The 144,179-nt window shown below is 35.4% G+C and overlaps 2 protein-coding genes and 1 long non-coding RNA gene across 7 annotated transcripts; 2 read left to right on the top strand and 1 right to left on the bottom strand.

Moving 5' to 3' along the window:
* Positions 1-63,207: 63,207 nt before the first annotated feature.
* On the bottom strand, positions 63,208-119,426 carry LOC145685800 (uncharacterized). The gene is made up of 4 exons (XR_014131484.1): positions 119,318-119,426; positions 100,519-100,796; positions 90,647-90,804; positions 63,208-65,122 (listed from the first exon to the last, which is right to left on the bottom strand). It is a non-coding gene; the product is annotated as an uncharacterized LOC145685800 (long non-coding RNA).
* On the top strand, positions 66,714-84,906 carry LOC145685798 (uncharacterized). 2 transcript variants are annotated; one of them, XM_081758342.1, is made up of 3 exons: positions 66,714-66,905; positions 73,373-73,491; positions 79,087-84,906. In XM_081758342.1, the coding sequence occupies exons 1-3, from the start codon at positions 66,729-66,731 to the stop codon at positions 81,170-81,172; spliced, it is 2,382 nt and encodes a 793-aa protein (XP_081614468.1). In that variant the 5' UTR covers positions 66,714-66,728; the 3' UTR covers positions 81,173-84,906. The 2 variants fall into 2 exon arrangements, with proteins under 2 accessions (XP_081614468.1, XP_081614469.1); XM_081758343.1 differs by lacking the exon at positions 66,714-66,905 and adding an exon at positions 67,920-68,072.
* On the top strand, positions 118,961-134,082 carry LOC145685799 (uncharacterized). Of its 4 annotated transcripts, none has more exons than XM_081758346.1 (3): positions 118,961-119,369; positions 126,732-127,256; positions 132,142-134,082. In XM_081758346.1, the coding sequence occupies exons 2-3, from the start codon at positions 126,880-126,882 to the stop codon at positions 133,391-133,393; spliced, it is 1,629 nt and encodes a 542-aa protein (XP_081614472.1). In that variant the 5' UTR covers positions 118,961-119,369; positions 126,732-126,879; the 3' UTR covers positions 133,394-134,082. The 4 variants fall into 4 exon arrangements, with proteins under 4 accessions (XP_081614472.1, XP_081614470.1, XP_081614474.1 ...); XM_081758344.1 differs by lacking the exon at positions 118,961-119,369 and adding an exon at positions 119,614-119,764; XM_081758348.1 differs by lacking the exon at positions 118,961-119,369 and adding an exon at positions 119,764-119,882.
* The last annotated feature ends 10,097 nt before the right edge of the window (positions 134,083-144,179 follow it).

Here is a 144,179-nt window from a genome sequence, read left to right as displayed (position 1 = left end):
AGATAATGATAGCATGGTTGAAAAGTTAGAAGAATGGAAACATGAATTAGGTAAATGTTTGAAGAATATAAATATAAATAAAGCAAAAGTAAGAGATCATGATCATTTAACTGGAAAGTTTAGAGGTGCAGCTCACAGTTATTGTAACTTAAGCTATCGAAATCCTAATTTTATTCCAGTATTTATTCACAACTTAAGTGGTTATGATACTCACCTGTTTGTTAAAGAACTTGCTTATGATAAGAATGAAATAAAACTAATTGCAAATAATGAGGAAAAATATATAACATACTCAAAATATGTGAAGGTTGATAAAAAGAATGGAGTTAATTTACGATTTATAGATTCATTTAGGTTTATGCCAAGGAGTTTAGCAGAACTAGCAAATAACCTTACAAAAGAACAATATAGAGAAACGTCAAAGTACTTCCCTAATGATTTGTTAGATTTAGTAATTAAAAAAGGTGTGTACCCATATGATTATATTGACTCAATTGAAAGATTAGAAGAAACAAAACTACCTTCAAAAGAAATGTTCTTTAATAAACTTACTAAAACCCACATCAGTGATGAAGATTATGAGCATGCGAAAAATGTTTGGAAGTCATTCAATATTAAAAATCTAGGTGAATATACAGAACTTTATAACAAGACAGATGTATTAATATTAGCTGATGTATTTGAAAGTTTTAGAGATGTGTGTTTAAAAGCATATGGTTTAGATCCTGCTTGGTATTTCACTGCTCCTGGTTTATCGTGGGATTCAATGTTAAAGATGACTAAGATCAAACTAGAAATGTTAACTGACTATGACAAAATATTAATGATAGAAAAAGGTATAAGAGGTGGAATTTCACAATGTAGTAAGAGATATGTAAAAGCAAATAATAAGTATATGGAAAATTATAACAAAGACGAACCTTCAAAGTATTTAGCTTATCTAGATGCAAATAATTTATATGGATGAGCTATGAGTCAGTACATGCCTTACAAAGACTTTAAATGGGTTCAACCTTACATAAACATAATGAATGTTCCAGATGATTCAGAAACTGGCTACATATTAGAAGTTGATTTAGAATATCCAGAATACTTACATGATAAACATACAGATCTACCATTAGCTCCAGAAAATATGTGTCCACCAGGATCGAAACATTCAAAATTATTAACAACGCTTTATAATAAAGAAAGATGTTATTCACTACAGAAACTTAAAATTGTATATGTCACTTGGGACAATATTAAAGAAAATTCACAGAGTATTAGAGTTCAAGCAATCAAATTGGTTAAAGGAATATATTGATCTAAATACAAATATGAGAACAAAAGCTAAGAATGATTTCGAGAAAAATTTTTACAAGTTAATGAACAATAGCGTATTTGGTAAAACAATGGAAAACATTAGAAAGAGGCCATCTATTACCTTAGAATGTGATCCAATGAGGGTGGAAAAGTTAATAGCGAAACCGAACTTCGATTATAGAACAATATTTACTGAAGATTTGTGTGCGATACATATGAAAAAAGAAAAATTGACCTTCAACAAACCTATATATGTTGGTATGAGTGTGCTAGATTTGTCAAAACTATTAATGTATGACTTCCATTACAACATTATGAAACCTAAATATGATATTGATATAGGCTTATGTTATATGGATACTGATAGTTTTATATATGAAATTAATACAGATGATTTCTACAAAGACTTAAAAGAAATGGTTGATCTATTTGACACAAGTGAATATGGAAAGGATAATCAATATGGAATACCATTAGTAAACAAAAAAGTATTAGGAAAGATGAAGGATGAAAACAATGGTAAAATAATGACAGAATTTATTGGGTTAAGATCAAAGATGTATGCCTTTAAAGTTGAAAATAAAGAGAAGAAAAAAGCAAAAGGAATAACAAAATGTGTAGTATCAAAAGAGTTACAATTTGATGATTATAAGCAAACCCTATTCAATGATGTGAAAACATACAAAAATATAAATCTAATTCGAAGTTGTAAGCATGATGTATATACCATAGCTGTAAATAAGTTAGCATTAGATTCGAATGATGACAAAAGATATATACTAGAGGGTGGTATAAGTACATTAGCTTGGGGGCATTATAAGATATAATTAAAATGTATTTATGTATAGTTTAGTTTTAGGTCATATTTAATTAACTTTTATGTATAGTTTAGTTTTAGGTCATATTTAATTAACTTTTATGTATAGTTTAGTTTAGTTTTAGGTCATATTTAATTAACTTTTATGTATAGTTTTGTTTTAGGTAAAATTTAATTAACTTTTATGTATAGTTTAGTTTAGTTTTATTTCATATTTAATTAACTTTTATGTATAGTTTAGTTTAGTTTAGTTTTAGGTCATATTTAATTAACTTTTATGTATAGTTTAGTTTTAGGTAAAATTTAATTAACTTTTATGTATAGTTTAGTTTAGTTTTATTTCATATTTAATTAACTTTTATGTATAGTTTAGTTTAGTTTAGTTTTAGGTCATATTTAATTAACTTTTATGTATAGTTTAGTTTTAGGTCATATTTAATTAACTTTTATGTATAGTTTAGTTTAGTTTTATTTCATATTTAATTAACTTTTATGTATAGTTTAGTTTTAGGTAAAATTTAATTAACTTTTATGTATAGTTTAGTTTTAGGTAAAATTTAATTAACTTTTATGTACAGTTTAGTTTTAGATAAAATTTATATTTTTAAGTCATAAAAGTTGTTTTTGTAATTTTATCCTTAGACATAGGCAACCAGTAACGTGTTAGAAAAAAATTATAAGAAAATAGAAACCATTTACCGTTTGAATTTTGAAAATCGGTTAATATTTGATGAAGTTACAGCAAGTTCAAAATTTCGGGAATTTTTTACGGGTTTATTTTTGAGTTTTCGGGAAAATGTTATTCTTTAAAAAAGTCTTAAAATTTTATTCTAATTATGGTGGTATTTTTATTTTTTCGATTTTTTGAAATTTTGTGAAGATATTGAAAAAGGGAAAAGTATCCTTTGGGTTATGCAACGACTTATGCATTTTAAAAAATTGGTTATGTTATTAGTATTCATTTACCGTTTGAATTTTTGAAATCGGTTAATTAGGAGCCGAGGAATTAAATAATAACGTTATTTGGGGGTAAAACTATCAGTGTTGCCAACTCATTTTTAACAATCATCATATTTATTAGTAATGGGGTGAATTCATCCCTATATGTTTTAAAGCGATATCTTGAAAAATTAAAATCCTGGAACGTTCCGAAAAAATATATGGAGTTGGATACACTGACTTTTTCTTTTTTGAACATTAATGTTTTAGCTATATTTACCACCTAGGTGACTATGATCAATAAGTTACTCACCTACTCAATAGATGGTGTGGCATGTAGTATGTTTCAGAGTAATAAAAGCTAGAGAGTTGCAGACAGATTTTGTTTCAAGAATTTTCTTCAAAGTGATGATTGTGAATCGAAAAAAGCGGGACTGACAAGAAGCTGTGACACCTAGGAAAGACAGCCTGGACAGACAGCCAGGACGGACAGTTTTGGTGTTGTTATTATTACATACTCAGAAGAAAGAGAGAAGGAAACTGAATTGTAAATGTGTGCGTGTGTTGTGTTGGGTTGTATAAATACAGGCGGCAAAATGCTAAATTCGTTATTTTTTATCCGATTTTGATAATTCAAACGGCATTTAAAAGAGTATGTATCAGAGTTTAAAACGCAATTGTTCATTCTTGTTAAATGTTGTTAGATTTAGTGATTTTTTGTTTTTGTAACTAGATTTAATTATTTTTTGGAACCAAATTTAGTGATTTTTTGAAGCCAAACCGGTTATAACCAGATTTCATAACTAGATTTAGTGATTTTTTAAAGTCAAAACCGGTTATAACTAGATTTTGTAACCAGATTTAGTGATTTTCTAACTAGATTTAGTGATTTTGTAACTAGATTTAGTGACTTTTTTGTAACCAGATTTAGTGATTTTTGTAACTAGATTTAGTGATAGAATGCATTAGAAGTTATTATGAGTAAGATAGAAGTTATTTGAGATGTGATAGAAGTTATTTGGGAAATAGGGAGTGCGGTAGAAATTATTAGGGGTAGTTTAGAAGTTATTTGGAGGTAGGGGGATGCGCTATTGTTATTAGGAGTGCGCTATTATTATTGATGGTGTGCTAGATTGTTATTGGAAATGATGAGGTGGCGCAGAATCCCCATCCCACCCCTACTTCCTAGGGTGTATCGAAAAAACATTTTTTTTGAAATCCGGTTACGGCTAGTGCGGACTTTTGGCCAAATGGCATCAATAAAACGTATAAAAAATCTCAACTCGATCAGACAACTCCTTCTGCTGCCGAGTAGAGCCCAAATATTAGAAAAATCAACAAAAGATTCACTTTTCAACTGATTTTCCAAAAAATATTTCTTAAATATTTCCTCTATTTTTCGGTCTTTTAAATTATTGAAATAGCATTGGAAAGGAGAAATAAATACATAAAAAAATTATTACGGTTATTTCTGTACACCACAAGCATAAAAACTTAGTTAATTATTTGTAAAAATGCACTGATTTTCTGACGTATCGTACAATTAAATTTTAATATAAAATTATTGAAGTCTCTTGAATAACGAAGAAAACACTTTAGTGATAAATTCTAAGAGCAGTAATAGTGTAAATAATTTGCTCCCAATACCCTATGCATCTCTTTATCACACTGACTAGATCACCTGCCGCCCACCTCTCCCCGAACGCCTCTTCTCCTGTACTTGCCCATCTGAAAGGATCTGTCTTATCAGTCGCCAGTAGTCAACCAGCTGTGTCGAACGTGATTGTCGCTGCTTGAGTTATTTATTAGTGCTGTAGAAAATTTTAACTAAATAATTTGTTTTCGTGTGATGTGCAGTATGTAGAAGTGAGAACAGTGTTTCAGTTGTGTTAAGTACTTTTTATTAGGAAGAGAGTGACAGATACGCTGACGTTATGGCATCGACAAGTGTGTTTTGGTCTGACGTTAGGAATAGCATTATTGGGACACCCAAGGAATTGGGTAGAACACAGCTACCAACCGTTGAAATGTATTGAGACAATACCTATGGGAGCGAGAAGAAAAAATGAGAATTTCGGGATCCCGGAAATAGCCTTCAACAAAGGATTTATCTTCTATCGTCGTCAGGAAGATTGTAGAAAATTGAGATTACGCATCTATCTTGTGGTTCTTTGATCTAGAAGAAAAGGTGCCTCCAGCACTGGCACTTTTCTTCCTTTTTCGCAGTTGCAGGCAAGAGCATCGGAACACTTACAAAAGGCTATATCAAATGACATATTTTTTGGCAGACTGTTGAAAATCAGCAATTCGTTTCGCAGAAGTTTGGAAACCGGACTTTGCTGAGTTTTGCAAGTCACGGACAATATTATGGTACTTCAATATCATTGCAACAATCCTACTGACACTGAAAATTGCTTCGCCGCTGATTGAGGCGTAATCTCAATTTTCTACAATCTTCCTGACGACGATAGAAGATAAATCCTTTGTTGAAGGCTCTTTCCGGTATCCCGAAATCCTCATTTTTTCTTCTCGCTCCCATAGGTATTGTCTCAATACATTTCAACGGTTGGTAGCTGTGTTCTACCCAATTCCTTGGGTGTCCCAATAATGCTATTCCTAACGTCAGACCAAAACAAACTTGTCGATGCCATAACGTCAGCGTATCTGTCACTCTCTTCCTAATAAAAAGTACTTAACACAACTGAAACACTGTTCTCACTTCTACATACTGCACATCACACGAAAACAAATTATTTAGTTAAAATTTTCTACAGCACTAATAAATAACTCAAGCAGCGACAATCACGTTCGACACAGCTGGTTGACTACTGGCGACTGATAAGACAGATCCTTTCAGATGGGCAAGTACAGAAGAGGCGTTCGGGGAGAGGTGGGCGGCAGGTGATCTAGTGTGATAAGCAGATGCATACAGTATTGGGAGCAAATTATTTACACTATTACTGCTCTTAGAATTTAGCACTAAAGTGTTTTCTTCGTTATTCAAGAGACTTCAATAATTTTATATTAAAATTTAATTGCACGATACGCCAGAAAATCAGTGCATTTTTACAAATAATTAACTAGGTTTTTATGCTTATGGTGTACAGAAATAACCGTAATAATTTTTTTATGTATTTATTTCTCCTTTCCAACGTTATTTCAATAATTTAAAAGACCGAAAATATAGGAAATATTTAAAAAATATTTTTTGGAAAATCAGTTGAAAAGTGAATCTTTTGTTGATTTTTCTAATATTTGGGCTCTACTCGGCAGCAGAAGGAGTTGTCTGATCGAGTTGAGATTTTTTATACGTTTTATTGATGCCATTTGGCCAAAAATCCGCACTAGCCGTAACCGTATTTCGAAAAAAAGTTTTTTTCGATACACCCTACTACTTCCATCTATGAGCTAACCTCAAGTTGCTATCAAAGGCCGCTAACCCCAAAGGTCCGTCTACTAAACTAAACTCAAATGGAACGTAAACTCTTGTGAGAGTGTCAGCTATCACGTAATCTGCAGACCTAACGTGTTTGATCTTAAATGAAAACTGACATAATGTCTCAACAAGAGGGCCATATTTTAATAGACGCTTTGAGTTGCTTAATATCCAAGTCAAGGCCTTGTTATCTGTCAGGACATCAAATTCTTTAACCAAATAGTGTTTAAATCGGGACATAGCTTTTACTAGGCTTATAAACTCTATCTCGTATATGCTTCTATGTTTGTCTGCTTCTGATAATTTTTTGCTGAAGAAACAAACAGGTTGAAGTTCCCCGTTACTGTTCTCCTGAGACAAACAAGCAGCTATGCTCTTTCCTGATCCGTCTACATTTAATACAAATCTTTTATTTAGATCTGGGGTCTTTAACACAATATTATCCACCATTATATCTTTTAATTTGTCTAGAATCCTTTGGTGTTCAGGACTCCAGACAAAATTATTCTTAGGAGATTTAAGTTCACTGAGAGGTCCCATCAGTTCCTGGAACTCAGGAGCGAATTTCGCGTAATAACAGAAAAGCTCCAAGATCTTCATAAGATCTCTCCTATTCCGTGGAGGTGGTATATTTCTAATTGCTGCAACCCTAGCCGGGTCGATTTCCATCTGATCTCCGGTAATAATGTAACCTAGATAATTTATCGTAGTCTGAAAGAACAAACATTTATCCGGAGATATAGTAACGTTATACTCTCGAAATCTTTCTAATACCCTAATTATAGTGTTTTTATGTTGTTCTATCGTATCTGAAAATATGAGAACATCATCAAAATAAGATCGTACTCCTTCCCCTTCCAAATCTCCAAGTATTTTATGCATCACTCTATTAAGAATGTTACTACCAGTTTTAATACCTACTGGGACTCTCGTAAATTGATAAAGACCCTTTGGCGTAACAATAGTAGTGATGTCACGTGAGCTAGGATCAAGTACAACTTGAAAATAAGCTTTCTTAAGATCAATCTTTGAATATAATTGCTTGCCTGCTAGGCCAGCTAAACATTCTTCTATATTCGGAGACGGGAAAGGATCATTTATAATAAGCTCATTAGCTTTAACAAAGTTCCCTACAATACGATAACTGTTGTCCTTGTTCTTCACCAAGAAACAACTACTGGCGTAGTTCGAATGGTCAACTTCTATTAATATACCCTGCCTAACTAATTCTGAAATTTGAGCATCAAATTCTTTTTCTTTATTTTTAGGTACAGGGAATGGATTTTGCTTAAAAGGTTTGTTTTCGGAAAGATATAATTTGCCTATACAACCCTTAATACATCCGATTCTATTCGTAATAACGTCAGAGTATTCAGCTCTTATCGAACCCATGAAAGAATCTATATCAGGATTCCGAAAACTCCACGATTATCGATTGGAGTTTTTCACCTGTATGTTTTCTGGGTTTTTCACCTGCAGGAATCGATCAGAACTATTAACTGGATCACGATTAATTTCCTCCCCAATATATTTCATATTCTTCTTCAACAAGTCGTGGAATTTCTCTGACTGCTCGACGTCCACGTCAAAAGCTTCCGAAAAACTAGATGTTTCAATGTGTTTAACTTTTGAAGTCGCTGCAGGAACTACAACAATGTTCTTCTTTTCCTCTTTACACACAACACTACGAACGTGCTTAATCTGTTGATCATTTGCACAATCAATAATGTTTGTCTTCTTCTTTTTCTTTGGCTTCTTCTTCTTCTTTGATGGTTTCTGTATCTTAATCTTGGGATCCTTCTCTGAAAGGTTTAAATCCGGAACAGTCTGATAACCGGTGTCACAATTCATATCTTCTTTGGAATTGTTCTTATCTTCAATGTCACCAACATTTGTCGAAATCATCGCTAAGTCCACTGAAGATCTACGATGTAAACCATCTTGACCACTATCCAATGACTTATGCGAGATGGAAGAGGTTTCTGGACATCCCTGATCAGTATCCAACCTCCGAATCTGCTGGTCCACACTAATGCTGTCTCTCGATAACTCTCCTTCAATTAAATTTCGTAGCCCAAGAAGCTGCGAAGCATCAGGAGCATTTATAGTTAATAAATGCTTTTCTAGATGTTGAAGATCGAGGTCGCACTGCACACCCTTTTCGTTTGGACGGATTGAATACGAATCTGCCCTAATAAACATTGAAGATATTCCTGAAGATTTGTTAGATAAGTTCTTCTTTCGAAACTTTACACCAGTCCCTTCTCGTTGACTTGGCTGTTCTCCAGATCTAACTCCCTTTCGGAATGATTCCACAAAATCCCTGCGATAATTAAGTCGCACACGTTTCTTTCCATTACACAGAACCAACAAATGTTTCTCGTAATCAACTAACGCCGACGTTGAACGCAGATATGGAATTCCCAACAAACAGTAGCAAGGAAGATTATCTGTTATTCTGAATACCACAGATTGAAAAAATCCGGATAAGTTAATCACCAAAGTCACCTCTTCGTCCGTAGCAAAGTTAAGACCAGAAGGCGCATTGATGGTTCGTTCTTCCACCTTACGAACATGTTCTTCCACATTGCATCTTTTCACTAGATCTTGATTCACTAAATAAAAACTAGAGCCCCCATCAACACAAATATTTGTTAAAATATTATTAATTTTTCCAATGACGAACGTTGCCACCAATCCGTTCATCTCTGATGGGACACTATTCTTCTTATTAACTGGAGGAACAAATCGATTCCTATTAAGGTTCCCAGAAAATCTTGAAGTATCCGAAACCCTAAAACTATTCCTCATGAGGTTCGATTTTACATTAGGTAATGTAGAATTCGGATTATTATTACAATATTCTTTCTTATTTATTGAAGAACCAAAATTCGAACAAGACATTTTCTCTTTGCCTTTGTTACTCCTCAATAATTTAACATACTCCATTTGTTCCCTATTTTGCGAAACATATTGTTCGGATATTTCTAAAAATTCCTGTCTATTTGCTGGACAGTAATAATTTAGCATCCGAAATCTTTGATTTGGATTCATACCATTTAAGATTATCCCAACTAGTTGACCTTCATTCAACCCAAGTTGTAAAATATCCATAGATATCATTACTGATTTGACATAATCGTTAATTAATTCTGTCAACCCCTGTTTTCTATAAACCTCTTCACCTACTAGTGAATGCACAACTGTGGGTGTAATATATCTATGCAATATATTATTCCTAAAATAAACCCAATCAATGTTATTATTTAAAGCTGAAGTAACTTCCTTCAATATACTACCATCACATTTAGAGAGAAGTACTGAAAGAATCATATTAAATGAATAACTAGTATCCATTAATATTTCTTGGACCTTAAATAACATCTCAAAAGTCTGAATGCTATTATTTCCACTAATGTTCTTAATATCAGACAGTTTATTCTCTAAATATGTTAAAGATTTATGAAAAGTAAATTTAGTCATCAGCTTATGTTCTAGATTAAGGTCTGAATATACATGATCTTGTCTATTTGTAGGAACGTTAATATCCCTATTACCTTCAGAACTATTCTGATTTCTATAATTCGAGTTATGACCATGCACTCTGAGATTAGGATTATTTAAACCCACTTTAGGAGTCGAACTCAAAACATTAGAAACTCTCTTATATTAGTTTCCAAGATTTAGATATCTATTCTGCATTCCAACTCGTTCTCCTGAGTTACTACTATCAGAAATGTTCGGAATATTTCTACCTAAAGGCGGTTCCGAAAATGTTACTCTAGGGTCATTTCTAGTAATTTGACTATTAGATGGATTAGCCATACGACTGGCTCTATCTAGATCAACTGAGTTCATAATCGATTGATTATCAATAGGAACACTAAACGATCTTACATTAAAGCTATTAGCTAATGGAGGAGTAAGTTCCATGCTCAAATGACCAAAAGTTGAGTTTTGATCTAAGCTAGAATAACCAGTAGCGTCTACTGTTAAGAAATCTGCATTCGACATATCGATGCTAACATAGTCTTGTCGAGACTCCATTATATAATCAGTATTAAAATGAACAATGTTATTAAGAACAACAATACAACATAAGAATAATATACTATAACTAAACATATACTACTATTTTCTACTCTACAATAATACTAAGATGGAAATCTACACGACCAAAGCAGCAACGCTGGAAGGAAAATCGAAAATATTCAATGACTCCAATAGCATTTAATATATACAAAAAATTGTAAAGGCTGGCTGAAATATTTCTATCAAAATTCTCAAATTCAATAAAAAAGTTTTCATTTGAATTAAATTAATTGAGTCACTATAATTTTCAAAAATTAATTTTATAATTAATTCAGTATTCAGAATTCAAAAAAATTTGGTGGAATTATAATGTTAGAGGAGAAAAAATTTCAAATCTCAATTTCTAAGTATTTCAATTACTACTAATATTATTTTCCAAGTATAATTCAATAGTCAAAGAACTTATTAGAGACTGAGAATCTATTTTAAATATTAACAATAACAATACTAAACTAAATATAAAAAAACAAAAAATACTTTACTTGTGTTCGTATCTTGTAACGCCCCTTCCACCTAGCATACGCAGAAAGCTTCCAGTCCGACAACTATTATCATTTAAACTAATAATAATAATAATAATAATAATGATAATAATAATAATAATAATAATAATAATAACAATAACAATAATCGTCAGACCGAATGCAATCCGATTAACGCCTAGTCGATGGGACTTTGAACCGGAAGATTTAGTTCTCCATCGTACATCCAGTCAGTGTGAAAGAGAATTACCATTCCAATATTTCCAAACAACAGTAAATCCAAAATAACTAGGAAACAAATTATTAAATAATAAATAAATGACGACAACCAAAAATTTCAAATTTCAATAACAATTTTATTAACAATATTGGGTTGTATATTTGCACTATTGCGTTAGAATAATGTAAATATACTATAAAAAATACAATCAGAAAAAAATTATATTAAAAAATATACTATCAATAAACCTGAATGAATCTATAAGCAAAAAGTTTTTTAATAAACTTGAATGCTAAATAGTAATAATATCAAAAAAATAATTCTTAAATGAATCTTCTATTAGGCAAGAAAATACAAATGCAATACGTTAAGTTCCTCTAAATATCAATGATTCTCAATGATTCTATAAACGTTACTTTTTACCTGAATTCAGAAAGATAATCAAACTAACAATTTACAAGCGCGCATCTAAATTTCTCTCTCTTTACGAATTCTAATAAAGATTTTTATTACTGAAATATTCAATTTCAAGCAAAAAGTCTATACAATGTCACTTTATGTCGTAACAAACAATGCATTTATTATAAGAACTCTCAGTCTCGATTTTTAGAAAAAGTGGAATGAAAATGTTGAATCTCAATTCTTAACTTAAACATATATTATTCAACATTTCACGCAATTCATAATCAATACCTTTTTAATATCTTTCTTTACTCTTTTCAATAAAGTGGAATGAGAATGTTAGAGGGAAAAAGATTCGCATTCAGTTTTCTAACGGCAAAATACTCGGAAGTCTTCATATAAAATGAATATTACCCATAAACTCTAAAAGAAACCAAAATAAACTGGAAATATTGGAATTCTTAAGGTTTTCAACAATTTGGTCACTTTTGTCCCCCGTACTACTTAACTCCGAAAAAATGGAAAATTCCATAAAATTCTATAAATTTTCGTAAGGGTGAAAAAATGATGGAATTGCCTTAGCAATACAACCAGGAGTGGATTTCAATTCTGACAACCTCACACAACACAGAATAAGACAAGTCACAGTCACTACTTGTAATAAGTCAAAAATTACACTCACCTTGACTTGTTTATAGTATGGATTACCTTCTATGTGTAATGCTCGCTCTCTTTTGGTTGTCAGGCTTCCGTCTGAGCTTTCTGATATTCGATTGAAATCAGATTGGTGGAAAAAACTTCAGTTTTAGATAGTAAAGTAATTCCTTAAAATAATCTTTCAATGCCTTAACTTCCGAACGAAAATATAAGCAAAAAAGAATTATTTCTGGTATTTAAGCTAACCACACCAGCTAGTGCCCGATAGGAATTACTAATAAGGTGATCTAAGCGGGCTTTCACTCAGCACAATAGGCCCCACAAGCACTGCCCTTTAAAACTCACTATTCCTCTGCACAGAAGTAACAAAAAAAGAAAGAATAAGCTTCCAAAGCAAATTACTCTCTGTGCAATTAATTCACAAGCATATAAATCACTATGAAAGAAAACTTTCACTCTCCTATTCACTTTCATTACTTAGCGGCCACAAAACGAGGAAACAAAAAGAGCCCGTTTGACTTGCCAGTAAGTTTGCTTGCGAGAATAGAATAGACAAGGAATAAAACATTCCTTTTTCCACAGATCACTTCGTTATTTAACTGACTTAACACCAATGTGATTTCATCGATAGTCGGCGATAACACTCTCATCACACAAATAGGAATAATAACGGTGAAACAATTCTCAAAAGAGAAACCCTGCCGAAACGAAACAACACTCCATTGACTGCACAGTCCTTTCGTTAAACCAGAACTCCGTTTTGACACTCTTCCAACCATACAATACGAACAGAGTAATCATCCGGCTATACACTACGAAACAGGAGGGCAACCTTCTGGTTAAATAATTACGACAGAGTAACCTTCCGGGTAAGTAAATACGAACACAAGTAAAGTAGGCACGGGACCCACTTTAGCTTGTAGATTCGGTTTTTAAAGACCACGCCCACAATTCGCGACTGCAATCTTTCCTCTAACAGTCTTACCAACTCTATTTCCTAAAAAAACAGTTTCAGTATTTTTTCTTCCTTCCAACATTTTTATTTTGTTTTTTTTTTAAAAAAAAGGAAAAGATAATATGACAATACCAATGATTCTAAAACAACCCATAGTGACTCTTACAATGTCTATTTATCAACTCAATCTATTTTACATTGTATTATCCTTCATTGGCTTAATTCTTCCTGTGTCGTGTCCATACTCTTCGGCCTCATTCCACAGTCAGCCTCATTCCGAAGGCAACACGGCACAGAACCAAAGGTTTAAGAACAACTCAAGTTATTAATATAAAGTTTTGCGAAGATTATTCACAGAAGAAATACGAAAGACGTTTCGAATCGAAGAAATATAACATACAATTTTGCAAGCGGAGACAAAGAAACCTAACGCAACCAGACTAAAGACGAATCGTTTACCGCGTAGCGATCGCGGTTCAGTGGTGAAGGTGCTTGTTTGAATCCACGACGCACATTTTTTTTACTTTAGGATTTTTGATGGCGATTGATCGGCGATGACATACCTTTTATTATATTCAGATATTTGAATACTCGGATGTTTCAATACTTGAACTATCAAATCTTCAAGAATAATAATAGTAATAATAATAAACTAATAATAATAATTATTATCTCGTAGAAGATTAAAAGCTATGAGCTAATTATCGCTCAGGTCATACCATTACAGCAAGCATTTGGAAAGAATATTTCGTTTTGGTTTAATGTTGCCCATAAGAAGAGGAATTTCTCATCTCGTTTCTAAAACAAACAAAATAACATGAGAATTAACATTTTACATTCGAGACGGGACAAGGCTAACTCAAAATTTTCGTCTCGCTTAGGAGATGAGAATCGAAACGAGACGAAAAGTATCGTAAACATTTCCCGTCTTGTCTCGATTCTCGAAATAGTGTATGTCCATTCCTTAAGTAACAATTGCTCTGTAGACTGAATCTCATGGGCTATTTCGTTACATTGTGTTTCAGAGCTCATTGAATTATGGTCTGTGTAGGTATTTTTGGTAGCAAAGCTTTTATGTTTACCTCTGCATATTCTAAAAATTAGTTTATTATATGCCTTACTGTTGCGTGATATTCAGTTATTTTTATTACAGTTATTTTCCTTAAAACACAGTAGAATGCTTTCTACATGAAACTTCAGTGGAACACTCTAGTTTAAAATTTTGGTAATTGCAGAGGTGTGTCTTGAAGGTACGAAACCCTTTCCCAAAAATCTCTACTTTTAAGTGTTTTGCCAATTTTTAGAGCAACTTTAAAACTTTTATTGCCATTATTATTATTATTATTATTATTATTATTATTATTATTATTATTATTATTATTATTAGGTGCCTTCCATTTCAATTCAGGCAGAGCATGTACCATCACCATCTCAGATATTGTTGAAACTTTTTTTTACAGCAACTAGACATGTTTTTAAGAGACCCATATTTTTTTGTTTTGTCGAAAAAAATTTTCCCGCCAAGTAATGGGCCATCAAAGACGGGGAGTACAATTTATGAATTGTAGAAGACATGGAAAATGGTCAACTTCGGAGCCTCACCATTCGGCTATGAAGACAGGTAGAGTTATAATTCTTGTTGTGGTATGTACATAGGGATATAAATAAACTATATTTTATTATAGTTTGGTTTGCGCATGCGTATCTTTTTGTACATAAATTAACAAATGAACGTCAATTTATCTGAAAAGTCGAAGTTTGCGAATATTTTTCGAGCACTTCCGGTTCGAATTTTAAGGTTCTGTTTTCGCGGTTGGTAAGACCTGGTTACCCGCTTTCCGAAAAAATTTTTGTATCGCTTCTGTGTGCAACCGTTTTGTCGCAAAAAATTCGAGAAATTGTAAAATTTTCAAAAATCGCCATTTTTGGGCGCCATTTTCTCGAAAACACCATCTTTTAAAATTCAGAAATTTTGTCAGATGGTTCAACTTTACATGAATAATAAACGCACCAAATACCATTCTCGACCAATGCTTCATGAATTAACTGCAGCCTTTTAAAGTTAGCAAAGTTTCGTTAACTTTGATGTCACAGTTAGCAACACTGGGAACAATAAAAGTGCAATAATTTGATGATGTTTGTGGTTCACATTTATTAAATGAAGAATAAAAGGTTTTCTTGGCTGTTTTTTTTTTCATTATTTTGATCAAGAAGGCTCTCTGAAATAGTAAAATGAGCCTTCTCCTACTCCTCAGTTTCCTTAAACCGAAATAATCTGAGGTGGAAATTACGATTACGAAACACACAAATTTTAAGTTTACTTGAAATCCAATAAATTCTGATGATCTACAAAAGGCCTGAACTATTACATCAGTGATGATTTGGAATGCTCCAGACAAAGTCTCAATTAAGTGCGATGTCATTACAGTGATCGAAAAAGGACAAAAAGTGAAAAAAAATGAAACGTTTTCTTACGCGTTCCAAAGAAATTTACTGACTTTTTAAACAGAACAATCGCAACATAAGAATGGGTCACTCGGAATTTTACAGTATTCGACTAAAGTGTGTCAGTCCGCAACCTGCGAGGGAAATGTGTATGTGTGTGTGTGTATTGTGCAAATTGTAAGTTAGCTGCTACTGCGTTACTACAAATCAAAGGTTCAGCCTGTATTCAAGCTGTCATGAGTGAACTATTTCCTTTAGTAGTATGATCCATAGAAAATGACAACTGTCTTCTTCAAGAATGTGGTGAATGTCCCGGAGTGGAAGGAATAAGTATGGAATCTTTAATCATTGATCCTGATGAAAATGAAAGTGTTACGTATGTCATATGGGAAAACAATAATCTCGTTAAAAAAAAACTGTGCCATTTTCTGTTTTCGTATCGTAGATTGCTGGTTTAACTGTAAGAAATGTAATTCACGACTACATCAAGAAAATCCAAAGAGAATTAATTGCTACCGAAAAGCACCGTATAAAATTTCAAGATACAAATCCTACTTTACTTCATGTGGACTTCGCTGAAAACTGGACTGTTATTCTGCAAAGTGAAATTCAGAGTTATCACCGGAATATGAATCAACTGACAGTTTTGTTGTAATAAACGACGATAAAACACACGATTCGACTCATGTACTCATAGCCATAGACAAGATTCTAAAAATACCCGAAGAAAAGCGAAAATATAGGTTATAGAAAAAGGTTCTCATACGTGGAAGTAAGTGTCTACAATTTCCCAAACCGTGTCAGTGATTTATGATGGTGCTGCATCCGACTTTAAAAATCGCTTTCAGATGTTCGACATGCAGACAGGTCCGATAAAGCAGTGGTTTTGCAGTGAAACCGGCCATGCAAGGGTCTCTGCGACGGTATTGAGGGGGGAGGTGTAAAGAATGTGGCAACGCGGCATAACCTTAAGCAAAAACAGATACACAGTATTAAAACCGCAGAAGAAAAAAATGAAATGAAATCTTTAAGTTTTACGTCCCACGGTTATGCCGGTTAAGCTAAGACGGTGATTATGAGAAATGAATGAAATGGTGGAATGCAGAGTGGGAGGAAACGGGATAATCCTGAGAAAACCCACGAGCACGGTGTTTGTCCACCACAAAGCCCACACGGCGTAAGCTGGGATCGAACCAGGGACCCCAAGTACCGGAGGTGAACGCTCTACCACTGAGCCACTGCGCCCTCACTAAAACCGCAGAAGAATTCGTGAGTATAGTGGAAGTACAAACTCCGGGTATTATTCTCGTTTTGTTGCCTGGAACTGAATTCGACGACTTCCGGAAGAAAAAAAGGGAAAGTATGCGACCAGTAACTGGTATTCAACGAAGTCATCTTTGGCTTTCGGAAAATGGCGAAGTTTTTATGGCAGTAACGGGTCACCATGAACTAACTTCATGCTTCCCCCAAAATCGAACTTCTGCAATTCAAAGTGTAGATTTAAGAAATTTGCAAAAAGGAACTTTTGTTACATACATATATGTATGATAACCAGTGCTGCGTAGCAAAAATATTATGAATAAATCATGAATTACGTGAAGTTGAAGTGCTGTTTATGCTTCCACACAGAACTTCAGCATTTGTGACTATCGACAATGTGCTATGCAGAGGCGGATCCAGGACTGACTTCTGGGGGTAATACTGCTACTTAGAGGTACTTTTAAGAGCTCCAAACTCTAAGATCGGTTTTATTTATATATAAAATAAAGTTTCTTCCCCCTAGATCCACTCCTGGACGAGTTGTGAGTGAACCAACACCTATTGGAGCACCTGCACGGTTACATGCTATTAGCGAAGAAGACACCAACCAAGCAAATGATTGGTCCATGTAATTAATAATAATAATAATAATAATAATAATAATAATAATAATAATAATAATAATAATAATAATAATAAACAGTGAAATTTTGTTTCCAAAAACCATTTTAAGTAAGTGAACTTGAAATTTGTGCGTTTCGAAATCGTAATTTCCACCTCAAATTATTTCGGTTTAAGAAAACGGAGGAGTAGGAGAAGGCTCATTTTACTATTTCAGAGAGCCTTCTTGATCAAAATAATGAAAAACACAATCAAGAAAACCTTTTATTCTTCATTTAATGAATGTGAACCACAAACATCATCAAATTATTGCACTTTTATTGTTCCCAGTGTTGCTGACTGTGACATCAAAGTTAACGAAACTTCGCTAACTTTAAAAGGCTGCAGTTAATTCATGAAGCATTGGTCGAGAATGGTATTTGGTGCGTTTATTATTCATGTAAAGTTGAACCATCTGACAGAATTTCAGAATTTTAAAAGATGGTGTTTTCGAGAAAATGGCGCCCAAAAATGGCGATTTTTGAAAATTTTACAATTTCTCGAATTTTTTGCGACAAAACGGTTGCACACAGAAGCGATACAAAAATTTTTTCGAAAAGCGGGTAACCAGGTCTTACCAACCGCGAAAACAGAACCTTAAAATTCGAACCGGAAGTGCTCGAAAAAAAATTCGCAAACTTCGACTTTTCAGATAAATTGACGTTCATTTGTTAATTTATGTACAAAAAGATACGCATGCGCAAACCAAACTATAATAAAATATAGTTTATTTATATCCCTATGTACATACCACAACAAGAATTATAACTCTACCTGTCTCCATAGCCGAATGGTGAGGCTCCGAAGTTGACCATTTTCCATGTCTTCTACAATTCATAAATTGTACTCCCCGTCTTTGATGGCCCATTACTTGGCGGGAAAATTTTTTTCGACAAAACAAAAAAATATGGGTCTCTTAAAAACATGTCTAGTTGCTATAAAAAAAGTTTCAACAATATCTGAGATGGTGATGGTACAATTTTATATTTTTTTGCCTGACTTGAAATGGAAGGCATTATTATTATTATTATTATTATTATTATATTATTATTATTATTATTATTATTATATCAACACCGTGTATAATCTTTAAAAGATATGCGGTTTGTATTTGAATAGTAAAAGCTAATTGACTGTCGATCTCGGTCGTCGAGAAGTCTTCAGGAGGCAAGGACATCGTTCTGGGTTTGAACTCCGAAGGGGCAAGTATTCGGGCACGAGCCAAAAAGTGTTAAAAGCTATAGGCTTCAGCCAAACATGTTCAAAACAGCTGGGACCGGGTTTAGGCTTCTCAACATCCCGAGCGGCTCGGCATTACCGAACCGAACCGAGAAGTGAGCCGAGCCAACAGCTCACCCAACCGAGCCGATTTGAGCCATCGGCTTAGTTGAGCTGAGTCGAACCGTGCCGATGGACTAGTTTCATCTTAGCTGACTCGAACCGGTTCACATGAGCCGAGTAGATGACCCATCCCAACCGAGAAAGCTCGAGCCATCGGCTCAATTGAGCTGAGTCGATGGATCGTTCCAACTGAGCAGGTTAAGGTCATCGGCTCAATTAGGCCGAGCCGACAGCTCATCCCAACCGAGCCGACTCCAGCTGCTCGCTCAGTTGACACAAGCCGAGCCGGTTGATATCGCTACCCGGGTTGGTCTTCTGCTTGAGCTCAAGATTTCGACCGTGCAGGTCTCAGCCTTGATTTTAAGAACTACAGTATATACTTATATTGGTGATCACGACATTTGAGGCTGTCTCGTAATATACTGCAGTCGCCCTTGTCGGTCTGAAAACTCAGATAATGGGCTCAGAAGTGACGCAATAAGGGATGTCAGTACCGACAAGTTGCGCCCAGGATTTTGTATGCATTGAACTTGACAAAATCTGAGGTACGGGATCCAACCTGGGTTGTATTCAAATAAAATCCAACGCGTACAAAAGAAACAGACAGTGATGTAAAAGGGGGTGAAAAGGGGTAAGAAGGGAGTAACTTTCAGGAGTGGTTAACCTACTTGCACTTACTTGAGGGTCTGATGGTTGCCTTCTCGACGATTCCTCCAGCGGGCCGACGTCCGTTCATCTCACTGTTTGGCTGGCTGGTCATCCAAGTAACCAAGATTAAGAGTCGGCGAAACAAGGACTGAGAAACTAACTTTACGAAGACCGCAATTTTAGTTAGAGTCAAAGTTTCTTCTCAAAAAGCAATACATCGTCGTTGACATCTATCTGACGTTAGCCGAAACAAAGGTGCTCTATAGGACAGAGCAAGGCTACGTCAGTCGTAAACTTCAAAATGAAGCTCGCGGTCTACATTCTAACTCGTCCCCAGCTCCATGTCGACTGTCCCTTCCAAAAGTCTTTCAATTGATTTTGTATGGCGTTCCTTCCGGGTTTATATCCTCGGTTATTCAATCTGATTTCTCGATGAAAAAGGTGCGTGCTCGTAGGTTAATCAAGGTAAGGTGATGATAGGAATGCGGACGGGGAAGCAATCTGTTATTTTATTAATTGAAAAATTACAAATGTAAGAAGGAATGACGAACAGCAAGGCAAATGAACTTAGAAAAAAAGTCGAAAGGTGATTTAACTTAAAACGAATGGTAATTCTTTTCACTGTAATGTTCTTTTAAAATAAAATGTCCCATTGTTTAAAATAAGATACTTTGCCATGTGTCCAAATACACATATCTTCACATCCCCTGAAATCAAAGTCCCGAATGAAAACATTTCGGGGACAAAGAAAAAAATTTCTTTTTAGAATTTCTGTTTTTTAAAAAAGCATAAGCATCTTTGTAGTTCCATTCAGTCTTCATGATAAAAACACAGCAGCAAATATAGTCTGGAAAGAATCATATGATAAGAAATGATGAGTACTGCATAAATTTTCACACACTAACACAGTTGATAGCATAAGAGTCAATGTCAAATTACGTAAGCACAGCAAGGTCGATGTTGTAAACACAGCATCACTAAGCACAAAATGTAGGTCTGGAAATCACAGGTACAATGTCCTTACGCATCACATAACTGGAAAGTACATTCACCACAAGTAGATTATAGGAGTAGGGTAGACAGGTATATAATAGTAACATCACAAAATTTAGGGGATACAGTCAATGACTGCCCATAACACGGAAAATATGAGAATAGGGGCAATAATTGGATAAAATAATGGAATGAAAAAAACGACGAAAAATCAGGGGGGAAAATACAAAAGTAATAACTAAACCATGATCCAAACGTATATATCTGTATATAGTAACTAAGTACTCCAATTCCAATAAAATTGTAACTCGATAACCAAAATAATAATTACGCAGTAGAAGAAAAATTAATCTAGCTACCCATAGAAAGAACAGATAAACAACACAAAGGGATGTTGATTTCAGGTTTTAGAAAAACGAATTGTAGAGAATTTAGTTCCACAATGTCCGACGTGTTGGCAGAGTTATAGCCCTCTGCACTGGCTAATAAAACCTTAAAGAAATCAACATGACAGGCTATCACCAAACATATTCCTATATCCCTAACTAAATATGCGATAAAAGAGAGAAAAAAATTTCTTTCTTCTTGTACAAAAGTAAAAGTACGTATATCCACAGGCAAACGTGGAATCAAGTCAAATCTTCAAATATATGAAAATATGTATCAAATAAGCACAAATCTTCGTCATACATAAATCCCAAGTCATCTTCATGATGAAATACGCAAGTTTACTATATACACTGCAGGCGATGAAAAATTGATCATTCTAAAAGATCACTAAAATCACACAAGAGGTTATAACAGTGTATATTCCTTGGAAAAGAATACATTGAGTGAGTATATTCCCAATAACTAATAACAAATCGTAGGATCGAATCAAAAATACAGGGAAAGAAAAACTTCATTCTTCTTTACATCCACATTTAGGTCATAAAATGCATCTTGAAAAATGCAAAAAACGTAAGAATTCCTTCTTCATCACTATTATTACATTGATAGCATACAAATATCAATTCACAGTCGCGTCTGTCTCCCTAGTTTTCTTCTGCAAAACATAATGTATCAATAAGATTTTGATCTGGCGCCTAGATACTAATTTATTCAGTTTATAAGCTGTAGATGAGATGACCAGGAAAAAGAACGTGTTCTACAAAGTTAACCAACAGTTCTAAGTAACTGAAAAAACAATGATGTATATATGAGTACTCCTTTTTCTCCTTCTCTTCATTGTAATTGTTATTGCCGGCATGACTTAGAAACACAAACAAACCAAAAGAAATTCCGTAATGACACTGCCAGTGTCAAACAAAATTTATCACCAACCTCACAGATGTTCCTAATCCATCAAATCTTCCTTTGAGAACCGTTTTCTTTTTTACCTTTTTTTAAAAAAAAAAACTTCATTGCAGAGAAACAGCTTCCACTTCTTTTCCTTCTTCCAAGGGAAAATACACAGGTAAAAGACGCTGATAGAGATCCCAATTCTCCTTGTCGAAAATACACAATACAATACGGTCTACGTTGTCCACATGATCCTCTAAAAATTTTCGTGTATTTCACAATGCAATTCTCGCAGCAGGTTCCTTAGGGAAATGAAATGCACCAGCAGCGATGCAAGGAAAAGCCACAGTTGAAAACTGATTTTTCAACACAAAATCAAAATAATTGTTATAAAAATTCTCCAAAGCCTTCTTGTTTACATCTCTGGGACCACACGTCAATAATACATGATATGCGGGGAAATTATAGCCTCGAGCAATCTTCACTTGTCCTGGTTTCAAAGAACGTATTTTCTCGCAATCTTTACGAAATTCTTCTCCTGCAGCTTCTTGGATACTTCTATCTGATCCTCCTAATGGAATAAGTTATTCATTCGTGGGGTTGACAACAGCGTCAGCTTTAATCATAGCGATATCTCCTCGAAAAACACAGATTTTCTTGTTGATTGCAGAATTGGCACCAAATTTCGGTTTCAAACCGGAACAATTCTTCCCTGTTTCACCCCAAGTGGGTAATTGGTTGGCAATCACAACCTCACGAAGATTCACAGATGGAATATCTTCTTCATTTTCTATCATGTTTACCGCAGGATTAAAAATAATCTCATAGTGTTCTTCTTTTTCTTTCCTTCTTTCATGTTTTTCTTCCTGTTCTTCGGCACAGCAGGCATTCGCAGTAGCATCCTCAACAACGTCTTGTATATCTAAGTCAACGTCATCTTCTTCTTCCTCGTTTTCCTTCTCCTGTTTCTCGTAGTACTTTTTTAATCTTTTTACTGCAATCAAATCAACCTTGAATCTTCCTCGCGCAGTCCTGAACTTAACAAAATAGGAATTTGGGTGGTCAAAATCTTGAATTATTCCTAGACCAAAATAACGTCCACTGAAAGCTCTGGGGGATCCTTTCTTCATGGTGCTGTCCAAAATCCATACCTTGTCTCCGACTTTGAAATTGGGTTTCGAATGACGTTTGTCATAAAATTTCGTTGCCGTCTTATGTCTCTGGAACCATTTATCATGGGCTTTGTCTCGTATTTCTCCAAGTTGCTGTAAGCGTTCAGCATTATCCTGAAATTGACAAGGGATGTCCAAAATTGCTTCGTGTAGCATCCTACATCTGAATCCATGCAAAAGTTCAAAAGGAATGTATCCAGAGGAAAAATTAACAGTTAGATTATGGGCTAATACAACAGATAGCAGCAGTTCGACCCATTTTCCTTGATCTTTATTACACAACGCAGATTTCAGTCTCTGTTCAATGTTTCGGATAGCTATCTCAGCAGTCCTGTTACCTTAATGAGCTTGAACATTTACAAATCGAATCTTAGCTCCAATCATTGCACATAACTCTTTGAAGAGGTTACTTGTAAAACATGGACCTTTGTCCGTGACAAATTCTTTGAAAATACCGTATTTCAAAATTACATTTTCATAAAGAAAACTACTTACAGAAGACGCTGTTATATCTGCTAATGAACCAAAAATAGTATACCGAGTAGCAGCATCGACAACTACAATCAAATACTTGTGTCTCAAAATATTACTCGAGGAGTACACCCCTCCAATGTCTACGAAAATGCGATAGAAGGGCGGCACTTGAGGATACGTTTGCAATGTACCATAAGCAGAACCAGGTTTATTTTTGCTTGACTGACATATTAAACATTCCTTACATTTCTGATAGATATATTGTTTCATATTAGGGAAATACACAATTTCACTAAAAGATCATGTCTTAGAAAAGCCTCCGTGACTTGAACCAATGGCAGAAGTATGAGCCGCATCAAAAACTTTATAGCGTAATGAGATAGGGACAGCAACTAAAAATTTCATACCACAAGATGTTTTTTCTTTTCTATACAAAATTTCTTCTTTAACAGTGAAATAAAATGCATGTCTTTCAATTTTTGGATTTTTCTTTTCCTTGTTTTCTAACCAATCAAAAATATATATATAAAACGGATCCTTATAAAACGGGTCCTTCATTTGTTCATCTCTGAGAGAAGGCTCGACACTTAGCATATTGTTACACTCAGTAACAGTGGAAGAAAATACTCGAGGGTCTTCCTCATTTTGTTGCTCGTCAGAAATGTCCCTGGGGCACGAGAAAAACGTGAAATAGCGTCGGCTTCTATGTTAGACACCCCAGATATGTGTGTCACAGTAAAGTTATATTGTTCAATAAAACTAAGCCACCTAGCAAATTTGCCTACATTTTTTGTCTGCTTCAAGAACAAAAGACTCTTACAATCGGTTTTCAAAAAAAAGTGACGTCCTAGTAAAAAATAACGAAAGGATCGAAAGGCATATGTGATGCTCAAAAGTTCAAGTTCAAAGCGATGTCTAGACTTTTCACTTTTACTTAAGCTACGGCTACAATAAGCAATGGGTGCTAACTCTGGGTCATCCGGAGAAGATATATGTTGTTTGAGCACGGCAGCAAGACCGCAAGTTGATGCATCAGAGAACAAATATACAGGGTGTTTCGGATTATAATGCATTGAGTATGGCGATTTTATGATAAGGTCTTTAATTTTCTCAAAAGCATCTTGTTTTTGTGTCCACTTAAACGGTACATCCTTTCTGAGAAGCGAGTTCAAAGGCTCCGCAATTTCAGAAAAAATGGGTAAGAATCGTCTTACAAAGGTAGCTATTCCTAGGAAACTTTTCACATGTTTTTTCGTCTTCGGACGTTCATAATTACTAATGGAGTCAGTTATTTTCTTGGAAATTCGCAAGCCATCGTACGAAATATCGTGTCCCAAAATCGTTAATGAAAAATAAGCCAATTTCGTTTTTTCTGGTGCAAGTTTAAGACCACGTTCTCTAATTTATTGAAATAACTTCTTGCTGAGATTCATAACATCCTCAAAAGTATTCCCAACCCCCAAAAAATCATCAAGGTACCCGAAAATTTGTTCAGATTCTAATCCTTCCAATGTCATTTTCACTAATCTGTTTAAACCAGCGGAACTAGTAATAAAATTCTGTGGGAGGACTGTGAAACAAAATGAACCAACTCCCGGGATTGAAAAGGCAGTGACATGTTGGTATTCCTCAGCGATCTTCACTTGAAAGAAACCACTGAGCAAAACGGAGCAGCAAGGTAGCGACACTTACTGAGACGCAAAAGAATGTCTTGTATCGACGGTACAGGAAAACTGTCTGGTACAATGTGTATGTTAAGGACCCTGGCGTCCAAAATAAATCTGAAAAAAACAGACTTCTTTTTCACGAGAAAAATAGGCGAGTTATAACTCGATATACACCTCCTAATAACCTTTTGTTTGAGCAAAATATCAATGTGTTTTTTAACTTCTTCTCTTAAGTGGAAGGGTATAGGAAGCTGATTGGTGTGAACTGGGACGTTATCTAGCATTTTAATTTCATGTACGTAACCCTTGGCCACTCCAAAATCATCCTCTGACCAAGAAAAACAATCCTTATAGTCCTCTATGACAGAATAAAATATTTGCTTCTGATCGTCCAAAAGTTGAGGGTTAATGTCCACACGCTTGACATCAAAACCAACAGGAAAGGTATTGTTGTCTTGTTTACTGGCTAAACCATGATTTTGAACACTATGTGTATCATTAGGGTAATGTGCACCCGGCCTAATGTCAGTAGCTGCACCTAAATGAAGATTTTTCTCTAAACACAACTTTCTGTTGGTTGGGTTAACTACTCTAATGACAGGATTAACAGGATCCACTCTAGACTCATTGAGAAAAATTTCGGCTTTAGAACAAATTTTCTCATTGGGTTGCAAAATATTTTTAACTCCCACTAAATCATTAATTTTACGAACGGGTACTGAAACACTGGAATTAGGTGGCAAAGTAACAGGTTTCGCCGTTATAAAATACGCTTGCATGAGGTTCGCTGTTTGTTCGGAAACTGTGCCTATAGCATGACTTTCAGGTAATGCGTGATCAGTAGGCTTCCCAAACCTAACTATATGAACTACGTGAATATCCTGGATAATAGTAACAGTAGTAGGGACCCCCGTATATTGAGCCGAGTCAGCAAAAATTTTTGTGACGTCATAGGTCAAAGGTCAATGACCTTGGCCCGGGGTCAATGACCTAGGGGTACCTAGGACCACCCCCTCTAAATTTTGGCAGGGGTACCTTGGCCCACCCCCCTAAATTTTGGCAGGGGTACATAGGACCACCCCGCTTAAATTTTGGAAATTGTCAAATCTAAAAATTTGGTATGGTAGCCTAGGACCATAGTATGTACCTCTATCAGTATTGGGGGTCTATGTCGTTCCCTTTCATGGGTAAAAAATTGCCAAAAATTCAAATTTCGGGTGTTTTTGACCTAATTTATCCCCTTTGATGAGGTATTATTACCCTATATGGTTATATGGACGTATACAGGGGTCCATTACCTTTCATAAGACATGGGTATATTAATGCACCCCTTGAAAATTTTGGGAGGGGTACCTTGGCCCACCCCTTCATTTTTAGAAATTGCCCAATTTAAACATTTGGTATTATAGTATAGGACGCTAATATGGATCACTATAAATTTGGGTGGTCCACCTCGTTCCCTTTTAGGGGTACAAAATTGCCAAAATATAAACGTAAGCAATACGTTGTACCACGTGTTTGGTTTTCGACCTAATTTATCTCCTTGGATGAGGTCCTATTACCTTATATGATTATATGGTCATGTATAGGGGTCCATTCCTTTCATAAGACATAGGTACATTTGTGCACCCTTTAAATTTTTGGATGGCCCACCCTCTAAATTTTGGCAGGGGTACATAGGACCACCCCCCCCTTAAATTTTGGAAATTGCCAAATCTAAAAATTTGGTATGGTAGCCTAGGACCTTAGTATGTACCTCTATCAGTATTGGGTGTCTATGTCGTTCCCTTTCATGGGTAAAAAATTGCCAAAAATTCAAATTTCGGGGTTTTTTGACCTAATTTATCCCCTTGGATGAGGTGTTATTACCTTATATAGTTATATGGGCGTATACAGGGGTCCATTACCTTTCATAAGATATGGGTATATTTGTACACTCCTTTAAAAATTTGGGAGGGGTACCTTGGCCCACCCCTTAAATTTTGGAAATTGACCAATTTAAACATTGGGTATTATAGCACAGGACCCTAATATGTATCGTGATAAATTTGGGCGGTCCACCTCATTCCCTTCTAGGGGTACAAAATTGCCAAAATATAAACGTAAGCAATACGTTATACCACGTGTTTGGTTTTTGGTCGATTTTATCCCCTTTGATGAGGTGTTATTATCCTATATAGTTATATGGTCATGTATAGGGGTCCATTACCTTTCATAAGATATGGGTATATTTGTGCACTCCTTTAAAAATTTGGGAGGGGTACTTTGGCCCATCCCTTAAATTTTGGAAATTGACCAATTTAAACATTGGGTATTATAGCACAGGACCCTAATATGTATCTTGATAAATTTGGGCGGTCCACCTCATTCCCTTCTAGGGGTACAAAATTGCCAAAATATAAACGTAAGCAATACGTTATACCACGTGTTTGGTTTTTGGTCGATTTTATTCCCTTTGATGATGTGTTATTATCCTATATAGTTATATGGTCATGTATAGGGGTCCATTACCTTTCATAAGATATGAGTATATTCGTGCACTCCTTTAAAAATTTGGGAGGGGTACTTTGGCCCACCCCTTAAATTTTGGAAATTGCCCAATTTAAACATTTGGTATTATAGTACCGGATCCTAACATGTATTATGATAAATTTGGATGGTCCACCTCGTTTCCTTCTAGGGGTACAAAATTGTCAAAATATAAACGTAAGCAATACGTTGTACCACGTGTTTGGTCTTTTGGCCCAATTTATCCTCTTGGATGAGGTTCTATTACCTTATATGGTTATATGGTTATGTATAGGGGTCTATTCCCTATCATAAGACATAGGTACATTTGTGCACCCCGGGAGGGGTACTTTGGCCCACCCCTTAAATTTTAGAAATTGCTCATTTTATATATTTGGTATTATAGTACTGGACCCTAACATGTATTATGATAAATTTGGGTGGTCCACCTCGTTCCCTTTTAGGGGTACAAATTGCCAAAATATAAACGTAAGCAATACGTTGTACCACGTGTTTGGTTTTACCTAAGTTATCCCCTTGGATGAGGTTCTATTACCTTATATGGTTATATGGTTATGTATAGGGGTCTATTCCCTATCATAAGACATAGGTACATTTGTGCACTCCTTTAAAAATTTGGGAGGGGTACTTTGGCCCACCCCTTTAATTTTGGAAATTGCCCCTTTTTACATGTTTGGTATTATAGTATAGAACCCTAATATATATTACTATAAATTTGGGTGGTTTACCACGTTTCCTTTGATGGGTACGAAATTGCCAAATTTTAGTACAACCACGTGTTTGGTTTTGGCTCAATTTATCCCCTTGGATGAGGTCCTATTACCTTATATGGTTATATGATCATGTATAGGGGTCCATTCCATATCCCCTTAAATTTTGGAAATTTTCCAATTTAAGCATTCGGTATCATAGTACATGACCTCAACATGTATCATGATAAATTTGGGTGGTCCATCTTGTTCCCTTTCATGGGTAAAAATTACTAAAATATAAACATAAGCAATATGTTGTACCATGCGTTTGGTTTTTGGCCCAATTTCTTCCCTTTGATGGGGTTCTATTACCTTATATGGTTATATGGTCATGTATATGGGTTCATTTCCTATCATAAGACATGGGTACATTGACGCACCCCTTGAAAAATTTGGGAGGGGTATCTTGGCTCATCCACTCGGTTTTAGAAATTGTTTTAATATAAGCATTTGGTATCATAGTACAGGACTTCAATATGTACCACTATAAATTTGGATGGTCCACATCGTTCCCTTTCATGGGTAAAGAACTACCAAAAATCGAATTTCGGAGGTTATTGACACCTATTTAGCACGTTATATGGTTTATTACCTCTATATGTTTATGTTCTCTTTTAAATTTGGGAATTATCAAATAACAAAATTCGGTAAACGTTTTCTAGGACCCATTGGTGTTCCTCTTATGGCCAAATATTCAAAATTTAAATGTTATTGACCGGCTTTATTATTGAATAAGTACAGGATTTATTACTTTTTCATAAGACACAGGTGTATTTGTGTACCAATCTTTAATTTTGGGAGGGGTACATTTCTTATTGTCATATCAATAATTGGTAATTGTTCTTTGGGTAAATCATTATGATCACGTGATCAGTTATTGACCTATGATGGGATTAGGAGTCCAGGACATTGGTACATTGAAACTTTGTAGGATAATTTGAGAATGCGTCATTGGTATTGATTATTACAGCCAAATATAAACGTAAGCAATACGATGTACCACGTGATTGACCTTGATGAGGTAGTGTACAGGGATACATAGCTAACCTTATTGAATCTTATGACTCATAGTCTTAAGGGAATACATGCTACAACACTGGCAAAGTTATTGTTGATGCAATTTGATTGGTTGATCACTATCTTTCGTGCAATCTGATTGGCTGATCACTATCTTTCGTGCAATCTGATTGGTTGCTGATTTTCAAATCTTTGCTGCATTCAGTTTTTAAGTTTTGTTTAACATTTAAAAATCTTGGTTTCGTTCAACATTTTGGACTCACTGATAAATATGATCAAAACTGTTTATTTGTTAATCGAATAGTTAAAAACCGGATAAAGTTTGACGGTTAACCGTGAAACGTAAAATTTTTTTAGTTTGAAATTTTTTGTTTTCATTTTTTTGTTTCAGAATTTTGTTTGAAATTTGTTTCAAAATTTTTTGTTTGAAAATTTTTTTGTTTGAAATTTTTTGTTGCAAAATTTTGTTTGAAATTTTTTTGTTTAAAATTTTTTGTTCGAAATTTTTGTTTTGAAATTTTTCGTTTCAGAATTTTGTTTGAAATTTTTTTTTGTAAATTTTTTGTTTAAAATTTTTTTGTTTGAAATTTTTTTCGTTTCAAATTTTTGTTTAAAATTTTTCTTTGAAATTTTTCGTTTCCAAATTTTTTGTTTGAAATTTTTTTTTAATTTTGTTTGAAATTTTTTTTGTTTCAAAATTTTGTTTGAATTTCTTTCGTTTGAAATTTTTTTGTTTGAATGTTTTTCGTTTCAAAATTTTGTTTCAAGGATTTTTGTTTGAAATTTTTTGTTTCAAAGTTTGGTTTGACATTTTTAAAGTTTGTGCACTCATTAGTAAAGAACCGGAACTGTTTAGAACTAAAACCTCTGGCAACATTGTGGTGCAATAGTACACGTTAGAACATGGTGCAATAGTACACGTCAGAACATGATAATGAAACGTCATCAGTTTTGCATCATATATAAGTATCGTTCGCGTTAGTATTCATGATAACATCATCATGGCTACTTGTCTGCAGTTTCTAAACACGCGTGATGTGATGAAATCATTTACCAAGATTACTGATTTACAACAGAATGTACCTTATAGAATCTTAGCTAGCCAAATGATCCCTACAGAGTTTGGATTAAGAATCGTAGTGAAGCTTGAAAATGATAAGAATATAATTTTACCAGCAAGATATTTACCCATGGAAGCATCAAAACAAGAAGAACTGCTGCGTTTCTTAAATACTGGATCTGTATCTTTATGTTACAAAGGATTCTTGGGTCGAAGTCATCAGTTTGAATTTAGTACACAGCCAGATTCGTCAGCAATTGTGATGAAATCATGAATTCAAACGTCAGCACATCAGACATAGTTGTATGAATGTGGTTGGTCAGCATGACGTCAGCAACTGTGATGAAACCATGAATTCAAACGTCAGCACATGACGTCAGCCGTAGTTCTATAAATCAACCAATACCGTGAAATCATTTGAGCAAGTGCTTTTCAGGAGGAAAGATGTGTACTTCTAACGATAAAGAATTCATCTTCGCAAGCTATTATCCAATAAACAAAACATGTGATGATTGGTATCAGTGCTAGAACATTTGAACCAGTGATTCGATTGGGCAAAGCAGAACAATTTGGTGTACAACTGACCTGTGAAGAATGGCACGAATCGACCAAATGAACGATGAGCTAAATGTGACCATAGTCAAATCATTAGGCTCAAATCATGAAGTTGTGATGCGTACAGTCCTCGAAGAGAAGATGGTGCTGTTACGTAAAAAGAGTACATTTCATGTCCCTCGCAACATGGTGTATCTAACACAAACAGAATGGAACAAATTCATCAACGTATTTCAGTGTGCGAAACATGCAGTGGAAGTGTGCAACAAAACAAGTATATTCCTGAAAAAGTACTATTTTGAAAAATGTATCATGCATATTGTACAACATGTATCTAGATATTGTGATGGTTGCCAACATCGTTCGTGGGTGCATACCTGTATTGATAAACAGTTTATTTGTGATCAAATGAACATTGAGTTTCCACCAATTGATATCGCAATAGACCTTAAAAGACTTCAATTGGAATTAAAATTATACGCTAAAGACAAACTAGTGCAAGAAGTTCAAAATACATTGTATCGACAATATCCAGAACCACTATCTGGTATGGATGTATGTGGAGTGTAATAAAATGATCCATTTCAATGAATTGTGTTTTTTCATTTCAAGTACAACCCCATATTCTGACGTGTACTATTGCATCATGAAAAAAAATATTGACAAAGGTTTTTGTTCTAAACAGTTCCGGTTGTTTACTAATGAGTGCACAATCTTTAAAAAAAATGTCAAACCAAACTTTCAAACAAAATTTTTGAAACGAAAAAATTTGGAAACAAAATTTTCAAACGAAAAAAATTTCAAACGAAAAATTTTAAACAAAAAAAAACTGGTAACGAAAAATTTCAAAACAAAAATTTCGAACAAAAAATTTTAAACAAAAAATTTTCAAACAAAATTTTGCAACAAAAATTTTCAAACAAAAAAATTTCAAACAAAAAATTTTGAAACAAATTTCGAAACAAAAATTTTTAAACTAAAAAAAATTCAAACAAAATTTTGCAACAAAAAATTTCAAAAAAAATTTTCAAACAAAATTTTGAAACAAATTTCAAACAAAATTCTGAAACAAAAAAATTAAAACAAAAAATTTCAAACTAAAAAAATTTTACGTTTCACGGTTAACCGTCAAACTTTATCCGGTTTTTAACTATTCGATTAACAAATAAACGGTTTTGATCATATTTATCAGTGAGTCCAAAATGTTGAACGAAACCAAGATTTTTAAATGTTAAACAAAACTTAAAAACTGAATGCAGCAAAGATTTGAAAATCAGCAACCAATCAGATTGCACGAAAGATAGTGATCAGCCAATCAGATTGCACGAAAGATAGTGATCAACCAATCAAATTGCATCAACAATAACTTTGCCAGTGTTGTAGCATGTATTCCCTTAAGACTATGAGTCATAAGATTCAATAAGGTTAGCTATGTATCCCTGTACACTACCTCATCAAGGTCAATCACGTGGTACATCGTATTGCTTACGTTTATATTTGGCTGTAATAATCAATACCAATGACGCATTCTCAAATTATCCTACAAAGTTTCAATGTACCAATGTCCTGGACTCCTAATCCCATCATAGGTCAATAACTGATCACGTGATCATAATGATTTACCCAAAGAACAATTACCAATTATTGATATGACAATAAGAAATGTACCCCTCCCAAAATTAAAGATTGGTACACAAATACACCTGTGTCTTATGAAAAAGTAATAAATCCTGTACTTATTCAATAATAAAGCCGGTCAATAACATTTAAATTTTGAATATTTGGCCATAAGAGGAACACCAATGGGTCCTAGAAAACGTTTACCGAATTTTGTTATTTGATAATTCCCAAATTTAAAAGAGAACATAAACATATAGAGGTAATAAACCATATAACGTGCTAAATAGGTGTCAATAACCTCCGAAATTCGATTTTTGGTAGTTCTTTACCCATGAAAGGGAACGATGTGGACCATCCAAATTTATAGTGGTACATATTGAAGTCCTGTACTATGATACCAAATGCTTATATTAAAACAATTTCTAAAACCGAGTGGATGAGCCAAGATACCCCTCCCAAATTTTTCAAGGGGTGCGTCAATGTACCCATGTCTTATGATAGGAAATGAACCCATATACATGACCATATAACCATATAAGGTAATAGAACCCCATCAAAGGGAAGAAATTGGGCCAAAAACCAAACGCATGGTACAACATATTGCTTATGTTTATATTTTAGTAATTTTTACCCATGAAAGGGAACAAGATGGACCACCCAAATTTATCATGATACATGTTGAGGTCATGTACTATGATACCGAATGCTTAAATTGGAAAATTTCCAAAATTTAAGGGGATATGGAATGGACCCCTATACATGATCATATAACCATATAAGGTAATAGGACCTCATCCAAGGGGATAAATTGAGCCAAAACCAAACACGTGGTTGTACTAAAATTTGGCAATTTCGTACCCATCAAAGGAAACGTGGTAAACCACCCAAATTTATAGTAATATATATTAGGGTTCTATACTATAATACCAAACATGTAAAAAGGGGCAATTTCCAAAATTAAAGGGGTGGGCCAAAGTACCCCTCCCAAATTTTTAAAGGAGTGCACAAATGTACCTATGTCTTATGATAGGGAATAGACCCCTATACATAACCATATAACCATATAAGGTAATAGAACCTCATCCAAGGGGATAACTTAGGTAAAACCAAACACGTGGTACAACGTATTGCTTACGTTTATATTTTGGCAATTTGTACCCCTAAAAGGGAACGAGGTGGACCACCCAAATTTATCATAATACATGTTAGGGTCCAGTACTATAATACCAAATATATAAAATGAGCAATTTCTAAAATTTAAGGGGTGGGCCAAAGTACCCCTCCCGGGGTGCACAAATGTACCTATGTCTTATGATAGGGAATAGACCCCTATACATAACCATATAACCATATAAGGTAATAGAACCTCATCCAAGAGGATAAATTGGGCCAAAAGACCAAACACGTGGTACAACGTATTGCTTACGTTTATATTTTGACAATTTTGTACCCCTAGAAGGAAACGAGGTGGACCATCCAAATTTATCATAATACATGTTAGGATCCGGTACTATAATACCAAATGTTTAAATTGGGCAATTTCCAAAATTTAAGGGGTGGGCCAAAGTACCCCTCCCAAATTTTTAAAGGAGTGCACGAATATACCCATATCTTATGAAAGGTAATGGACCCCTATACATGACCATATAACTATATAGGATAATAACACATCATCAAAGGGAATAAAATCGACCAAAAACCAAACACGTGGTATAACGTATTGCTTACGTTTATATTTTGGCAATTTTGTACCCCTAGAAGGGAATGAGGTGGACCGCCCAAATTTATCAAGATACATATTAGGGTCCTGTGCTATAATACCCAATGTTTAAATTGGTCAATTTCCAAAATTTAAGGGATGGGCCAAAGTACCCCTCCCAAATTTTTAAAGGAGTGCACAAATATACCCATATCTTATGAAAGGTAATGGACCCCTATACATGACCATATAACTATATAGGATAATAACACCTCATCAAAGGGGATAAAATCGACCAAAAACCAAACACGTGGTATAACGTATTGCTTACGTTTATATTTTGGCAATTTTGTACCCCTAGAAGGGAATGAGGTGGACCGCCCAAATTTATCACGATACATATTAGGGTCCTGTGCTATAATACCCAATGTTTAAATTGGTCAATTTCCAAAATTTAAGGGGTGGGCCAAGGTACCCCTCCCAAATTTTTAAAGGAGTGTACAAATATACCCATATCTTATGAAAGGTAATGGACCCCTGTATACGCCCATATAACTATATAAGGTAATAACACCTCATCCAAGGGGATAAATTAGGTCAAAAAACCCCGAAATTTGAATTTTTGGCAATTTTTTACCCATGAAAGGAACGACATAGACACCCAATACTGATAGAGGTACATACTAAGGTCCTAGGCTACCATACCAAATTTTTAGATTTGGCAATTTCCAAAATTTAAGGGGGGGTGGTCCTATGTACCCCTGCCAAAATTTAGAGGGTGGGCCATCCAAAAATTTAAAGGGTGCACAAATGTACCTATGTCTTATGAAAGGAATGGACCCCTATACATGACCATATAATCATATAAGGTAATAGGACCTCATCCAAGGAGATAAATTAGGTCGAAAACCAAACACGTGGTACAACGTATTGCTTACGTTTATATTTTGGCAATTTTGTACCCCTAAAAGGGAACGAGGTGGACCACCCAAATTTATAGTGATCCATATTAGCGTCCTATACTATAATACCAAATGTTTAAATTGGGCAATTTCTAAAAATGAAGGGGTGGGCCAAGGTACCCCTCCCAAAATTTTCAAGGGGTGCATTAATATACCCATGTCTTATGAAAGGTAATGGACCCCTGTATACGTCCATATAACCATATAGGGTAATAATACCTCATCAAAGGGGATAAATTAGGTCAAAAACACCCGAAATTTGAATTTTTGGCAATTTTTTACCCATGAAAGGGAACGACATAGACCCCCAATACTGATAGAGGTACATACTATGGTCCTAGGCTACCATACCAAATTTTTAGATTTGACAATTTCCAAAATTTAAGCGGGGTGGTCCTATGTACCCCTGCCAAAATTTAGGGGGGTGGGCCAAGGTACCCCTGCCAAAATTTAGAGGGGGTGGTCCTAGGTACCCCTAGGTCATTGACCCCGGGCCAAGGTCATTGACCTTTGACCTATGACGTCACAAAAATTTTTGCTGACTCGGCTCAATATACGGGGGTCCCTACTACTAGTAACATGTTGAGGAAATAAGCAATCATTCCCCAACAAAACAGAGGATGCAAATTTGTCTACAACTCTAAAAGTATGCGTAAATGAATAACCGTCAATTTTGAACTTCAGTACAGCTAACGCGTTAGTTTCAAGTCCTTTACCCGAGATGCCACCGATAATAGTACGTCTTTTAACAAGTCTAGTGTTCGGAGGAAGAAGCTCCCAAGTGCAAATTGAAATTTGACTACCAGAGTCCAACGACGCCTTATACTCTTTGTTTCCAATAGTAATTTTGATACAAGGCAGAATCCTATCCCTGACAATAGGCGTAGTTATCGTGTGGGTCTTAAAAGCAGGTCTCTCGCCATTCCCTGAACTATTTCCGTTATGTAAAGTATTACAATTATTACTTCCCTTGAATTGTGCCAAGTTGCACTCTAACGCTTTAAGCGGACAGTGTATTTTGTTATTCACGTGAGACGTATTATGATTCCCTTTGCGCTTGTTCTGTTCGTTCTAAGCAACAACAGAAGCATTTGTCGCAGAGCCCATTCTATCAGCAGTGGCAGCGTAAGGGCGGGGCGAGCGGTGCCACCGCCCCGGGCCCCACTTTGTGGGGGGGCCCGGACGGTAAGTAAAAAATAATTACTAAAGGAACTTCTTAGCGTGAGGTACAAGGGCCGTCAAGGTTTATAATTCACAGCTTCCCTAAAAGTAAAAGTAAATATTGATAAACTGTCAATCAATATTACACCAAATAACAGATGAAACAACAAAAACATCTGTCTAATAAAACTAATCAGTGCCGGATTTCCGTATAAGCTGGCCTCACTCTCTTGGGGATCTGCAAAGAAATTTAAAGGAAAAGCTGAATGTAGGTGAAAAAATAATACAAACGTTTCACTCTCTTGGGGGCCCCAAAAATAAAGAAAAAATCTGACTGTAGGAGAAAAATAAGTAAAATCAGTTTCACTCTGTTGGGGCCTTAAAGAAATTCAAAGGAAAAAAGTGTATGGATTAAAATATGAATAAAATAAAAAATTCACTCTGTTGAATTACTTCAGAGAAATTTAAAGGAAAAATCTGTGTCTAGATTAAAATATAGTAAAAGAAAAGTCGAAGTATAGGGGAGAGGGGGGGCATTGGTACACGGGGTACATTTGTACGAGGTAGATATTTTTCTACTGTGAAGAGGTAAATGGACAACAGTTTGGTGTTGGCAACATTGGCGAAAAACGAACATCGTGAGACACAGTTGTTGGAGGCGTTCTTTTCTCTGTGCAGGAAAAAACTTGGTTTCTTACAGCAAAAGTAAGTTTTTGTAAGCTTATATTTGTAATAAGCACTGGATTTTTGAGAACTTATGTATGTCGCATGAAAGTGTAATTCTTTACAAATAATTTCATTTATGTTAAATTGCCCTGCGTGGAGTAATTTTTCAGTTATAGGAATTAATGATCCTGCAGTTCAGTTGGGACACATTAGTACACATGCATGTGGGGTGGATTGGTACGGACCAACGTGCCCCCACTGCTCTGTACCATTCTACCCCTTCCATTTGTAACTATAAAGGTAGACTACTCTTTGTGCATTTCTCACGTATCACAGTTTTCATTGTGATGAACATCAAGTAGAAAAAGTTACTAATAATAGGCCTATAGGCTATCTCATGTGTGATCCCTTGACTTCCATAATCAAGGCATAAAAATGAATTAACCAAAATAATATGGAAAACTTTCCTTTGATTATATTTGCGACTTTCCGGAACAGTAGGTATAGCCGATAGCTACACAAACTTTCGAATGGAAAATTGTTTAACCATTTAGGAGCCATGATAGTAAAATTGTGCAGATTCTTTCCCCCAGGTCATAACATGCGAGTGATTTTAAAAGGCACATGTCTAAAAAAATCAATTTCAAATATATATTTGTAGATGGATGCTAAAAGCCAGCGTATAGTACGCGTCATATTTATTCGACTTTCAGCAACCTATTTGAAAGTTATTCGTCGAAGTTCTTGAAACTTTAATATTATAAAGGTAACCAAGAAAGTTCTGTCGCTTTCTGCGGAGGTCTGTGTTCAATTCGCCCTCACACGAAGAATATGTGTGCATCCACACAAGTTAAAACCACATCTCCGCCATGTGAAATCGCCCCTTGTCGGTCTGAAAGCTCAGATAATGTGCTCATAAGTGACGCAATAAGGGATGTCAGTACTGACAAGTTGCGCCCAGGATTTTGTATGCATTGAACTTGACAAAATCTGAGGAACGGGATCCATCCTGGGTTGCATTCAAATAAAATCCAACGCGTACAAAAGAAACAGACAGTGATGTAAAAGGGGATGAAAAGGGGTAGGAAGGGAGTAACTTTCAGGAGTGGTTAACCTCCTTGCACTTACTTGCGGGTCTGATGGTTGCCCTCTCGACGATTCCTCCAGCGGCCCGACGTCCGTTCATCTCACTGTTTGGCTGGCTGGTCATCCAAGTAACCAAGGTTAAGAGTCGGCGAAACCCGGACTGAGAAGCTAACTTTACGAAGACCGCAATTTTAGTTAGAGTCAAAGTTTCTTCTCAAAAAACAATACATCGTCCTTGACATCTATCTGGCGTTAGCCGAAACAAAGGTGCTCTATAGGACAGAGCAAGGCTATGTCAGTCGTAAACTTCAAAATGAAGCTCGCGGTCTACATTCTAACTCGTCCCCAGCTCCATGTCGCCTGTCCCTTCCAAAAGTCTTTCAATCGATTTTGTATGGCGTTCCTTCCGGGCTCATATCCTCGGTTATTCACTCTGATTTGCGTCTCGATGAAAAAAGTGCGTGCTCGTAGATTAACCAAGGTAAGGTGATGATAGGAATGCGGACGGGGAAGCAATCTGTTATTTTATTAATTGAAAAATTACAAATGTAAGAAGGAATGACGAACAGCAATAAGACTTTCTAGTAAGAAAGGCAAATGAACTTAGAAAAAAGTCGAAAGGTGATTTAACTTAAAACGAATGGTAATTCTTTTCACTGTAATGTTCTTTTAAAATAAAATGCCCCATTGTTTAAAATAAGATACTTTGCCATGTGTGCAAATACACTTATCTTCACAATAATAAAAAAAACTCTTGTCCTCTCGTTATCTACATGAGACGAGATACACTAAAATTGCCCCACGAGATGCACTAAAATTACGAGGCGAGATGCACCCCTGTCATGAGCAACACTAAAAGTATTCCACATTACTGCTTACATTTCTCATGGCATTCGCTTTCCAGAATAATCAGGCCACTATTTCAAAACGAGTTAAAACGAGCTGAACGAGCGAGCGAGCCATTATCAAACTCGACTCAACTCGAAACTCGACCTCGAAACTCTCGGAACTCAACTCAAGAAAATTACGTTTGACTCAGAAGTGTAGCCAGCAGGTTTGTGTAGGGGAGACCGTCGTTTTTGAGGGGGGGGGCAGCTGCAATGTACAAAGACAAAAAATGTGTTGCTGCTAGTGTTTTTGAGGCCTGAAAGAAAGGAAAATTTGGTTTCCTTCTGCAAGACTAAAAACACTATTTTAGCTTCTTCTTATTATTATTATTCTTATTATTATTATTATTATTATTATTATTATCCATAAATTATATTCAAGAAAGTTTTTATTATGCTTAATCAAGAACTACTGCCCGGGACCAAACGCTATACTTTTGTGCATAACTATAAAGGTAACCAAGAAAGTTCTGTCCCTTTTCGTGGAGGTCTGTGTTCAATTGGACCTCACACTGTAAGTTGAATGCGAGTGGAGATAAGGCGAACGTCAGTTGTTGGTGTGGGTATATCCAACATACTACCTCGTTGTGGCAATTCAGACACACCGTGAACTTGCATAAAGACAGAGGGAACATGGGACATCCACAGAGCGTCATAAGAGCATGTATGCTGAACGAGTTCAAATGGAGGTCAAACGCCGCTGTAGCGAGACAGAAGATACGCCAGGCCTTTAGTGAGTGTGTCGTGACGACGCGGACATTGCAGCGATGGTTTTACAAGTTTAAAAACGATGACGAAACACCCGAAAACACCACGTGCCAGAAGACCAACACATGTAGAAAAAGGGACTGGGACTACAATTCAGTATGTGGTGAAACCATTCGGCAGCACATTCATCAACTTATGAAGCACTACAAGGTGGGTCGATGGGTCCCTCTTATTTTGACTCCGGGCCAGAAGGCAACGCGGCAGTCGCATGTGTTTATTTACTGTTTCGGAGCCATTGCTGGACAATGCGTTGACATGTGATAAAAAATGTATCCTATACGAAGCTCCATGGCGCCGTCATCATTGGTTAGTATCCCATGAACCGATTTCAAAATAGCAGAAACCAGCACTGTACCAGAAGAAGACCCTTCTGTGTGTTTGCTGCATCATGCATCGGGAACTGCTACCAGCTGTTCAAAGTATCAATGCAACTGTGTACTGTCAGCAGTTGAGCTGTGCTCAACAAAAACTCAAAACTCTGGAGCCATCACTTCTGAATTTCAAATGGGTCCTCGTTTACGGGACAACGCTAAATCCCACGTGGCTAGGATGACTCAGGACACCATTTTCCGCCTTGGATGGGAAACAATATTGCAAGCACTATATTCCCCGGGTATTGCACCGTCCGATTATCACCTGTTCCATTCTTTGGACCATCACCTTAAAGGACGCCAGTTCAAATCCTTAGTAAAAGTCCAAAATGCACCTGATACTTTCTTCTTTCACGGGCCACTAAGTTCTACCGCGATGGATTGCATGGCCTTCTAGAAGGTTTTCAGAAGGACGTCGATGCTGATGGGGACTATTTTCTTCCAGGTTAGGTGACATATCGATGTTCGAAGGTGGTGGGTGAAAAAGCAACAAAACTTCTCTTGGTTACCTTTATATTTAAATTTAAGACCTTGTATACAGAACCTATCTACACAAAATTGATTTTCTTTGAAATTTCACTTAATTTCTTTATGGTTTCCTGTCAAAAATATTTATTTATTTTTCGTGACTAATTTTATTACACTGAGTAGAAATAAAAGAGAGCGAATAAAATCCAAATTGAATAAAAGCATTGTTTCTCACCAAATTTTCCATCCTCTATGTCTTTTAAAACATTTGTTAAAGCAAATAAAATATCATGTACTTACAAATCAGTTTAGTACCTTTGTTTTATGGCTGTATTTGTAGTACCATGTTAAAACGTTTGTCTTCAAACTGTCAAATATAAATCGCAGTAAATTGTGTAATCGGCTATCACAAAAAGTATCCTATTTTTCGATCGGTATAAGGAAGAGATACTATATTATGTTTCGATCGGTATGGAAAAAAATATTTCTCCATACTATTTTACCATAAATTATTAATTGTCAATAAACTTTGTTATTTTTAAATGAATGAAGCGAGATAATTTTACTATGATGTTTTAAAAGCTGGTCATTTGGGGGCAGGAAACCATTTGATGGGGCCTGGCCCCGCTGCCCCCCCTTGGCTACACCCCTGCTTTGACTCGAATCGAATTGAACTCGAGTCGAGTCGAATTTTGGCTCGACTCGTGGTCATCCCTATTCGTATTTGTATTTTATGTTTCCACTTCAATAATTTCTACACTTTTTTCTCCGTTTACCTGCTGTTTCTGGATTTCTCTTTCGGTGTCGTCCTTTATTTACACCATGCACTATTCTTATTCCCAGCTTGTGACCCGCTTCAATGTCTTATTCAGTTTAGGCGTTTCTCCTTACCTTGGCTACACATGAGATTGATTTAATTCTCACTTTCCGCGCAGGACCGAAAAAAAATTTATTATTATTATTATTATTATTATCATTATTATTATTATTATTATTACACTATTGAACTTGCACGGGGAAATTACTGTATAATACGATATCATTTCTGTAATTTTACTCCATTGTATATTATTTAGTTTATTAATGGGCACTATGGCATATCTATAAGTGTAGTGTTCTACGTTTCCCTTCGTAGAACAAAGTTGTTTTAAGGCTCTGGATTAAGTGTAATGGAATTGTATAATAGTCTAGGCATGTAACTTTGATGGGGAAATGGAAGTTAGAACTACAGCATGAAGTGTGGAAAGAGGGATCTTTCTTTTTTTTCTTTTTTTTCTTTTTCTTTTTTTTTTTTTTTTGAAATGTCTGTAATGCATTGCTTGTTCCGTTCACTGTATCGCTATCTGTCCTCTCTGCGTCCTTCAGGCGTTATTCAGAGTGCCTCGGTGGCTAGCTTCTGCATAGCAAAACTCACGAGTGTAATATGCATGATTCACTGTGTAGCGCAGTGTTGCAATAACTTCGCTTTGTCGTTCACAAATATAGTGCTTTTGCTGTCTTGAATATCAATAAAACTGGTTGTGGAAAAAAACTGAATACGAATCTGCTAAAAGTCTACTTATATAGTTTAATATTGTAGTCTCAATATGGTCCCTCATCCCAAAACTTGTGATTGTTTTCACAGGACACATTTAGGGGAGGGGGAGTTGTGTAAGTCACAATATTTTGGCATTCCGGATCTTAGTGATATGTTGTTGGGATCTTGCAACCTTAGGTAATAACGCTTGCAATTATTACTTTGCTGATTTACGGCTGTTTGTATTCGGCATTCTTATTATGTAAGCGTCTATTTGTCATCTCGTTGATTTGAATGGAAGCACCACACTCAGTTCCGGGAGCATCTCTCTCTTTCTTTCTCTCTCTCTCTCTCTCTCTCTGCAATACGCACATGTCTAAAGAAATTTGCCTATCGTAGACACTCACATGGGAGAAATTCGGGAAAATTTCCAGTTTTGCCGGTCACCATCCTCTGATACAACCCCTGATTAAATATACTTGCTTCCTCACTTTCATTGTCTCACTTCTCTAATAAATTTCACCGAAATTTTTAACTCGTTTTGACTTAACATATTAAAGGGGTAATACGCTCTCTTTTACCATCTTTCATGTGCTGTATGCATTATTTTAAAAAAAAATAAAAAATATACTACTTGGAGCAGATTCGAACCGCCATTCTTTGGATTTGTAATCTAGCGCCTTAACCACTACACCAATATCATTGCTTAGTAAACGCTTAGTTGTTGGCATATTTGTTGTATTTGTATTTTATGTTCCCACTTCGATAATTTGTACTCTTTTTTCTCCGTTTAGCAGCTGTTTATGGCTTACTCTTTCGGTATCGCCCTTAATTTACACTATGCACTATTCGTATTCACAGCTTGTGCCCCTCTGCAATGTCTTATACAGATTAGACTTTTCTTCTTGTCCCTCAGTAAACATTTGATTGATTTAATTCTGATACTCTCCATGGATGGAGCGCAGGAATGCCAGACTCAAAAAACAGGTGTACATTTACTTTCCTAACAGATAATACATGCATCACTACTGATTTGTGTTAAATACAAGGTACACAGTCTTGATAAATATATCTTGTAACTCCATTTTAAGTAAGTTAATTTACTATCTTGCTCCTTGTACTTAATAAACTTTAGGTGAGCGCATACTTTCGCTGTTGTGCGCAACGTAAGATCTTGAACCCAGCCATTGGTGTAGGGAAAGAGCATCCGCCTGGCACGCGGCACTTGGGTAGGTCGAGCGTGGGTTGGAATCCCGCGCAGGCCTGACTGAGGCTTTCCTCCGTCTCACAGTACGAATGCCAAGATTGTACGTTCTGTTGAAAGGCCAGGGCCGCTTTCTGTCCAAATCCTAGGTTTACCTGAAGGATCGATCCCTTCTTTTTGTCTTTCCCATGAGTAAATAAATAATCAAAATAAGGTTTTGCCGGTTAGGTCACGTTAGGTTAATTTCTGACTGCCACTACGTTGATTTGCCTGTAACCGCAAATTGAAAATTAGAGTTGGCCATGAAAATACAGATTCACACGTAGGTTACTAAGCCTGTGATTGTCAGTGAGAAACTAAATTTGCCTAAAAAATTAGCTAGGTTGGTAAGCTGTAAACGCTAAGAAACTAGGGGTGTCCTATTCCACCTGTAAATTTTCAATTTGGTAGAGCCAGTAATTCGAGTCTCGAGTGGACCTCAAACGGAGGCAGTTCTCGAGCTCTCCGAACAGTAGACTTCGCGATAACGCTGTGGAATTTTGATTCGGATTTTTCTGTATTAATTTGTCTCTCACCAATTTTCATTTTCCGACGACACCTTGCCCTTTTAAACGTCATTGCTTTTCGAAAAAATATCCCGGAATCTCCTAAGATGATTGCCTACTTATAAAACTCGTACAACAGAAAAAATGAAATTTTTATTACATTTTGTACCTTTAAGGGGACGTTACTTCCGACTCCTTGTCTAAAATTTTCCTCAAAGCACTTTACTCGTTATTTGAACCAATAAACAATATTTTTGTACACTTCATTCGAATTCGTCATAATTCATTTTTAGATCGCATTGTTTTACTTTTCTGGTCACGCCCTTCTCCGATTTTATTTTCCCCTTCTCAAACAGTAGCTCGGAATCCCCGAAGTATGTTTTACACATTTATAATGGTCTTAGAACCAAGCCAATTAATATTTTTATTAATAAGTTTCTCCATTTTTTAAAGATTTTTGCACTTTTGATGGGAGATTATACCCCCTTCTGTGCCCTCTGTGGATAAATGGATAAGCTCGTCGTCTTGGAATCAAGGAGTCTCAGGTTCAGTTGCCAGTGGGGACACAAGAGGTAGAATCCCTCGATAAACTGTAGGTCCCATTCTTAGGACGTCATCATCATCCCGTGGAAGACAATGGCTAACCACCATGAGTTCACCTTGTCCAGGGACCTTCGGGTCAAAGACCTGGCTCCGTGCAGAACACCGATCACAATCATCTTACCCCCTCCCCTGGTCCGATTTTCTTCCATGTCGAGACTGATCTTTTGTTTCAACCAAAAAAAAAAAAACATTAAAGTTGCATTCGAATTCGTCACTGTTCACTTTTAGAGCACCCCGTTTTCATTTTCTGGGCATCGTCACTTCGCTCGGTCAATGAAGGTCTTAAAGGGCAGTGAACATTAATGAGAACTGCACTTTAACGTTAACTACATGTCAACTGAACACCCGAACTGGGTCGTAAATTGTAGGTTTTCTTTGTTCAAGTCTCCTGAGTAAGTACAGTAAGTAGCACATGGCTTTTTGTGTTCGTGATCAAGGATTCGAGTTCTATTTGGAAGGTTGCGGGGTCAGTTTGAACGCGGTTATGATTTCACTGCAGCAAGAGCTATAACATTAAGATAAATGCTTTGAGTGAACTGATGAGCATTTTGAAAAGAGAAAAGTTTCCTGATTTACCATTAGATGGCAGGACATTGTTAAAAACAGCAAGGAGGACGCAATTCGGTGATTATCATACTGAAGCACAAACCTCACAGATGTGTTACTTTGGCATTGTTAATGCCATAAACAAATTAAATTTGAGAGAATTATGTAGAGGAACTTCTGTTGAACGTAAAGTTAATATTGATGGACTATCGATATCTAGAAGTTCAAATACATAATTTTGGCCAATCTCAGGCCAGTTGGTGAGTGACAAAAAGGTTCGCCATTTATGAGTGTTTGCTTTTATGGGCATGAAAAACCGAAGTCACTAGAACAATATTTGCGACCTTTCGTCGAAGAAGTATGCATCTTGCAGAGAGAGGGATTTGTTCATTCTTGAGAGAGATATATATAGTTTTCAAATACTTTTGATCGTATGTGATGCACGTGCCAGAGCCTTTCTAAAGGATATTAAAAGTCATAATGCCTATTATGGTGATGAGAGATGCACTCAGAAAGGTAAGATGGTGAACTTTCGAGTTGTTTATCTAGAGATGGATGCAGAGAAGAGGAAAGATGTAATGTTTGCATAGGGAATGCATGAAAATCATTACAAAGGTCCAAGTCCATTAATCAGTTTAAATATGAGCCTAGTAAGTCGCATGCCACTTAACTACATGTATCTCGTTTGTCTTGGTGTTATGCGAAAGTTGACAAGAACAGGGATGTTGTGGACAAGAACAGGGACCAAGAGAGTGCGAATCGGAGGACGCCAAATAGCTTTCATATCAGGAAAGCTTAAAGTTATGAAGGATTAAATGCCAAGAGAGTTCAGTAGGAGGCTTCGTTCATTCAAAGACATTGATAGATCAGAGTTCAACCAAATAATTTTATATACCGGGGTTGTAATTTTTCAAGATGTGCTGCCTGAGCAGTTGTTTCCTCATTTTCTGTTACTACATGTTGGAATTTCCATTTTGTGCAATGCACAACTGGTAAGCAAAGAAGAATATTTATCATACGCTAGGTCACTTCTAAAACTGTTTGTTGAAAGAATAGTAGCTCCTTATGGAGAACATTGTGCAGTATATAATATTCATTCATTAATTCATATCGTAGATGACGTACAGACATTTGGAACGCTAGACAATTTTAGCTGCTTTCCATTTGAGTCATTTTTGTACCAAGTGAAGAGAATGTTAAGAACACCAAACAAACCATTATCGCAAATCTACAGACGGCTATCTGAAATAGAACACGAGAAGCAGAAAAATGTAAAATTAGCTTTGAATAAACCGTATAGCGGAGGACCATGTTTAGGTGTTGTGGGTGAAGAATATAGAGCAGTTAATTATAGTAGGTTCATCATCGATATCTCTGTTGATAAGGACAGTTTTGTTCAATTCACTACAGGGAAAATAGGCAAAGTTATTAATATTATTGAGACAAATAGTTCAAATGATCACCCATCCATTTGGTTGATATATTTGGATGTTCCGATAGAAGGTGACTATTATTCCTTCCCATGCAGTTCGCAGTTAGTATTTGTTTATAAGTGCGGCAAACTATGGAATAAGATATTACGTGCTTCCGTTACCTCAGTGACATCAAAATGTATTGTGTGTTTGGAAAAGAAATACGCTGCAGTGCTTTCTCATTCCGTGTTGTGATTTTATTTTTTATAGAGCATATCTGTAGAAGGAATCACCATAACCTCAGGAAGAAAAAAGTTTTGCGTAGCAGCTTTCACTGACGAGGACGAAGCATTAGAAGTTACACCTAGTAAATGGCTAAAAAACGAAAATCAATGCCTTTGGCCTAAAACATCATCCGTTAGGCGTATTCAAAATTTGATCAGGAAATGTAAGGATCCACTTGCTGATTGGACAGTTGTGAACACAAACATCTATGGACAATCCAGTAAGATCTATTTGTATTTTCCTTTTATCTCTCTCGTTGTGTTTTTGAGTATTTATACCTCAATTTTGAATCAAAATGTAAAATTATTTCACTATTTTCTGCATTGAAATGCAAGATCTATGATACGGAGCAGCCGTGATTCAGTTGGTAGCGCGTTATCTTAGTATTTGGTTGCAGATTTCAGCCCGGTGGCTGGCCATCCTGACTAGACACCATGTCCGCATTCTGGAAAGTCACGGAAACCCAAAATAAACATAAATTGCCAGGGAAATTGCAAGAGGTTGTTTCGGATTACGTTTGTTCCTGTTTTATTTATTTATAACGGCTACTAACAGTGAACACCTGTTCGACGCTCGAGCGTTACAGGTCGACATTTGTGAGGATATTTTCGTCAAAACAAGGAAAAGCTTAAAGGTTTAATTCCACTGTAATTTGTATACTTGTGACTACAATTCGAGAAGTTTAGTCGGTAAATAAAACTTGTAAAGTAAGCTTGTTCAAATTCATAGCTTCCTGTCACCAGTTGTTTCGTGACAAATATGCTTAAAAAATGTCTTCCATTTTAATACATTGCTGGAACACAGTCTTATTGAAGAAAAAAGAAAAACTGGTGTTCTCTTTACATTACAAGTTGGTATGAGGTACGAGTTGATATATATTTGTATGATCTTTTTATGTTAGGACCTTATATACTAAATTAGCTTTTAAAATCCATGACGTTTCTTATAGGATTCTTAAAGTAATTTTGAAATTAAAATTACTTTTAATGCACGGAACATCATTCGTAAGGTTTTGTGAATCAGTTTTCAACAACGCAGTGACAAGGCTACTTCCACGCTCTATTCCTTTCTAATTTGTGGGGGATAAGGTTAGTAAGAAAAGCAAGGCAAAACCTCTCTTTCCTAGTGTCACTCTACAAACGTTATGCTATACAATATTTGAAGTATTTATACAATATACACATTATCTTCCATGTAGTTTTAGAAAACAATAATCCACATAGTGCGAAGCATGAGAAGTTATTTTTCTGCCTTCCTAGAGGCTATTTTCTGATTTGACAATAGAAAACTTTAAATCTATTGTTTTCTTACATATTTTTACCTTATATTCCAATACTTGCAATATATAATCCTATAGTACGTTGTCATGACAGAAAAAATGTAATAACATGCATATCTCAAGTGGTTTTAATGGTTTTTTTAAAGTTTGTTATGATTTTATAATTTACCGTTATTAGTCATGTCAATCCATTTTGTCGTATTGTACCGAAGATATTGGGCCTTATGCAGAGTCGTTTTGAAGTCTGATTAACATCTTACTAAGAGGTTGACTAACGGATGGTTATCAAAATGTATTCTGAGTCTCTGATTAGGGCGTAGTATTAAACGAAGTTAATCACATGTGACTAATTAATCTAGAGGAGAGGCTAATCTTTTACCCACGGTTTAGCGTGCGACACATTTCGTATTTCGTAATTCATGTATTTTCATTTTTACAGACTACGCATGCGCTCATCTACTTTTCCGTAGTTGCCACATTTATTTTACTCACCGATGAATTGGAATTCTATAACTTAATCATACCCGAATCATCACTTTAGTTGTACTCAAAGTAGACTCTGAATACCAAAAAGTGCACCTTCCTTAGTAAAGAGTTAGTATTGTAACTAACTAGTCTGTGTCTAACCTTCGATTAACGAATTCTCTCTGAATACCGCCCATTGTTTTCCTTAGAACACGCTGCTTGTATCCTAATCTTCCATAATTCCTACGTGAGCACATTCTAATACATTTATAGATCAATTTGGATTTGCAGCTTAATAAATCTTCGTATCCCTTTGTAATTTCCTGTGTATAACGTTAAATAAAGTAAATAGTATATGGAAGAAAATAAAGAAGTCAGGGAAAAGTAGAAAATTGGCTACTTGCTATGTTCAAGCAAGTCTTACGTAACAAATGATTCAGACTCAGATCTAGTGTCAAGTACCGTATTTATCCGTGTATGCCCCGCACCTTTTTCTTACAAAAACGAAGTCAAAAACAGGGGTGCAGTGTATACACGAGGAAATGTAGAATTGACTGAGCCATCAAGCATTTAAAACCACGGGGAGTTTTTATTAACCTAATACTGGAATATTGTGAGTAATTTTACAAGAGTAGAAAAGTTTTAATGTAAAATGACAAGTTACAGCTCATCTTTTTTCTTACATCTACATGATCGGCCGATCACAAAAATATCGTACATGTACTACCATCTATTGGTCAAGTCTTCCACCATGCACTAGTTTCCAATACGCTGCTGAAGTCGTCTGCTGTGAGTTTTACTGGGCGCAGCCATATTGGTTACAAACAATCTGTTGCTAAGGTGGTTTTAAGGCAGTTTCAATCAGGGGCGGATCCAGGACCGACTTCTGGGGGGTAGTCATACTGCTACTTTTGAGGGCTTCAAACTTTGGGATGGGTTTTGTTTATATATATAAAATAATTAAGTTTCCTCTTCTGGGGGGCCGATCACCCTCCCTGAATCCGGCCCTGGTTTCAATGGCGTTGCACTTGGAAGCTGTTAGTCTTGTGAAAGACGAACTTAAAATTATGAAAAAAGAGCCTATATTTTTCAAGAATAGCAGTGAATGTATTTACTTTATACGTATAGGTAGGCTATATTTATCATAATATGAAACAAAATTTCGCTACATTTTAATTCCTACAATCGCCAATAACTTGCTGGACAACAAGTGAGTGAGAATCTCAAGCATGTACATGAGCGCCCCTTAATAATAATTTTAGATTGAGTTTAATTAAAATTATTGAAAATTGTTATGCTATATATTTCTGTCATATTGTTAGTTTAGCTTCAGTGAAAATGTTTGATATGGAAGAAACTTGATTTTTATAAAATTAGTGATCAGATATTCGGAACAAAGGAATGCAGCGCTAGAATAACCAAAGTATTTTAAAGCATACAATTACGAGCACATAATCTCAGAAACTTAGCATCTTCGTGGAAATAATTTCCTAATTTATTCTTCATTCTTTTGTTAGCGGGTGCCCATTCTTTGCTTGGATCTGGTAAAGTTGAAATGCGTCACCAGAAATAATTAAATAATTTAATAGGTAAAACTCTCTATCCTAATGTTACCTGAATTATTTTCTTTGCGTCTACCAAAAACGGCGTACAGACTTGTAACATGCTAGCATATACATGTATTAAAATTCATAAGGAGAACACGTACCAACTTACGCTGGGTGCTCACTTCACGTAACACTACATCTATGATGATTAAGGGCAGCTTGAAGCTCGAGCGCATGTAACAATGCATCTGTAGGAACCAGTGAAGTTGGGTATGCGTGAAAGAAAGACAGGTACGAAAAGCGTACACTATCCAGTGCTAGTAATCACTACAAGTGGATTTGCATTTCAATTTCTTAGTAACATGGCACATTTTTAACGTTGTTTCTATGTTCTCCCTTTACATAAATAATTTTCTTGCACAGAAGTATTTTCGTAGTCTTTACACAAATTTTCAGAAAATGATACCGTATTTTTCATGCGTACTTAGCGTAGATCGATAGGATCGAGCAATTATATTTTATGTCAAACGGCATGAGACAAATTAACAAGTCCGGTTCTTCAAAAAGATTGAGATATATCTGTTCGCCCAATAAGTAATTAATCATTATATCGCTTGTTGTACAGTGTGGCTTTGTTTTTGTTTCTCTTTAATATGTTATATAGTACAATATTTCTAATTTTATTCTTGGGAAAACAAAAGAACATTGCATGTACTTCTTAAATTGTTATGGTTATATCCGATAACGAAACAAATCATATTCATAGGCGAATACCGTGTAAACTTCTTCACATAACCCGCTTAAAGCTGGTTTGTTTGTAACCAGCTAGCTGAACAGGAAGCGGAAATGACGCTTACTTCACCAGCGTATAAGGATCAATGGATGGCTATTGCAGCTGATAACAATTGACTAGCTTGTAGCGTACTTCGAAATTCTTACTATGGCCACTTTTGGCGCTCAGGCACCCTTTTGAAAATTCATGGCACTAGTGGTATTTGAAACCCAGTCGGATTTATTTTGTGAGGCAGGTACTATTAACATTCAAGTACCCAGTGCTACGTTGGTGAGTATCGATATACGGTACCATACATGAAAGTCTCAATTTTAATGTTCCAAAAATTGGGGGTGCGCGGCTTACACAGGTACGCGGCATACATGCGTAAATACGGTAATTTATTTCTATGAAAATGCTTGCTAGTTTTTTTCTTTTTTAACGAGGTTGTTAATACTTTTCCCTTTTATCGGATAAATGGTATCTTCTCATGATGGTTAACTACAGAAAAACCGGCCTCAGTAATGCAAGCTGTGTCGTTAAATTGATGCTGAGTATACATCAATAAATAAACAAATGAAAAATAACGTACGCATTAACTATTCATTTAATTATGATAAGGAGTCTATTTAGGACAGGATTAAACAAACAGGCAAACAACATTAGTATATTTTAAAGTTGTGAGTTAATGTAATCAGTGTTCGATTTCTGCGATTTCCAGAGAGGGGGATAAATTCGTCAGTAGCGCAAAAAATGGATTTTATGTCCACCATATCCCAGGTTGAGAGGTATTTCTAGAAACAGGGAGAAGGAAGTTCCACCCATCCCCCTACAAATAGAATACTGGATGTAATCATTGTAACATTTTAAAAATGCGTTTAAAACCATAAGTTTTCACCTGCTTATTGTATACCTAACGGTCTAGTAAAAACTGGATGTTTGTAGAATTTCATTACTTGCTTTTAGAGTCGCCCGGAGTATCTAAAGGAGGAGCTGCGGAGGTAAACGTATCCTCTACCCTAGTAGCACAAAATGATCGGCCTAACGCCCATAATCGGTCAGTCGAAGTTGGCCCCGACGATCAGGAAAAGGTCGTTATGTCCGCTTTTTCGACAACTTACCGACGATTTCCCGATCATATTCGGACAAAAATGGAGGGTTCACCGACCATGGACGACTATTTTTGGACCATATCCCGATCAAATAGGAATAACCTGCCGACGGTAAGCGTGAGTGCTTACTAATATCAGCTGTGGATGCTGGAACGTACCTCCCGCAGATATCCAGGGGTGTAGATTCCCTATTGCCGCGAGAGTAGTGTTCTAAACATCTACATCTGATAAAAGTAAGCGCTTCATTACATATACAGAGGACTAGATGTTATCGCACAATACATATTTGATACTTACATGCAGTTTAGCTATACCGCAATTCAAAAGAAAGTTTGCCAAAGAAAAACCCTTTAACAATTTACTTGAATTAATATGTACACTCATGTCCAAATTATTGTCCCATGTCTATAAATATAAGAACATAATTTGATAACGAATTCGCTCGGTATTTCTTATAATGTTAGTAGGTGTGTATTCGGCAAAGACATGTATGTGGCAAATTTCATGTCAAAAGAGCAGTAAACAAAAACAATAAAACGAAAATAAAACTTTCTTGTCCATTTAGTAACATTTTGTTTTACTCATTCTAATTTTCGTATTTGTAATTCTTTTCCTATGAAATTTACCACTAATATACATTTCCCGATTATACACATACTATCAGTAATTAAAGTACCTTGCAAGATTACTATCAAGTTGTGTTCTTACAAGAAGACAGTTATAGATATGCGATAATCATTTTGGACATGAGTGTACGTTTACATTGCATTTAACATTAATCTTTCTCTAAATTTCGACGCCTATGTTCCGGCTGCGTTCATGTGCGGATACGGAGTAATTATAATTTCCTTCCGCATTTAAATGTGAGAGTTAATAAAAGCTCTTAACAAAACTAAAACTTCAAGTAAACCAGTTTGTAATTAAGTTACAAGAAGACTACTTTAATCATTACTAGACTATTGTTACGTAAAAACTTAAAACATCCTCGGAAATCAAGTAGAATTTAACGAACTTCTCGTTGTGCAGATTCTACCAAGGAACCCCTCATTTTTCATTTCTTGTCAATAATGCAAAATCAACGTTCAATATGAAAAATGTGAAAAGTAAGAGTTAATCCTGGCAAAAATCTCTATAACTACGCGGAAAAAATATATAACACAACAGATACATTTTATATCCTTGTTATCAGTGTAACGTACGGTTACAAAAGAGAAAAAATGTGATATTTCATGAATTTAAGAGGTATGATAATTAAAATTTATGTGTATGATATTTTTCCACAGAAAAGTTTCCAACCCTGCTAGTGTGCTGGTTACTGAGCACGAGGGCCGACTCCGCCATTCCTGTTGAATTATGGCAGCTGTGTACATCACCAAATTGAAGAGAGGATGAATGGACTGCACGTGTATAAAAATTACATTTGTTTCGGGAATTAGTGAGATATTATTTCGGAAAAGATTATTTTGCGAGTATTTAATTTTTTTTCTTTATGTCCGGTATTATTAACGTATCGTGGCGAATCGTGTTGCATTTTCTTTTTTTCTGAATTTGATCGAATCCGAGATAATGAGGGAGTTGTCGAGCAGAGTGAATGCCTGAGCGTGTGAGATTGGTAAGTGTTACTTTATTTTCTTTTAAATTTTGATTCAGTTTGTATTCTTTTTTTCTTTTTCTGTCTGTCCAATGTTGTGTTGTTTTTGTGATTGGTTTGGTAGACTGGATTGAATGGAGGAGTGTGTGCGTGTGTGTGTGACACTCGCGGAACGAAGTATTGCTTTTTTCTTTTTTTGTCCTTTGGCTGTTGTAGAGTTTGTAAGTTGTTCGCGATTTATGTTAAGACGTGCTACCAGAATATTTCTTTCAGTATTTAATGTGCATAGACGTAATTCAAGGCCCATTCTTTCTTTCTCCAATTTATTTTTTAAAAAGAAATTTTACCACTCGGAACGTATCACCAATTAATTTTTTTAGAAATATTGTATTTAGTTAAGAAAATAAATTTGTTGTTAGATTTTGTTAATGGAAGTCCTAGTTTCTTTTGAACAAATAAAAATCCAATACTCTCATCAACCTGTAACCTCTCTTCCCGTTTCTGATTCCTTGTTGTATTCCTATTTCTGAGGTCCGAGTTTAGATCAACCTTACACAGGAATGGGGGTACCACTTGGATTAGATTGGGGAGGGAGGTTACAAGGTAAGTTCAACAGGAATGCAAATTTGGATTTTTTATCCAAATCGATGGGAGTATCGGAAAGTAAGGTGATACTAGAAGTTGTAGATTATATAGGTGATTCATTTGTATAAAGAAAAATTAAATTAAATTATTAGTATATCAGAAGTTTATATTGATGAGTGGTCATTTCTAGGTCATTAAAAATAGTGAATGTCTGTCACTTCTCTGTGGGAAAGGAATACTAGAGGAAAGTAATAAGGTTAAAGTATACTAGGCACAATATTAAGGTACATGCCTTTGTATATTATATTTGTAAAGTCATTCCGCATTTTCGAAATAGTGAAGCGTACGTTTGTAATTTGGTGGTTATTAAATATCCCCCCCACGAAAAAGGATTAAAAATTTTTCTTTTCTTTTTTGAGTCTGTCAGTACGTGTTATTGAATGCCGATCGATCGAGAATCCTAAGAGTGTAATGTGTAATTATTATGTATGTATTTCTGTGTATCTAGTAGAGTAAGTAGTATGAGTAGAAAATTAAATTTATATTTATTGTTTGCCTATTTTGTTTTGTGTATTGAAATGGAAACGAATCGAGACGAATCAGTGTATATAAATATGCCCGACGATGAAGTTTTTACTATCGATCAAACGGGATATTCATATTTCAGTAGTATACCTGCATGTTCATCGGTGCCCTTTCGAAGTACTGAAAGAAGTCTTCATAATAAGAGTAATAGAATGTTCGGACTTAACTCGCAAATGGCAACATTGGGATCTAGCAATATACTTGAAACGCCTACGGTATGCGGAATTAGTGATTTTAACCCTTGTTATACTGGAAATCCTCCATTGTGGCAGGGTAATCAAAATTTTGGATTTTCGAATAATTTTGGATATCGTATGCCTATTTTTAATAATCCAACTCCTAGAAGACTATCTATACACTTTGATGAGAGTAGTATAGGTAATCCTCAGAGGAGAATAGGAGCTGTTCCAAAAGTCCCAGAACAAAGTAGATTTCCTAGATTTCCATCGGAAGTTGGTCCTTATAATGGGATAAATAATAGGGTAGGTCAACTAACTATTAATAGGCCAATGTCAGATCAGAGACATTTACATGAAGGGAACATAGGAAATAGGGATTTTCCTAATAGAAACTAAAATGGACCAATTCACCAAGGTCAAAGTAGAGACGATAATAGAGAAATACCATCTTAGGTTGTGTAGGAAATTCTGTATCTTGGTCTAGATTGGATGAAAAGCAGGTTATTAACTATAAATTTAAGAAAATTTCCGGAATTTTGGATGGCCGATTCCGTGAATTTAGTAATGTAAATGGGCATAATAGTTTTATCGTTTTTGATTTCTTTTTGCGAATCCAGGAGATCCTAAATGATTCGTATTATCCTTTAGGCATGGTTTTAATGGCTTCATCAGTAAAGTGCAGTGGAGAATTTTTAAAAGAAATGCAAACTGCTATGTTATCGAATATTCCCTGGGAGCATTTGAAAGATCGTTTAATGACGAAATTTGTTACGCGTGTAGTCAGGAGTTCATTAATTGCGGACCGAATTTATAGAAAAATGGGAGTCCACGAATTAGTAGAACACTATATTGATTCTGTAGTAAATGCCTCGAAATTATTAAATTTTACTAGATCTGAGATGGAATTAATGTCCATAATTGTGAATGGTTTAAATCCTGCGATTAAATTATTTAAATGCTTAGGTAACACTATTCCGAGTAGTTTGGAGGAATTGCGTAGGAAAGTTTTTGAATATCAACAGTATAAGTGTTCTAAAGTTGAATATATTAGGTTAGCAAGTAAAGAAAATAAAGATAAAAATATGTAAGTAATTATAGCACCCCTAGTTTGAAAGAGAGTCGCGCTGATAATAAGTTTGATGTAACTCACAAGGAAAGGACTCCAAGTGATGGTTGTGTAAATACAGGTAAACAATGAAATAAATATGAAAATAAGTTTAAGAATAAAAATCGGAAAGAAATTAATGTACAGTCGGGAACAAATATGCGGAATTTCGGGTTTGGTGATTCCAATGCTATAAAAGTAGTACCATCTGTTGCGCAAAATAAAACGGCACCCTTGGTGAGTGGTCGTGTGAATGAGGTGAATGTGAAAATATACATAGACACAGGCAGCTCTTTTAATTTTGTCTCCGTCGAATTGTTAGAAAAACTTAAAATAAATCCAAACCAATGGAAAGAAGTTCAACTTTTTGAAGTGGCTACTGCTGTGGGTAAATTAGTTTCGAACAAAGAGGTTACGTTGAACATTGAGGTGGCAGGAGTTAAACAAGCAGTGTGTTTTCGTGTGGTGGATCCGTTCCCGTGTAGTATTTTGCTAGGCTATCCATATTTGAAAGCTTTACAAGCAAAAGTAGATTTGGTTAATGACATACTTTGGTTACGCATTGGATTGCGACGAACATCTATACAGTGGTTAACAGAGGCAGCTTCGACTTCAGTTCATTTTTCCTATAATGGACGAAGTGACTTAACTAAAGAAGATGAGTTGTCCGCATATATTTGTGTGTGTTTGCGTCCTACTCAAAATAAGGGAACCGCTTTTTACCGAAATTTCGTTTTTAAAAATCTATTAGAATCCAGTGTTCAGTGTAATCGTTCAGTGGAGGAAATAGAGGAAAAATTATTGGCTGTACCATTAGTGATAGGTCAGGAGAGTTATCACACCATTCCAGTAAGACTACTAGAAATATGGTTTATAGTCCGCAAGTATCGGCGAAGAGTGATAGGACATATGACCGAATGCGATCTCCATTGCAATCGAAGATGAGATTGACATCGGGTGGTGTGGTTGGCCAGTATACACCATCAGTAGGGGAAATTTTGTCTAGTAATCGAGCTAACCAGTTACGAAACTATAATAATGAGTTTAAAATAGAACTAGTGAATCTGGCGGATGAATTCTCGTCGATTAATAGAACGGGATTAAGATCCGGTGATATGGATGGCCATTCACGAGTAAAATCTAGTAAGTTGAACTTAGGAGGAAGCGATATAAAAGGACATAAACGGAATGAGGAAGTTAACCTTAAAGTGATAGAAAATCAATTCCGAATTCCAAATCAGAGGTTTACATCAGGTGATAGCGGTGGCCAGTATCATATTAATAATGAGAAAATTAGATCAGGCGATATGACTGACTTATTTTCAACTCGGCATGTGCCAGTTAATTTTAGTGATCGGAATGATGGCACCCAATATCAAGTCGAAGGGTTCACATCGGGAGATCATGGTGACCAATTCACAGAATCTGATGTGAGGTTGAGATCAGTGCGTCTGAATGGCCAGTTTCATAAATTAAAAGAGGAATCCTTACGAGATAATTTTCAGGAAAAAACATTTAATCACATAGATGGGTTTAAATCAGGAGACGTGGTTGGCCATTCTACAGGATCTCAGAATTTAACATCAGGGACCATGGGAGACCATATGAGAAGACAATGTGAACAGTTAAAGTTACAAGAGACATTTAATTCTTCGGATCAGAGTTTAAATGGATTTAAGTCTGTGAATAGGGATGGCCATTTAGAAAAACTTAGTTGTCCTTTAACATCTGGAGGTCGGGATGACCATGTTCCAGGAATATATATACCTAGTGCATCTGGTGACTCGGTTGGCCAATGGATTAAAATCTATAAGCCTATTAGATCGGTTGACAAGGGTGACCAAAACAATTTAAAGATTAACATAGTGAGTTCTAAAAAGAATTTTACTTCCAATTTAGCAACTAGTGAGGTGCAACACGTAGATTGTTCGGATAAACATCAATTTTCGGATAATTAGTTTGACATTTCGGATATCGATGAACAATTTTCACATCGATTTAATGAATTATTGCGCAAGATGAATGGACCTTCTCAGGACAACTCCTCAAGAGAGAAACCTATAATTACGCAGGTGGAAAACTCTAACACACAGAGTGAAAAACCAAACGAAAGGATTTCGTCCACAAGTCCTAAGGATAGTGATTGGGATCACTTGGACCCTTAGGTTCAGCAATTTAATGATGACTTAAGAGCTAATTATTTTGATGTTATTACATCAAAAATAGGATGTTTGAAAGATTATGAATGTAAAATATATTTGAAAGATCAAAAGCCATTTCGACATAATCCCTTTCCGATTCCTAAACAAAAACAAAAAATTTTTGATGACCTTATAAAGAAATTAATAGAGAAAGGTATTATTGAGGAAACCGATTGTTCCGTATATGGCAGCAGTTGTTTCTTAGTTAAGAATCGAGATGGTAGCCATAGACTTGTCGGTAATTATACTCAAGCGAATTCTATGATCTTAAGAGATGTTTTTCCGACTCCTAATATGGAAGAATGTTTGGCTAGTTTAGCTGGTTGCCGTTTCTTTTCCAGACTGGACTTGTCCAAAGCATACCACCAAATTCGCATTAGTGAAGTCTAGGCCGATTACAACAATTGTTACTCTTAAGGGATGCTATAGATTTATCCGTGTACCAATGGGAATAAAGACTGGTAGTAATTGATTAGCTCGAGCTATGATGAAAATTTTAGATTTAGAAAATGAAGGAGTAAATTTTTTTGATGACATTGTGTGCTCATTCAGATTTTGAACAACATAGAGGGTAGTTCAAAAGGTATTAGATCGTTTAAGAAAACATGGGTTAACAATCTCGCAAGAAAAATCTTATTTTTGTAAAAAGAAAATTATGTATCTAGGATTCTTAGTCGACGGTGATTGAATTCAAATTGATCCAACTCGAATTCTGGCAATTAAAAATATGCCTCCTCCTAAAAATAAAAAAGGTTTAATGAGATTCTTAGGGGTAATAATTTTTTTGGCTAAATTTTTACCCAATGTACAAGATATATTGGCTCCTCTTACTGATTTAAGATCACCTAAGAAGCCCTTCAAATGGGAAAAGGAACAACAAAGAGCCTTTGAAGAGGTAAAAGAGTTATTATCTACACATGCTATCTTAAAGACACCTGATTTAAGTAAGCCTTTTTCCGTCTACGTAGATGGGTGTGGAAAAAGTATAGGTGGATGGATAGAACAATTAGATAGAAATAATAATGTAAGACCTGTGGCGTATTATTCAAAAAAAATTAAGTGAACCAGATCGACATCGCTCAATATACGAAATAGAGTTTATTAGTTTGGTGAAAACCATTACTCGTTTTAAACATTATTTAGTTAATCCTTTTGTAGTCTATACGGACAATAAATCTTTAAGTTGGACATTAGGAAAGCCTAAAAGACTATTAAAGTATGGACCATTAGTTGAACAACTGTGTACTTTTGAATTTACTATTCACCATATTAGATCAGGAGAAAATAAGGTAGCTGATTTATTATCACGTCTTTATGATCCCGTAGAATTTGATCTAACAGAATCAGCTTTAGGAAGTAAAATTAGAGAAAGTAATTTAGCTATGGTGATTATTTGGAAACATCCATTCGCTCATAAACCATTGTCAGAATCACAAAGATCCGATCCAGAATTAAATCAAATCATTAAGAAAATAGAATCAGGCCAAGTAGTGGATAATTCTTTAATTACCGATAAATTGTTAATAAGGAAAACTAAAGCTGTTTCAAACCCTTATAAAATTGTAGTTCCTGAAAGTTTGAAAAGGGGTATTATGGAATACTATCATAATGAACAACTAACAGGTGGACATTCAGGAATTCGGAGAACACTAGCAAAAATACTTAAAAGGTATACTTGGTCGAAAGTAATAGAGGAGGTAAATGAGTTTGTAAAGACTTGTGAAATCTCTCAAAAGGTAAAACAGTGTAATAAAAGGAAAATGGGTGAGTTAGGATCCAAAGTCATTAGTCGTAAAGATCAGAACTGGATGTGTGATCTGGCTGGCCCTTTGCCACGATCCAAAGACTTTAAATATCTTTTGATTTGTGTAGGTAACGCATCTCGTTTCGTTATGCTAGAAAAAATATCAAATTTAAATGCTAGAATAGTTGTTGATAAACTGTATGAGCTGTTCTGTAAATATGCGTTTCCAAAGAGTTTGTCAACGGATAACGCAAGTATATTTACATCAAAAACCTTTAAGAGTTTTATGTATAGTGTTGGTATTAAACATATCAGACTTTCGCCTTATCACGCTGAGGCGAATATATCTAAAAGATTCATTAAAACTTTAAAGGCGACGCTTAGGGCTTATTATTTTAGAACGACAAGCTGATCGGGCGAAGAATAATTACGAGTTACAATATAGCTTAAATATTTGTGAACATTCGGGTTTGAAGGCAGCACCTAAGGAATTGTATTATGATCGACCGTTCAACACCCCGTTAGAAAATCTTTGGTGCGTGTCCGATCAGGATGTAAACAAGAAAGATCAAGCACAGATTTGGAAATTAGCAATAGAAAATATGAAAAGATCATGGCAAACTCGTAAGAAAATATTTGAAAAACAAAGGCAACCTATATATGTTAATGTAGGAGATTTAATATTGATTAAATCGCATGTAAAGAGTTCCCTTAGCGATAAGACAATTAAAAGCCTGGCGAATAAATGGATAGGGACCTATACTATCGAGAGGTTTCTTACGAGGAATACTGTTTTAACAGTTAATATAAATAATAAAAAGGAGTATAAGAGAGCTCATGTATCGGAAATAAAAAAATATTTAGCCAGAAGGAATCAAGATGGATCAATAAATAATGTGGGGAATGCCTAAAAGACTAGAATAAACTAGAATAGACTAAACTAGATTAGACTAGATTAAAGTAAAAAATATTTATATTTGATATATTGTTATTAATGACTTGCTTTTATATTTCCAGTTGGAATCAAATCTTATCAGAAATGTCCTAGCTAACTCGGTATTGACAGAAGCTTGGCCAAGCAGAACCCCAATTAAAAAATTATAATGGACCATGGTGACAATTAATTAAAGATTATTTAGATTGTCTAAATTGTAAAAATTTTGATGATAAATTCATGTGTAAAAATTAAAGACTGAATAGATTGAAATTTGTTAAATTTTGCACTTTTCTTGAATTTGAGAGGTAAAATATTGAGAATTGATTTGAAAGTAGTTGATTAAATAGTAAATTCAATATTTGAATGAGAGTAAATTAATTAATAATAATTTCAATTTTATACACATATATATTTGAAAAAGTATTCGGTCAGTTAAAGAATTGAAATTGGAGATTGATTAATAAGAGTAAATTGAAAAAAAATTGGCTGTTTCAAATTTTTTTTCACACAGGAGGTCAATTGTAACGTACGGTTACAAAAGAGAGAAAAAGTGTGATAATTCATGAATTTAAGAGGTATGATAATTAAAATGTATGTGTATGATATTTTTCCACAGAGGAGTTTCCAACTCTGCTAGTGTGCTGGTAGCTGAGCACGAGGGCGACTCCGCCATTCCTGTTGAATTATGGCAGCTGTGTACATCGCCAAATTGAAGAGAGGATGAATGGACTGCACGTGTATAAAAATTACATTTGTTTCGGGAATTAGTGAGATATTATTTCGGAAAAGATTATTTTGCGAGTATTTAATTTTTTTCTTTATGTTCGGTATTATTAATGTATCGTGGCGAATCGTGTTGCATTTTCTTTTTTTCTGAATTTGATCGAATCCGAGATAATGAGGGAGTTGTCGAGTAGCGTGAATGCCTGAACGTGTGAGATTAGTAAGTGTTACTTTATTTTCTTTTAAATTTTGATTCAGTTTGTATTCTTTCTTTCTTTTTCTGTCTGTCCAATGTTGTGTTGTTTTTGTGATTGGTTTGGTAGACTGGATTGAATGGAGGAGTGTGTGCGTGTGTGTGTGACACTTGCGGAACGAAGTATTGCTTTTTTTTCTTTTTTTGTCCTTTGGCTGTTGTAGAGTTTGTAAGTTGTTCGCGATTTATGTTACGACGTGCTACCGGAATATTTCTTTCAGTATTTAATGTGCATAGACGTAATTCAAGGCTCATTCATTCTTTCTCCAATTTATTTTTTTAAAAAAGAAATCCTACCACTCGGAACGTATCACCAATAATAATTTTTTTTAGAAATATTGTATTTAGTTAAGAAAATAAATTTGTTGTTAGATTTTGTTAATGGAAGTCCTAGTTTCTTTTGAACAAATAAAAATCCAATACTCTCATCCAAACTAAATGATCTACACAAACTCCAGCCTGTAACCTCTCTTCCCGTTTCTGATTCCTTGTTGTATTCCTATTTCTGAGGTCCGAGTTTAGATCAACCTTACTCTGGAATGGGGGGTGCTACTTGAGTTAGATTGGAGGAGGGAGGTTGCATCAGGGATACTCGAAATGTCCGTTCTGTCAACAAATTTTCCCAGCACCCGAAATACCATATTTTACAGATTTTCTTCTGTACTGTAACTCGTACATTTCATTTTATTTGGAACATTGATTTTTCATTTTTTGTAAGATACCGGAAAATCATCTGTGCCCTGGAAGAATCTATGATGAGAAGTCTTCGTACATGACATACACACATTAGTAAAAATGTTTCATGTTACAGAAAGGAATGCAAACATATGCCGATTCATCTGAAAAGTCTGGAATAAGAAGGCACTTTTTATGTAAACACAAAGTAGTATCTGTCCTCTTTCTCTTTTCCACTGTGAAGATAGACAACTTACTACTAAGTAAGGGTGAAAAGTACAAATCTTCTTTACTTGAGAATACATAGCATTTTAAGATATATATACTACCATACTTCCTTTCTTCTTCAATGGCGTTAATAGTGATAACTTCACCGCTTTTTGTTATGAAGCAATTATCTGGCTTGTTTATACTCATAAGGCAATCTTCGCTGTTACGCATTTTAACTGATGTGATGACACCACCACTAGAAACAACCTGTTTTTTAACTTTACGAATACTAGGAGTAACACACTTTTCCCCAACTCGTTTTGCTACCTGTTCCAAAGAATTATATGGACCACGAACCATAGTTTTAATTGTTTTCATGTAATTTTCAAAAGGAAATGCAGAATAGCTATCTAAAAGTCCAAAATTCTCAACATCTTCAACAACAAGCAATAAACTATGAAAATTATATATTAAAAGTTCTGGAGTATAATATTCTGGGATGTACCTAACAAAAGTGTCCAGGAGTTCATGTGCATAATTTCTCCATTTTTCCAGTCTGCTACTATTGCTAGCTAAAAGGTACATAGCAACATGGAAAATTACGAAATGATCAAACAAATGCTTTTGCAACAAATCTTTCAAAACTACAGGTCTAAAGTACAAAACAAATGCTCGAAACTGAGTAGCTTTCCAAGATTTAAACATTTTTATACATTGTGGTTTTCTTGAAAACTCTTTCGGAACATGCTTTGCTACTCAAAGAAGTCTATCAGAAATATTTTCTATGTCCAGAGATCGCTGGTGATCCTCGTACCGCATGTTTGTGAAGCCTAAATAAGTACTTAGAGCTGAAGCATTTTCATATTGCCAGGTCGTTCTTCCCAAATATGTACCTTCCTGTATGAATTTTTCGCAACCAAATAAAGAATTGTGAGAAACAGTACATTTTAAGAAAGCTCTAGCTGGAGCACCTGCAATAATGCAATTTATTTAAAATCTATACAATTTACCTTTAACTACGATACCATTTTGTTCTAATTCAACACATTCATCAACAAACTGTTTTAAGAAGTCATTCGAACTATTTGGTTTCGTTTCCCCGAAATAAAGTGCAATGATGAAAGGAGTCCAGTCAATAGCGTGATCTAAAATTTCTAATATAGGCCAAAAAGATTTCGTTGAACTTTTGTGTATTGGAGGCCATCCATATTCACTTACAAAGTCAAAATGTTCCTTGTATTTTCAACTGAAAGGCTCTTTTCTACTATTGGATAAAGTTTGGATTTAATGCCTGACAATGACATTTTGATTGTGTTTTCCTTGACAACAAAATAAACAAAAGATCCTCCCGAACATGATTTGATTTCGATTGTTCTCTGTGTTTGAAGAAGTGTCCTTGAATCTAGAGGCAGTCCAGGTATGTGAGGTCTCAAAATATGAAGATCTGTTGTAGCATTATTGGGAACGTTATGCTTTTTTGCCCATGATACTAAACTATTTGTTATAGAATGAGAGACTTCGTCTTCTGAACTGCTATTACTACAACTATTAATAATGGAATAATTACTACAACTGGATGAACTGCTGTCTCTCGGCAAGAAAATTTGATCACGAGTTTGGGAAACGGAACCTGATCTAATATTAACATTTTCACATTCCCTTACGGTATTACAAACATTTGTACACAAAAAGAGTTTGTCCTTTCTTAAATTCGGTAACAATGTCATTAGCGGTTGTTTCAATAATACAACGTTCATGGCGCAACGACAGATCATCACTTCGTATCCTTTTATGGGCTTCGTTGTTTATTTGCATACCTTCTCTTTCTGAGTGTAATTCTGCTATATTCCTGTGATCATCTTACAGGAAGCGACACCTATATATATATATTTCTTCTAACAGATTTCGTAAAACGAAATTGAATGTTATAACCTGTATATTGACTTACAATTGTAACAACACACTGAAACGAGTTCTTAACACACTGAAAAATTTGGTTACTTTTGGCACAATGTTATTTCTCTTACACAATAACAACGCGTTCCGTTTCAGGGTGTTGTAGCTCATCTCGACCACGACCAGTTTCTGTCTACGCGCTTCACGTCCACTATCCCTGTCTTTAACGTGGCGAAACCAGTTCTGTATTACAGAATGCACTTCACATTCAGAAGCATTCAATGCGTATGGGAACCGAACTGCACCTGAAAACAATTACAAAGAAATTAGTGTTGCGATTCTGTTAACATATCCTAAAATATATTACATGTAAAATACAATGTGAAGAAATTGATACACTCTTCAGAAAATCTCTGGAGCACTGACTTTTTAATTTGATCGGCATACTACAATCAGAAATTAAATTCTATGCTGATGGATTTTTTTTTCCTAGCTCCTATCTACTCCCTCACATACTTTTCGGGAGGCTGGGACAAATGCATCTGATTCACTGGACTAATCTCTTTGAAAAGTTTACGCCGTCTACTCTGGGAGGGTTATTTATGTAACTATAATTGTCCATTCACGGGTGGGCTTTGGTCTAGTTATTCTTAAATAACACTACCTTATTATAGGAAATTGCTGACTAATATAAAGCAACGTGTTCTTACGTGACGTTACCAATCACCGGTAGTTATTTTGCTTTTGACTCAAGATTAATTTCACAGGATTCAATTAATTTTTAATTACCGAGATTTGGATTCGCCTGGATAGTAAGAAGGTGACAAGAACGCCCTATCAATACGGTAAGATCGGGACATATGCTTGGTGCTGCTGAGGAAAACCCTGGAAAATCTCAGCTAAGATAACCTTATCCTCTTGATGCTTACTTCTGTCTTGCAGGTATGTCGAATTTATGTAAAATGATGTTCCGAAAGACGTCAGTTGCATTAATAACAGTAATAGGTATATTGAATTTTTAATTTTTTAAAGGGCTTTAAGTAGCTTTGACTCACACCGATGAAACCCATGCACACGGTGGTTCTTCACCACAAAACCTACATGGCACGGGCCGGGATAAAACCAAGGACTCTATGCACCAGAGGCGAGCGCTCTACCAATGAGCCAACGCGGCTCCAGTAAATGTACTAGAAAGAATGCTACCATAAAAACAACTACAACCTCTATAGTACAGATGGTAAAGGTAACATATTAGTCATAAACATATTTAGGAACAAGGAATAAAAAATGAATACATAACATTCATCCTGACAAGTAACTTCCAACATGAAGTAAAACGTATAGAGAAAAAGACTTCTAAAATGCAGTACATGACATTAACTTACCCTAATATAGTCGTTAATGCTGTAAGAACATTACTTCATCCTATTCCACCTAAACAACAGTAAAACGAAAAAATGTATGTTCAGCAATTTACAGTTCAGGTAAAATCATAAAGATCTGATGACGCTAATGAAACGCAACAGGCAATCAAACCACCTAAAATATGCAAACTAATTCAATTGGATCCAGTCATAACAGTAACTACTCGCATACATAGTTTACTGACAGAAATCGTAGCATGCACACCTGCGACAGATGCTTTTGTTGCATACATGCATGCGGAGTTCACTAGTAGAAGTTGGAGAGCGGTCACTACTCAAGGGTTGGAGGGCGGGACGCATATTTTTTTTTCACGCCCGAGAATCCACAACCGGAGAAATTTCGCAGTTCTGATTGGTTGAATTGTTCATACGTTGTAATTGCATTCTGTGACAGAAACGGAGTAGTGACACAACACAAATCGAATCGTTCACTTGTTGGATTGGAAGTAACTAGTGGAGCTGTGGAGGGCATAAAGCAGGAAGAATAATGTATATTCTACCTACAAATATTAATTACGTGAAATTAGAAAATAATGTAATTAGACTTTGTATAAGAGAAAGGGAAGAATGGATGTCTTGGTTTAAGGAATTTGAAACATTAAATCGACTTACTTATCGAGTTGAACGAGGAATTAACAATGATGGAAGACAAACAATATATAAGGTAAGTGAACTCCATGATTTGATTAATTATAACCCTTGTAAATCTATTCCATAATTTAGTTGCGTATATAAGCTAATGCTATATACATTTCAGACAATATCTTATAAAAGAATACATTTGAAACAGGAGTAGTTTCCAAGTTCAACAGGCGTCACATTGCAAATACTGTGCAGTGTATAAACATTGCAATGGAAAAATTTAACTGTAAGTATCGTAGTGTAATTTTCAGCGCAATAATGGTGCAGATTTGCTGTACATGTTTGTACACTTTACAAAACAAATTCGTAATAATATTTTAATAGACTAGTGTGTAAATCTAAATGGTTGTGTTCTTACCTATAAGATACGTGTCTACGTAGAAAACATTAAAAGTCGATCTTAAGCACGGATTCACCCATAAGGTAGCTAGTAAGCACAGGATACGAAGTGAAGTATCCGAAGTCAATGTACTAACTCATCACACGCTACTATAGAAATGTCCGAGAGTTGAGCGATTCATGAAATTAAGAAATTTACGCTGGTAATTTGTTACGTTACTTTGCAACACCAATCTGTAATGTCTTTAGTAACGCACAAATGCATAATTCAATACGTAAAGTAAGAGATTTTAAGCCATATACAATGTCTTGCCCCAACCTCTATGTGTTCACCGATCTTCGCTGACGCGCCTACTCCATGTTCTTATTATGTACGTACACCGAAGCCTCTTAAAGTAAATCTGTACAAAGCAATACAACCCCCCCCCCCACAGAAAATGAAAATTTAGTATTTTAAACGGGGTTCACCCGAGCAGACTCTACCAAAAACAAGATTTATAAGTTAAATACGATGTCAAACACTTTTCGTGAAAGAAGTAGAGTGTGAACATAAGTAATTTCTGTCATTAGATGATATATTGAAATGCATTTTGAGTGGGAGTGAACGTATTGTAAGTGTAACTGCCGGTATTTACTGAACCTGAAGGCGGAAGAATACAAGAATGCGAAGAAGGTGGAAATAAATGGCGGAAATGTTGTGTTCATGTTAGCAATGGACATTTGTGATGGATATAATGCAAACATACGATTTTATTACAAAGGACTATGTCATAAAGAGCGTCATATCATGAAGTTTTGGCAGCGTCATGGTATGTTGAAACGTAAAATGTACTACGCGAAGTGTGGAAAAGTAAGTAAAAATTCAAAACAAACGAAGACATATGTTTAGCAGAAGGGGGTTCTTTTCTCTAAAAAAAATGTTACAATTTTGGTAATTTCTGTTCACATTCGGTTAGTTTAAAGTAGGTTATGTTAGTGTATGTTAAATTAGTGTAGGTGTCCCGCATAATTTTCCAAAAAAAGATAGAATTTCGCTTATTTCTATAATATTAGGGAAGTTTATGTTAGTTCAGGTTAGCTTAGATTTGGTTACGTTATGTTACGTCTAAGTACTTGCATCATTCATTTCTTCTGTAAATTTTGAGTTTTTTTACGTGTTTCTGGATCCCTTGTACTAAACATACTCCCAAACGAATTTCTCCTCGCAGCGGGCCATTTGTACCCGGAAAACTAGTGAAGCCATTTTGAAAGTAAGAGTTATTACAATTATTTAACTGTTTTTAAAGTTGAAAATTATTGCGGATATTTTATGTATTTTTCCACTATGCTTTTTTTTGTGTATGCCCCCGTCGCTGACGCGCCTGCGCCCTACGGACGCACCCCCTCGCTCCGCTCGGGCTCTGACTCAGTTTATGGCGTACGTGCTTTTAGTGGCCACCTAGCACAAGTTGGTTCATGGTTTAAGCATTAGTTCTTCATTCAGTGCATGCTCTGCTAGAAGAAATCGGAAAATGCGATACATGTGTGAAAATTTTGTAGAGCCGTCTGCTCGAGTAATGCTTTAAACGTATTGAATTACGCATTTGTGCGTTACTAAAGACATTAATATAGTAAATTTTGATTGACTGAAAAACGACTAGGCCTATACGTGCAATGCACTTAAAACCCGTTTTTTTTTTTGTTTTTTTTTTGGGGGGGGGATTTAAACTTTTTTGTTTGTTTGTTTAAATAATTTGCTCTATGTATTTGTATCACTTATGGACAGAAATAAGTTTATTTCAACTTGGTGTTATTATGCAACAATCAGGTTATGCAGGAAGCGGTCACATAAGGTAAAAGCGGAATCCAAACTGCTTCTCGGCTTACATCCGACAGAAATTGTCCTCCATTTTAACTCGAAACCGGGACTAATTGGCCACAAATGCGATACCTCTGCCGACCAAAAAAACCAGGTTTAAACAAAAAAAACTTTTTTTTTTTTTTTTGTTCAATAAAAACCATGGTTTTTGCCAACCCTGCTTGTTAATATAACTATCAAGAGTCATTTCAGAAGGACTAAAGATAAACAGTTACACAAGTGAAACCATTATACAGAATTATATGTACAATTTCAAAATAGTGCAGAGTACAGAACTATTTCAGTCCAAGTTAGTTCGCTACGACTTTTATTAGTACAAGTTAAAGGAATACGACGACTTAATTTCCATGTAAGTAAGAAAAGTGAATAGAGATAAGAATTGTTTGAGTCCACTTTGGCTCTGTCCCATTTATACATAAATAGATACCAAAGATACTTCTGATTTTAATAAATGCCTCTTGTGGGGTTTGTATGACCCCCTCCTCCCAAAAAAGTACGGCATTTCGATGTATTTTGAAATGAAATTAAATCTTCAAGTTTTACATCCCACGTTTATGCCAGTTAGGCTAAAGGAGATGATGAGTGAAATGAAGAAAATGGGATGAGTTGGGAGAACCCCGAGAAAACCCACGAGCATGGTGTTTGTCCACCACAAAGTCCACACGGCGTGAGCTGGGATCGAACCAGGGACCCCAAGCACCGAAATAATATTTAGAGTTTTTCTTTGCAATTACATAACTATAATGCAATATACAACTATAAAAAATCACAAAAGAGATATTCATAAACTTATAAAGAAAAAGATGCTTTTGTAATATAATCTCTGAGTAATGAATGGGGAATTTAGATCTGAATATAATACTAATAATATACGGGAGTGAATCGTGATAACCCACAAGTGTGTATTCATCAAGATTTTACAAACATGTTTCGTTTTTTGGTTTGTGGTTTAAACCAGCCAACCCTGCGAACAAGTATTCACGGCATGTTCCCTACTGTCTTATTCTATGACTGCATACTTACGTTTATCTTTTTTTTTTTTTTCACAAAATAGTCTTTCAACATTAGCAAGTGTTTCTGAACGGTTAAAAATTCTCTATCCCATTTTAAGGATGCACACTACATTCATTAAGTAAATTATGCACCTTGTATGGTTGCATGCTTACAATCCTGAAATGGTAAAGACGCAGCATAGGTAGGCCAAAAACAGTAAATTTATTGTTAATTTGAGTGATTGCATACAAAAGAGGACTCTATTAGATATTAATTTCCACCGTCGGAAAAGTTTAGCAAAATGTATGGAAACTGTATTAACCCAGTTATGCCTGAAAAAAATTCTACTATTTATTGTTTTAATCTTTTTTATTTTAGCTCATATTATTATTTTATGACGAAAAAAGGCAAAAAAGATGATCCCCCACTTCCAGTTTCACCGGGAGGGGGTGTCCTTTAAAAAGTAACGCACTTACAGCACAGTATCCATAGAAAGTTCTTATTTCGGTTGGTGTGCCTACTAAATTACAATAATCATAATCTGATTTCCTAGTATGAAACAACTGAATGTAAGCTTTACCAATTTGATTCGGCACTCCTATGTAAATATTCATTAATCGGGAACGTTCCGTTTCAGCATTGAGTTGGGCGGTATACAGGTGGACCATTTATCTTGATACGCCTTTGTAGCTTCTAACTAATAAATATAAAACGTTGACATTTTGCACCATTAAAATATCGGCCGGGAGAACCTATTTTTGACATGCTATTCAATACTACTAGACTAACAGTGTTGCTATTTCAACAAAGTTGTAATTTATCAAACCGTAATACGTCAGTTTATTAGAAATTTTGACCCTGTTTGGCAATTTTGTAGTTTCCTGGAACTAATCCATAGAAAAATTGCTAAAAGCGAATATTTTTAGTTCTGTAGGTGCCTAAAGGAAGTTTAATCTTCATCAGGGTGGAAAAAAATCATGATTTTTTTTTAAAACATTTTTGATGATTTTTTAAAAATTTAAATCAAATCTTTCTCCTCGTATAATACAAGTCGCGAACTGAAGAAAAAGTATTAGGAATTAGTATTAAATGTTAATTATGCCATTTAAGTGAAAGTATTGGGATTGAATTTTGAATTAATCCCCAATCGTTAACCTATATCAATCCCAAACATTGTTTTTTAACAATTTTAAATTATTTTTTTTGGGGGGGGGGTGGTGTAAATTATAGACTTTCCGTCAAGCATCATTCATATTTATCCTAGGATCATGGTTCATACCACCTTCTCTTCAGAATAGAACAGCCTTTAAAACGATAACATTCACATTTTCCCTATCATGTCCCTGAAGCGGAAAATTTTGAGAGGGGATTTTTTTTTTAATTTTGATCCCCTCTGGACTCCCCCATGTTAACGCACAGATCTCAAAATCAACTGGGAAATACTAAGAGTGTACTAAATGTGTGTACAAAATTTCAAGCTTCTATCTTGAATAGTAAGGGCGGGAAAAATATTTAACAATGAGCTAAGAACATCCCCACAATACCCCAGATGACCCGGATGTAATATAGAAATTTACTCATTCTTATTTATCCTAGAATCATGATTTGTACATTATTCTCTTCGGAATAAAACAAAGTTTCAAACGGTAACATTCAAATGTCTCCATCGTGTGGGCTATCTGGGGCTGGAAAATCACGAGAAAAGGGATTTTCTGTTAAGAAATATCCCATTTTTACTTTTTATCCCTCTGTACCGCCTCTGTTTAAAGGTAAAGATTGAAACAAATTGAAAAATACTAAGGGGTGCAGTGAATGAGTGTCCAAAATTTCAAACTTCTAGACGCAAAAATAAGCCCGCGAAAAATAATATCCCCAGATTCGCGTATAAAACAGGATCTCACGTAACAGTTTCCTGAGACATACCTATTTATCCTAAGATCAAGGTTTGTACATCATTCTTTTCAGAATAGAACAGCCTTTCAGATGGTACCATTCATATGTCTCCATCTTAGGCGGGAAAATCGCGAAAAAAGCTATTTTTTGTTAAAAAAAAAATCCATTTTTTTAATATTTTTTCCCCTCTAGATCCCCCTGTTTTCACGCAGAGATCTGAAATCATCTAAAAAATACTAAGGGTGAACTGAACGAGTATGCAGAATTTGTCTTCTGAATGCAAAATGTAGGCCTGCCAAAAATAATAAAAATAGGCACAACAGAAAATATCTTTTTTTAAATATGATGTCATCACATCCTATGTCTTGACGCAGAGAGGCGTGAAAGCATATGTAACATGCTCTACAATGCCTTCGAGAAAACGAAGTAAAAATCTTTATTGGTACTTTTTTAATCGAATAATGGAGATTTTAGCCTATCACCTAAAAATAGGTGATACAATTTAAAAGGTTAAGCGTTAAGGAAAAAGTACAGCAACGCTTATCAAAGTGACACTTTTTTTTTCACAAAAGTTACTGATATTTGGCAAGGGCATATTTTTAAGGAAGTTGTAACTAGCTTGCGGTACGAAATACATAAATTTTGCCCAAAGTTATTAAAAAAAAGAAAAAAAAAAAGAAAATCGAGAGGGGATAGGACACTTCTAAATACGCCCTATTATCTGGGAACAAATATATAGACGCGCACACAAAAGAATCTTCGTCTTAAATGTCGATAGTGATTTCCCCGTTGGAATAGTTAACGATTTACAATATAAACCATATGTTAAGAAGAGAAGAAAACAGGTTTGCCCTGTTACCCCTTCAAAACGGGATTTTCCCTAATCATCCTCTGCATGACACTTGTTTTCATACAATGCTGTACATACTGTACATTTGAGTCTCATTGTATTATGATTGTCATCTTCCATAATCGAAATAACAGAACAGAAACGGGACTTTACTTATTTTCACTTTAAATTATTTCGGAATTTGATTTAAATCAACGATTTTTATTTAAAAAATCAAGTGATTTAAATCAGACTGATTTAAATCAATCCATCCTGATCTTCATGCTATTTAAATAGGATTTTTTAAATACATATCTCATGGTTTCGGTAGGCCCTAATTGAAATTGTAATAATAGGTCGAAGGGTCTGGGGGCGAAGCAGAAGCTTAACTTAATTTATTGTAGTATACATTGTGTGACATACATATGGTTTCCTACTGCAGTAACTAAATTATGCACTACAATCTCTGAACTTCAAGTAGTTTTAGTAGATTTTAATTATTGTTATAGTAATTAATAAGAACTTCAGAATGGATTTATCACATCGATTTCATTTTTTTTCTTTTTTTTCATTATAGGCAGATTATCGGTGTCATCACAACACGCATCCCAGAGATAAAAGTAAAGCTTCAGCGAAGCACACAGGATGCCCATCCCACATCAGAGTAACGATAAAGAAAGTTGGCAAGAGATGTTGGTATGTCTACTAACTTATATTTTTATAGATTATGTGATATTTAATTTATGATATCTTAATGCTGTTTATCCTAAAGTTTTCAAAAGGGCTGTACGATTTCTGTTTCCATTTGCCACTACATATCTGTTTGATAGAATGTTTTCTCACCTCGTTCTTAAGGAGAACAAATACAGGAACACTTAACATGCAGCCAGATCTGAGTCTGAAATTATCCAGTTTACTCCAGACATGCGGAAATTGACATCTCAAAAACAGCATCAGCTGTCACATTAGGTGATCGTTGAAATTTATACTTATTGGCCTACCTGGTATGATCGTAGTTTATTGAATATCCATTTACGAAGCGGGTTACTTAAGTTTCTGGCCTCAGAGTGAAAACATGACGCTAGGTGCACAGTGATAGCATTTTATCCAACATAGTTGACTTGTAAGTTGACACTCTTAATAGAACGATCCTGCAGCAATTCTATCCCATGATGATAAAACATTTTGTCGTGCGGTACAAACCACAACTCTGCAGCTGCTATGATGTCATTGTCTAAATTCAGTTCCTTTTAGGTCCATGTTAAGTTTTCGGAAAATATCATAGTCTGAGGGACCATATCTGGAGAATAGGGGATGGTCAATGATATCGAACTTCATTTTACACAGATTGTGCATTGCGATGGCTTGCTTTGTGGCAAGGAGCATTGTCTGGCAAGAAGACTGTGCGTTTGGACAGTTTTCCTCACCAGTTTTCCTTCAATGCGGTGTGTAATTTTCCAGCTATTCGCTCAATATTACCCCCTAACAATTCCCAAAATCGACATCCTTCGCTTTCTCTACGGCATTTTTTCGGCCTGGGAGACCCACTATGGCACCACTGCATAGACTAAGTTTCGATCTCGCATTCAGACAGACATATTTGCGTTTCATCAGCAGTAATAATTTGTTTAATAAAGCTGGAAGCACTTACTAAAAGAAGGCGCAAAACACTCTGCACAGTCCTGTCTTGTCCGCTTCTGATCAGCTGTGAGGAGTTTGGGTACCCACTTTGCGACGCTTTTTTAAACAAAGTTTTTCATGCACGATGTAATTCACATGTTCCACACTGATCCCAAGGGTCTCTGCAATACGTGAAAGACTAGATCGCCTGTCTGCAAGATTCGTGTCGTGCACACGATCCACAGTTTCCACGGTCACCACTATTTTTGGTCTTCCACATCTCTCATCTTCAGTGCTCCTCCAAGATTTCATTGTGCTATATGAAAGACAATCATTGGCCATTGTTTATATCAATTCATCACAGATTTTCTTCGTTCCCATATTCCTTGAGAAGAGGTATTTGGTGACTGCTCTCTTCTCACATTTGGTAAAAGAAGGGTTGTGAAAAACCCATTTTTTTAAAGCCCAGCCCAGTGGGTTTTATTGGGTTTTATTGGGCAAAATTGGGTTTTATTTGGCAATATTGGGTTTTATTAAATTTGCATATATATTTAAAGCCATATTCCTATAATCCTACTTAGAATACAATATGAACATTCATATTTTATTGTACAAATGAAACTATGAAATTCCTCGTGGGACCGCAGTGATTCACTTTCACTTGCTAATTTCATGGTGTATACTGATAGTGGAAATATTTGAACTATACTGGAATTTAATTTTGATACTGGAATTTTGATCCACATACTGGAAAAATTATGAAATATACAAATATTATCCTTCTCTTTAATCTACCCTGGATTTTTGAATTCCAAAAGTTAAGGGTAATAACAATCTTGTATTATAACTAGAATAGAATAATATACAATTATTTATACAAGTTGTAATATAAATTAATAATACATTTATATAATACAAATAATGCTCTAGGCTTACTGTATCAGACCTCCGATCAGGGTGTCTACTGGACATGAAAGTTATGAGGTGGGGTTGTCGGTCAAGAGATCATGAAAGTAGTGATATTGAGTTTCAGGTCAAGTGTCTTTTGTTGCAAGGCGCATTACCTATTGATTTTTGAAAAAATATTTTGTGAAGTCTACGAAGTGTTTGTTGATTTTTTTTTATTTTACTTTTTTTTTTTTTTTTTTTTTTTTTGTGTCGTACACAATGCAGCACAAATTTTTGTGTACGTACTTCTTTGTTTTTATATTGTATATTAAGAAGGAGGCAAGGGGATTGGCCTAAGCAGCTGTGATTTTCTCTTCCCCCCCCCACCAGATGATTGCACAGCATTACCTATTTATCGCGTTTCTTTGTCGTTTCAAGATCGAATTTCAATTTTCACAGCTGCTTAGTGAGGAGAAGGTGGCGGCCAATTTTAAAAACAGTTAATTATTTGATTTGTTATTGTAGCCTAGCCTGCTTCATATTTTAACCCTTTGGGGATCTTTTCCGGATCCCGGCTTTTTGGGCTATTTTTTAGACTTTCAGTCAAGCAGCTACTGCATCGTCACTATTTATCCTAGGATCATGGTTCATACCTCATTCTCTTCAGAATAGAGCTGACTTTCAAATGGTACAATCCGCGGCAAAAAACCTGCAACATGAGGATGTAAGTTTATTGTGAAACTACGCCTAACAGCACAGGGAATGAACATAACGTCTAAGTGGAACGAATCGCGCCAGGATAAAACTCGGCCTCCTTCCGTGCACACTTATTTTGGAGCAAAACACTTCGTCATTTCACAATAAACTTATATGCTCATGTTGCAGTTTTTTTGCCGCGTATTGTACCATTTGCATGCTCATACCATATACCAGAAGCGGGAAAGAAAATGTCAAAGTGAAAATTTCGGAGGGAAAATTTTTTTCTCGAACTTTGCCCCCCCCCTGGACCCCCCTGTGTGAACGTAGCCATCTAAAAAATACTGATAAATAGTACTTGGTATACTGAATGTGTGTGCCAAATTTCAAGTTTCTATCTTGAACAGTAAGGGCGGGAGAAATTTTATCAAGAATTCCCACAATGCCCCAAATTACCACAAAACACTTTGATCTCAGGGAAAAAGATTCCTGAAGCATCCCTAATTACCCTAGGATAATGATTCGACCGTCATTCTCTTCAGAATGGAACTGCCTTTCAGACGGTATGACTCAGGTGTCCCAATCATGTACGTGAGGCGGGAAAATCCTGAAAAACGGGATTTTGGGGGTAAAAATATCCCTTCTTCACCCCTTTGCCCTTTGGTTCCGCCCCTGTTTCAACTCACAAATCTGAAAAAAAAACCTGGTAAATACTACTCGGTGGACTGAATGTTTGTGCAAAATTTCAATCTTCTACGTGGAAAAATAAGCCCGCCAAAAAATTTTGAACATAGGCTTAGTAAATGAGAAAATAAATTTGATTTATGACGTCATCACCTATGTCTGGACGCAGGAAGGTCTGAAACCATACGTAATGTCTTCTACAATGCCTTTGGACTTGAATAAAAAAAAAAAAAAGAAAAAACGGACGAAAAAGCTCAAATAACGCAATGTACCATGAAAAACGCGTATGGTACAGTCCGCAGCAAAAAACCTGCAACATGAGCATGTAAGTTTATTGTGAAACGACGAAGTCTTTTGCTCCAAAAATAAGTGTGCAGGGGAGGACGCCGAGGTTTTTTCTGGCGTGATTCGTGCCACTAAGACGTTATGGTGATTCGTTGCGCTGTTAGGCGTAATTTCACAATAAACTTACATGCTCATGTTGCAGGTTTTTTGCTCCGGATTGTACAAATTGTACCATAAGATCCCCAAAGGGATAAATGAGGATTGATGTCAGTACTGTCAGGTATTTAGTCAGCATTTCCTCATTTCTAGTCAGTAAATTTTACCCTACAGCTAGTTTGCAGACCTGAGTATATTATGTACGGTATATAATATACTGCATCCATTGTTATGCATTTACTTACTTACATTAATGTTGCACTTATCTGTTCAGAGACAATGAGTGAAATAAGAGGAAAGACTTCTTTCAGAGATGAGTGGTTGGACAGAACAATAAATTCCAATTGGAATTTGCTTCAGAGGTTAGAAAATAAGTATGGGTATTGCTCTTTGTGGATGACAAATTTTTATATTAGCAATATGGGATTTTTTCAGTTCGATCTCATGCCGAAAGCAAAATGCATATTAAAAGAGTAAATTCTTCAAGTCTGAGCAAAAAACTGTTTCACATGGTACCTGCTAAGGCAGCAACTACAGACTCTGTTCCTGTGAATGCTGCTTCATCAACTACAACTCTGTTTCGGTGAAAACTGAACTTCGTGAAGTGCGAACTTGAGTTGTTAATAACGAACATACTTGTGTTATTGAAAACAGAATCACAACATTCAATATTTGTGTTATGCCTAGAGATACTCAACAATTTTATCATCAAACATGAAGTTATTACTGCAGAAATATTGTGGGCTATTAATCAAGTTATAACCCTTCTTTTGCTAGAAGTTTGGCATTTGTAGTGATCTTTTTAAAGTGATGTTTCTCGGCGAAATTGCGAAGCAGTTCAAGATGCACATTGACTGTGCCCACACTTTCAAAAAGAATTGACAAACGTGGTTAAAGAGTGTCCTATCATCTGTACTTCTTTTGATGAAAGTTTCAGTCCTGTCGCTCAGAAGGGTCAAATGGATATAGTTCTAGATTTTGGGACGAACAAGATATCTTATGTCCGCATTTTTAGGTCATGCTACTGCTGAGGATCATCTGATGGCATTTTTGGAAACTTGAAAGACATTGGTTTAGATACGAAAAAGATGCTGCAAGTATCAATGGACGGGCCGAATGTAAACCTCAAGTTTTTGAACGATCTGAAGAAGTACTTAGATGATTCACCTTCAGATCCAAAGCTGTTGGACTTTGGTAGTGCTTCGTGCATGCTATTCACTGTGCATATAAAACGACAAATAATAACCCCAAATGGTACATTCACAGATTTCCTGCAGATATTTCCTTCAATATCTGAATGCCGTTATAGTGCACTGAGCACCCTTAATATTCTGAAAAAGCAGAAATGCAATTTAATTTTCAGTAGTTGATATGGCTTAAAAAAAAAAAAAAGTTTGTCCACCAGCATGGAGAAGTTAATCCTTTTTCACAGACTCTTGGTGCAACGATGTAAGATTCTTATCCAAAGATGAAAGCTCCTTTGTGGCTACTGTTAGCGCGCGCGCCTTTGGCGTGGGACACCCAGGTTCGATTCCCGGCGAGAGCTCATGTGGTTCGGATTCTACGTTAATCAGTAAGTTCCGTCTCCTATAGATTCGCTGCTCAAAATCAACTCAGCTCAACTCTTATGCAAAGATGAAAATAACGGAGTGCCTTATGTGGTTTTAATCCTCGATTGGTGCAATTGGGCATTAGTGTTATAAAATCGTAATTTTACTTGATTTTCATTATATGTAATTTCTTTCTTAAATAATCTTTTATTTCTTGGGGGCTGCAGATAATTAATAGTTGTTTCAGGGTGTCAACGACATTAAAAATTTTTGGAGACGCTGATATAAATGAAACAGTTAGATACTTTCTTTGTCAGATAATTGTAAATTAGTCGTGTTTCTCGCTAAAATTTGATAGCTTTTCTTTTTAATACAATGAGTTATTTAATTGTTTTTGTTATGATTATTTCAGGTCTAAGAACATATACATGCCCAAGTATCCAACAATCGTTAGAATAATTGGTGACCACAACCATCGCACCACGGGATCTGAAGCTTTGAAATTTCGGGACCCGTCTACAGAAACAAGAAGAACTTTTTTGGAGCTTTTCAAGGCAGGTAACAGCCCATCTCAAGCAATGGAAATCCACAAGAGAACACTAATGCGGGAACACGAAGACTATGCTGTTGTCTCTGCGGATCGTTCCATTTGTCCAGACTTACAATGGGTCTATAGATTATATTATAAGGTGTTTAAAAATGAATATGGGGAGTACACGCCGAACAAAATAATGGAAAGTATTAAAAAAAAAGTGGCAGATCTAAGGTGTGAAAATCCTAGGATAAGTTTCTGCGAAGTAGACAATAATTTTATCGTTGTTCTGTGTACACCATTAATGGAGCGTGTGCACCGTCTGAAAAGTAGTGCGGACATAGCATTTATTGATAGTTCAGGTAATGCTGATAGGTTCAACTGTAGGATTTTTCTTTTAATGGTTGACACCATTGTTGGGGGATTACCGATAGGAGTAGTTGTTACAAGTTCTGAGAAAGAGGATATTTTGACTAAGGCTTTGAGTGAATATAAAAAGCTACTTACACAGTATTCTTTTGGTGGTCGTGCTCTTTCCGGGCCAAAAATATTTATCACTGATGACTGCATTGCACTGCGGAATAGTTTATCTGTGTGCTTTCCGGAAACATTGTTAATGCTTTGCATTTTTCATGTCCTTCAAGCTGTGTGGCGTTGGTTATATTGTGCCACGAACTCCATTGACAAAAGAGACAGACAAAACCTTTACAGGAGCTTTTCTAAATTGGTATACGCTTCAAGCAAAAAAGAATTTGAGGATGGTTTGGAGAAACTCTGTAGCGATAATTCATTAAAATATCCACAATACGTCTCGTACATCAAAACTCTTAGTGAAAGACGTGATGCTTGGAGCTTGTATAGCCGCAAAAGTATGATAACTCATGGAAACAATACAAATAACATTACTGAAGCAGCATTTAGAGTTTTGAAGGACAGAATTTTAATGAGGCACAGAGCTTTCAGCATCCCTCAATTACTAGATTTCTTGGTAAGAGATATGCCATCGTATTATGAACGAAAAATTATTAATGTTGCTAATGGTAGATGGGATGAGGTGCTGCAGTCACGCTACAAACCAAATCCAGAGAAGATCGAGAAGCTAGCAGTGCATTACGTAAGTGGATCATTATATAGTGTAGCATCTGCTTCCGATGAGGCGACAACGTACCTAGTTGATATGGACTTGGGAAGGTGTGATTGCATGATGGGAAGATCTGGTGCACCATGCAAACACCAACATGCAGTTTCCATAAAAGCTAACGTAACCTCAATTAATATACTTCCCCAGGATTCGAAGACCAAGGAGGAATTATATTGGGTAGCAACGGGAAAAATGGATTTGCCTCCTGATTGGTTTGGGTCTCTTACGTATAATAGCCCACGTAAAGGACAAGCCATTCTAGCATCATCTGCGGAAAGTGGCAATATAGCCAGTTCAGAGAAGAATGGTGAAGAACACGTTTCAGAACGTGCCTCAATCTCTGGTGAATTACCAATGATTGAGCACACAGCGCAACTGAAAGAGAAAGCCACAAGAGAACTTCAGGAAATTTTTGAGGATATACTGATGAAATACGATAATAATCCCGGAGAATTTCATTCTGCTATTAAAGCTTTACATCGGGCTCATAGACGTCTTATAACTGAATCCTCACTTTTGTCAGCTCTCCACTCGTATGGCAAAAAGGGATTGGGATTGTTAAAAGTATCGGCAGGACGCAGAGCAACCACCATTCCTGTACAACCCACAGCTGTCTCACGAAGGCGAACTCAGCTTCCAGGAAGAAAATGTCTTCAAACTGGACGTCCTCCTAAGTATAGTTTCACTCTCGAGCACGGATATTCTCGAAGTAAACGCTCGTTTATACATTCAAAATGTGACAGGCAGAAAGCGGCGGCTCCCCACTCTTTGTCAGAATGTATAAGTCAGAATGCGTCCTTAGGGAAATCACATGCAAAAAAATGAAAAAAATGTCGTGAAACTCACTTAAATGTAAGTTTTAATGTGCAGGTTGATAAAGGCTTACACACAGGGAAATGTTACTCAAAAAAAAAAGCAAGTTGTACTAAGACTTACTGTTAAGATACAAGTATCTTGTATTATATAGTATTATACAGGGTGTCCAATATACAATGCAACCTGGAGTTTGGGATAGTAGAACTTTTGAACCGGAAGTGGTACACAAATATTGGTTATACCAAAATAAAACACTGTTCATGCATATATTTTTAAACTAGGAAGCAACGATTGAAGTACACTAGGAACCACACAGTGTTGCCAGATGTAACCGAAGGTGTAAATCAATTTTTTTACAAGTCACGTAAATTAACTCATACGTATAGATGTTGTGTCGTTAATTTTCAGTTTGTATAGTTGGAGTAGCTTGGAAACTATGGAATGGAAAAAAGAATTTTTTAATTTCCACCGATAACTAATCGGACGAGGCCTCTGTAAGGGGTTACTAGGGAAAACGTGGTTTTCATTAATTAACATTCTGAATTGGCAACAGTGCTGATGTTTCAGTGTATTTTCGCGGATCCCAAGAGCTTCCGATATCCTTTGATCTGATTGGCCGATACAGATACGACATCACGAGTCATGACATACATATAGCACAAAGTAAACGCTAGCTGCTGTCGGGGCTGATTGGACTAGCGCAACACGCTAGTAAGGAAAATCGTTTTTGGCGTGGGTTCAAATCCTGCCTCCTGCCTAAGGAGAGTTTTTTTTAATAATTTTTAAAATTTTTTATAACACTTCTTTTGTTAAAATAATATTCAGAAAGTGATTTAACGATTACTTTTTAAAATTATCATTAAAATAAGTTTGCCCTTGTGCTATACAGATCCAAAGCAAAAGCAGCAGCAGTAGTAGTAGTAATAATAGGTGACGTCATCGGTACGTGGTCATTAAGAATGCTACTTCAGCCATGTTCTGACTGAACCTCTTGGGATCGGCGAAAATGCGATCTGTCTACATTATGCTATTTCTAAAATCAATGGAAAAGAAACTTTGAAATTATCGCGATAAAACTTTCTCACATGCACCCGGCAACACTGCTATTCATTGAATCAAAACGGGGGCACTTCTAGAATCTGCCGTGGAACTGACAATTCAGTTCGTGATGAATAGCAGTGTTGCCGGGTGCATGTACGTAAAAGTTTTATCACGATAATTTCAAAGTTTTTTTGAAAATTGTTTTGAGGAATTGCATAATGTAGACAGATCCTTAACATACCTTTTGATGCACTGAAACATCTGCACTGTTGCCAATTCAGAACGTTAATTTATGAAAACCACATTTTCCTTAGTAACCCCCTTACAGAGGCCTCATCCGATTAGTTATCGATGGAAATGAAAAATTCTTTTTTTCCATTCTATAGTTTCCAAGCTACTCCAACTATACAAACTGAAAATTAACGACACAACATCTACACGTATGAGTTATGAGTCAATTTACGTGACTTGTAAAAAAAAAAAAAAAAATGAATAAATAAATAAATAAATAAATAAATAAATTACATCTTCGGTTACATCTGGCAACACTGTGTGGTTCCTAGTGTACTTCAGTCGTTGCTTCCTAGTTTAAAAATATATGTATGAACAAGGCTTCATTTTGGTATAACCATTATTTGTGTACCGCTTCCGGTTCAAAAGTTCTACTATCCCAAACTCCGGGTTGCATTGTATATTGAACACCCAGTACTTGTATATAATATACAAGTATTATAATATACTTGTATAATATAGTATTGATATTAAAGCAAAGGAAACAGGTAAATAATAAGTGTATGCAACAGTTATCAGAGTACGTATTACAAATTCGTAAATGTGAGAGATAGAAAATATGTTTGTCAATTTATTTCAAGGTTCAATTTTATTTTCACTTCGAATACTTGTAAATTTGATTTCACCATAATCTTCGTTTGAAAACATAGTTGTAAATAAATGCGAGAATATGTAAAGATAGAATTTTCTGTGTTAGATTTAAGCATATTATATGTGCTAATGGTGGCCAAACTAACTAAGCTTAAATCATAAATGGGGGAGGGAATGATTGCACAAATGTGGCATATCAAATTAGCACTGCAATAGTTGAAAGTGAAACAATATTTGATAATTGAAATTTATCTCCTGTGGCTAATTATAACTGCCTATAACATGCTATTTATTAGTGCTAATCTAAATGATTTAGTTAGTGCTGGTTGTAGCTAATATGAAGATGATTTGCCTTACATCTTTTTTATTGTGTTAGTAGTTTATCTCAATATTTGACAGACATATTAAATAGTAACTATTCGATTTATCTGCTTTTTCCTTTTGATAAATGGAATCAGTTGTTAGGCAGTGTTCGGTTACTAACAATCGGAGAGAAATAATAATAACTATTATATTTAATCACAGTGAAAGTGCCTAACTACATTTAATACGGTAGATGCGCAAGAAGTGTTCAAACTTAATCGTCTGAAATTTACGTTCAGTATAATAGAACCTAATTTAATCACTTTTTATGTATTTCGCAAGTGTATAAACGAGCTATCATCGTAATAAACTTCACTAACTTCAATTTGCTTCCAGATGTGACGTATTCTTTCAGTAATATATCGATAGTTTCGGATATTCATGTCTTCTTACCAGTAGCATCTGATTGTACTTGTTACTTCGAAAATTATGCTGAATCTAATAAAGCGATCATCGGTCTTAACCTTGGCAATACTGTGAATACTGATGGAAGCTATTCGGTTTATTGATACGTGGTCCTCTTGTTCATTTAATTTTTGAACAATCTGATAATTTTGAAGGCTTCTTTCTTCTTCGTCAGAGCCGTTAAATATTCATTTTGCGCTTTCTGGTCTACATTCCTAGTCCTTAAATATACTGAAAAATCTACATTGTACTGAGTCAAAGATATTGTATTTCCTTTGCACTATTATCTACATTACTTAGTTGATAGAGGAACTGTAAAACAAATTCTGCACTGTCCACTGTAAAGCTGTAGACAAGGACTGCACCCCTATCCGTGTGGTTATGTTAGTCTATAAATAATTAATATGTTTGTTGTATAGCTTTGCTACAAGTCCTTTTTCCTTGATCATTGATATAGACACACACACACGTACATAACCACAGGGATAGTGTTTAGTCTTCTATAGTTTAACAAAGTGCAGTGTAGAATTTATTTCACAGTTCATCTACGAACTAATTAATGCAGATATTAATGCAAAGGAAATACAATAAGTCTAAGTGCAATGTAGATCTTTCAGTTCATCGAAGGACTAGAAATGTAGACAAGAAAGTCCAAAAAGTGTATTTATCAAGAAGAAAAATGCACTTGAAATTATCAGATTCTTCAAGCATTAAATCATCCAGAGGACCACCGAACGAGGTGAGTAGATGGTTGGTAATGTTGTATTGTATTGAATTTATCTAAGCCATTTATGTTGGATTGGTTAGTTATTTTTAAATGTTAAAAATAACTTCTTAATGTTTTAGTGTTAATCTCATTAATGTAACATATTCGTTTGTGGCACATTGAAGTAATTGGCGTTCAATTGATGTTTCTATTGTTTATTTTTGGTATACTAAGTGTAGTAAATTCTTTCCGTAAGCTTGCTACTACAAGAGAAAGTAGAGAATCGTCATAATGGAACTCACTGTAAAAAATATAGTTAATAAAATTTTTAAAAAATGTGAATAAATATACTCCTATTTTATTTATTTTTACAATCAGAATTTATTTTGTACAAAAGTTTAAAAGCAGTACTGAGATACGTACTGTCTTCCTTTTAGGCTTTCAGTGACCCAAATTTTGCATAAATCTAATTACCGAACTCCTTGAGATGAAGAAAAATACTGTCGATGTATTTTTCAAGTGTAAGTTCCAGTAGTTTTAATTTCATACAATGAGTGTGTGTCTCGAACGGATTTACATACACAAAGTAAATTATTTGTTAGTATTTTCTTGGGTAGACAGATTTATGTGTCACAACTTGGGCTACCCAAATATTTAGCTCCACTCAAAGTACGCGGAAAAGCTTCACTAAGTTTTACATACAACTAGAACTTTTTCCCCTCGTTAAACGTTCTTCGTCCTTAAGATGTTAATATTGATTATTCTAGAGAACACGTTGGAAGATAATAAATTTATTTCTATGTTGTCCACCAGAGAATTAAAGACTTAGGCCTGCTTTAGACGGAAGCACATAATGGCAGTTTCTCATTATTATTATTATTATTATTTTTCACGCCATAGCATATCTTTTTGTATTTCTTGGATACAGTGCATGCCCCATTGAGTAAGATACTTCAATACTAAGACATCTATTTATCATGGTCATACTAGGTGTAAAGATGTACCAAACGTTTAGAGGTGGACTTCTTTCTAACGATACAGTGGGGTCCTGCTAATCTGAACTAATTGGGACCGAACCCTGTTCAGATTACCCAGATTAACAATAAAATCGTGGTTTGAAGCGGGTAATCGGATCTATTGTGTTGCAATATATAGCATATAATATTTCAAAACACGTTTTCTGACAACACTATATGTACTGTACTGGATAAGTTATAAATGTTGGGAAAATATGTTGCCTTTATTTTTCCACGTACCGTAGTTACAAATTTTTCCATTATGGCTGTATTATCCTTGTGTTGTTCACTCTGCAGCGGTCGGCAGTTTGTCAGCTGTTGTCTCAGTGCGAACATTGTTTCCTCTGTTTTGAGCATTTGCGTATTACAGTGCGAGAGTCGATTGTTATGGCGAGTAAGCGTAAAGAAGACAAGCTAGACGCTCTAAAGCGTTTAGATAATGATTAAAGTGTGACTAAATTGGCCACAGAGTTAAATGTTGGCAAAGCTACAATTTGAGTGAAGAAAAAACCGTGCAAAGCTTGAACAATATTTAAAAAATAAAAGTATCAATGAAAAAAAAAACTGTTTAACGAAAGTTTATTTTGTTTTTTACGAAAACATGCATCCATTTTCATCCTCTTTGTTATTAACTTCCTAAAATTGCGTATTTTTGCCACAATAAATAAATAAATAAATAAATAAAAATTTTCCTCCCGGACTTGTTCGGAATACCGGAACTTCACTGTACTTAAATTGAAGACTGTATCTTAGTTCTTAAAGAAAAACTGAAAGACATTCACGAACAACATTCCATGAGTTTGCTTTAAAGAAAAAAACACGCAGTACTGGTACTTCCAACTGTGCCTATTTCCTCTTAGTGACTGCTCTAAGTGGTTTCTCGGTGTAAAGTCTCCCGTTTTACTTGCACCATTAAGTTCGTTGATAACACGAATATAATCTTCGATCTTCTTGCTGGTTCAATGACAAGCATGCCTTTGGTGTACGGTGTCTCTGGTTCGATTCGTGGTGTAAGAGTCCAGACATTTGAATGAATTACGGTAGTTCGAATTCTACCTTTGATTTACGTCTCATGTAGCATCAGTGCTTTTTTTACGATGAAGCAAAGAACAGAAATATTTTCCTAATGAATTATAATCGTTTTATCTTGTTGTGCAACTTCAAGCTTACTGAAAAAAGGAAAGTAGTAAGCTGTACCCATTCTGTGCATGCAAGAAAGGAAGCGAAAAAAGTGGTCATAGCGCACTGTGTAGTAATTCCTTCTATTTTCTGATCTACTTCGAAAACTTAAGGAGACTGGTGTTGCAGATGTTAGCCAGGTAATATACTCTTGACATAGCCTGTTATACTGGATGTGCAACGGGAAAGAGTCAAAATTTGTTGAGTTGATTAACGTGGAATCCGCTTCACATGAACTCCCGCCAAGAATCGAACCCGGATCTCTCACGCCAAAGGTGCGTATACTAACCGCTTGGCCACGAAGGAGCTCTTAGTCAAAATTTGTACAACTCCATTTGTAACAAATTATCTTTGTGTTATTCTGGATAAATATAAAATATGGTGTTAATGAACTAAGCCAACAAACTGAAGGAAGCCATTCCTCAAGAAAAAGTAGTTCATATAGGCATTGGGAAAAGTACAATGTACACATCGAGATTATATTATAAGAGTCTTTGTATTATCTATTATCTCAAACGAGTGTACATAGTTTTAGAGCTAGGATTGTCCAAAATGCAAAAATCAACACACGCTATTTTGAACATACGGAGCTTGGTGTAAAAAGAAAAAAAAAAAAAAAAAAGATTTCTTCAATGTGCAATATATGCGTAGAAGATTCCCTAAGGACAAAATTTCAGTCATACTCCTAGCAGAATTATGGAAGACGACCAGGACGTTAAAATGGGTTTAAATTATGCTCTTTAACAAACATGAACTTTTCTTTATTTTGATGTAAAGAATCACCTCTTTCACTTTGTCGACATAGTTCAATAACACCAGGGGCGGAGCTATGGAGGAGCATTGCCCCAACTTTTTGACAAAAAATAAAAAATGCTACGTATAAGATAATAAAAATTCCACGGTTGTTCTGAAGGTCTGTCCCCCAGCAGAGAATTTCTAACTCCACTTATGATTAACACCCTGTATATATTCGCTCGGCAAAATCGTTTTGGTGCAGATTTACAATAGGTAGATATGAAAATGGTGAATAAGTTGGTTTTTGGCTATGTAATGTACTTGGCAGTAAAAAGTTAATATTTCACGAATTTGAGTGTGCAACTCTATAAAAAAAAAAAAAAAAGTTTAGGGTATGTAATCCACTTTTTACCCTTCAGAAACACGTTCTAAGGTAATGTAAGTTTGCAGTCCTAAAATGGGATAGTGTGGGTTTGGTGACTCCGCCCACATATTGAGGCTACTAGTACAATAAGCTTTTCAAATTGGCGTGGGAGAGCTGGGTACGAATCCTGGCGAGAATTCATGTTGCTCGGATTCCACGTTAATTAGTAGGTCCCGTCTCATATAGCCTCTGTACTGAAAGGAACGTTAAACTCAAAATCAACTCAACTGAACTCAAGCCTTTCAAAATTATTTTAGGCTACATCATTTCTTTCGTACTTTTTTAATGTGGCCTTCTTAAAATAGGCCACACCTCCATGTTACATCAGTAGCACCCATATTTTCAATCTGTACGTGGTAATTTAGGCATGAGGCTGTAAAATGAGACAGCAGACTCTCTGCAAGTTCACTCAAGCACACAATTCTACCAAATGGAAATTTATAGGTAAAATACGATATGAAACATTTTTTCTCAAAGAATGAGAGTGTAAATGTAATTACTGTCAGCACACAGCATGTTGAAATGAGGTAGTATGTTTAGTACAAGGGTCCAGAAGCACGTAAAAACACAAAATTTACAGGCGAAATGAATGATGCAAGTACTTAGACGTAACATAACGTAACTAAACTAACCTAATATTGGTAGAAATAAGCGAAATACTATCATTTTTTGGAAAATTGTGCGGGACCCCTACACTAATATAACATAAACTAACATAACCTACCCTAAACTAAGCGAATGTGAACAGAAATTACCAAAATTGTAACATTTTTTAGAGAAAATAGCTGGACCCCTTCTGCTAAACATAGGCCGAAATGAGTTTTGAGTGATAGTGGATGTATTGTGCTCTTCCCGTATCCACGTTTCTGCATATACCTCCTGTCGATGACGCGCCTGCTCCCTACGGACGACCCCCTCGCCTAGCATGGGCCTCCCTGCTGTGCTCCAGTCCTGATTCGGTTTGATAGCATTTTTGCTTTTTATAGGCTACCTAGCAAAAAGTATCTATACTGGGCCCTCCTTAAATCAATCTGCAAGTTCTGCTAATGGAGCTCTTCATTTAATGCATGCTCTGCTAATAGAAATACAAAGTTCGGTAACTATTTACTCTGGGCAAGGCAATGATATACTATCAATACATATTTTTGCCGAGCGAGCATCAGCGAGTGAAGGCGGGTTGTTTTCTGCCTTTCCTTCTTGGGAACTGTAACTATAACTGCGGGAACCGGTTCAGATTCATTGCTTATTCACTGCCTTGCCTAAAGCAAAGACTTGCCCAAAGTTCTAACCAGACCTGAAAATGTAAGATATGTGTCAAAATTTGGTAGAACTTTGAAATCAAATGAAATGAAATATTTGAGTTTTACGTCCCACGATTATGCCGGTTAGGCTAAAGGAGACGGTGATTATGAGAAATGAATGAAATGGTGGAATGAAGTGGGAGGAAACGGGAGAACCCCGAGAAAACCCACGCACAAAGTGTTTGTCCACCACAAAGTTCACTTGGCGGGAGCAGGGTTTGAACCCGGGACCCCATGCACCAGAGGTGAACGCTCTACCACTGAGCCACCGTGGCTCCACTTTGGTAGAACTGTCTGCTCAAATCATGTACTCTGCAAATTATGTCAAGAAAAATAAGACATTTATTTTAATTTGCGTGTTGTAAATGTGCATGTAGTTTTTGTTATACTGCATAATTTTCGAAGTTACTTTTGTTTAAGTGACGCAGTGAAAACTGTTTAATAAACTAAAAGCTACTAAAGGTTATTGCACTACGAAAACGCAATGTATTTCTATTATTCAACTTGTGCAGAGAGAATTGTGCTTATTACAAGGAATTATGCTATGTATGTATTAAAAATTCTCTATTATGCTTTGCATATAGCACAATACTATACTATAGTAAACCATAAACACGCTTATTTAATTAGAGAATTCATAGTACGCTCAGTGCTCGTTTTTTGTTTAATATTCCGGTGATCTAGTTCTGTCACAGAACTTCTGAGAGTCGAATTGAAATCACGGAATCAAAACCAAGAGTGATTTGTGACGTCAGAACACTCAACCAATCAGAATAGAGTAATGTGGATTCTCGGGCGTAAAAAAAAAATATGCGGGCGGGACTATCTGGGGACCTGACAGTCAAAATATTCTTTTCTTTTCTTTCGTTACAGTATGCAGAAAACGCATTATTGGTATTATTAATGTTACCTATTAATTTACAGTCCAAACATTAAAGCTGAATGAATTTCCTTCTACCTAGCATGGGGGATATACGGAACCAAAAATGCATTTAAATCGCACGAGAAAAATGCACCTTGACAGAAATGGAACAGGGACTGTCCATAAAATCTGAAACAACAGCGAGATTTAACAGTCGAGAGTTTGAATATATTTTTAGGTCTTTCTGCAACTATGGTTCAGACCGGATGGATGGATGGTGATTGATGGAATGGAAGATGGGGGGAAAGAAACGGGAGAACTCCTAGAAACCCCACGCACATAGTGTTGTCCACAATCCCACATGGCACGAGCTGAGACCAATCCGGGGTCTCCACGCACCAGAGGTGAGCCATTTGAAGTATATATCCTACACTTTTAAAAATGTTAAAATTTCATGATACTTATAGGGGAACCCTGATTTGAAACTCGCTACACACAGACAATCCATCGGTGAGGCCTTCCTTACAGAGTATTAGAAGCCTATAACTGAAAGCATCCTGAATACTCACCTAATAGAATATCCATCAATTTCAGGTGCCTGAGAGGTGTGCTTGTGCTTGCCTGTCCAGTTAAATTGAAGTGCAAAATTATTGCAGAATAGCTTTTTCAATATTCTTCGTACGAAGTGTTGTACCTTTCTTCCTCCTACAAGGCTCAGTTGTAGCCCCTGCAATAAAAACACGTAGACATTTAGAGCGAAATTTGACGTAGATCACATGTAGAAGCATACCATTTGAAATATATATGAAAAATCCGAGTAAAATTGCGTAATATTCGCTGCCAGGAATAATTCAAATCGTACGTATTAATTGTCTATGTACAAGGACACAATCAAGAGATGAAGGCACACACAATTTCGAACAAAGTTGCCCTCGGATGACATGAAGATAAATATGTTCGTTCTCTTGACCTTCAGCACGTAATGCAGCTACAAGGTGCTTAAATTCTGTTTAATGGTTTCCAAAATGCAACCTACTTTTACACACTTAACTGACTGCATAACCTACTTATGCATTTAATGCATGCACTTAATGTGTGTTCCAATGCGCTGCTCGAAAGTTTTTTCAAGGACATACCTACTTTTCCGAAGAACCAACTATCACTTACATGTCACATGCAAAAATTTCTCAGCGGTAAAACATCATCAGTGAATTTCTGAGAGAACTTTACATGAAATTGGTGTCTCCAAGACCTATTGCACTTTGGAGAAATAAAGTGGAATCCAATATGAGAGACGTTATGTTTAATATGATTTACAGATGTACAGCTTGAGCTCATGCAGGGTGTCTACTAAAATTCCAAAATGAAGTATCGTCACTCTTCGTGACCTTTTCTTTACCAAACCATAACATTTGGTAACATTGTCAAGAGCGTATTTGGGTGCAAATTAGGCCGAATTTTCATGCATGCGATAGAAGCGTGTTTTTCTTGAGATTTGATAGTGTCTAAATCCGACCATATACATTTTTGGTGGTGAATTTGGACATTTTATAGAACAAAATTTTTAAATCTGTACTTATATTTGTACAGATAAAAAGACCGTGACAAAAAAGCTAAATTTCGTGACTGTCATAACCGTTTTCGGATTTCGTGACTGATAGACACCCTGTCATGTATATAGTTCATTTGGTCACATTTATGGCCTCACTTGTTTTAAAGAAATTAAATTGGTGGGTCCGAGCTTTCCAGTAATTGTGTAGATGAAAAAAGCTGTAAACCATAGCTATACATAGTATCGTAGCGCCATTTTGAACTTTTCAATATACTTTAATATGTACTATTTCGAACTTAATTTATTTAAGGTCTCTCAGCAACTTCGGTTTAAACCGATGAATCTTGATGGGATGATTGTTGGAATGAAACAAGAGAACCCGAGAGATGAACACGCGCACGTTGTCTGCCCCTCAAAGTCAACATGACACGAGCTAGAATTGAGCCGGGGCTTGACGCAGCAGAAGTGTGTGTGTGGCGGTATTTTGGTTACTTCATACTGGATGCGTTCCGCTACTTTCACTATTAAAATGTAGGCGGGTGGGTGAGTGATAAGATAGTGCTTTTATGCCGGTACTTATTTTATCTTTAGTAGCTAGGAACTTTACCGTCATAATAGCCTTGCACTATTGTTTACCTTGCGGGTCCTCCCAGCTACACCCCGACCGGATCCACCATGCAATAGTGCCGTCTTTATTGCATACCGAACCCGCACACAGATACACCTAGAGGCGCCCACAAAAGTTAACCTGTCACAACCATCACTTCCAACCTACTAAACCCAGAATTCGGAGACCAGAATGTGTTTGTGTCATCCAGTGTAAGGGCATAATATTAAGCTGTATGCACAACGTTAACACTACATATTAAATTACACGTATGAACGGAACTTAGTGTTACTTGCTTGCTTAAAATGTTTTGTTTTCATGCATACAGGAAATCAACAAAAATACAAAGATATCATGCATAACTAGAAATTTATATATGTGTTTCAATTATACATTGCCAAACACTAATAGCAATTATTATTATTTTGATCGTGCGATATTATATTTAATTGAGGCCCTTCGGAACAACACGCGGTTCCCGTTCGCGTAATTTTTTTAAGGGAAAAACCCTTTCAACAACCACTTATCTGTTTTAAAAGTTTTAGTCCATCCTCTTCTCAAAAAGTTACACTGTTCCAATGTTTTCTTTCTATCTATAACATTTCTTTTTCATTGAGATTTACTTATATAAAATTATCAATTTTCTTGATCACAAATTAATTATATCGAAGCACTAACGAGGAAGGTCCATAAACCGTGAGAGTTGAATTTTGATGAAAATTTGTGACAAGATTCAGTTCGAGTTGCTAAGTAACGTAGTAATAGTCACTCGATGCGCAAACGCTTCGTTGAGCTGCTACACCGACGCCATCTTGAAATCCAGTAGGCAATGTCCAAGAATACCCTTTTGGCACAAAAATGAAAAAAGCTTTTGATAGATCTGATTTCAGTATTGTAAACCAAGATAGAATATGTATATGTGGGAGTACTTCCAGTGCATGATCGCCATCTTGAAAGGCGCCATATTGAATCGCAGTCAAATATGATAAATAGCAAGGGGGTCATTTGGGGTATCAAATAGCACTGGAATTTTCTCCTGAATCCATTTCCGTAACCAAAATTTAGATATCTGTTTTCACTTCAGTGTTCAGAGCTCTCTCGCTCACAGGACATATAAAAACTGAGCAGGTGAAATTTGTTATGAAATGCGGTCGTGCGAACACTTGCAGGGTTTTAACTGATGTAGTAGTAGTCACGTGATCTACAATGACCACTATACCAATCAGATCTTGAGACTACTGAGATAAATCGTTAATTAAATTGAAATGCCTGTAGTGAAAAATGGAATAGCAGCACTGTAACAAATTATACCTATTTAGTGTGCGCTATATATATATGAGTCTCTGTGTGTTGCTATTATGCATAACATTTAAATGCCGTAATATAAGTTAGGTGCAACGGCACATATGACTTTACAAGAATATGTACTGAAGTTATTAGAAAATTAATAGAAATATTATTAGAAAAATAATATAAAATGGTGCACATAAGCAAATATTAACCTACTAACCTTTTGCTCTTCAGCTGTGATGATGGAGATGTGGAGCATGTGCAGCATGGAGGATGTGCAGCACCATGAAGCAGTGCAAACACTTAACAAATGCACTTTCGTCACAACTTTCATGACCACAGACACTATTTTCTACTAGTCTCCAGAACATTTGTAAATGATCCAACTATTGCTCCTGTTACGGTACCCACATATCTGCCATGCATAGGCAAGCATGTCCTTCAGGAGTGACGTACAAAATTGATGATACACAATAGAATGCATTTTCTTTATGAAAATTCTGCCATATAACTTGTACACCGAACAAGTGAACACCTGCTACAATTAGTTATTTATCACAGTTTTGATATGAAAACTAGTCTTGCACTTGTTATAAGCAAGTGTTTTATCGTTAAAGGTGGAAAGATGCAGATATTTAATTATTTAATATTGAAGGAAGAAGCAAGAAAGAGGCTTGTTTTATGGATTGCAACTTGGTATTGAATCTTGTAATAATTTTTATTGCGATCTATTCTTAGCAGGTGTGTATGCATTTTCTTATCACTAATACCAGAACAGACACAAGAAAAGTGAATTCTAAGGTTCCAGGTGTGTCTTCTAAGAATTGGCTGTGAACTGATGATTTAAATCCCCTTCATTGTTCAATGCGGCATCAAAAATCGATTGTATTTAGACAAACTGGCAATAAGCACATTAAATCATTTTAACTTCGTAATATACACGGTAAATTATATGTAGTCAAGTATGAGTATTGAGAAAGAACGCAATATTCTGTAACAATGAGTGTCTTTGCGTAAGGTTTCAAGATTGAAGAAGAAAACTTACACTCTATAATGGACCAAGTAAAATTGCTTAAAATAGATTTTTGGTTTGATACAGTTCAACGTCCCACACTTATGCCTGCTAAGCTAAAGGCGACGTGGACCTACTGATTATAGTTGAATCCGAACCATTTTGGTCGTTCAACTAATATGCACCAGTTTGTATCATGTTTCTAATATATATCCGAACAATCCCTTTGGTATTCTCTGCTCGTCAGTACTATTATGCATGTGCTTCATCGACAAGCAGTCTATTCCATCACACTTTGAAATAGGTGTAGCTTGTAGCATGCTGCTATTACATTTTTCACTACAGGCATTTCAATTTAATTAACGACTTCTCTTACTAGTCTCAAGATCTGATTGGTATAGTGGCTATTGTACTGCATTAACTACTGCAATAGTTAAAATCCTGCAAGTACTCGCACGACCGTGTTTCATAGCATAAGTCTAACTCGCACAGTTATTATGTGTTCCTGTGGTTAAGAGAGCACTTAACTCTGAAGTGAAAACAGATATGTAAACTTTGGTTGCGGAAATGGATTCAGAAGAAAATTCCAATGCTATTTGATACCCCACATGACCCCCTTGCTATTTATCATATTTAACGGCGATTCAATATGGCGCCTTTCAAAATAGCGATCATGCACTGGAAGTACTCCTACATATAGATGCTCTACCTTGGTTTACAATACTGAAATCAGATCTATTAAAAGCTTTTTCATTTTTGTGTCAAAAGGGTATTATTGGACATTACCTACTGGATTTCAAGATGGCGTCGGTGTAGTAGCTCAACGAAGCGTTTGCGCATCGAGTGACTATTACTACGTTACTTAGCAACTTGAACTGAATATTGTGACAAATTTTCATCAAAATTCAACTCTCACGGTTTATGGACCTTCCTCGTAAGTCATTCTTGCTCTTACACATTTGACGTCTTCGTGTAGAATGAATGCACTGTCACCAGTACCTTCTCACAAAGGTGCTCCCAGCCACCAACACAACGCAATGGATAACGTTATAGTTAAAATAGCCATGAAGCACTGTGGTTAAGAATGCAGGGTAAATTTTGTAACCATATTTGTAGAAGCGAAAGGATTTTCTGCGTCGCGAAGACGCACACATACATATACACTTTTGTCTGTTTGCGAAGAGAAATTTCTCAGAGCTGCCTTTGTACGAGGTTTACTTGAAAAGTTATTTTTTAAGTAATAATAAATGAGTTATCCTTTAATGTTATATAGGCGCACGACAAGACGTATGTTTTGAAGGAATTGAAAAATAAACAGAACCCTGCACCACTGTTCACTTCACTGCACTAGTGTATGAGACACTTAAACAATTTTTCAAAATCATTTATTCATTGGTCTTTAAAGGGTTAATCCATGGTCTAATTGGATGACGTATAAAATTTTTAAAGTTCACTCGGAAATACGACTAAAAACGCAGGGGCCATTTTTGAACGATTTTCGGAACTTACGAGGCCCATAAATTCTTTTAATATCTTTTTTTCTTTTCCTTTTTTTTGTTTATAATGGTAAACATTAATATTCACTAATAGTTTTCATTCACGTTATTTCCTACATAGCATGATATCATAAATTTAATATACTATTACTTTTATTTAATCTTATTCGAAAATATTTAGTATTATTTAACATTATATAATGTTATTTAGTATGCACTAACCCAAAAACTTAAAATAATTATTAATGCATTACAAAATTACAATACTACAGCACTATTACATAACACAATTGCTTATATAACATTTAACTCTATTGTACTTAGCTTTTTTTCAAATATCCACTATACAACGAATAATGCTTTTCCATGATATTCATGAAACGAAATTATTTCAATGCACTATTTGAAAAACTAAAATTAGCATAACTACATGTATATATTTCACTATTTCGTAACTAAATGAAACCTTTATCAATGAAACAATATCATATTTCAAAATATTCTCAATTAAAATTAACCAACATAAATAGCATAGTACTAATACTACACGAAAATATACAAATCAAATTGGAATAAAAACAAGTAAACATTTTCAAAATATTAAACAAATCATCACACAACTACAACAACACTAATTAATCATAATACTCTACATTTATTACATTCCGGTTAGACATTAACCAGAAATGGACCGACCAGTGGATGGTTTGTCAGACCATTACACTTTTGTAGTGCCTGCCCTCCTAAATTTGGAAGATACTACCCACATTATTATTATTATCTATTTCCCGTCCCTGAGGTGAGGTTTAAAGATAGAATAAAAGGTTAATATTAAAAAGAATATTGAAGGGTATAATACGAAAATAACCTACTCCTGGCTTTAAACAAATATAAAATTACCCAAAATGGGAGGGAATCTCATCTGATGCCTTGGCTAGCCATTTGTCATATTATTCCTTATTCAATAAAAGGCTTCGGCCGTCCGGAAGTCACATAGTGGGTCACGAATGCCTACTAACGCCAAAACGATATATAAACATATCGAAATGTATTTACGCTCTTTCTTTATTTTTTTTTATTTTATCTCAACTTACTAAGTTTAGGGTTTACAAGATGCTTTAGTGTAAATGACAAAGCGTAACTGGAACAATTAAGTTCATCTGTTAAATATTTCAAATATTTATCACATTCTATCAATCTTTTCACTAACTTTTTGATATTTCCGTTTCGACTCTTGTCAGAATTAAATACAGACAAATCTACTTTCATAACATCACTAAAATTCACATGAATTGTTGTTTCAGGTTCACACGAATCTACATTTAGACGATTGGGAGTTATGGACTCTAATTCCTTTTCTTGTACATGTTTTTTGGCAAGTTCTAACCAAAGTTGTCTAGTTTTTGAAGCTCGTTTCCAAACTTTCATACGATCTAGTGAATGAGTTCCTAATGGTTCACCAGTCAGTGGGTCTATCAGTTCAAACACCTTATCTGTAACCTTTTGTTTACAAAGTAAAGGACCATTGTACGAATGTAAAAACTTGCTAATTTTCTTATCTACAGCTGAACTAAGATGACTTTGAAGCAAAAAAACCAAATAATTTTCTTTTATAACATATTTACCTTCTTGTGTTTTATTATATTTTTCATTTCTTTTCCTGATGTCTTCTTTTCTACGAAAATCGGCCATTATAAGTCTATTTTTCCAATTTGGAGGTTCATTTTCATCATATTGATCTTTTATAACTATTCCGAAATGCCGAAATACAGGATATTGGGTTTTACATTGAGATGAAGACTTACAAAGACTGGACTTACTCCTAAACTGCTACACACAGAATATTTTAGTAAAATTACAATTTGGGTATATACTTCTCCCACGTTACATGGTTATCATTACACAACAATTTAAACAATCGATTAGTTTCTCTATGAATCCTCTCCGCCACAGAACTCTTTGGATAATACTGACTAACATAATGGATTTTAATCCCATATTCTTTCATTTTTCCTTGAACTTACTAGAAATAAAACAACTACCATTATCCACTAAGACAGACAACGGAACACCCAAAAGTGGAAAATAATATTGTTCTAGACATTTTAAAACACATCTCGCAGTTGCATTTCTCATAGGAAACATTACATAATATCTACAAAAACATGTAACACTGAAAAAGCAAACTTAATTCCATTCTGAGAAGCTGGATACGGCCCTAAAATGTCAAAAGAAAGCATATCTCGTATGTTCTTTACTGCTACAGTCTGCAAAGGTTTAGCCGGAGGTGATGTTTCAGCTTTTGTTAACTTACAATCCGTACAGTCGCTTATGAAATCAATAACGTCTGTTTTTAATGACTTCCAATAGCACACTTCTTTAATAGATGCAATTGTTTTTTCAGCACCAAAATGACCTTGTTCATGAAAATACTTAACAATTTCGGGAACCATGGAAGGAGATATAAAAATTTTCCAAGAGTCTGGAAAAAGATAATTTCTACTCAAAAAACATCATTATTTAACTTGTAAAAATTTTCAATGTTCCCATTTTTCACTTCTGCATAAGGGTCATTGGGATTACGCAAGAACTTAATTCTTTTTTTATACTCTGAACATTCTTGTTGTTTGACTCTCAATTCCTAGCCAGCAAGATTTCCGAAACATGATGACAAAACCTCAAATTTATTAATTTCATGTTCTTCAACTTTTGTTTGTAATATTACCCGTGAGAGAGCATCACCCGCCTGATTATTTTTAGCCTTAATATAAATTATTTCTACCTCGAATCCTTGAATTTCAATGCTCCATCTCGCTAAACGTGAATTACAATTTCTTATGTTTGTAAACAAGTCATAAAAGCTACAGACCCATTTAAGTATCTGAAAGGAACACGTGTAAATTGATACATTTTGCCGTTCCAGTAAAAGGCTGTGTAAGGTCTACATTTATCAGAAAGCCTGACTTGCAAGTAGGATCCAACAAAATCAAGACAACTAACAAATTGAACACCTTGAAATTTTTACAATAGGTCATCAATTTTGTTTGCTTTTAACTGTTTAAGTTTTACATGCTTATTCGGAGGTCAAATCGACTACGGTACGTAATTTTGAAGTATTCTTTTTTGCTACACATAACAACGGATGAGCGTGAATAGACACACACTCTTCTACAACTCCGTTTTTAAGCCATTCTTTTATTCGTTTTTCTATGTTATCTTTAAATTTAAATGGTAAGGGATATTGTTCTTAACAATAACTTTGTCAGTGTCAACTTCAAAAGTGTATTCAAAACGATTACATTTACCTGGCACATCACTGAACACACATCTATGTTTAATTAACAAATTATAAAGTTGTTGTTTTTGTTGGTCATTAAGATCAACAATTTCATTTACTTTTTCTTTAATGTCACATACAGAAGGAAAATGTTCAGTTTCTGGACTATTATTTTCTACTAAAATTCCTGTGATTTTGTACATACCATGAGATTCTTTTATTTCATTTTCAATATCGCTAATCTGTTTTCCATACAGCTCATACAAAAATTTTGCTTCCTGTACTAAATCGAAATATAAATCTTTCAAAGATTCATTATTTACAACTGGATTTTGGTATCTTTCACGTAAATGCACATATATTTTATCTCTTTCATTAATTTCGTTTAACCATTCAGTCATATATTGTTGTTTTTCCTTAAGCAAATTCTTTGCTACGGGACATTTACTTCCTAAAGGGTGGCTAACATCTTCAGGCTCACTTTCACAAGAAATTTCTGAATCATCAAAATTAGTGACTTTTACATTGTTTACTAACTCAAACTTACATTCATACTCAAACTTAAGTGGCCATACATTAATTAGTAGCACAGATATTTTCTTCCCGATTATTAGAGACAAGTTTTGAGGTATTCAAGGTGTAAATGACAACTTTTCCTCAAACGTGAGCGTGTTCCATATCTTCGAAAGCTCGCAAGATTTCATGTACAATAAACTTCATTTCAGCTTAATATAGACCAACTAACAGCACTGTTAACCCCTTAACTGTTTATGGCGTATATATACTCCATAACGGATGCTACTTTGCTCTGTGTAGTTTTCTTGCAAAAGTCGCTACCACACTGAGTAGTTTTGCAATCGCTTAGTTCGCAAAGAAATGGTTCTGGTGTTTATCCTGAGATGTATCGTTCTTCTTCTTCTTGCTATACTACAACTACAACTACTTCTATTACTACTACTGCTGCTGCTGCTATTACTACAAATAATAACGATGGGAGTATTATTAGTAATAGTATTAGTAGTTGTTATAATAATAAAGTGGAGTAAAGTTCACAACTGTGCTTGCTGCGGTCGTTATGTAATGTTGTTACTAGTACTACTACTAATAGCTCAGCTGAAAAGTTTACAAACAAAGAATAAGGATTGCGTAAAACTAATTGTATTTACAATTATGAGATGATTTCTGTATGAAAAAAATGTAAACTTACCAGAATCTGCTCATTGTCCGGTGATAGTTGTAACCACTCTTCTACTCTATTAATGTCTTCCACAGTTTTACAAGGTAGTTTTATGTATACAGGGAAAGATCTAGTAGCCTCTCGTTTGGGAGCAAAATTTTCTATAATAGTTTTCTGCTGCTCGCTCACTTCTTCCAGCTTTCTTTGAATTTTTCCAAGACAGCGGGAAATCACTGCCAAATAGTTTTCGTCGAATTCGAAATGCCTTTCATTTGAGCTATGATCAACAGCTAATGAACTTTCTTCACCTAAAATTAAAATGCGATAAAAATAGTGGTCGGAATGCAATTAGAAAATACAGACTAACTCACAAGATGAGAGCACAGTTTGGAAATATTGTTGTCGAATCAGTCTTCCAGTAGTCGTACTTCAGCATTAGTGTTTTATTAAAGCCCTGGCGCGCACTGCCAAGACAAAATAGCGAAAATCGTCCAAAACTTAGCCACACATATTAGCACTTTTTACACCAGATATTCTCTCCACCACTTTTCGAAGTGGAAAAAACCAGATGCGGTATGTTCTATTTCGATTTTGACTTGACATACCGGCTAGCTCTCTTGTAAAACGAATATGGAATTTAGCAGTGCAGTAGATCCCCAGAATATAATACCATATTTCAATTTAGAATGAAAAGGTCCAAAATAAGTTGTGAGTAGAACATGCTGACTGACTACTTCGTAAAAGCTTTAACATGTAACAGGTTTGAGCCAATTTACTAGATAATTTTTGAATGTGATTTTTCCAATCTAATGTATCTGACACCCAAAGACCAAGAAATTTGATATCCGACACGCAATTCAACGTTTTGCCGTTAATTGTTACACAAGGGTGTTTTCTTATCTCGTTTTTTACTACGTGAAAGCACATGCACGAAGACTTTGTTGTGTTTAGTATTAGTTTATTTCTATACATCCAGTCACTGACGGCAGACATGGTGGGATCTACTGCATTACGTAACTCAACGTAAGTTTCTCCAGTTACTAATATATTTGTATCGTCAGCATACAGAACAATTCTAGCAGAGTCTAAACATTGTGGCAAATCATTTATATATATATATTAAAAATAGAAGGGGGCCTGAGATGGAACCTTGAGGAACTCCAAATTTTAACTCTTTGTTATCTTAATGACATTTGCTTACTCCCTGAGTGTTTCGAGTTTGACAGTTAATTTCAACAATTTGCCTTCTGTTGGATATATACGATTTAAACCACTCATAAGCATTTCCCCTAATACCATAATCTTGCAATTTTTAAAGTAAAATTTGATGATCAATTGTATTAAAAGCTTTGCTAAGATCAAGAAATATGCCGGTTGTATATTTCTTAGCGTTTATTGAATTTAAAGCAGAATAGAGAAAGGAGTAAAGAGCAGTTTCAGTAGACTTATTTGATCTAAAGCCATTTTGAGCAGAAGATGTTAAGTTAAAATTATTTGGAAGACTAACTTGTCTTATATACATAAGTTTTTCAAAAAGTTTAGAGAAGGTAGACAGACATGATATTGGTCTATAGTTCGATGTAAGATCTTTCTTGCCACTTTTATATAAGGGCTTAACAACTGCTAGCTTCAATGCCACAGGAAAAAACGCCATTACTAAATGAGTTATTTATTATAAATCATAAGATATCAGCAATTTTATAAGAGCATTGCTTTAGAATTTTATCAGGAACTTCATCATATCCTGAAGAACTCTTTTTTGTGAGTTTCAGTGTAGTATTTAATATTTCCTGACTAGTTACTGGGTGTAAGAACAATGATTTTTCGAAAATATCGTTGTGTCTACTAGCGTATTGTTTGCTAGATAGATTATTGTTCGCGTTATTAGTGATAAGCTTTTCCACGTTATTCGTGAAGTAATCATTAAAAGCATTTGCAATTTCAGTCGGATTTTTAACAATTTTATTTTGACAAGAAATGCTAGTTATCTTAGAGGAGGGTTTTCGTTCCCCAGATTCTTCCCGAATAATTTGCCATGTAGCTTTCATTTTATTGGAAGCTTTCCCAATGTAAGTATCATTCTCTAACATTTTTGCCTGTTTTATGACCTTATGTAAAACTCGTCTGTACATTTTGCGGTATCTTTTAAACACGGGAGTACGGCAACGTCGGGATAGTTGATGTAAATAGCGCATTTTTCTAGAGAAACCTTTATTCCAAAAGTCTTCCACTTCGAACTGACATTTACCGATTTATTTGTCTTAAATTTTTGTTTAGGAAAAGCAATATTAAAATAATGATTAAATATACATAAAAAGGAATTAAATTGGTCGTTAACATTACATTCAATATAAACATCTTCCCACGACTGAGTTTTCAACAAGTATCTGAAATATTCCACGTTAATGGGTATAAATAAAGGCCGTTCAGGCCATTCCACGCCCACGTTTGTATTCTTATTAATTATTTCTGTGGACAAATAAAGAAGTTGAGCATTATGATCAGAATAGCCTAGGTTCAGTACATCAACATGAGATACGAAATCATCACGTGAAATTATAATTTGGTCAAGAGCAGAGATTCTTGTTTTGCCTATTCTGGTAGGAGTATTTACGATAGGTTTCAGATTAAATGATGTGCAGAGCGAAATGAGATCTTCTTTTTCTTTGCTATTATTTAGTAAAAAATCAATATTAATATCACCACAAATTACTAACGACTTTTTAGAGGACGAGAATTCCGATATAAGCCTTTCTAATTTATTCAAAAAGTCATTGACATTACTGTCTGGCGTGCGACAAGGACAGATAAGTATTAAATTATGATCGCAAAATTTAAGTGGTACAGATTCGAAAGTTTTCTCAACGTTCAATGTAAGGGTATTCCTTAGAATTTTGATACGAAAGTCCTCTTTGACGAATATGGCAATACCGCCATGAGATATATTTTTCCTACAATAGTACGCAGATAGTTTAAAACCTGTGAGTGAATTTTTTTCTATTTCTTCTTTATTCAGCCAGTGCTCCGATATAGACAAGACATCAGTTTTACTTAATTCATTTTCCAGAATAATTTTTAATTCGATTATTTTATTTCCTAATCCTTGGACGTTGTGGTGTATGATTTGGAGACTGATATTTTTAGACTCGCTTACGTCTTCTACTTTTTGATTAGGAACATTACCGATAGTTATATCTACTGCTTCTAGTAGGGGAGGATTACTTTGGCAACTTACATTATCTGCAACATTTAGATCCGAGATACAAGAGGGCATACCACAACACACATAACCTACATTACTTTTTTTGTCATAAAAATTACAGGAAACTTCTCTATGTTTATTTTGCGGAAGTGAAGTACACGTCATAAATTTTGTTTTTCTGCAGAACTCGTAACCTATAAAAAAGCATTTGCTGCCTCAATAATCCAATCACAGACCCTTCTCTTTCCTTTTGCATTTAGATGTAAGCAGTGACTAGTGTAATCCTGTCTACGCAATTGACCTAAACTAACAAATCTAACATGGCTGTACTTTCTTGAGATTATTTCTTTCACCTGCATATTAAATTCAAATATTGATCTGTTTACCCTACCGTTCGGCCTATGCGAAAATCATACCTATAAGGTGTTGATAATACTACTGTTCTAATATTTCTTTTACCTGTGCTTTCAAGTGCTCTTTCTAAAGATACTAACACATTCTGGGTTTCTAGTCAATGGTTTAGGTCAGCGTTTCCCAACCTTTTCCAACTTGCGGCACACTACGGGTGTAACTTGAATTTTCGGGGCACACTCATAGATATTACTATTATTATTATTATTATTATTATTATTATTATTATTATTTGCAAATTTAAAATACCATGGTAATTTTTTCTGTGATTGCTGATTTCCTTTTCACAGAGATGAAAGCTTGATCACTGGTTTTCCCCCTATGCTAATTCATTATGCTTAGTTTTTATTCTAATTTTAAAATAGAGAACAATTGCAATGAAATATACGACTCAAATTTTTAAAAATACCCTTTATTTTCGAAAACTGTATCCAACCTGTCACTACGAACGAAGATCACTAAATAACGAACGAATAAACAAATGTCTTGTACTTTTAACTTTGCTATTTTAATCAAAACCGGTGTATATTATCGTAATCACACAGCTTGCGATGCGTCGAAGTCAAAACACAGCTGTTGAGCAAAGTGTTGTTTTGTCATTCACGTGCGAATGAGTGTTCTAATAACGTTCACTTGACGCGTACTGTACAAGAGCTTCCATTTCTCGGTGTTAGTATGATTCTCAATTGAAGCGTAACATAGCAGCTAACCGTGGAAATGTGTACGAGCCGAAATACTGCCTGCTACACAGTAATAGATGTAGAATAACATATTACAATTACAGAATTTTTTTCCATGGTAGAAATTCATAGTAATTTGAAATACAAAAATATATATTTTTTCCCATGCCTTGCAATTTGATTGCTATAGAATTAATAATTTTGTTTCGATTTCCTCGCGACACACCGGTTGGGAAACGCTGGTTTAGGTTATTATTAGTTCCACCAGCAAACACCACATAATCGTTTTCATTTAGATTACTAGTTAGTTTGTGAACGTTCTCAACGATAGAATCGTAGGGTGCACTTGGTTTCACAATGCTGCTCACACTAAGGCCAGTATTTGCACAATCTTGTATAATAGATGCACAATTTCTCAAATGACTATCCTCCAATAGTAGCATTTTTCGCCTGTTCTTTTCTTCGGATCGAGATGAGATTCCAGTTGACTTCTGGAAATTTCTAGTACCGGTACATTGTTCTTGACTGTCACTCTGTGAAAGAATGTTCTGTTGTGTTTTATTGGATGCACTAATATTGCTAACGGATTTTGCATGTGCTCCCTTAATGTTCTCATGTACCCTTGTAACTGAGTTAAACTTCCTTTCAATGTTTCTCTTTACTTTACACTGCATGTTCTTTGGTGAAGAACTTAGTGGATCTACTGCTGTTTTTTTTTTCGTATGTAAGTTAGACTGTTGATAACACTTGCAGTTCTTTGAATGTTCACACTTGCCGTAATTTACTGTTTCAATTACGTCATTGTTACTGTTTATGCATTGTTCTTCATCGACCGATGTATATGTGGAAACAGAAAAGTACTAAACAATAATTTCATTTCATTTAATTGTTCCATTTTACAAGCACACGCTAGTTTCTGTGTTTCAATGAGAATGGCATTTAATTTTTAACAGCCTTCTAATCACCCCACTCTAATAGCCATCTGACTTTATTAAAAGATACACAAACACAGTCTACACAAAACAGTAATGAATGATTAAACAAATAGAACTTATCCTATAGAACTCGTGGCTTATCACATATTTCTATAATCTGCATTAAATTATTGTTTAGTACTTTTCTGTTTCCACATATACATCGGTCGATGAAGAACAATGCATAAACAGTAACAATGATGTAATTGAAACAGTAAATGACGGCAAGTGTGAACATTCAAAGAACTGCAAGTGTTATCAACAGTCTAACTTACATACGAATTGCAAATAAACAGCAGTAGCTCTGCTAAGTTCTTCACCAAAGAACATGCAGTGTAAAGTAAAGAGAAACAGTCAACTGGATTCTCTTCTCGATCCGAAGAAAAGAACAGCCGAAAAATACTACTATTGGGGGATAGTCATTTGAGAAATTGTGCATCTATTATACAAGATTGTGCAAATACTGGCCTTAGTGTGAGCAGCATTGTGAAACCAAGTGCACCCTACGATTCTATCGTTGAGAATGTTCACAAACTAACTGGTAATCTAAATGAAAACGATTGTGTGGTGTTGGCTGGTGGAACTAATAATAACCTAAACCAGCGTTTCCCAACCGGTGTGCCGCGAGGAAATCGAAACAAAATTATGAATTCTATAGCAATCAAATTGCAAGGCATGGGAAAAAATATATATTTTTGTATTTCACATTACTATAAATTTCTACCATGGAAAAAATTTCTGTAATTGTAATATATTATTTTACATCTATTACTGTGTAGCAGACAGTATTTCGGCTCGTACACATTTCCACGGTTACCTGCTATGTTACGCTTCAATTGAGAGTCATATTAACACCGAGAAATGGAAGCTCTTGTACGGTACGCGTCAAATGAACGTTATTAGAACACTCATTCGCACGTGAATGACAAAACAACACTTTGCTCAACAGCTGTGTTTTGACTTCGACGCATCGCAAGCTGTGTGATTACGATAATATACACCGGTTTTGGTTACAATAGCAAAGTTAAAAGTACAAGACATTTGTTTGTTCGTTCGTTATTTAGTGATCTTCGTTCGTAGTGACAGGTTGGATACAGTTTTCGAAAATAAAGGGTATTTTTAAAAATTTGAGTCGTATATTTCATTGCAATTGTTCTCTATTTTAAAATTAGAATAAAAACTAAGCATAATGAATTAGCATAGGGGGAAAACCAGTGATCAAGCTTTCATCTCTGTGAAAAGGAAATCAGCAATCACAGAAAAAATTACCATGGTATTTTAAATTTGCAAATAATAATAATAATAATAATAATAATAATAATAGTAATATCTATGAGTGTGCCCCGAAAATTCAAGTTACACCCGTAGTGTGCCGCAAGTTGGAAAAGGTTGGGAAACGCTGACCTAAACCATTGACTAGAAACCCAGAATGTGTTAGTATCTTTAGAAAGAGCACTTGAAAGCACAGGTAAAAGAAATATTAGAACAGTAGTATTATCAACACCTTATAGGTATGATTTTCGCATAGGCCGAACGGTAGGGTAAACAGATCAATATTTGAATTTAATATGCAGGTGAAAGAAATAATCTCAAGAAAGTACAGCCATGTTAGATTTGTTAGTTTAGGTTAATTGCGTAGACAGGATTACACTAGTCACTGCTTACATCTAAATGCAAAAGGAAAGAGAAGGGTCTGTGATTGGATTATTGAGGCAGCAAATGCTTTTTTATAGGTTACGAGTTCTGCAGAAAAACGAAATTTATGACGTGTACTTCACTTCCGCAAAATAAACATAGAGAAGTTTCCTGTAATTTTTATGACAAAAAAAAGTAATGTAGGTTATGTGTGTTGTGGTATGCCCTCTTGTATCTCGGATCTAAATGTTGCAGATAATGTAAGTTGCCAAAGTAATACTCCTCTACTAGAAGCAGTAGATATAACTATCGGTAATGTTCCTAATCAAAAAGTAGAAGACGTAAGCGAGTCTAAAAATATCAGTCTCCAAATCATACACCACAACGTCCAAGGATTAGGAAATAAAATAATCGAATTAAAAATTATTCTGGAAAATGAATTAAGTAAAACTGATGTCTTGTCTATATCGGAGCACTGGCTGAATAAAGAAGAAATAGAAAAAAATTCACTCACAGGTTTTAAACTATCTGCGTACTATTGTAGGAAATATATATCTCATGGCGGTATTGCCATATTCGTCAAAGAGGACTTTCGTATCAAAATTCTAAGGAATACCCTTACATTGAACGTTGAGAAATCTTTCGAATCTGTACCACTTAAATTTTGCGATCATAATTTAATACTTATCTGTCTCTGTCGCACGCCAGACAGTAATGTCAATGACTTTTTGAATAAATTAGAAAGGCTTATATCGGAATTCTCGTCCTCTAAAAAGTCGTTAGTAATTTGTGGTGATATTAATATTGATTTTTTACTAAATAATAGCAAAGAAAAAGAAGATCTCATTTCGCTCTGCACATCATTTAATCTGAAACCTATCGTAAATACTCCTACCAGAATAGGCAAAACAAGAATCTCTGCTCTTGACCAAATTATAATTTCACGTGATGATTTCGTATCTCATGTTGATGTACTAAACCTAGGCTATTCTGATCATAATGCTCAACTTCTTTATTTGTCCACAGAAATAATTAATAAGAATACAAACGTGGGCGTGGAATGGCCTGAACGGCCTTTATTTATACCCATTAACGTGGAATATTTCAGATACTTGTTGAAAACTCAGTCGTGGGAAGATGTTTATATTGAATGTAATGTTAACGACCAATTTAATTCCTTTTTATGTATATTTAATCATTATTTTAATATTGCTTTTCCTAAACAAAAATTTAAGACAAATAAATCGGTAAATGTCAGTTCGAAGTGGAAGACTTTTGGAATAAAGGTTTCTCTAGAAAAATTCGCTATTTACATCAACTATCCCAACGTTGCCGTACTCCCGTGTTTAAAAGATACCGCAAAATGTACAGACGAGTTTTACATAAGGTCATAAAATAGGCAAAAATGTTAGAGAATGATACTTACATTGGGAAAGCTTCCAATAAAATGAAAGCTACATGGCAAATTATTCGGGAAGAATCTGGGGAACGAAAACCCTCCTCTAAGATAACTAGCATTTCTTGTCAAAATAAAATTGTTAAAAATCCGACTGAAATTGCAAATGCTTTTAATGATTACTTCACGAATAACGTGGAAAAGCTTATCACTAATAACGCGAACAATAATCTATCTAGCAAACAATACGCTAGTAGACACAACGATATTTTCGAAAAATCATTGTTCTTACACCCAGTAACTAGTCAGGAAATATTAAATACTACACTGAAACTCACAAAAAAGAGTTCTTCAGGATATGATGAAGTTCCTGATAAAATTCTAAAGCAATGCTCTTATAAAATTGCTGATATCTTATGATTTATAATAAATAACTCATTTAGTAATGGCGTTTTTTCCTGTGGCATTGAAGCTAGCAGTTGTTAAGCCCTTATATAAAAGTGGCAAGAAAGATCTTACATCGAACTATAGACCAATATCATGTCTGTCTACCTTCTCTAAACTTCTTGAAAAACTTATGTATATAAGACAAGTTAGCCTTCTAAATAATTTTAACTTAACATCTCCTGCTCAAAATGGCTTTAGATCAAATAAGTCTACTGAAACTGCTCTTTACTCCTTTCTCTATTCTGCTTTAAATTCAATAAACGCTAAGAAATATACAACCGGCATATTTCTTGATCTTAGCAAAGCTTTTAATACAATTGATCATCAAATTTTACTTTAAAAATTGCAAGATTATGGTATTAGGGGAAATGCTTATGAGTGGTTTAAATCGTATATATCCAACAGAAGGCAAACTGTTGAAATTAACTGTCAAACTCGAAACACTCAGGGAGTAAGCAAATGTCATTCAGATATCAAAGAGTAGATCCCACCATGTCTGCCGTCAGTGACTGGATATATAGAAATAAACTAATACTAAACACAACAAAGTCTTCGTGCATGTGCTTTCACGTAGTAAAAAACGAGATAAGAAAACACCCTTGTGTAACAATTAACGGCAAAACGTTGAATTGCATGTCGGATATCAAATTTCTTGGTCTTTGGGTGTCAGATACATTAGATTGGAAAAATCACATTCAAAAATTATCTAGTAAATTGGCTCAAACCTGTTACATGTTAAAGCTTTTACGAAGTAGTCAGTCAGCATGTTCTACTCACAACTTATTTTGGACCTTTTCATTCTAAATTGAAATATGGTATTATATTCTGGGGATCTACTACACTGCTAAATTCCATATTCGTTTTACAAAAGAGATCTTTAAGGTTTGTAAGCGGAAGTAAACCTCTAACTTCTTGTAAACCTCCATTTAAATTTCTTGAAATCTTACCTCTTCCATTTTTATATATATATGAACTTCTAAAATATGTAAGAAAAGATATACAGATAGGTACAAGCAGCTTCCGGTTGAACTCAGATATTCATATGCATAATACAAGACAAGCGTCTGATCTTCATGTAGAGTTCTCATGTTTAAAAGTACATAAGAATAGTACATTTCCTATGGCAGTGAATATTTATAACAGGCTTCCTTCCACTTTAAAAACAAAACATCCAGTTTCAATAAAGCAATCTAGTACTACTTACTCGAGCACTGTTTCTATTGTGTAGAAGAATATTTCGCCTGCAGTAAATAAGGATTAAAGTATATATATTTTGTATATCCATAATGTAAGGTTTTATTAACTGTTATGTTGCTTTATATCGATGTATGTAAACTAGAATAATGAAAAATTTAATTTTTTTTTACATAAATTCACACCGATAGACACCCTGCCAAATAAACCTCTCTCTGTCCACATGTAATCTACATAATTCAATCTATTAAAATAAATCTTTATAAAACACGAATTTTGGCAACCCTGAGTTAAGCTAACCAAGGAAGTCGAGGTAACTGTTACAGAAGATAAAAAAAGTTCTTACATAACCTAAAATAACATAACTTACATTTGATCTTCAAGGGCAGAAAACTTGGGATCTTCAAGTGGGTGGTTATGTAGCGCCTTCTTGGATACTGCTACTATACCGGAGAACCAAAAACGCAGCCCCATTCTTTATAAAATATTTGGCCTTCTACAAAAAATGTAGAGTAGGGGACAGTAATTTAGCTTAACTTGTCCTGTTGAGTGATAATAGATTAGGGCCTGAAACCTTATTGCGCAGGAAAGTATTAAATAAGCTCATTTTCCCCCACTAATAACACTATCAACCATAGCATTTAATATAGTTTCCATACATTTTGCTAAATTTTTCCGACGGTGGAAATTAATATCTAATAGAGTGCAGTCACTCAAATTAACAATAAATTTACTGTTTTTGGCCTACCTATGCTGCGTCTTTACCATTTCAGGATTGTAAGCATGCAACCATACAAGGTGCATAATTCACTTCATGAATGTAGTGTGCATCCTTAAAGTGGGATAGAGAATTTTTAACCGTCCAGAAACACTTGCTAATGTTGAAAGACTACTTTGTGAAAAAAAATGATAAACGTAAGTATGCAGTCATAGAATACGACAGTAGGGAATATGCCGTGAATACTTGTTGGCAGGGTTGGCTGGTTCAAACCACAAACCAAAAAACGAAACATGTTCTTAAGATCTTGATGAATACACACTTGTGGGTTATCACGATTCACTCACGTATATAATTAGTATTATATTCAGATCTAAATTCCCCATTCATTACTCAAAGAGATTATATTACAAAAGCATAGTTTTATTCCTATTATAATCAGATCTAAATTCCCCATTCATTACTCAAAGAGATTATACTACAAAAGCATATTTTTCTTTATAAGTTTATGAATCTTTCTTTTCTGATTTTTTATAGTTGTATATTGCATTATTGTTATGCAATTGCAAAGAGAAGCTCTAAATATTGTTCCGGTGCTTGGGGTTCCTGGTTCGATCCCAGATCATGCCGTGTGGACTTCGTGGTGGGCAAACACCATGCTCGTGGGTTTTCTGGTGGTTCTCCCGTCTCATCCCACTTTCTTCATTCCACCATTTCACTCATCTCCTTTAGCATAACCGGCATAAACGCGGGACATAAAACTTAAAGATTTCATTTCATTTCAAAAAACATCGAAATGCCGTACTTTTTTGGGAGGAGGGTGTCATACAAACCCCACGAGAGGCATTTATTAAGATCAGAAGTATCTTTGGTATCTATTTATGTATAAATGGGTCAGAGCCAAAGTGGACTCAAACAATTCTTATCTTTATTCACTTTTCTTACTGATATGCAACTTAAGTCGTCGTATTCCTTTAACTTGTACTGATAAAAGTCGTAGCTAACTAATTTGGACTGAAATAGTTCTGTATTCTGCACTATTTTGAATTTGTCCATATAATTCCGTATAATGGTTTCACTTGTGTAACTGTTTATCTTTTAGTGCTTCTGAAATGACTCTTGACAGTTATATTAACGAGCAGGGTTGGCAAAAACCATGTTTTTTTATTGAAAAAACAAAAAAAACGGTTTTTTGGTTTAAACCTGTTTTTTGGTTTAAACCAGGTTTTTCTGGCTTAAATAACTTGCTCTATGTGTTTATATTATTTATGGACAGAAATAAGTTTGTTTCGCCTTGCTGTTATTATGCAACAACAGTGGTTATGCTGGAAGGTGCCTTATAAGTTTAAAGCGGGATCCAAACAGCTTCCCGGCTTATCTCCGAGAGAAATTGTCCTTCATTTGGACTCGAAACCGGGACTAATTGCCAACAAATGCAATGAGTTTGCCGACTCACTCACGAAGGACTCCTGATAAAAATACGCTATACTGATCTTTACATACTTGTTAATATAATTGTGAAAAGTCATTTCAGGACAAAAAGATAAATAGTTGCACAAGTGAAACCATTATACAGAATTACATACAAACCGGGAAACTCCCGTGCTAGCCATTGGGAAAGTCCTGTTATTGCTTTGCATGTAAAATCTAAGGTCAACGTATCATAACCAGTACGCTAAAACTGAGGTATTAAATTCTAAATTTAGTATGTAGATATCATTCAATAAAATTAAAACGAAGTCCAATCCAAGCTAATGTTGGAAGCTACGTAGGCAGTTGATCAATTTTGCCAATGTCTATCAATACATTCAGGCAACCTTTGCTTCTTTATAAAACAACAAGCACTCAGGCAAGCAAAAACATACAATTTGGCCCATTTTCATATGTTTAGGCTTAACATCTTTATGTAATGCCGAGGTTATAAAGACTCTCGCTTTAAAGTGACATCCAAATCGCTACTTGTTTTATACATGAAAGAAGGGTTGTGGTTCTACCGAGAATTGAACGTGGGACACCTTGATTAAAAGGTGAAAAGGAGATTGTTATTCTTTCACCTTATATTACTCTGTCTTAATTATTAAAATAAATAAACCGTTTCCACTATTACAATCTGTATTTAACTTCTACCTAAAGACATGAAGATTTTTTATCAATCACCAATTTACAAAATTAACTTGATAACCAAGATAAAAAATCTAGGCTTCTTCTTTTTTCCTCTTTTTAGGCATGTGCAGGGAAATCTAACCATTTCCGCCCTCAACATTCTCCTCCCCTTCAACTATTGTTCATATCCCCATCTATTCGGCGGTTTACGTATTCTTTCTGATCTTCTCCTGTATTCTGTACTACTAGCCTCTGTTTGCTGTGGTATACAGCCCCTTGTTTCACTTTCACCATTGGTCCCATTCAAATAACTGTTTTCCAACCGACGGTCTGCTCCTAACTTCCCAGTAACTTTATACTCGGGACTTTTTAACTTTATCTCACTGTTATTCTCTGAGACTGTTTCCTTATTCTCCACACTGTCATTCAAATCACTAATTCTTACTTGGTGTTTATGACACTTACGGATGGTACCGTTCACTAGCACTTCTAAAATGTTATTACCCAAGTGCCGTACAAAACGTCCTTTAATAAATTTAGGCACGTCTTCTCTATAATTCTTTACCCATACAGACATGCCTTCCTTCCAATTTAGTTCCACTCGTCTCGAACCAATCTTTGTTTCAGCCTGACTATTGAATACTGCCGGAGTAACATTATACCATGAGCGTGGTTTGAAAGAGAACACCAAGGAAGCTGGTGAAGTATTGATAATTTTCAACGGTGTGTGTAAAAGAGCATAATTAATCTCTTTTAACCATCTAACTACGCATTGAACACTAATATGATACCCATTCTGAACATATCTTTTCTTCATTAACTTTTTAAAAGTTTGCACCGCCCTCTCAGCGCTACCATTACTCTCTGGGGAATATGGTGGTGTAGACACTAATCTTATACCTCTCTTCCTGCAATACTCTTGAAACTCATAACTCCTAAAAGGTGGTCCATTGTCAGTAACTATCGTTCCAGGAAATCCTACTAATTCAAATAACTCTTCTAAACAATTTAATGTTGTGTAAGTGTTCGTTGAATCTACCTTCCAAACTTTGACCCAGTGTGAGTAGGTATCCACCATTATTAGAAAAAGGAACCCAAACAACTGACAATGATCTACATGTATTCTACCAAAAGGTTTTTCCGCATTTGGCCAAGAACAATAATTATTTCTAGGTGAACTATTAGCCATAGCTGCACAAATTTCACAACTTTTTACATAATTGTGCAATTCATGGTTCATATCAGGCCACCATACTTCATCATTCGCCAGTTTCACTGTGGCATACTCTCCCAGATGATCTCTGTGTAATCTTTCCTTATAGAGTGCTCTCAACTTTCGAGGAATCACTATTTTTTCCTTCCAAAATAAACAGTTTCCATGTAATTCCAATTGAAATCTTCTTCTGTACATCTCCTGATATTCTTTATAATCAAAACAAGGTGGCAATCTCTTGGGCCATCCCTGTAACATCCACTCTTTAATCTTCATTATCATATGATCTTTTTGAGACTCTTCTTCTATCTCTGTTTTATCTAAAATTGTAGTTGAAATTTCACTGATGTAATCCGGAGCTATTCGATCTTCCTCTGTAGAAACATCCAAGGGAAATCTTGACAAAAAAATCAGCCACCCTGACTGACTTACTATACACAATATCGTAATCGTAATTAGCTAATAGTAAGAACCATCTTTGCATTCTGGGAGAAGCTCCATCAGGCGGGGCTTTCAATCCGAAAATCCACTTCACTGGTTGAGAGTCCGTGATAATCTTGAAGATTCTACCAAATAAAAATTTATGGAATTTACGCACTGCAAATACCACTGCTAACGCCTCTCTTTCGAACTGCGAATATTTTTTCTCTGCTTCCGATAGAGTTGCTGAGGCACAAGCTACTGTTTTAAACTGACCGTCTACTTCATTGTACAGCACTGCTCCTACTCCCTCTGGGGAGGCATCTGTCATCAATACCACTTTTGCCGTTTCATCGAAAGGATGTAAAATTCTGGCCTTTTGTAGCATGTGTTTCGCTAAAAGAAACTCTGTCTCCTGCTTGCTAGTCCATTCCCAGCTAACACCTTTTCTTAATAACTTGTATAATTCCGGAATGCATGAAGGTAATGAAGGTAGGTGTCGATGCTAGAAGTTTAGCATACCTAGGAAGGACTGTAACTGAGTTATATTTTTAGGAGATGGCGTATCCAGTATAGGTTGTAACTTGCCTTTTGCAGGCAGAATATCTTTCTGAGAAATATCATATCCTAAATATGTTATGGAATCAACGAAGAAAATACTTTTCTCTTTGTTCACCTGTATGTTGTAATTCCTGAATTTATTTAAGACCTGTACTGTTCTTTGATAACATTGTTCTACTGTAACTACCCAGATAAGTACATCATCAAGATAACAAGCTACTCCATCCAAACCTTGTATGACATTATCCATGAATTTTTGGAAAATTTGTGCTGAACAATTCAACCCAAATGGTAGCCTATGTTGCAAGTATAAACCCCATGGTGTGTTAATTACCAAATATTTCTGTGACTCTTCCTGTACTTCCAGTTGTAAGTAAGCTTGCTTCAGATCTAACAATACAAAGCAATTTGCATATGACAATTTATTGAGCAAGTCTTGTATTTTAGGAAGAGGATAACTAACCTTTTCTGTCACTAAATTTAGTGTACGTTTAAAATCTAAACATAACCTTACAGCTCCATTCTTTTTTTTAACGATTACCATTGGAGTAGCCCAATCAGCTTGTGAAATCTTCTTTAAAACTCCAGCATTACATAAATTGTCTAATTCCTTTTTAACTTGTTCCTGCAGTGAATACGGTATGTCATACGCTTTCCTAAATATAGGCGTGACACCTTGTCGCAAAGGAATAGACACTTTAAAATCTTTAATTGGGACATTAATTGAACCATTAAAAACTTCACTAAACTGTTGCATAATCTGATTCTGTAAAACATTTACCGACTGACTTTCAGCAACTTCCATCTGTTGCAATTCTTCAGTACTATATAACATTAATGCCAACTGATTTCTCCACTGTGGAACCAAAGCATCCAACCAACTTCTCCCTAAAATAGGATGAAACTCTTCTTGCTTAACGACTATTAAGGATAAGCTTTCATTGTGTTCTAGATGCTGTACCTTGACAGTACATCTACCTAATGTGTTAATAGGAGAGCCATCAGCATTATTAAGTCGTCCTTGAAACGGCTCTATCAGTACTCCTTTTAGTAACGGTGAAGTATACCCAACTGCTGAAACGGCTGCCCCTGTATCCAGCAGAAATGTTATCATCTGATCGTTGCATTTTAAATTCACATATAATGGTTCTCTGAGCATTGTCATTATTAGTACTTAGGCCTATATCAAAAATACTGCACGTAGTTTTGAAATACTGACTGCGCCATTTGTTATTCTTTCACCTTATATTACTCTGTCTTAATTATTAAAATAAATAAACCGTTTCCGCTATTACAACCTGTATTTAACTTCTACCTAAAGACATGAAGATTTTTCATCAATCACCAATTTACAAAATTAACTTGATAACCAAGATAAAAAATCTAGGCTTCTTCTTTTTTCCTCTTTTTAGGCATGTGCACGGAAATCTAACCATTTCCGCCCTCAACAGAGATAAAACTAATGCAGACGGTTTGAAATGTGAAAACGTCACCAAGAAGTTCACACGATTTAAAGCACTTTTCGTTTTTTTCTTTGGTTTAAACCAGTTGTTTCTTTTTATATGGTTTAAACCAGTCAACCCTGTCAACAAGCAAGTAAAAATCGGTAAATCGTTTTTTTTATCAGGAGTCCTTCGTGAGTGAGTCGGCAGACGTATCGCATTTATGGCCAGTTAGTCCCGGTTTCGAGGTCAAATGAAGGACAATTTCTCTCGGATGTAAGCCCAGAAGCAGTTTGGATTCCGTTTTTACCTTATGTGACCGCTTCCTGCATAACCTGATTGTTGCATAATAACACCAAGTTGAAATAAATGTATTTTTGTCCATATGTGATACAAATACATAGAGCAAATTATTGAAAAAAACAAACAAAAAAGTTTAAACCCCAAATAAACGGGTTTTAAATGCATTGCACGTATAGGCCTAGTCATTTTTCAGTCAATAAAAATTTAGCATATTAGTGTCTTTAGTAACGCACAAATGCGTAATTCAATACGTTTAAAGCTTTACTCGACCAGACGGCTCTACCGAATTTTCACACATTTACTGCATTTACCAATTTCTTCTAGCAGAGTATTCACTGAATGAAGACCTAATGCATAAACCACGAACCAACTTGTGCTAGGTGGCCACTAAAAGCTCGAATACCATAAACGGAGTCAGGGCTGGAGCACAGCAAGTAGCCCGAGCGGAGCGAGGGTGTGCGTCTGTAGGGAACAGATGCATCAGGGACGGGGGGCATACACATAGAAAAGGATAATGGAAAAATACATAAAATATACGCAATAATTTTCACCTTAAAAAACACTTAAATAATTGTAATAACTCTTACTTTCAAAACGGTGTCACTAGTTTTCCGGGTACAAATGGCCCGCTGCGAAAAGAAATTCGTTTGTTTTGAATTTTTACTTACTTTTCCACACTTGATTTTACGTTTCAACATACTATGACGCTGCCAAAACTTCATGATATGATGCTCTTTATCACACAGTTCTTTGTAATAAAATCGCATGTTTGCATTATCTCCATCACAAATGTTCATTGCTGACACGAACAGAACATTTCCGCCATTCATTTCCAACTTTTTCGCATTCTTCTATTCTTCCGGTTCAGCAAATACCAGTAGCTACACTTACAATACGTTCACTCCCATTCAAAATGTATTTTAATATGGTATCTAATGACAGAAATTACATATGTTTACACTCTACTTCTTTCACGAAAAGTGTTTAAATCTTGTTTTGGTAGAGCCGTCAACTCCAGTGAACCCCGTTTAAAATACGTACTAAATTTTCATTTTTGGGCGGGGGGTTCTATTCCTTTGTACAGATTTACTTTAAGAGGCTTCGGAGTACGAACATAATAACATGGAGCAGGCGTGTCAGAGAAGATTTGTGAACTCATAGAGGATGGCGCATGGCATTGTATATGGCATAAAATCTCTTACTTTACGTATTGAATTATGCATTTGTGCGTTACTAAAGACATCACAGATTGGTGTTGCAAATTAACATAACACATTACCAGCGTAAATTTCATAATTTCATGAATTGCTCAAATCTCGGACATTTCTATAGTTGCGCCTGATGATTTAGTATATTGACTTCGGATACTTTACTTCGTATCCTGTGCTTACTAGCTACCTTATGGTTGAATCCGTGCATAAGATCGACTTTAATGTTTTCTACGTAGACACGTGTCTCACAGGCAAGAACACAACCATGTAGATTATTTACACGCTAGTCTCTTAAAGTATTATTACAAATTTGTATTGTAAAGTGTACAGATGTACAGCAAATCTGCACCATTATTGCGCTGAAGATTGCACTACGATACTTACAGTTAAATTTTTCCATTGCAATGTTTATACACGGCACAGTATTTGCAATGTGACGCCTGTTGATCTTGGAAACTACTCCTGTTTTAAATGTATTATTTTATAAGATATTGTCTGAAATGTATATACCATTAGCTTATATACGCAACTCAATTCCGTTACGGAATAAGGCGGATTTTCATGTGTCCTTTACCTCCGTGAGTTGCGAGCGATTGAGCTAAACAGCCAATGAAATCACGCATCGGAGATGGCGCGCTACACTCGCGTCAGAGTAGAAATTTGTTCAATTCTGACGGAAGTAGCGCGCGTACACTATTGTATTCACTGACTAACATGGCGGAAGTCGCAAACTTTCTATTTTACGCATGCGCATTAGCTAGGGAGTAGTAATTTGGCGCAATACACGCACGGATGTATGAAAACGAAAATAATTTACGGTGAATACGCTACATGTGATGCTTCCGTTCTAACGCGGGCATGAAAATCCGCCTATAGACTTACAAGGGTTTTAATTAATCAAATCATGGAGTTCACTTACCTTATATATTGTTTGTCTTCCATCGTTGTTAATTCCTCGTTCAACTCGATAAGTAAGTCGATTTAATATTTGAAATTCTTTAATCCAAGAGATCCATTCATCCTTTCTTCTTATACTAAGCCTAATTACATTGTTTTGTAATTTCACGTAATTAATATTTGTAGGTAGAATATACATTATTCTTCCTGGCATGAAGCCCTCCACAGCTCCACTAGTACTTCCAAGTGAACGATTCGATTTGTGTCACTACTCCGTTTCTGTCACAGAATGCAACCATAACGTATGAACAATTCAACCAATCAAAACTGCGAAATTTCTCCGGTTGTGGATTCTCGGGCGTGAAAAAAAAAATGATACCGGGACTGCAAAAAGAAATGTTACCGAAGAAGAAGAAGACGAAGAATTATCAAACATGGTGAAGGATTCACTAAGCACTGAGAAAGTAAGGTTAGTGAGGGCAGTTATGGAAACCGCTAGCGCGTGGAGAATATAGTTTTAATTTCAAAAATGTTTCTATGAAGCATAGATAAAACAATTTTACCTCTCTGACCTATATGATGTATCTGTGAGCACTTATTTCTTTTTTTTTTTTTTTTTTTTTTTTTACTTATTGTTTTTATAGAAGTAAATATACCAACGTGAGTTCATAATATTTTAAATTCCCAATATGCAACTTTAAAATGCCCGCTCCAGCTGGTACACTCACTAAGAAACAAACAAAAGGAAAAAAATTAAGTTTATGAAAATGGATCCAAAAACTTCCCTAATCTTAAGCTAACCCGTTCCTACCCCCTATCCTACTTATCTAATATATTACCATTCTATACCAGCGTGGTCTTAATTATGTATGTGAGGGTGAAAAGCGCATTGTCCTCTAGAATTTATCACTCTCATCACAAAACCCCAACTTAGCATAGATAGAGTTCACGGGGTCCACCAGAGATAATTGGGTGCAATTTTACTATAAGCATCCACAGATTCTAAAACGTACAGAAAATTTAGGCAAGTCCTAAATTTACCCATTTTATGTCGAGAAGTGAACCAAACCAATCTCTACGAGGCTTCTAGTACGTTCCTACTACTACTTCTATTATTACTTATACTATAGATGCGTATAGTAAAATTGCACGAAAAGATGTTTACAAGATAAATTCTTTCATCTTTTGTATAGAAAAAAAAAAGAACCCTACAATTAAAAATAAACCAATTTGTGCTAAGTGACCGCCAAACGCCAAGAAAGCCGTGTAAGTGATCCAAGCAGTGCGAATATGGTGCTCGGATGTGAGTCCTGAGATCAGCCTAGTAATTGCATAACGTGGAAAAGTATTTCTTCTGCGGTCTTCTCCTTGCTACAATCAATCACTAGCAAATTTCGAAAATCAAAAAGGAATAATTTGCTGCTGGTAATTTTGTTGTACAGTATTCAAAATTGGACCAAAACAATTGACACGTCACGTGTGACCTACCTCTCCAGGAAAAAGATTGTCGGCATGTTAACTAGATTCCTTTTTCCAAATTTATAGATATGACATTATCAGATATACTTTCTCGCCGTTTTTGTTCTAAGACCAGATACACATCGCTATCGGATAAGAACACCAACATAGCAGTAAGGAGGATTTTCGCTTCATCTAGTAACGAAATTACGATCTATGAAATCTAGGGTAAAATTTAAGATACCTAACTTCGTGCAAGTACGAAGGAGAGCAATAATTTTGATTCAAACCACGTCTTTATGTGAGAGTAGTCTCAGTATGTTTTGTATTCAATAGTAGTGTTTCATTCGAGAATTTATTGTGGTAGTAATGAGTTCAGAAGATTCCTGAAAGAAATATTGCAAAAGCACCTGTAACTGTACTTCAGTCCGATCGGAAGAATCCTCCGGGAAAATTTGAAGCTCCGGGAGGAGCCATTCACTTTCGTAGAGAAAGAAACTTTAGAAGATTATCTGGCGACTATTATACAAAGTAGTAGGACTCACGTCTGGCAAAAACCAATATATGTAAAACGAGAAACATAGCATATGGTTGTGTGTTTGTAATGTGTAGAAAATCATGGAGCTTTACTTTAGGCACACTACTGAAATAATTCTTGAAAACATATAATTGTTTCACCAATTTCCTTCTTATTGTCCCCTGAAGGATTTGCGATTGCCAACATGAAAATATGTCACTAGGCCTACATAAAATTCAATGGGGCCACCAGAAGTGTTGTTGAAAAATTAAAATTCTTTTACAAATTCCATTTAACTGCAGATTCTGGATGTATATCACAACAACTGTAGCGCAGAAAATCACCAACCTGCGCTAAGCGGCCACTAAAAAACACAAATGGTATCAATTCGAGTCAGGGCAGTTCGAGCGCGGGGCTGTGTGAAAAGGGAGCAGGCGTGTCGCTGCCGGTGGTTACATGCAAAAGGTTGTAAAAAGAAGTAGGTTAAAATATGTTTCGATAACACTTACAATGGTTTCATAGTAGCAATGCTTCACTTGTAAACATAGAATACAGCTTCTGTATACTGTACAGAAATACACCATTGGTGGAAAGTAGCATCTAAGTGAGCCGTTTTTCATATGCATTTACTTATTTTATCCGCCGTAAAGCCCTTGTAATGATTACGATAGTACCCCTATATTTGTGAACCTAAGATACAGCTGTATAAAATTTTGTCGCTTGCAGAAAATTGTTCCTTATAAATATAACTTCTCATTCATTTTTATGCAAAGTATTCCATTTTACCTGTTAATCTTCCAAGATGTGCTCGAAAACTATACCGCACTGAGAAAATAACGCTTTTCTGTGTCCTACAACAAGCAAATATCTCTACAAAATATTACAGTACGTCTTAAAAATATTATCCATTTTTAAGATGAAAATTTGCGTAGCATTGCTGTCATGTTTGTTTAACAAATATAAATAAAATATCTTCTACTATATTTCTAAATTTAGTTGAAGATATTTTAGTTTTGGCGCTTTCTACTCATGCAACACTGATCGTACGTTGAGTATTGGTAAATTTGTTTAAAAGAAAGGAGAAAAAAATCAATCACCTTACCTCGATAAAATGTAATAATGTATAAGTCAAATATAATGATATTCAAGAAAGAACCCAGTAAATTTACGCCAAAAATAGCATGAGTGTGAAACAAATTCATAATATGCTTAAATTTGCAGAGCTAGCTCCTAGAGATGTGTTGAACGAAACGTGAGATTTCTAATTTTCAATGTCTGCTTCCAACCAAAATGGCGGATCAAAAATTGCAGCCAAGCTCTACTCGTCCGAGAAGATGTTTTGTTTTGCCTCATATCTCAGTCAAAAAAACGTCATTTTTCGATTCTGTAAAACCTTGTGTACTCTGCAAGAATGACTGTTGTGGTTTAAAAGTAGATTTATACAATGGAAGAATTGTAGCTATTAGGTGTAAGACTAGTATAGATTGAAAATTAGGTGAAAATGCTATTTTATTTTTTTTTTTTCTGGTTTTCAATTTAATATTAATCTGTTTAGCCATATAACTTTTTAAACAATTTTTTATTCGTGAGAAGTGATCCGAAAGTTCATTGTATTTTCGTCTTCAGACGTGAGTTTGGGAAATGAAGGTCGGCAGAGAAATAGCTGATATATTTGATTCTTAGTAAAACGGTCGTTGTGGCCTCAGTGTTGAACTTTTTGTGTACAATTAGGTACTTGATAGATAACTATAAATGTTTCTACTTTACTTTTCCATATGTAATTCTGATTGAAGTGGCGTCCTAGACAACATAAATTAAGTAAATTCTGAAATATTGCAACGCCCTCCTACCCACATTGCAGTTCCGTCACTGTTTACATCGTGCTATTTATTCTAGTGAAACAGGCGCCTTTATGTAGTTGTTCAAGAAGCGGTCCGCGATAAATGTAATTTTAGGTAGTTTCAAAGCATTCTATGTGTCTGTAATGTAGTAATATCATTTATGAATGTTTCGTGTAAATTCCAGTGAAAATTGCATCAACTTTGAACAAACTGTGACTGAACCATAAGCAAAAATTTAAAATTTATTTTCTTTAATTTTCTATAAGAATAACATTGGTTGTAAACAGTGCACAATTATTAGTTTATACTGAAGTGAAACTTGGGCGATAAATTATAGTGTATTTTAATATTTATAGTGCACGAACAATGAACTGATCTGTCAAAAATTATTGTTCAGTTTGGTAGGTTTCACTTGGTAATGTGTTATCTAGGCACTATTCGACACCTAATGTCAGGCAGAAGAATCGAGGAGCTGTATGTTTGTATGTGTGTTTGTTTGTTGGGCGGGGGGGGGGTTGTATTCGAATAATTTTTTTGGAAAAATGAAGAATGGTAATGCTTATTCCAAAGCAATAAGGGTTCATTATTCTGTATGTTATACTTCCTGTAGATTCTTTAAAAGAGTTTAACGAAAAAAGCAAAAATGTTATCCGAAACACTATTTATGAATTCATGATTACAATTACAAAAACTATTGAAGATCTTCAAGGGTACATCAGCATCAAACCACTAATCGACATTATTGAAAAGGCTGTACAAAATGGAAACTTCTCGAGAAGTGTTAGATTGTGGTTACGGTATATGAAACAGGTCAAACTTATTCTTCTCTACATTCAAGCAGATCAAGTCAGGGATTGGGAACTACATTTGTATTGTATTAGATCAATGATGCCTTACTTTCTCGCAGCAGGTTCACATTTTTAAATCAAATGAGCCCATTTATTTGCACAGAAAGTGAAACAGTTGAATGAAAATATGGACAACGCTGAATTTAGGATATTTTACTATTTAAAAAAGGACAAAATATTGAGTGAAGATCGCCAGATATAATAACAGAACAGTGTCTTATGAAATCCATGAAAGTAAGCGGCGAGAGTAACACAAGTTTGAGGAGTGGCTGATTCTACTTATCAAGATGGGTTTCCTCATGCCCTATAAACAGGAAAGTATCAGAAGTTTTGGAGGACTTGTGAAAAACGTTTTGCATCCTGAAAACGCTGAATATCGGCCATTTAAACAGTCACAAGATTACTCTGATCTGACAAAGCTACCCTATTGGCTACGCTTCACAATCTTTTCAACAATTGTCCTAGGACTTGTTTATAATTATAGCTATCGGGTTGGTTGCTGATGATAAAACGAATTGTGACAGTTCAAATGAAGTTGCTGAAAAACTACTATCCTCTATTGTAGAAGAGTCCTTTGAAAAAATTAAACTTCAGAGGAAGAAACGACTTATGAAAATATCTGCCACTACCAATGCATTGATGACCAGAAATGAAAGTGTGGAATTCAATCAGCATCAGTTGTTTATCAAGATTACTGCTGTGCTAAAGTCAAACGAAAATTTACGAGATCATATCAAATATGAATTAGCTGCTCAACCACCCTCGCTTTTTGATGTTTCCTTGAGGAAGAATGCAAAATCAGCTTTAGCAGCTATCATTGAATCAGTTCAACCATGCGCTAAGGCTCCATCAACCTACTCGTCCATTGTAGGGAGAGGAGTTCTTCTCACGCATTGGCTTAGAATGAGATATGTGCCCGAAATATGTTAGATTTGTGCAGGGACGCTTCTCTCCATGTGATGTAGTGGATTTGATGTATATACCTGAACTTTGACAACTAAAATCCTGGAAAGGCAAAGAAGGGTGATGTCAAAAATGTTTTAAACTATTGCCTGTGACGAAAACATGGTGGCAAAGACTGAACAAGCTTGTGAAATTCCTTGAAGAAATCAAGGCTAATTCAATAATGATGGGCTATTTCCAGTCTGATGCAATCAGATCGAGACGCAGATACACTAACGTGCTCAACTCCAATAAATGAGTGTAAGACCAATGCCAGATCACTTGCAGTAATAGGTACTAATACAAATCTGCTTACAATTCTAATTGCACGAGGTATCCAGGAACATTATCTTTTAAAAACCTACTCAACTACGACATAACCAAAACACAAATAGCTTGGGGCCGATGAAGGACATCTTTCTCTTCCTGCACACAGCCACTGGATGTAACACTACGTCCGCAAAATACAGAAACGGGAAATCTACAGCTTTCAACTTGATGAAGCAAAATGACGAATTGTGTTCTCTGATTTCAGAAATCAGCATTCCTCAACTTAATCACCAAAAGGTAATTGAAATTTGAGAAACATTTCTGAAACATTAGCCTGGGAGACCCTCGTTCGATTCGCAGTGGGAGCTCATGTGGTTCGGATTCCACGTTAATCAGTAGGTCCCGTCTCATTAAGCCTCGCTGCTGAAATGGACATTAAACTCAAAACCAAATCATTTCTGATCCAGAAAGTGTAGCAGCTTCACAACATTCACTTCGGATTTATCTTCAAGTCCAGCAGTGGCTAGAGAACAACTTTAACCCTACTGAATCAGAGTGGTTCATAAAGGTAGATTGAACTCTGTGTCTTCAACCCTTCCCGCAGCTTCAGAAAAACTTCTAGAACTAATATCTTGTGACTGCAAATAACATCAAGAACGGACTGTGACGAATCATACCAATGCAAAAGGCAGACATTTAGTGTTCCAACTTTTGCACCTCATGGTTAGGAGAGGTCTGTAAAAATTCAGCTCCTCCTCCTTATGGTTTCGATGAAAATGATAATGATGTTGAATGACTGGCCAATATCTTTCGTGTATAAACTGTAAAACTGTCCTACAAGAAACATTTAATAACATTTTTCTTGATTTATCAATGTATCCAAATTATAAGTTCAGCTAAAACTTAACAGCGCAAAAATGTTGCCTTTCAACATAAATAAAATTAATACGTACATACATGGAATTGTTTTAATGATCATTTTATGGTATATATCGAAGTAGTAATTCTTGTAGAATATATAGTTTTTTCATAATTGAAATGTGTTTAACTTAGATACGTGTAAAAATATCATAGAAGCCAAAGTGCTTGGCGGCCATCTTGAATTCGCTATTTTGGATAGAAGCGGACATGGAAAATTAGGGGACATTTCAGTATTCGTCCTGCATGTAAAGAGGAACTATTCCTGAAATTTTAAGCTAATTATGAATTAATTTCTTATAAAATCTTAAATTTACTGGGCTACTATATTATCTCGTATGTAAGTGGAAGAAAAAATAGGCTCTTCTTTTACAAGAGAGAAAATTCTAGAAAATCGGATATTGGTCAGTAGTTCGATATTTCTCTATTTTCGGTATTTAGTTATATCGACATTTTAGCATGAGTAGTGGCAAATTTTCGGATTTTTAAAGTAATGCTTTCAATTCCTTTTACATCCCTAGTCTGATCCCAATGCATTCCATCCAGTACCTCAATTTACCTGTAGCGGCAATTATCGTTGTCTTCTTGTGGCCCGCTCATAAAGTTTGTTAAAACGAATAATATTTTTCTTATTGATTTCAGATCTATTTGTTTCTCATGAACATCAACTGCTGAAGGTTTCAACTTTCCAACATGAACAGTTTTGTGCGACGAAAATGCCTTTACATTATTTCAACTTTGCTTGTAATAAAATTGAAAAAAAACCGAAAATGCTCATATTAAAGTTGAAATGAAAACCGAAAACGAGTCATTTGAAGAATGTAATTATAAGCTATGTACTGGTAGTATAAATGATCATAAAGATCCTCTTGCTATAGCTTTGGAATACAAGGAAAGAGAAATTGCAACGAAAGTAGTGAATATCGCTTTTGAAACGAATGAGGATCAAACAATATCAGATTGGAAACTAACTTCGAAAGCATTATGTTTGGTGGAGCGTTTACCAATAAGTGTACTTGTGAAGGCTGAACGTTTTCATAGTAACATCACGCCAAGATCATCCGAACTTAGAAATATCACGAAAGGCTCAAGCAGTGACAACGATGACGGAGTGGTTGTTCAAGAAAATAATAATCGAGAAGTTTTTGGCAATGCGCAAGTCCTGAGGTACGTTTAAATGCGTTTATTTTATTTGGAGTATGTTTTGTATAAATATTTCTTTTCAACCCTTGGAATACTTCGTTAAATATTCTTTTTTTCTACACCTTAAACTATGTTATTGGAATCACAAACATTTGAATGCATAAAAAATGTAACATGATGCATAGCGTTCTAGGAAGTGAGACAGTTTGGCACTTTAATAACTATCAAAAGGTAACGGTAGATTGCTATAAACGTCCTCGTTACACCGAGTCTTGAGTGTTAGGATTGAATACTGACACGCTTTTAAGTAATGTCAATATCCTCTAATGTTTCTTGGTATAGAGAACAGTACCTGGCCAATTATTTATATCTTTCCTCCCCTCACTCAAAATATTTTCATAATATAAAAATCATATTTTAGTATTCACTTTTCTATCAGTTCTGAAACTGTAACATTATTTTATATACAAAACACCTTAGTAATTAAGAATGCCAAATACGGATCATACAAACGAATTATAGAGTTGTTTTTTTTTAAGTTGTTAACGTTACAGGACCATTTCACATACTGTGATTGCTCTAATATTGATGTATGTCGCATCACGAACGAACTCTTGTAGACTAAACAGAAATTCAGCTTTTCCTCATTTGCAAGTAGGTTATATTACTATATGGCTTCATTAACTTCACTGGTAGAAGTTCGCGTCTCAGAAAATTATATCTTAAGGTAGACTGTCTTATCATATTCACTTCTACCACGGGCAAAGCTTATAGATATTTTTTTTTCTTTCTACTTTTGTACGGCATTTCCAGGCAAAATAATATGTTCTCTTGAGGAACGCTTTCGTGTGTTCTTTGAACACTGACCATGTGACGGAGTCAAGGTTACTCACTGGAAATGTTTTCATCTCTCATTGGGTCTACTGATTCTGTCCTAAATCACGATAGTTTCCTTGGGCTTCTTGGAGTTTTCACGTGCTTCTTACTGTCCTCATTCCACAATTCTCATGCGTTTCGTCTCCTTTAGCCTGGGTTAATAAATATGGGATATTAAACTTAACCATTCTACAAATAAATGTTGACAGGTAATTTGCTCAAGGTAAGAGAATATAAGAGGGTTAAAATTCGTTTATAATCGATAAGATTCGATAATATTACGAGAAGGAAATTGTGAATAATTATCTATTTTCTTTCGATGTTTTTAAACGAATAGACTGTTCGATACTTCATTTTACTTAAGTATAGAGAGCAATACCTGTTAAGTAACGAAATATTACCAAGTTATAATTTTAGATTTTTTCTGTCTTTATTGATAAGTTACACTCTTTTCCCCGATCATTCTGGAAATTAGCCCTCCTAAAAAAGCAATTTTAAATATTTTTGAATGAAAAGAGTTCTTCGTGTTTCTTCTTTTTTTCATGGTGGAAAGTATGTATTCTTGGATGAGAGTATGGTTCATTAGTTAGAGATATTCTAAGATTCTAACTCCCGATCTTACAAGGAACGGACATGCACGTGTAATCCAAACATCCAAATCAACCCTAGTCCATTCGATAAGCATAACAAAGATATGTTCATCCACAAAGTATTGGTTGCCACGGACAACGGAGTAATGCCCTGGGGCTCATTAACCCTATTAATATAAAGAAAATCGTAGACTCGTAGTGAAATACCAATTGCATCAACACTGTTAATTGCAGTCATGCTTTATAGTTGATTTTCTTCTCCATGAAACAAGCTTTCAGAGGTGCTATGTATTGGGGCCCATAACATATTTGAACCGGTAAAATTGGGAGAATGCGGAGAAAATTCCCTCCTCAAATCCCTCCAATCAACTTTAAACTCCTTGGAGTGGCCCCGGGTGAAAGCACAAAAATCAAATATATCTCGAAAAATACTACAGGGGATAAGAAATGTGTGTAGCAAGTTTTGTTTTGATAGACGGAGTAGATACCAGTATAAAGATTGTACACCAATACACGCTTTTTCTCTGGGATTGAACCAAGGATCTCGCTCACGAATATGACAAGTGGTACTGAAGAAGTGGGATAGTTCTATAAGAATTAAAAATAATCTCAATGAAAGAATTGAATGATCATAACTTCAATACATATTCGTTTGCGCACGTTAGTTAGTAAGGCAATGATTATGAAAGGGAAATGAGTTGATTTTTAAATTAGCGTCCCGTTCAGCAGCGAGGCTATATGAGACGTGGATCTACTGATTAACGTGGAATCCGAACCACGTGAGCTCCCGCCGGGATGAAAGGGAAATATATACTGGATATCGTAAGTGGTGAAATTATAGTAACAAGCCTTAAACTATAGTAAATTATAGTAAATTTCCTTTCTGATAAAGGTAGGGAAAAAGGCCACAGATCGTTCTATAAAATGTACATTGTAAGAAATATCCCGCTCGACAGGATTTAGCTGGATTATATATAATCAGGATGTAATTCTTTTTGCCGTTGTTTCTAAAGTTTTAGACTGTAGCTAAGTCCTATAGGTTTAACTTCAGATATGTCCAATTGCCTCGAAATGCTGGGTTAACGCCAAAACTTTTGCGACTCATACTGAGAATCTAAGTTACAGTTATAGTTTGCGCACGTTAGTTAGTAAGGTAATGATTATGAAAGGGAAATGAGTTGAATTCTAGTTTAGCGTCCCGTTCAGCAGCGAGGCTATATGAGACGTGGATCTACTGATTAACGTGGAATCCGAACCACGTGAGTTCCCGCCGGGATGAAAGTGAAATATATACTGGATATCGTAAGTGGTGAAATTATAGTAACAAGCATTAAAGTATAGTAAATTTCCTTTCTGATAAAGCTAGGAAAAAAGACCACGGATCGCTCTGTAAAATGTACACTGTAAGAAATATCCTGCTCGACAGGATTTAGCAGGATTATATATAATCAGGATGTAATTCTTTTTGTCGTTGTTTCTAAAGTTTTAGACTGTAGCTAAGTCTTATAGGTTTAACTTCAGATATGTCCAATTGCCTCGAAATGCTGGGTTAACGCCAAAACTTTTGCGACACATACTGAGAATCTAAGTTACAGTTACGCTTACCTAAAACAGACTACAGAAGACAATATTATAATTGGCTATGCATAAAACCAAGTAACAACTTCAGGTGTATATCTCGTGAACAAGTTGTTTACATTGCGTTATGTATTTTCTCAATTAATATTAAAACCGGAAATGGTAGTATATTTTTAACTTTTCCGGTTTTAGTGGAGAGGATAGTGATTTTAAGTTATGAGTAGTTACTGTAGTTTCCAAAGCATATTCATTTATGTTTGTACCCGCCGTCGCTTCTCGCTTGCTCCCTACGGGACCAGCCCCGCAACTTTCGTCCAGCTTTAAGGCTCTAGACTACTAAATATTTTTGAAATGCTAACAGTTTTTATTGACCGTTTTTCGTAAGTAAAAAGAGATAATGAAATGTAACTTACCACAATAATAGATAATGTTAATCTACACCCGAAAATTCGAATGGGAAGAATCTTCAGTTTTTCCATCCATAGATTTTACACTGCGTCCAAAATTTGAATTACTCAATAATCTAGGTTAAGGCAGCGACTAGAAAAACGATCTCAACGGTAGTTGATAACTTATCATGTTGTCTTGATTCCTTGTTAACTACTTTTTAAATAATGTTTGTATTTATTTTGTAATAAATTTTGTGAGTTATTACAAAATAAATCCTAACATTATTTCATCTATATTTCATTTTTTTTAAATATAGAGTAGACCATTTATCTTGACACGCTTCTTTAACTTTTAAAGTAACAGCAATAAACAATTAACTTTTTCGCGATGTAGGTAATACCCAGGAGACGTTGTTTGATATACCTTGCAATATGAGTGATATAAACCTAGTATGGAATTTGCTTTCGTCCAATATCATTACATGAGGTTATTGCAAATTCAAAATCTGCATCTTAGCCGGAACCTAGAAGAATAGCACACTTGATTTTCTGGGTTGCGAGGAAAGGACGTTCCAGCTTTAGAACCTATGAAACTCTAAAAGCTTCTAATACTAATAACCGCAGTGAGACGACCGAGGCACTGTTTATCCTCATTATCCTAGCGTCCAATTCTACAATGGTAATCACATTTCTTATGAATAGGTGAAAAGAATACCAGGAATTGAAAAGTCAAGGTTTCTTGAAAGATTTTGTCACAAAAGCATCTAGATATGTATCGCATTTAAGGACGTAGATATATATCAATGGACATGAAGATCGTAATTTTGATAAAATATAATATATCAAAGCAATCCGAGGATATTAAAAAGATCAGCAGTTATTGTTATAGTGCTTCAAATGACATTTTGTGCAATTTTTTTAAAATTTGGTGTAGCCTTACTTTGTTTCCTTGTTATTATAGTAAGAGTATCTGGTATTTGTAATTGCAACAAGTTCTCGCATTTACTAAATTTTCTGACACCTATTGTAACAATATATTTCTTAAACATATTCATTGACTTCCTGCTTCGATATTCATCTACAATATCATGTTCGTTCCATACTACAGCATATGTACCTTGATATGTAATTGAATTAAATCTGATTCCGAATTTTCAAATGTAAACACAAGTTCAGATATTGGGTCACATGGCATTCTCATTTTTGCAGAATATAACCTGTACGAACACCCCTCGAATGTTCTAAATTCCATATTTCTACGTTTCATGTAATAGTTCAGTATCATGAAATTTCAGTTATCACGAAATGAAAGGTCCGATTGCGTGGCAACCCCTAAAATTTAAATAGTACAAACGAGTGTGATCCTATTATTGTGTATTTTTATACCAACGTTTCCATTTTTCTGGAGTCTCATATTATGTATTTCCAATTTGTGGTCGTTGATTTTTTTACTCTCCTTTAACATAATCTTTCCAGAAAAGAAAATGCCTTTATTGGACGAAAGAAAAGAAAATCTCATTCAGCTGCAAAAACTTATACGTGCAAAGAATGTGGAGAGGGTTTTACTACCAGTTCAAATTTGGAAATTCACAATTTAAAACATTCAGGTGAAAGAAAGCACATATGCCAAGGGTGTGGAAAGGGGTTTAAAAGTAAATCACATTTGGCAAGACACATGTTATCACATACATATGAGAAACCTCACACATGCGAAGATTGTGGCCAGGGATTTAAACATAGATCATCTTTGACAAGACACATTTTAATTCATAAAGGTAAAAAATCTCACAAATGCCTAGAATGTGGAAAGAAATTTATTGAGAAATCAGATTTGGTAAAACACATGTTCACACATACAGGTGAAAAACCTCGTAAATGTCAACATTGTGGAATGGGATTTATTCAAAAATCAAATTTGGCAAAACACATTTTCACACATACTGGTGAGAAAGCACACAAATGCCAAGAGTGTGGAGAGAGATTTTTTGAGAAATCAGATTTGGTAAAACACAAGTACACACATACAGGTGAAAAACCTCACAAATGCCTAGAGTGTGCTAAGGGATTTCTTAATAAATCAAATTTGGCATGTCACATTTTCACACATACAGGTGGAAAACATTACAAATGCCTTGAGTGTGGTAAGGGATTTGTTGTTAAATCACGTTTGGCATCTCACATGTTCTTACATACAGGTGAAAAGGATCACATGTGCCAAGAGTGTGGAAACAGGTATATTAAAAAGTCAGATTTGGCAAGACACATGTTCACACATACCGGTGAAAAACCTCACAGTTGCCAAGAGTGCCGAAAGGGATTTATTACAAAGTCAAGTTTGGCAAGACACATGTTCTCACATACAGGTGAAAGACCTCACAAGTGCCAAGAGTGTGGTTTCGGAGCTATTGGGAAATCAGATTTGGCAAGACACATGTTCAAACATACTGGTGAAAAAGATCACAAGTGCAAGGAGTGTGAAAAACGATTTATATTGAAATCAGACTTGGCAAGACACATGTTCACACATACAGGTGTAAAGCCTCACAAGTGTCAAGAGTGTGGGAAGGGGTTTGTTAAAAGGTCAGACTTGGCAAGACACATGTTCAGGCATACAGGTGATAAACCTCACATATCCCAAGAGCGTGGAAAAGGAATTAGTGGGAAATCAGATTTAGCAAAACACATGTTCTCACATATAGGTGAAAAACCTCACAGCTACCAAGAGTGAGCAAACTTGTTTATTAAAAGGTCAGGTTTGGCAAGACATCTCAGATGTAGATCAAAAACTTCACAAGTGCGAAGAATGTGCAAAGGCAATTGCTTGGAAATCAAGATTAACAAAACATGTTCACACATACAGGTGAAGAATCTCACAAGTGTCAGGAGTGTGGATATGGATTTATTGAAAGTCAGATTAGGCAAGACACATGTTTTGACATACAGACGAAAATCCTCAGAATTGCCAAGATTTTATAAGGGGATTTAGTGGGAAGTCAGGATTAGTAAAACACATGTTTACACATACAAGTAAAACCTCACAAGTGTCTAGAGTGTGGAGCAAGAATTACTAAAAAGATTTTGCAAAACATGTTCACAGTTAGCGGAGAAAACTACATATGCCAAGAGTGTGGAAAGGGATTAAGCAGAAAATCAAGTTTGGCAAGGCATGTTCACATATACAGGTGTAAAACCACAATTTCCTAGATTTCCAGATGATTCGCTAGAAAAGACACTTAACAGGACACTTCGTACTGGCAAAATTAAAAACCTTGTACTAAGAGGAAAAAAAGGGTTTTATTCGAAGGCCTACATTGGTCACGCACATGTTGACATGCACATGCTATCTCACAATAGACTTAAAATCAAACTTACCATTTGGTTTAATGAGCTTTTGAGTAAGCACTTGTTTACATATATATATATATATATATATATATATATATATATATATATATATATATATATATATATATATATATATAAAATATTGCAAGAAATATATTTGGCCTCGATAAGACTTTAATACAATTATTAGAAAAATGGGTCAAGATTTACTGACCGAAATGCTGGTTCTTTGTTAGGTGTTCTTAGCCCCGTAAACTATTTATTTCTTGATTTGAAACATTTGTATTTTACGCAAGCGCATACTGATTCCTGTAAATTTTGGGCGGGAATATAGAAACAAAAGAATCTCTTCTAATACCTGAAGTGAAGCGATATTGCTAGAAAACATGCATTTATTTAAATAGTAAGAAAATAATTCAGCGGACTTAGCGTGGTGCTCCGATAGTGATGCAACCTTAAGTAGAAGCAAGGCTTTCTATCTTCGATGCTTTTATAGTCCCATTTCATTCTTATAACATTTTCTTAAATATAATATTTTACAACTGATAAGAACAAACAATGGTACACGTAAGAAGTGAGAGAAGTTTGATAATGCATGATAGCTTCGTACTTAGTAAATTCCTACTTGATTCATGTCCCCTTTTCAATGCAGTGGAAATAAAAGTATTCTGCTTACATGGACTGTTTCTGACTTGCAATCCTAGTTCTATGCTAGTTCTTTAGCTTCCGGCGTAATTTCACGTCAGGCAGCCGTTTCACTCGAGTGTGTTATGTAAGTTATATCTGTGGAGGGTAATTGTCCGTAGGAACACGATTAACCCCATACAAGTGCGTAATGTGCGTTGAGTAAGTGTGTTTCCTTGTAAACGTGAGTGTGTTGATGTGTCTGTGTGACGTCCTGTCTCACTTCAATGTGTGATAGAAACCACTCAGTATGAAGCCGGGTTATGAGTCTCCGTACTATTTCGCTTAGAACAAGATTTTCTAGTAAACTCTCTCGTATAGGGCAACTCCCAATAATTGGCAGTATAAGACAAGTATTTGACAAATTACATGTTATTTTACCCTTTAAATGGGCTTGATCTACTGATCTCTCGTATAGTTACGAAGGCATCCTTCCTTCATCCACACACACCACAATAAAAATATAGACTGATAATTATCGTATTATTTTTTAATATGTATACGAAAGGTTGATCATTGTATCAGAAATTGACCCTATGATTTCAGATAATCACCAGTAATTGACACATCGTGACCCAGTGATTGACATCTCTTAATATCATTTCAATGAACCGTATAATTTTCTACCAACTTTCCAAGTTGATTTATCAGTTTTTACATACATTAACATATGTTTATTTTTTTCTTTAATAGAGCTTTTACAATAATTTTATATACAATGATGTTAATACTGAAATAATACAAATATTTATAGTACAAAAAAAGAAAATTCACTTTATGACTAAGAAGCCATGGGTAAATTACAGGGTGAGACAAAAGTCTAGATACACCCTATAAAAGTCAAACGCTGTGAGGAATCATAATGTCGTTTGGTATGGGGTGTCTATAGGTAGGGCCAAAACTTATAGGGGCTATGGCGACAGCGGCCTCCATCTTGGATTTAGGTGGAAAAGGGGTCATGTCGCATATCATTTTACACTGCCTCTTTGTGGAAATACGCCTGTCTAATCCGTTTCACGATGTCTTTATTTGTGTAGGAGTTATGACCTGTTAAAATTTGGGACAGCTTCTGTGTTTTTCAATAAGGGCCACTTTGGGACGGGCTCAGAGAGAGCAGAGGAGATTTCTGTGCAGGCGGCGTGGTGTTCAATAGTCTTGTAGCTCAATCACACCGAAAGAGAAATACTAACACATGCTTTCTTTTCTTTCTTTTTCGATGTTTTAAAATACATTTTTTTTATTTCTGGCTTACGTTGCAATGAGTAACGCCAGTTAGGTTTTCCTACATAGTGTTAACCCGGCTCTGTGATTTAAGAAAATCAGAAAGCCAGGTCTAAAACCAGCAACATTTTCCGGTTATTTAACGTCCCTTGGTAGCGAATTGTAGGTTAAATTAGCATCATTTGAGATTCATTCTATCTCTCTCTCCCTCCTCGCACATTCAAGAAAGCGTGAGACGGATATATTCGAGCAGTTCGGCATTAGGACGCTAAGAAACAATTTTGTGTAACAGATTATTCGTCTAGCATGTTAAAAAGAAACAAAAGGGAAAAGTAAGACAAGTCGTCTTTCCGAAAGATGTACTTGATCCTACACTAACTTCCAGTCGGTAATGTTACTATAATGGTTAAAGTGCGAAGAGGCTTTGCTTATGAGAAAAACGTTAATGTGGACTGTAGTTCTTGTATACGGTGAGTTACATAACGGGATCGTAGGGTTTCATTTTTCGATTATATTGTATGTCGAAATCAACTTGAACAGTTAAGTAACTTCTATTGGTTAATCTTAAAACGTTACAACCTCTTTTGATAAGCACTACAGTATTATTATTATTAAGTATTCTGCAGGTCCTGGGACTAGTGGGGTTTTTCTCATTTCTCCTTAATTTTCAGTTTGGACCAGGAAATGTTTTTTCCATGTTTCTCGATTTCAGCTTCCTCTTTTAACTCCCAATACTTTCTTCTATTTTTCAAATCATCGGTCACTTGTGTTCTTCCTGTTCCTCGCTTTCTTTCCATCTTTTCTTCTATGGCAGTATAAAGAAGATAATTTCTTCGCAAGATGTGTCCAATCCAATTGGCTTTACTACGAAGGATAGTGGGTAGAAGCGTCCTCTTCTCTCTTATTCGTTTTAAAACGTCTTCGTTTGTTACAGTTTCTGTCCATTTTATCTTTTCCATCTTCCTTCAACACCACATTTCGAAGCTCTCTACATATTTCTTCTCTAACTTCCGTAATGTCCAAGTCTCTGAACCATAAATCCAACGCTCCAAATTTAGCACTTGGCCAGTTCCTTCTTTAGTTCAATAATAAGGCTGCTAGTTAAGAGTGACCTCTTCTTGTTGAATGCTTCTTTGGCTATAGCAATTCTTGACCTGATCTCTTTGGTGCAGTACGCGTCTTTCTTCAAAATTCCCAGATATTTGAAATGGCCAATCTCTTCAAGTACTCTTTGTTCTATTCTGACCTTTAACGACGTACTTCCACGGAATATTCTCATGACTTTCGATTTTTCGATGTTGATTTTATTTCTATATAGTTTCCCTGTGCCAGTTATTTTGTCAATCATCTACAAAACACAGTATTACATACAAACATTACAGTAGTTATAGATATTGAGCCATCTTTTTACCTTTATGAAAACTTTTCTTGGCAAATAGTAAGAGATAAATCCAGGGTGTTAGGTGGTTTTCTAGCAGGTTAACTTCTGAATACGCTAGTTTGAGAGATTACATGCCATTATGTGTTATTTTCACTCAATTTGTACAATATGGTAAGAGTGTTTTACCAAGTGACCAAAGGCACTTGACACTAAGATTTGACTTAAACAAATTACGGACACTAAGAGAATACCAATTAACAATTGATGAGTTAAGATGTATAACTACTGTGTTACTACTGCCTATAACTACATTCTTGTGTTATAGTCACTTCTATTACATATGAAAGAAGATATGCTATGAGACAAATTATAGGTAACTAATTAACGAATAGACATTTAGACTAATTAATATTTGAAAAGACAAACATTGGCTCTCTGCAATAACCATGACCTGAACTAGAAGTTGTGGTGGCCTAAGAGGTGGCGTTAAGCACCGTAAGATCTGAAAATATACAAGGTTGGCAATACATCTATAACTCATACCTTAATCAACCAAATAGAATTCACATGCTTACCCAAAAAGGTTACGTCCCGCATTATTCAGTCACACACAAAAAGGAAGAAAATACAGAATACTGAAATGTATTAAGACTTTGCTGCTTTATTAGGACACCATTAGTTAAAATTGGGGTTACTCTCTCTTCTTATTTTGCTAAATATAACAATTATGGACCTATATTGTAGGTCTAGTTAATACCAGTGTATCATCCGTTGATATCAATATCATAAACGGTTTAAGTCATAAATCTTTAAAAAGAAATAATTTTACCATTAAGTACCTATATGCACTATAAAGTACTAATACAAAAATTAATCAAAAATATTTTAAAATTTAGAGAAAATTGCAATCTTAGGCTGTATGAATGAACATTTTTTATCGTACATTATTCAATGTGTAAACAGTTCAGTCCTATCGTACATTCATCATGTATTATCGTTTTGATCAATACACATTGATTTATTTCAATGACGTACTTACTAACTAAGGCGGGTATACATTTATCTCCTTTGTGGATACATATTTAGTCATTTAAGCACAAAACTCTGTGAAACTCATTCTGTTAATATGGGACTCAATAAGAATCAGTTACTATATGACAGAATACTAAACGCACTAAACAGTGCTCAACTAGTTCTATTTGAATTAATAAGTTCACATATTGGGTGCTGAAACTGACTTTTGGATTATTTTATCCTGTATGATATACAATATGCAATACGCACTAAGTAACGAGTGATATAAACTATATAGTGGTAACCTTACGTTAACTAACCTTATCGTACCGGATGTATACTTCCTCAGTATATAGCTACACGTCTCTCTGAATTGTTCTTAGTCCATTAAAATTGTCAGCTTGGCAACAACGCGCTTGGAGTTGTAGGAGGGGAAGACATAAGAAAGAAAGGGTAGTGAAGCTTTCCCAACATACCTTCTTGTTTGCTGTTTGAAGGATTCAGATCCTTTTTCATTACTTAATGTAATGTTAGTTCCAGCGCAATTTGTTACCTTGGCTAATGCAGAAAACTTTGTTTAGTTAAAGAAAACACTTAAAGGTTGTAATCCAAAGAAAATTGTGAAAAAACAAAGAGAATTTTAAGAAATTCTATCCCTATCAATACAATTGAGAGGTAGTCCTACAGAACTTTGGCGCTAGTCCCAGGGGAATGAGGGGACATGTCCCCTCCAATCAAGTAATAGGGAGAAATCGCCCAAACAACCTGATTTGAAATGTGTTTTTTGGGGAGAAATGTCCTGATTTGTGTCCGATTGCCACAAACGAAAGTGAGATAAAATTGATATCCCCACCCAGAATAAGCCTCAAATCTGCCCGCCTCCCAATGTTGAATATATCTGATCTTCCATAGCATTGTATCACAAATTCATAAATATTTTGAACATCGCTTAAAAACATTATTCAAACGGTCTTCCCCCTCCCCCCAATGTTGAAGACAGATTTGCGCCGCTGCTACAATATGTTTCGACAGTCGTGCGTATTGCGTCTTCCTATTGGAATTTATATCTTTGAACCTGGTTCGAGACCCACGGGGGGAGGGGGGCTTTCATTTATTAGCTTTAACGAACTTTTCTGCTCTTCTTAGTTTACAGTTTTTGGTTTCTGGATTGACTGCCTTCTTTCCTTCTTCAGCAGGTCATACTTTAGAAAGCCGCTAACCAATTACCGTTTGTATCAAAGGATTTCAGAAACAAGGAAATGAATAATCTGAGCAACTTTTATTTTTTTAAAGTTACATAGATGCTACTAAAATGAGTTAAAACATTTATTCTTTCCAGTATTCGTATTGACGAGGGAATGGATTTCATCCTCACAAAAATGTGTGCTCGAAGACGAAACTTTTCATCCCTGGTGCAGTTAACCTTTCCCCTGCTAGAATGTTTTAGAATCTTGAGGAAAGAAACAAGGAACAATTTTAATTTGTAGGTGAAAGTGTTACAATGAGGAAAAATCTATTTAAGGAGGTTAGGTTATTAAAAGTCCGTTATATACCTACACAGTTCGTCACTCCGCAAGACATAAACATCTTAACGATTACTTGACAATCACAAGAATTTATTCAGTAAATAGTGAGTAAAAAGTATGGAATCGACTTCGTTTACCTGGGCAATAATCAAACCGGCAATAAAAATGAATAATTACCGGGTTTTACGTTGATTGCTATAGAACGAACACGGTAACATATGCGTGTGGAGAAGTGGTTTTCAGCTATCGATTAAACATTCCAAGCTTGCATATCATCTATATTCTTTATTTTGTACTAAAACCGAAAGTAGTAAAAGTCAATTGCAACTTTCGGTTTCAGTATTGCTCTACACAGGTCAAACCTGCTAAGAGACAACTATCAGCTCTTTATTTAAAAATCGATGTAGCGTTCTCAGAATAGAAAATATCTTCCATCTTAACACCATTCAAACCTGCGGTTTCAGATATAAACAGTGGTGCTATTCAGCCAGTTCTCTAGAACCGATTGTAAAATATTTTCAAGTCGCAGAATCGTTTGTTATACCAAAACATTAACGCACACGCACACGTATGAGATATCAAGAATGATGCTCCCATATCAAGAATGAGAACTGGAATCATGAGTGAAATAGTGACGGTTATTTGAAACATCATTATCAACAATTGTTGATCCATTGCTTGATGAAGATCTTTCCAATATTTTTTTGAAAGGATCTATCTTGGACAACTTGTTTAGAAGATATTCACATTGCTACTTAATTTCGACACACCACCTTGTTATAAAGCTGTAGTCGCTACTAGTCATTTGTGGTATCTTGTAAAAATCCATCCAACTTTGTCTCTCTTCTGTGGTTTGTTTCATAAGATCATTATATTTGTTTAACTATCCATCAACTATCTCTCTCATATATATATATATTCAGAGAGAGAGAGAGAGAGAGAACCGGTTGTTAGAAATCAGAATATCACCACTGAATATAAACCATTTTCGGATTTAACGTTGTTCGCTATAGAATTAAAACCCGTATTAGAGAGCAAAAAGCGGTTTCTTGTGGGAGAAAATTGTCCACTTCCGGTTTTAACAGTCATCACTATAGAGTAAAAGCAGTCAGATAACAAGAAGATTTTTTCTGTAAGCAGTGAAACGTCCTGTATTCAATCTAATCTCACTACAACAACCGAAATGGTAGAAATCTACTACCATTTAAGCTCTTTCGTGGCTAAGCGGTTAGCGTACGCTCCTTTGGCGTGGGAGACCCGAGTTTGATTCCCGGAGGGAGCTCATGTGGTTTGGATTCCACATTAATCAGTAGGTCCCGTCTCATATAACCTCGCTGCTCAAAAGGACGTTAAACTCAAAACCAACTCAACTCTAGGGGCCGCGGTGGCTCAGTGGTAGAGCGTTTACCTCTGGTGCTTGGGGTGCTCGGTTCAATCCCTGCTCCTGCCAAGTGAGCTTTGTGGTGGACAAACACCATGTGCCTCGGGGTACTACAGTTTCCTCCCACTTTCTTCATTCCACCATTTCATTCATCTCTCATCATCACCTTCTCCTTTAGCCTAACCGGCATAACCATGGGACATAAAACTCAAAAATTTCATTTCTTTTCATATTCAACTCAACTCTACTAGCACTTCCGGTTTCAATATTAATTGAGAAAGTATAGCGGCACATAAACCACTTATTCACGTGGTGTACACGTTTCGTAATATATATGTGTATGTTTAGCCGTCAAACTCGGTAGAACTATACGTTATAAAGCAGTAGGATCACGTGTACACCACGCGAAGAGGTGGTTTGTGATGGCATAAATCAGTCTTGGGAAGTAACGTAACGCAAGTAACGCGTTACTTTTTAAGTAACGTTTCCTAGTAACGCGTTACATTTTTTCCAAAGTAACTGTAACGGTAACGCGTTACAAATTTTTAAGTAACGTACCTAGTTTGCGTTACTTTTTTCGCGTTACATTTCGGATGAGTAACTACAATATATGTATATTTTTTCGGAAACAAATGTATCTTTCCTGTAAGTGAATTTCTCAGAATGGAACAATGGAGTATGAACGATGTCAGTGACCGACAATTTCTACACTGTTCGCCTTTTCCCGTTTCGCCTTATGACCTCTAGCAATGAAATTTCCATGTAAAACCTGTTATCACTTTTCATCTTAATGCAAGGCGGAATGGGAAATCTCGATGTGCATTTTCCCGTTTCGCCTTACGAACTTTACGTTGGTAGGCTTGCAAACACATTCATAGATACAATTTGATTTGTTTATTTACATAACAAAATATAGTGCCACTTGCTGTTTTTGAAAGATGAGGACAGCCTCAGGGAAATCACGTGTACTGATTGCAAGCACCTGGAAGATTTTGTCTTAGATTTTGACAGCTCCAAATCAATACATTCAGTGAGTGAACTAAAAGTGCAATGGTACTGGTAGCATATTTTACTTTGAATGATGATGTTTTTTTTATAGATGGAGAACGAAAAATTTTATCGTTCGTACATTTGAAAGAATACTTTTTCTTAAAAGCTGAAGATGATGGTGAACAGCAGTGGCGTATTTAGGGGTGGAGCTTCCGGGCTTAAGCCCCCCCCCCCGGATTCTTACTTACTATAGTAAAGTATATAAAATATCTTACAGAATTTTCACATTTTCAGGCAACCCCCCCGAAAGTTAGCAAAGCCCCCTCGAGACAAAATCGTAAATACACCACTAGTAAACAGAATTTAAAAGTAAAACTGGTGCCCCGGCGGGAAATATTTATCAACAACTAGGGTGCCACAATTAACGACATTCAGTAAAGGTTTAATATGAATAAACTGTGTTCTGATGAGCAGGCCTACTTTATTGATGTAATGTTGATGGTATGTAATATTAGGGTTCTTTTAGATCAGTTTGCATATCCTAAAGTCCCGTTGATTATAGAGTTTGGAACAACTAGCTTTAAAAAGCATGTATCGATTTTAGAGTTATTGGTAAATTTTGATTCACCCCCAGTTCATGTGATCTCATTTCGTCAGTTGTTGTGTAATGTTTCTCTATATTCTGTATTTTTAATTTTACATTGCAACACTGTTATTATTATATAATTAGTTCAGCAGAATAATCATAAGCAACCATTTTTTCTAACGCATAGGGATGGACACGAGTCAAGCTAAAACTCGACTCGAATCCAAGTAAAGTTTCGAGTCGAGTCAAAAGTAATATTCTCGAGTCGAGTTCCGAGCCGATTCACTGTTTTTGGCGTCGAGTTTCGAGTCGAGTCGAGTTTGATAAATGGCTCGCTCGTTTTAACTCGTTTCGAAATCATGGCCTGATTACACTGGAAAGCGAAAGCCATGAGAAATGTAAGCTAAGCAGTAATATGGAATACTTTTAGTGTTGCTCACGAGAGGGGACACTGCTCGCATCTCGTCTCGTCTCGATAGCGAGACTACAAGACATTTTTTATAACAAGCTTAGCTCGGCTCGTCTTAACTAAGCCGATGGCTCGAGCCGGCTCGCTTTGGGTGAACCATCGGCTCGAGCTGGCTTTGTTGGAATAAGCCATCTGCTCAGTTCGACTCAACTGAGCGAAGGGCTCTAGCCGACTCGGTTGGGCGAGTTGTTGGCTCAGCTCACTTCTCTGTTTGAGTCGATAGTGAATGAACTGTGAGCCGATCTGCTCGAGTCGTTGACAATTCTAAACCCGGGCCGAGCAGTTTTGAAGATATTTGGCCAGTGCCCTATAACTTTTAACAACGTTTGGCTCGAGCCCGAATACTCAACCTAGACCCTCAATCCAAATTCAGAAGCTCGTGAACAATGTCCTTGACTCCTAGACTTCATGACTACCGAGGTTGGCAATCAACTACTTTTTTAGTATTCATATATAAACCGCCAATCTTTCATGTTTATACACAGTGTTGTTATAATAATAATAATAATAATAATAATAAGTTGTAGTAGTACCATTGATATTAATTACCTGTATATTGTCTATGTAAGATACTTGAAGAGAGTCTCGACTCGAAACTCGACCCGAATTCGAATCGAGTTGGAGGAAATTTTTCAAGCAGAGTTCTCGGGTCGAGCTCAAAGATGTCTGTTTCTAGTCGAATCGAGTTTCAAATAAAACTTGCTCGAATTCACTCGTGCCCATCCCTACGAGTAATGCAGTATGGCATTTTAGTCAATGTTACATTACATTAAAATGTTCATATAGTTGTCAAGTAAAAATTTGTCCTTGCATTTACATAAATCGATTCAGAACGTGCAATAATAATAATAATAATAATAATAATAATAATAATAATAATAATAATAATAATAATAATAGCGGTAGTAATAGCAACA

The sequence above is a fragment of the Thermobia domestica genome, chromosome 5 (genome assembly GCF_964235325.1).
Source record: "Thermobia domestica chromosome 5, izTheDome1.hap1.1, whole genome shotgun sequence".
NCBI classification, from domain to species: domain Eukaryota; kingdom Metazoa; phylum Arthropoda; class Insecta; order Zygentoma; family Lepismatidae; genus Thermobia; species Thermobia domestica.
Note: the sequence above shows the minus strand (reverse complement) of the source record. Positions and strands in the feature narration are given on the sequence as shown.

Excerpts from the sequence above, each read along its gene's own strand:
- LOC145685798 (XM_081758342.1), top strand. The coding sequence starts at position 66,729 with ATGTATATTCTACCTACAAATATTAATTACGTGAAATTAGAAAATAAT. Across the intron at positions 66,906-73,372 it reads GAAGACAAACAATATATAAG|GCAGATTATCGGTGTCATCA; the intron begins GTAAGTGAACTC and ends TTTTCATTATAG. Across the intron at positions 73,492-79,086 it reads AAAGTTGGCAAGAGATGTTG|GTCTAAGAACATATACATGC; the intron begins GTATGTCTACTA and ends TGATTATTTCAG.
- LOC145685799 (XM_081758346.1), top strand. The coding sequence starts at position 126,880 with ATGAAAACCGAAAACGAGTCATTTGAAGAATGTAATTATAAGCTATGT. Across the intron at positions 127,257-132,141 it reads GGCAATGCGCAAGTCCTGAG|AAAAGAAAATGCCTTTATTG; the intron begins GTACGTTTAAAT and ends TAATCTTTCCAG.